Raw genomic sequence first — 139,361 nt, 5'->3', positions numbered from 1 at the left:
CACTTCAGACTGTGACTGATGAGGACTCACTTCAGGCTGTGGTTGATGATGACTCACTTCAGGCTGTGGTTGATGATGACTCACTTCAGGCTGTGATTGATGATGACTCACTTCAGGCTGTGATTGATGAGGACTCACTTCAGGCTGTGAATGATGAGGACTCACTTCAGGCTGTGATTGATGAAGACTCACTTCAGGCTGTGGTTGATGAGGACTCACTTCAGGCTGTGAATGATGCAGACTCACTTCAGACTGGTTGATGAGGACTCACTTCAGGCTGTAGTTGATGAGGGCTCACTTCAGACTGTGATTGATGAGGACTCACTTCAGACAGTAGTTGTTGAGGACTCACTTCAGACAGTAGTTGTTGAGGACTCACTTCAGACAGTAGTTGTTGAGGACTCACTTCAGACTGTGATTGATGAGGACTCACTTCAGGTTGTAGTTGATGAGGACTCACTTCAGGCTGTGGTTGATGAGGACAGGTCTGCGTCTGCTGTTCTGCACTAGTCTTAGGCACAAATTTTCAACTCTGTGCTTCTGCACTTTCTTGGTGTCAGGAAAATAAACAATGTACACAGGATTGTTTTTTGTCATACAAAATAAAAGATTTCTCACTTCTTGGATCTAGTTTTCTTTTATCTTGTTTATAAGCAAAACATTTGACCCAAACTTCTGCATTCTAGACAGGTTTGGCCTTCTGCCTGTCAATGCTTCAATTTTTGTGTGGTTATTAAAACATCTGTCTCTCACTCCAGCTGCAGTCTGTCCTTATACTTTATAAGTCTATAGCTGTTTAGGAACATCACTTTCAATCAACGTACACCGTGCCATGTCAAAAAGTGTACACCAATTACACTCAGCGGTGCTGTTCTGATGAGAAGAATACGGTGCTAATGTTTCCTGTCTAATCCTGTGCTTTCTGAGTAATGCCTGAAAACTTTTTTCCTGTGTATTCAGTACCGTTGTCAGTTCTAAAACATTTCACTTTCCCATATGGGGCTACATCAGCTAAAAACGTCTCTGTAGTAACTGTGTCAATTTTGTTCTTTAGAAAGTATACAAAAATTGCATCAGAATAATTATCAGTGAATAAAATAACACATCTAAGCCCGTCTCTAGACTCTGGATAAATTGGACCAGCAAAATCTGTATGTACAAGCTCAACAGGTGATTTAGCTCTCACATCAGGGTTTCTGTTCCTAGTTTGAAAAAGTTTTCCTTGAGTGCATACTTCACATTGTGGACGTTTGCAATGTTGGACTTTTAGTTTTCATTCCTTCAACACCACTTTGTAAAGTAAGTCCCTTCGGCTGCTCCCTTGTTTGCACTCGGGGTCGCCACAGCAAATCCAAGGTGGATCTGCATGTTGAATTGGCACAGGTTTTATGCTGGATGCTCTTCCTGCTTCCTGACGCAACTCTACATTACAAGGAGAAATGTGGCAGGGGTAGGATTTGAACCCGAAACCTTCTGCACTGAAACCAAGCGCATTAACCACTTGGCCACCACCCCTGCCCTTCAACACCACTTTGTAACCTCTGAATATCATCAAAGTTGCAATGTTCAAGGATGTTCATGTCATGTTTGCATATCAAAAGCATCCCTTACATTTATCATCACAATCATCACATTTTTATCAACTGTGTGTAAATAATAAAGTCTATCATGCACATGAATGTGGAATCTCCTACCATCTCTGTGCATCAGAATGTCTTCCTCTTCCTTGAAGATCGCGGTGGCCCTGCTGGAAGTAGATGCTTTTGCCAGAAAAAACTCTAGTGAACACTAGAGTGCACATGCGCGTAAGGACAACGTTTGATTACGGTTGGTTGCCAGTTCAGTGACAGTCAGGCTGTATATCTGTAATGCTGCGATGATGTTCAAATAAAATCATACTCCGGAATCCGAACTCAGTTCACGTATAATTTAATCAACAAGATATACAACATGGTGTCAGAAGATGTGGTTGCAGCTCCGCCAGTGGTGCAGTAAGACGAACGTTTCCTCAGCGTTTTTAAGACATAGCAAACAAGCACCCAGCTAGCGTTGTCAACAGCTATCGTAGCAAAAATGCTAGTCAACATAACATCAACAACAACTATGGCAGACAGATTCCGGAGACCTGATCCATTGACAGCAATACGACATATTCATAGCAGCTGTTCATTCAGATAAAGATGCCAGAACCCGAGCGTTCATCTTGCTAAACATAGCTGGCTCGGAAGCCATTGAGCGGGAAAGGACATTTGTTTACGCACCTGCTGTGTACACGGGAGAAGGAGAAAATAGACGGAAAACACACAAGAGCTCTAGCAGCCCCAAAACAAACAGCAGCGAATATGGACAGTTTAAGTCACAAAATAAAGAAAAGACAGCCCCAGAAATTCAAGACAAAGCCAAACAACGAACAGAGCCCCAGGACTATAACTAACTGCAACAACTGTGGAGGAAACCACGAGGCAAAAAGAGATAAATGCCCTGCATATGGTCAACAATGCCGCAAATGCAAAAAACGTAATCACTTTCAACACTGCTGCAAGTCAACACACACAAGTGGATACAAAAAGAGATCAGTGAACCAGGTCAAGGTGCAATCACATAGCAGTGATGAGGAAATGTTTTATGTGAATGGAGTGGATGTAAACACTGTTGATAACCACCTTCTACACAGGAATGACATATTCACCACAGTACATGCCAACGGAAGACCAGTCGAGCTCAAAGTAGACACCGGTGCCAAATGCAATGTCATGCCAGCTAACCTCTTGGCACAACTGGGACAAAGTGGATGGCTGCAGTCATCTCAGGGAACCAAACTGGTGGCATACGGAGGTGAGGAAATTCATACATCAGGTTCAGGTACACTCTCTCATGCTACTCTGCAAAGAATACCCCCTGCAATTCTACGTAGTGACACGAGACGTACAACCTCTACTTGGCCTACCTACCAGACTGTTTACGCTTAGAGTTAATCACACTGAACAAAGAAGTCCATCACACAGACATTGGCAACAGAGAAAAATTCTCAAAACAAATCTTCTCAGAGTATGCTGACCTCTTTGAAGACAAACTTGGCAAGCTCCCAGTCACCTACTCAACGAAATTAGACTCAGAGGTTCAGCCAGTCGTAAAACCTGCACGCAAAATCCCAGTACCAATGCAGGACAAGGTCAAAGCAGAGTTAACCTGGATGGTCGATTTAGGCGTGATCACTCCTGTCACTGAACCTACAGAATGGGTATCATCTATGGTGGCAACCCACAAGAAAAATTCAGGTGACATCAGACTATGTATCGATCCAAGGGATCTAAACAAAACACTGAAACGCCCGCATCACCCTATGCGCACCATAGAGGAAGTAGTCGCACAAATGCCAAACTCCACAGTCTTCTCTGTCCTAGACGTGAAATGCTCCATTTGGCAGATTCCGCTTTCTCAGAATACCATACGGGATCAACTCAGCCAGCGAGGTGTTACAGCGTGCCATGGAGCAGATCTTCGCTGGGTACCCCTGCGCTGTGATCATCGACGACATCATCATTGGTGGGAGAGATGTGAAAGAGCATGAGGACAACCTCAGAAAAGTACTTGACAGCGTGAGAGAAGTCAAACTGAGACTCAACCCCTCAAAGTGCAAATTCGGCTTGAAAGAAGTGTTATGTTGGACATGTGTTCACAAGCGAGGGACTGAAGCCAGATCTGGCAAAGACCAAGGCGATCAACGAAATACCCATACCTGAGAATGTCACAGCCCTCCAGCGCTTCTTAGACATGATCAATTACTTAGGAAAATTCATTCCCAACTTCAGTGAGATATCAGCCCCACTCCGCGAGCTAACATGCAAAGACATCCAGTGGTCCTGGCTAAAGCAGCATCAAGATGCATTCGATGCTTTGAAAAGGAGCCTAACCAGTCCACCCACTCTCAGCTACTATGACGTCCGGAAACCCGTCACACTTGCCAGTGAGGCCTCGCAGTACGCACTCGGTGCAGCATGCCTTCAGGAAGCCGGCCCCATTGCCTACTCCTCTCATACCCTCACACAGACAGAGATGTGCTACGCGCAAATCGAGAAGGAATTGCTTGCAGTCGTCGTTGCATGCTCCAAATTCAACAACTACATCTACGGGAAGATCATCCAGATTGAAACTGACCATCAGAAATTAGTCACAATCCTCAACAAGCCCATACACTCAGCCCCAGCCAGATTGCAACGCATGATGCTGAGGCTACAAAAGTACAACTTTCAGATCATGTACAAAAAAGGGTCACTGATGTATCTCGCTGACACTCTGTCGCGTGCTCCCACAACCTACACAGACCAGCACAGCAGTGAAACAGCAGACTATGAGGTCATGTCGATCCAGCATATCTCCTCCACGAGGCTGAACGAACTGATAGAACATACTGCCTCTGATCCAGACCTACAGAAGCTGAGCACAGTCATCATGAGGGGCTGGCCTCGCAGACAAACTGATCCAGACCTACAGAAGCTGAGCACAGTCATCATGAGGGGCTGGCCTCGCAGACAAACTCAGCTGCCCGCAGAGATTCGTCAGTACTACCCATTTCGTGATGAACTCACCATTGAAGATGGAATCGTCATGAAAGGACCGAAGACGATAATCCCCAAGTTATTGCGGAAGGACTACATCGCTATTCTTCACAGAGGGCATCCAGGCACAGAATCCACCAAGCGCCGTGCTCGTGGCATAGTGTTGTGGCCCTCCATGACTGATGACATCGAGCAGGAAACAACTGCATGTCCGGTGTGCAACAGCACAAGGCCACACCAACCCAAAGAGCCACTCAAGAAACATCCAGTGCCAGATCTACCTTGGTCAACTGTTGCTACTGACATCTTCGAGTGGAATGGCAAACACTACCTCGTTGTAGTCGACTCATACTCAGGTTGGTTTGAGATTGACTTGCTTCCTGACCTGACGACCAACACTGTCATCACAAAGCTCAAGAGACACTTTTCAGTTCACGGCTGCCCACACAAAGTACTGTCAGACAATGGCACCCAGTTTTCCAGCCAACGCTTCACAGACTTTGCCCTGGCTTGGGACTTTGTTCACACAACAAGTAGCCCAGAATACCCACAATCCAATCAGAAGGAGGCGAGTACAGGCGGAACCGCAGACATATCCTCCCCGTCACGGAACCACCACCACAACACAGAGATCTTCACGATGACTCCCCTGTCATCCAGCCATCACCCGCCTGTCCTCAACGGCGGTCACCAACACCTGTGCAACACACTGATGAACAGACACTTACCCACACACACCATCCACCACCAGCTCCTGTCCAGTCTCCCCACTGCCCTACAAGTAATACTTACGTCACACGCTTCGGAAGAGTTTGCAAGCCAAACTGCAAGTATAGACACTAGGACAGGGACTGTTTAAAAGAATGAACACTGTGATTTGAGATGATCTGAAAAAAAAAAGATGTACACTGTATGCAATTTAATGATTTGAGAATGTTTTATGATTTGATGTTGACAAGAGAAAATGCTATGATATTAGTACCAGTAAGACAGGTAAAGGTCTGAAATGAGAATGGCATTATTAATGGTTAATTTTCAAAGGGGTTAATGGCATTATTAATGGTTAAATTTTGACATAGAATTGAGTCATTAATTTGTGCATTATACTGTTGGGGTTATTTTCTGTTCACACAGCCTCAAGCTAAAGAAAGGGGATGTAGAACATTTATGTATTGTTGTGGACCAGTTTACATCGTATGTGTTTCCCAGTTGAGGATCTCCTCAATCCCATCGTCATGTACGATGGGATTGAGGAGATCCTCGAAGTATTCCTTCCAATGCCCAACAACATCCCCAGTCAGGGTCAACAGCTCCCCAACCGCACTATAGACAGTGTTGGCGGACAGCTGCTTCCGCCTCCTGAGGCGTCGGACGGTTTGCCAGAATTTCTTCGAGGCCGACCGATAATCCTCCTCCATGGCCTCTCCGAACTCCTCCCAGACCCGAGTTTTTGCCTCTGCGACGGCACAGGCTGCAGCACGCTTGGCCTGCCGGTACCTGTCAGCTGCCTCTGGGGTCCCACCTACAAACAAAGACAAATAGGACTCCTCCTTCAGCTTGACGGCATCCCTTACTTCCAGCGTCCACCACCGGGTTCGGGGATTGCTGCTGGGACAGGCACCAGAGGCCTTGAGACCACAGCTGCAGGCAGCCACATCAACAATGGAGGTGGAGAACATGGGCCACTCGGACTCCATGTCTCCATCCTCCCCCGGGATCCGGGCTCTCCCGGATCCCGGTGGGAGTTGAAGACCTCGCTGACAGAGGGTTCCGTCAGTCGTTCCCAGCAGACCCTCACGATACATTTGGGCCTGCCAGGTCTGACCGGCTTCCTCCCCTCCCAGCGGATCCAACTCACCACCAGGTGGTGCTCGGTCGACAGCTCAGCCCCTCTCTTTACCTGAGTGTCTGAGACACGTGGCCGAAGGTCAGATGGTACGACTACAAAGTCGATCATTGACCTCCGGCTCAGGGTGTCCTGGTGCCACGTGCACTTATGGACACCCCTGTGCTCGAACATGGTGTTCATGATGGACAAACTGTGGCTAGCACAGAAGTCCAACAACTGAACACCACTCGGGTTCAGATCAGGGAGGCCGTGCTTCCCAATCACACCCCTCCAGGTCCCACTGTCACCGCCCACGTGGGCGTTGAAGTCCCCCAGGAGAACAATGGAGTCCCCGGTCGGGGCACTATCTAGTACCCCTCCCAGAGACTCCAAGAAGATTGGGTACTCTGCACTGCTGCTTGGCCCATAGGCCAAGACAACAGTGAGAGACCTGTCCCCAACCCGAAGGCGTAGGGACACGACCCTCTCATTCACCGTGGTGAACTCCAACACATGGCGACTGAGCTGGGGAGCAATAAACAATGCTACCCCAGCTCGCCACCTCTCTCCGTGAGCAACGCCAGAAAAGTGGAGCATCCAGCCCCTCTCCAGGAGTTGGGTACCAGATCCCAAGCTGTGCGTGGAGGTGAGCCCGACTATCTCTAGTCGGTACCTCTCAACCTCCCGCACAAGCTCAGGCTCCTTCCGCCCCAGCGAGATGACGTTCCACATCCCAACAGCCAGAGGCTGTGAGCGTGGACCGGGCTGCCAGGCCACCCGCCCTTGACTGCCACCCAGTCCTCTCTGCACCCGACCCCCATGGCCCTCTCTGCAGGTGTTAAACCCACAGGAGGGCAACTTGGGAACATAAAAAGCAAAAACGCTACAGTAGTCTGTCTGCTGGTGATTCTGATTCTGACAATAACAGCAGAGTAAAGTGACACAAAGAGGCGCTGAAAGTCAAACTGCAATTTGTTTCTCCATCAACCCTCTGAAGCTAACTAACGTTTTACACGACAAAGTAGGAACCATGAACGTCAAACCGCTTTGGGACAGGAGTTTAGTGATTACTTGTGGTGATTCCAAACAATGAGACAGTTTGATTAAGATGACAGTTTTGGGAAAGAAAGTGAAGTGCTATGAGTGGCAATGAAAGAAGCTAGTGGGAGGAGTTATCACAGGGGTTACAACGGACATAACGAGTGAGGAGATTCTGAACCATGTAACAGGAGCCAAGGCAGTGAAAGCTGTCTGTCTGTCTGTCCATCTCTCTGTGCTCAGTATAAATCCACTCCTATTACTGCCAGGGTCTTCAAATTTACAGGGAGCACTCTTGGGACACAGACCTTGGACAAGTTCAAAGAGGTCAAAAGGTCACATTCTTTCTACACACTCTTTCATTCATTCTCTCTGTTGTCAGGACGTCACATTTACTGGGTGTAATCTAAGGGTAATGAACTTGCAGGACACTGAAGGTAGCTGACCTTGACTTACTTTTAGGATCAAAAGGTCACATTTTATGTTTGGGTTTGTCCACCAAGGCAGCATATTGGTGCTACCAAATAGGTGGGCCAAGTGAAACTATATGTTGCGTTTCCTCATGTGCTCTCCCCACTGTTCTTCTCCCTCTACACAAACAACTGCACCTCATGGAACCCCTCTGTTAAGCTCCTGAAGTTTGCAGACGACACAAAGAACACTGGTCTCGTCCAGGATGGTGATGAGGCTGCATACAGACAGGAGGTGTGGTGGTCAGGTGTGGTCTGGTGTGGTCAGAACAACCTGGAGCTGAACCCGACGATAGTGGACTTCAGGATAAACCCTCCATCACCCACCCACCCCACCCCCAACCTCAACAACATTGTGTCTACTGAGGACACTTTCCAGTTCCTGGGATCAACCATCTCCCAAGTGGACCTCCCACATAGACTCCATCAGGAAAAAGCCTCAGCGGAGAATCTACTTCCTCAGACAGCTCAGTAAGTTCAAACTGCCTCAGGAACGCTCACCATCTTTTACACATCCATCATCCAGTCTGTCTTGTGCATCTTCATCTCTGTTTGGTTTCTTTCTGCCTCCAAACATGACAGACACTGACTTCAACCAACTGTCACGTCTGGAGAAAAAAATCATCGGAGCCAGCCTGCTCTCCATCAGGACCGGTCCAGAACCAGGAAAGGGAGCTGGTAACATCTCTGCAGACCCTTCACACCTTGGACACACACTGTTTAAACTCCTCCCCTCTGGTCGATGTTACAGAGTGAAGTAATTAAAGTAAATTATGAACTCTGGGGAATGATCACTGATGTCACTTACTATCAGACTGCTCTCTGTGTTATTTTCTATAACATTTGTGAATATATTGTCAGTTAATGTTGTGATGTTATTTTACTGGCTCTGGTGATCTTTGGATACCAAACTCCCCAGTTGTTTTATGTTACTTTGCTTTAACTTGGTCTATACTGAAGTCACCACAGTTAAAAACATTATTTTCACTGTTATTTGTAAATGTTTTCTTGGTCCATTGATTAAATAAATATGTCCATATTAAATGCAGGTGATCTACGTTTAAACACAACTCACAATGATGTTTTTCTTTTTTTCATAATTATCTCCACAGTTGCATCAGGAAGGGCATCCGGCGTAAAGGTTGTGCCAATTCAACATGCAGATCCACCTTGGATTTAGCTGTGGCGACCCCAAGTTCAAACATGGGAGCAGCTGAAGGGACTTACTTACTATCTCCACGGTAACACACTCCAGCCCACCATCCACCACTGGATGATGTTTTTCACCATCCTGCAATTAACGGTTTTGCCGACATACAATGCCACACCCCCACAGGTTTTGCTGACTCTGTTCATTTGGTACATTTTGTATCCAGACAGCTGAAAGTCCGCTCCTTTATCAGGGCTCGCCCAGTTTTCTGATATTGCAGTCACATTAAACTGAGTTTTGAAATTGTTCCAGTAATCTTTGATGTGGTGGAAGTTGGCATAAAGTCTTCTGCAATAAGTGGATCATTGACCATTTATGATCTGATTTAACCACTCAATTAAACTGTTCAGTCAAATAATAACTGCAGTTATTGTTGATATTGTTGAAGAAATTAGTGTCAGGATCAGGGGACAATAAGGAGAAGGATTCTAGGGGCCCATGATTGACAGGGGCCCAGAGAGGCCCCTAAAATAATTACTATAATGCTGACAAAATAATAATATGGGGGTGGCCCAGTAGGACTTCTTTTCATGGGGCCCAAAATCCCTAGAGGTGCCCCTGGTCAGGATCACCGTCACACTCTAAAACATTGCAGCTGTGTTTAGTTACGTCCACTTTCTACATCAACTTTACATCTCAACTTGAGTTGTAAAGTTGAGTTCAACATCCAAAACTTGTAAGAGCTCTTTATGTTAAAGAGAGGTAGCAGGTGGACATAACTATACACAGCGTCAATGTTTTAGAGTGCATTTACCACATTTTGCAATTTCTGTTTGCTGTACTCAAAAGTTTCCAGTTTGATTCCTTCGTAATCTGATTTCAAGGATGCTGTCATGTCATTATCACCTTCAGAAGATGATGGATTAATTTAATTAGCTTATAATTTTAGAATAATTTAGAATTTATTAATTTATATAGCGCCAAATCACGAGTAATTGCCTCAAGGTGCTTCACAAACATTTAAAAGCAGAATAAAATGAAATAAGATTAAAACACAATAAAAAAAATTAACCATAAAAGGTAAAAGAAGTAAAATAAATAAAACGAATAAAAAAAGACACACAATCATATAAAATACTAATGATAAAACAGGGAGAACAGATGTGTCTTCAACCTGGCTTTAAAAGTCTCCACAGAGTCCGACTGTCGTATTTGTGCAGGCAGATCATTCCACAGAGCTGGAGCACGGTGATAAAAAGCTCCGTAACCCCTTGACCATTTCTTCACCCTCGGGACACACAATAGTCCTACACCCTGTGAACACAGAGCCCTTGCCGGCACATAGGACTCAACCAGGCCAGCCAGATAGGGGGTAGCCAATAGTAACACCTTAAAATCCGATCTCAAGGAGACCGGAAGCCAGTGAAGGGATTCCAGAACCGGGGTAATATGATCAAACCTTCTGCTTCGTGTCAGAAGTCTGGCAGCAGTTGAACCAGTTGAAGACCCCTGATGCTGGACTGTGGTAAAACAGAAAACAAAGTATTACAATAGTCCAATCTAGAATCAAATCAAATCAAATCAATTGTATTTATATAGCGCCAAATCACAACAAACAGTTGCCCCAAGGCGCTTTATATTGTAAGGCAAAGCCATACAATAATTACGGAAAAACCCCAACGGTCAAAACGACCCCCTGTGAGCAAGCACTTGGCGACAGTGGGAAGGAAAAACTCCCTTTTAACAGGAAGAAACCTCCAGCAGAACCAGGCTCAGGGAGGGGCAGTCTTCTACTGGGACTGGTTGGGGCTGAGGGAGAGAACCAGGAAAAAGACAAGCTGTGGAGGGGAGCAGAGATCAATCACTAATGATTAAATGCAGAGTGGTGCATACAGAGCAAAAAGAGAAAGAAACACTCAGTGCATCATGGGAACCCCCCAGCAGTCTAAGTCTATAGCAGCATAACTAAGGGATGGTTCAGGGTCACCTGATCCAGCCCTAACTATAAGCTTTAGCAAAAAGGAAAGTTTTAAACCTAATCTTAAAAGTAGAGAGGGTGTCTGTCTCCCTGATCTGAATTGGGAGCTGGTTCCACAGGAGAGGAGCCTGAAAGCTGAAGGCTCTGCCTCCCATTCTACTCTTACAAACCCTAGGAACTACAAGTAAGCCTGCAGTCTGAGAGCGAAGCGCTCTATTGAGGTGATATGGTACTATGAGGTCCCTAAGATAAGATGGGACCTGATTATTCAAAACCTTAAGTAAGAAGAAGAATTTTAAATTCTATTCTAGAATTAACAGGAAGCCAATGAAGAGAGGCCAATATGGGTGAGATATGCTCTCTCCTTCTAGTCCCCGTTAGTACTCTAGCTGCAGCATTTTGAATTAACTGAAGGCTTTTCAGGGAACTTTTAGGACAACCTGCTAATAATGAATTACAATAGTCCAGCCTAGAGGAAATAAATGCATGAATTAGTTTTTCAGCATCACTCTGAGACAAGACCTTTCTAATTTTAGAGATATTGCGCAAATGCAAAAAAGCAGTCCTACATATTTGTTTAATATGCGCATTGAAGGACATATCCTGATCAAAAATGACTCCAAGATTTCTCACAGTATTACTAGAGGTCAGGGTAATGCCATCCAGAGTAAGGATCTGGTTAGACACCATGTTTCTAAGATTTGTGGGGCCAAGTACAATAACTTCAGTTTTATCTGAGTTTAAAAGCAGGAAATTAGAGGTCATCCATGTCTTTATGTCTGTAAGACAATCCTGCAGTTTAGCTAATTGGTGTGTGTACTCTGGCTTCATGGATAGATAAAGCTGAGTATCATCTGCGTAACAATGAAAATTTAAGCAATGCTGTCTAATAATACTGCCTAAGGGAAGCATGTATAAAGTGAATAAAATTGGTCCTAGCACAGAACCAAGAGAGAAGACAAACGCATGAATCAGAGTCTCAGCATCAGCCATAGACAGGATGGGACGAATCTTTGCTATATTTCTTAGATGAAAGAAAGCAGTCCTCGTGGTGTCCCTAATGTGGAGGTCAAAGGACAACGTAGGATCAAAAATTACCCCAAGGTTCCTCATTTTGTCAGTATGATGTATAATGCATCAGGGGCATAGGCAGAAATCATAAAACAGGTGGGCCCAGAAAAAATCAGGCGGGCCCAACCTTTGGGGTTGTAGGTATTATAATGCACCGTTTGAAAAAGTATGCCTCGTTTGGACATCGCAAGCAACGTTACTTAGCCTACAGTACTGGCAAAGTGAGCACACAGATGCGACACGTCAGACACAAGTACTCTTCATGGATAATGCAAGCTGCAGTGCCGCGCCACACACACACACATTCAGTCTGGGAGCCTACTTGGCTCGGCCTAAACCCAAAACGTCAATAGGTATTTAAATAAGGCATTGTTTCAAAAATGAATTCCAAGTTTAATGATGAACACATCTCAGCCAACTGCACACACACTGTGTGCACAGTTACACAGACGCAAAGTGTCAGACACAAGCACCCCATGGACAATGCAAGCAGCAACACAACGCTTAGTCATGTAAAGTCCTTTAAAATAAAAATTCAAAATATATCCGCAACATGAAAACAGGTTGGCTCGGTGGCCAAATTAAAAACCATCAGAACGGAAACCAACATGATTCGTGGCACTTGCAATATAATATTAACAATTAGGCCTATTTCGAAGAAAAAAGTAATTAATGGTCTCACACTTACATTTGATGAATCCTTTTAATGCTACAACAGGAGACGACGGGGTTTGTTGTTGAACTCTCTTATCACGTCATCATAGTCCAACGATTCAGTCAGTTCTCTTTCAAGGGAAAGCACGGAGAGTGCATTCAGTCTGAGAGTCAACATGGATGTTCTGGTGGACGTTTTTATCCATTTAACAGTAGAAAACAGCCGTTCGACGGTGCATGTTGTTATTGACATTGTGATGAGGGCCCGCAGAAGACTATTTATTTGAGGAAAAATGTGCTCCCTCGTTTATCGCGGGAGTTACGTTCAAAATAACCCGCGATAAACGAAATCCGCGAAGTAGTCAGCGCTATTTTTTACAATTATTATAGATGTTTTAAGGCTGTAAAACCCCTCACTACACACTTTTCTCAAACAGGCATTAACATTTTCTCACTTTTCCCTCCAGTGTAAACACTCTCTTTTTTCTTCTGGGCGAAAAGATTATAAACAGACACACGCAGAACACAAAGCGTGGCTCTCCCTTCGCTCACTGCCTCTGGAGGTACGGATGCGGGACCCGCAAAGAATCCAAGTCCTCTCTCGGTGGCCACGGAGCTCTGCAGCTGCAATTACCATCCGGATCAAAACAGCGAGCGTAGTCTCTGACCTGTTGCCAGATTTGGCGCAATTCCGCACAGCAGACAGGAGGGCGGCGGTGTGATTGGCCCGCTGCGGCGTTTACTGAGCCCGCAGAAAGCGCATCGGAGGCAGTGAGAGCAATCGCAGTGATGCCGACCGGTGCCGCGAACGGCCCGCCTGATAAGGACACAGAACACAATGCGCCATTAAAAAAAAGCATGCAAAATTGCTCTAAAAAAATCTGCGAAACTGCGAGGCCGCGAAAGGTGAACCGCGTTATAGTGATGGACCATTGTACTCTGAAAATGAATTAATAAAAATCACAGAAGAACCAGATTTTTTTGACAAAATTTATTAATTGTCGCTCAGTGCTAATGCAATACCATATCATAGGAATACAATGAGGCAACAACAGGTGACTGTCGACTCAGCCTTCTCATTGGATGGGGCGGGGCTGGCTGACAAGTGAGCAGGCCCAGGCCCACCCTTGGCTACGCGTAAGTAACGCAGGAACCTAAGCTAAGCACTACATGATCAAATTGATGCCGATATCTTGCTGGACCAAGAACCATCATTTCAGTCTTATCAGAGTTTAAAAGTAGAAAGGTGCTAGACATCCAACTTCTCACTGCTGCAAGACAGTCCTGTAAAGATTTTATGTGGACAGGATTTCCAGCAGCTATCAGCATATACAACTGAGTGTCATCAGCATAGCAATGAAAAGCAACCCCAAAACGCTGCAAAATGTTCCCAAGGGGTGCCATATACAGGAAAAAAAAGCAGGGGACCCAAAACGGATCCCTGCGGAACCCCAAACTTCATGCCCTTAAAGTCAGAGGTAGTGTCGTTGCACAAAACACAGTGGGAACGACCAGACAAATAAGAGGTCAGCCACGCAAGAGCAGTTCCATTAATCCTGAAACAGTTTTCTAGCCTATCAAGTAGAATATGATGATCAACTGTGTCAAACGCAGCACTGAGATCCAACAACACCAATACTGTAGTAGTATCCGAGTCCATTGTTTGCGGAAGATCATTAACTACTTTAATAAGTGCTGTTTCTGTGGAGTGATGTCTTCTAAAAGCAGACTGCAGTGGCTCAAAAAGGTCATTCTCAGTAAGATAGTCCACAAGCTGCCGTGAAACCACCTTTTCCAGAATTTTAGAGCAGAATGATAGATTTGATATCGGCCTATAATTTTTCAATACACCAGGATCAAGATAAGATTTCTTGAGTAGTGGTTTAACCACTGCAGATTTAAAACAATTTGGAACAGATCCAGAGTTTAGAGAAAGGTTAACAATTTCCAGCACAGTCGGCCCAAGAATGGGCCAAAGATCCTTAAACAATTTTGTTGGTATAGGATCAAATAAACAGGTTGTGCTTCTAGTAGACATCACGAGTTTCGTCAGCACACCTTATGAGATACTGTTAAATTCCATGAATCTAGGTAGCACCTCAGTAGTAGTCCCCAGCTCAGTAGTTGGATACAATGACTGGACCAAAGTATGCTGAGATGTGCTCAACCTAATATCTTCTATTTTCTTTATGAAATAGTCCAGAAAATCCTGTGCTGAAAAAGGAGAATGACCAACAGGTGGCTGTCCATGAATAAGAATTGCCACCGTATCAAACAAAAACTTTGAGTTATGCTTGTTTTTGTTGATCAGTTCAGAGTAATAGGCCTGCTTCGTAGCCAGTAAAGCATGCTTATAATCTAAAACAGCTTCACGCCACGCAAGGTGGAACACCTCTAGTTTGGAACTACGCCATTTCCGTTCTAACCCTCTAGCCTTCTGCCTAAGGTCACGCAAATAACTGTTGAACCAAGGTATCTGTGCCTTGGGAAGGCATGGCCTTAATAGAGGAGGCGCAATCTTATCAAGTGTGGTTTTTAGCACTAATAATAATAATAATAATAATAATAATGCACCAAATCACAGCAAAAGCCGTCTCAAGGCTCCTTACATAAAACAAGGCAACATAAAATGTAATAAATAATTAAAAAATGAATAAAAAAAATAATTTCAAATACATAAATAAAAACAGAAGTAAAAGAATAAAACAGATAAAAATAAAAACTATTCATAAGAAAGAGAATAAAAATAGGTTTTCAGTCTTGACTTAAAAATGTCCACAGACTCCGACTGCCTCACGGTTGCAGGAAGACGATGCACGATACGAAAAGGCTCTTTGACCTGCTGACTTCTTCTTCACCCTGGGAACACAGAGAAGTCCTGCATCCTGCGACCGCAAAGCCCAGGCCGCCACGTAAAGTTCCACCAGATCAGCCAGATAAGATGGCGCCAGTCCATGAACAACCTTATAAGTCAATAACAAAACCTTAAAATCTGCTCTCACAGAGACAGGGAGCCAGTGCAAAGATGCCAAAATGGGTGTGATATGTTCAGACCTTCTGCTACGTGTCAGAAGTCTGGTGGCAGTGTTCTGAACCAGCTGAAGACCCCTGATGCTGGACTGTGGTAACCCTGAAAATAGAACATTACAATAATCTAGTCTAGAAGAAACAAAAGCATGAATCGGGGTCTCAGCATCAGCCATAGACAGGATGGGACGGATCCTCGCTATATTTGTCAGATGTAAAAAAAGCAGTAATAGTAACATCCCTGATGTGGAGGTCAAAAGACAACGTGGGATCAAAGATTACCCCAAGGTTCCTCATTTTGTCCGTATGACGTATGACACACGAACCCAGGCTGAGCAACAGCTGGTCAAACTGATGCCAATGTCTCGCTGGACCAAGAACCATCATTTCAGTCTTATCAAAGTTTAAAAGTAGGAAGTTACTAGACATCCAACTTCTCACTGATAGAAGACAGTCCTCCAGAGATTTCATGGGAGTGAGCACTGGATCAGTGCAGTCACTGATGATCATGGAGAATGTGATCAATTTGCTGGTCCATCACTGTTATCTTGATGCTGACTCAGTCACTAATACCTGTTCCGCTCAGGGTTTTGCTAATCAGGTTTGGCCTCTTCAGGTGGCACATTCAGCCTGATGAATATGTTGCAGTTTGATGTCATGTTGACTGAATCTGGTTTTATTTCTTCAGGATGCTGGCTTGTCTGGAGATGTGGGTGTTTTTCTTTGTTGAGATGGACGTCAGTTCCCCTCAGTTTGCTCCCTGTTTCAGCAGTGCTGTTTTCTCTGGTGTTTTTAATGGATTTTGAGAGTTGGGGTGCTGAATCTGAATCTGGTGTTAGTTTTTTGCCAATCACATCACATTCCTGTTAAGAAATGAATGCTGTTACAGTCAAACGTATGTTTAAAATTGACAACAATTCTTACTTTGTCTGGAAACAGCTATTTTTCTAACTTTGTGGCTTCTTGTATCAAGCAGTGAAGTAAAACCTGCAGTCTTGCACGCCTCTTCTGCACCATAAATGATATTACAGCTCTTGTTCACATTTTGCGAACCTGGTATATAAACTATGCTTTTGAAGCTGCTTTTGATTATAATTAGTGGCGTCAATGTGATAGAGGAAATCTGAGCTCAAATTCAGATTCAGCACCACAAAATGATCCTAAATCAGTTCTCAAAGTACATGCAAGAAAAATGAATAATTCTGTTGACCATAAATGGCTTGTTTGACTTTCTTGTCTTTTCTGTGAAGGGAATGACACGCCTTGATGTCACTGCTTTTCATAGTGATCCACTTGCTGTCAAAAAAAGGCCTTCACCTGCTGTCAGTAGTCATTCATTCTACTATATTGATCCTCATCAGCAACACGTCTCCAGGAAAATTATTTTGTTTTGCTCATGATTACCCTCCATCCATCCCTCTGTTTGTCTGATTGTCTGTCTGTCTGTGTCCAGCATAAGTCCAGTCCTATTACTTCCTATTACATCTAATACACAAGAAAAATTCTTGGGACACAGACCTTGGACAAGTTCAAGAGGTAAAAAGGTCACATTCTCTTTCCTATTTTTATGCTCATACGGCCTAGGGTAATTTAGCATTGTGTTACATTTTTAGCCGAGGCCATCAGGTATTGTGAAGACTTTGCGTCCGCCCGTCCATCTGTCTGTGCTCAGCATAGGTCCAGTCCTATTACTGCCAGAGTCTTCAAATTCACAGTGAATATTCTTGGGACACAGACCTTGGACAAGTTCAAAGATAGCAAACCTGAACATATTTTAAGGTGTATTTTATGAGGCTAAATAGTTGCATTCTCTTTCTATTTCTATGGTATGATTTCACAGACGTTAGCGTGGTGACGTCACTTCCTGGTGTCACTTGCTGCTAACTTCACTTCATTTTTGACTGAATATAAAGCCCTGCTCAGACCAAATAATAAAGCCGTGAATAATGAGCCATGTATGGATTTGTCAGAAATTTCAGTGATTATTCCAGTAATGGGCCATGTATAAATCTGTCACACATCTGCTATGAAGAAGCCTCTATGTACCTCACATGTGCCAGGTACCAGCGTCTAATGAGCCATGACTGACCTGTCATTTGTGCTTCGAATGGCTCGTACAGCCACGTATGATCCAAGAAGAGCCTTGTAGCACCATGTAGCACCCGCTGGGACATGTTTAGGCATGGGTTTGGCCCAACCTTCCCCCCCTCCCAGACTTGTTGCCTATATAAAAGTGGGGGTTATCAATTCACAGGATCCATTTAAGATGATCCATCCATTCACATCAAAGGAAGGTCAGGACTGTCTTGCAGAACCTCATTTACAATTTGGCTGCTGCTGGTCTTTTGCTGCAGAAGGAGATGAAGAAGCAAGAACAAAACAGGAAAAGAAGAAGAGGTACTGGGTCAGAAAATGGATCCTGCATAAGCCACTGCATGGACATTATAATGTTCTTGTGATGTCAAGGCCTCATCATCGGCAAAGAGCATCTCACAGATGAGCACCTCCACAACCTTTGTCTTGGTGCGAATTCAGGCAATGTTGAAGAGGTTGCCATCAGCCCTCGTGTGAAGGTACACCAGGGCTGATGTGTGTGTATATATATATATATATATATATATATATATATATATATACACACAGACACATACATATACAGTGGTGGGCACAGCTAACCAAACAGTTAGCTTTGATAACTGCTAATTCTCTAACTGAAAAGTTAATGTTTATAATGCTAAACCGATAAACTGCTAGAAAATATTGCAGAAACTACAGCTAACCACTAACCGCTAACTTTTAGTATTGACTCTGGTACACTGTCAGGTTCTGACAAGCCAGTTTTGTGTTTAAGCACCGGTGATGCTGCTGAGTAGAATCAAAGGTGATCACAACCTGACACAAACAAAGAGTCAGAGCTTCTGTCTTTGTATGCCCTGCCTACTGCTGTAAGGAAATGTCATTTACTTTCAACATGAAATAGCACAGACATGCAGCAGAAGACATCAAAGCAAAGCAGTTTTGACTTATGGTTTGATTTAGAAACTAAACTAATTCTGGACAGTTTATTGACATTAACGTCAACACTGTCATTTTTACAAGGTCAAAATATCGCACATATATTTTATTTTTAAAGTAATGTGCGAATTCTGAAGGTTTGAGCATTAACACACACAGATGCCAAAAGACATTATGGGAAAATGAGCCTCACTCAACTCATCACTGGTTGGTTGGGTTACTTATTTGTAAAAATCAACACACAAGCTACTGTAACGTGTGTTGGTTTTTACAAATAAATGTGCATTTGTAAATATGTCATTTTTTTATTTGTAAAAAAAAAAAAAGGTATTTGCAAAACTGGTCGCTATTAACACCTCTCAGCCGAGCTGCAATCATGAGTCAGGTGGACATGTCAACATGTTCCATGCCGCAGAGGGTTTTCCAAGAAGTGGTGTAGAAGCCCTGGTCAGACACCAAGGAGCTGCACTCATTGCTGCAGAACATGACAAACTGCTAATTCAACATCAACTCCTTCGGCCCAGAATGACCTACGGTGCTCCACCAGTCCATCATTGATGGGAACCTGGAGTTGGTAAAACTGCTGATGACATTTGGCGCAAATATCCTACTGGTCAACAGGGAAGGGTGGAAAACATTCATCTATAGCTACACAGTTATGATACATTTAAGGAAAAGATAAAAATAAACAACTTTGCATGCATCACCACCACCAACCACTGCAAAGCAACCAAACACGGTGATCTTTCCACTCTTGAAGACAAAACGCGGCTCCACAAAAATTGAAAATTAAATGAAAAGAAACAGCCACACCGACCAGTTTTGTCAGTACTGAAGTTCTCTCTCTCTCTGTGCACTCCTCTCCAAAGGGAGACAATCCTTGTGTACATATGTGTGTGTGTCAGCATGTGTGCGTTTGGAGTCCAGAGTACAGATGGTCCCCTTTTCAGTCTCCTCTTCCTCAGTGGGGGCACAGATTCAACCTGTCATTTTTTATTTTCTTGTCTTTTAAACTTATTTTATCACATTCAAACATGCTGAGACACAGGGTGTATTCAGTGTGATTGTGCACATGATGATTGCGTGCCACAGACTTTGCACATTACAAGATTTCCTTTGTGCACCCGAACACGATGCGGGGGGTGGGGGGTGTATCCGGCTCATCAGGCGGACAATCAGGACATGCTGACATGATCAGACTGCTCTAAATGCTGGTGCATTGCCATGTCAGATGCCAGTTCATATGCCATTTGAGCTAGCAGTCACACAGCAGTATGACCACCGCACGAATATTCCCCAGTTCGAATGCAGCACAACAGTAGTGTGCCTGCTCTCTACATTCGTGCTGGCTGTTCCAATTTGACGTATTTCCCTAAGTGTCACACGAATGCTGTTGGAGGAATTCAAATGTGACTGGAATGGACGTCAACTGCAGGTCGAAGTGAAGACTGGCGTTCCATTCCTACAGCAGTAAGAATGCGATACGACTCCACCACCATTCTGATGTTTTCCAGCAAGAGCGACACATGAATGTGCCGACTGCTGTATGAATGCTGTGCCAGGTGTTCGAGTGCAGTTCGAATGCAGCATGAATTGCACAAATGTTGATTGAATGTCAATTTGTATGGCATTCATGCAATTTGTGCTTGGTGGGACGGGGTATAAGAATTTTGAAAATGTGACTTCAGTTTTGACCAATGCTTGTTAGCAATAAAAAAATAACTTAGAAAATCCTCCTCTGTGTCATAGAGGGTGCGTGCCAGGCACCCGAAGCAGCTGGACTCACAATGCAGACTCCCAGACTAGGCTTGGATGTAAAAGAAATCTTTATTCCAGGCTCAGGTATGCGGTACACAGGTGATCAGTCAGGGGAGCAGCAGTACAATTAGCGTTTGGCAAACACGCAGTCATGGACGAGCAGGGTTCAGTGGCACAAGCAAACACAGACATCCAGGTAGAAGCAAGAGGCGCAGTCAAGGAAAACAGCAGGATTTGGTAACATGGCTCGGCAAAAACAGGAGTGAATACTAGAGTTGGATTGTGTACAAAAGACAACAAACTGGCAGAGATGTGCTGGCTGGGAGGAGTTTAAATATACAGGAGTTAACAAGGTTCATGTGAGGTGAATGATCTAGAAAGGGGGCGTGGCTGGGGGACAAAGATTGTACACTGTGCAAGATAGTGAGGGAGGACAACACGAGGTGGAGTGATGAAAAGGCAAAGACACATGAACAGGTGCCAACAGCATGAGTGAATGAAAACACAAAGCAGACAGAATCAAAGTGACACGAGGCAGGTGCAGTGGTGTGGAGTGAGAACACAATAAGATAGGCATGAGAACAAAGATCAAACAGAAACCAAGGACAGAACATACAACTATGAACCGGTGTCGCAGACTGAACAGTCCCCCCTAAACATTGGTCCACCCTGCCTCCACTGCACATGCATCATTTCAGCAACTTGTCTGAGACAGTCTCTTCATCCAAAGCAATCAAATGGATAATTGGGATTATTAACCATCAGATGACAAAGTAAAACCTCTTAAATCATTCTAAAGTCAGTCTTAAGCAGAAACAAGGCTGTTTTAAGCAGAAACGAGGCAATACTGGGTAATGTTTTGAAATGACCAATGCGCAGTGAACGCATCAGCTAGCAGCTCGTTCACGCGCAGCACTCTGATCACTCCCTCTGTCTTTTATGATAAAATAATGCTGAATTTTTTTGGAAATGATTGTTGTACAAAAGCATCATCTGTCGCTGAGACAGATGACTGGAGGCAGTTTGAACCAGAAATGAGGTGATAATCAGTGAACTGTGGCTAATGACACATATGCAGTGAAGGGGTGGACTGATTTTTTGTGGGGGACAGTTCGGTCTGCGACACCAGAATGAACAGGGCATGAATATGAGAATAGAAAAGCGAACCAAAAGATAACACAGAAGATAAACTACATAAGAACTGATCAGAGAATAATGGGAAAATAAATACTAAGACAAAACTGAAATAGAACTGACTACGAAAACAAAGTGACTAAACAAACTATAAGTAAAACAGAGACTACATGAAAACAGAAAAGAAAACCTAATTCAAAAGCATAACAGACAATATCACATAAGAGAAGAACAAAATAAGTGATAAACCATGAAAACACAAACCGGCTGAACAAAACTAGAATGGAAGTGAACTTGGCCAAAGTATATAAAGTAACAAAGAAACAAAGTGACAAAGCAAAACAGAACAGAGAATAAACACATGATGAAAATAAAACAGCTAATAAATCAAAGCAGACAGTGAGAAAAAGAAAGAGACAAAAATAGAATCAAAGCCTCGATCACAGGACCAAATCGTGACACTCTGTACCACTTCATCATGAAGCTGTATAACTGGGGATACAAAATGCAAAACATGCACAATTTCTCCAATCACAGCCACAGAAGCCCATAACTTCTTCTGGGTTGTCTGGGTGTCTTGGTGGCTTTCCTCACTCTTCTTCTTCTTGCACAGTCACTCAGTTCTCCACACAGATTTACCATAGAGTGTCATACTGTCTGTATTTCTTCATAACTGATGTAAATAAAGTTCAAGACGTATTCAGTGACTTGGAAATGTTCATGTATCCATCCCCTGACTTGTCTGAAGAAAACTGGCAATACAACTGATTATTTACAGGTATTAGATCAAAGTGTTCCATTACTTGTGCAACTCATTGTCTTGGCTTTTATATGTTCAGTTAATTTATATCAAGTTCTAGAGATTTGCTTTCAGTTTGTATTTCAGGAAGATAATTTTAGAATTTTTTATTTTTTATATTATTTTATTTCAAGTGACAGAAAAATTAAAATGTGTGAAATACCAAATGTTCCAATACTTTTGGAGGACACTGATTACAGTCTTGTTTTGGTGATAGTTGAAGCACAGTCTGAAAGCTGCTGAAGTGTTTTTTTTTTCTGTGAATCTCACGCAGTGAATAAATGGCTGATTTATGACGATACACAGCTGTAAAACAACTGATAACTGACTGATAAAACAGATCAATGTTCCAGGAATTTTTCACTGGACGTTCACATGTCAATCACGAAGCACTGCTGCCTGAGAATTCAAACAAGTGACGTGTGTGTGTGTGTGTGTGTGTGTGTGTGTGTGTGTGTGTGTGTGTGTGTGTGTGTGTGTGTGTGTGTGTGTGTGTGTGTGTGTGTGTGTGTGTGTGTGTGTGTGTGTGATTTATGAGGACTACAAGGTTCAGATTAAAAAAACAAACTTGTCTGAGTGCTGTGAGCTGCAGGACCATCACACATACATACGCTCCACTTTGTTCAGTTCATGATAAATTTTAAACCACATGCAGTTGTTTAGGGGTCCGATCCCCTCGTGGCTGGGAGCAGTGCACCAAGCATGCCAAAATACAAAGTAGCTCTTTTCAAAGCACGAGAAAGGTAAAACAAAAGATCCCATCTCAGAGAACAACAAAGAAGATATGTACAGGTGGTTTACTCTGCAACAGCATTATATACAGCTGGAACAGGAGGCACTAACACTGGCTGAAATCAGGAACACAGGTGGTCAGTCCAAAAGGTCACAGCAAGGGAGCAGCAGAAGGGTTTTCCAAAACACAAGCAGAAGGCCAGTGGAGACAGATCTGTCACACCAAGCCATCAAATGTAGTAGCAGCAGGCAAATACGAGGAACACTGGAGACATAATGCGAGTGAGGAGGTACAAACTTTGACAATCTGGTGCCAAGGGAATGCTCTGATGACAGTTGTAAAAGCAAGTGAACCATGAAATGCATAAGTGCAGATAAATGTGAACCCAGAAGCTGTACATAGCGAATGTGGAGGAGATTTCAGAGCACCAAAGAAGATCTACCACAGGAGTGAGTTACCGGAGAACATATAATATGAGGGAAGCTCATTCATGGTACAGGGAGGCCAAACAGGAAATGCCACATGAGTCCACAGTGAAACAGGAAATGTCAAATGATGAACACTTCCTGGATCGACAGTAGAGGAGCTCTCATTGGAGTTCACTGGAAAGTTGACACTGAAACTGAAATGGCTAATTTTGAGTCCACAGTGAAAGAGGAAATGTCAAATGTTGAACACTTCCTGGAAAAAAACTGTACAGGAGATTAACTTGTTTTTCAGTACGTTTATGCTGTGGTATGTTCATCCTCTGTAAGGGTTTTGTGTTACTTTTTGTTTGTCTCAATTAAAAAATACATAAATAAAATGAAAAAGAAAGAGGAGTGCTACTGTGAATAAACAAGGCTGGGTAGGATTACTTTGAAAGAATACATGTGGATTACATGTATGTATGTACATACATTTGGATTACTTGTAATCTGATTACTTTTGGATTACATTTCAAAGTAATCCTACCCAAGCTTGTGAATAAAAGATTTTGCGGGAATTCAGTGCCAGTCAACACTGAAACAGGAAATGCACAAATGTTGAGTTGATACTGAAACCGGGAACACAAAAGTGAGAGGCAGCGTGCGCCTTGACAGCTCATGAGATCAGTCAGTGACTATTTAGTGTGTAAATTACATGGTTTTGAGCCATGCTAATGCTCCCCAGAACATTTACTGAAAATAAAGTCTGAAGGACCTAAATCAGATGGTGAGATGGTGAATAGCTTCACTTGTTCAAATGCACATTAATAATAATAACACATGGAAGATAAAATACTGGTGGGGGGGGGGCTCCATTTATGTCACTTAACAAATCTGCACCACATTAGGTGTGATTTCCACTTGAGGCTAAGTCCGTTCCACTAACGGAAATCAGCTGGATCTTGTGAATGCTAACACTCAAAGAGGCTCACAGAAGCCTGTGTTGTGTGTGTGCACAGATTACATGAGAAACCCAGAGGAGCTGGGTGTCAAAAATGTGATATGAGGTCAAAAAGCAGAAGGCAAAGAGAGCTGCTTTCTTCACAGCAGTGGAGCAGGCCCTGTTTGTGGGTCTGTATAAGGAGAACACGCATATAATGAACAAAAAAATGTGGCTATATACACATCTGGCACCATGGACTAATAGTGATCAGAAGAGGATTAGTGCCACTTCAGTGGTGCATCCAGCAGACACTTCAGTCATGTGTTGTTTTAGCACAGACATATTGTTCAAATCCCATTGTAGGATTTGTTTTTTTTACCGTCATGTTTCTACGAAGTTAATATTATGAGAATAAAGTTAGAATTTTATGAGAAAAAAATCTTGTAATTCTATGAGGAAAAAAAACTTGTAATTTTATGAGAATAAAGTCAGAATATTACAAGAATAAAGTCATAATTTTATGAGAAAACCTTTTTTATTACGAGAATAAAACCACTTCTTAATACCAGTATTCCCTCTGCCACAGATGAAGTGTTTTTTACTACAGTAACAGTCTCCACACCCTGCTGGACTCACTTCCCTTGACTGTTTCATTCACCCACTCTGCACCATGGTTTAACCTCAGCTCCCCCTCCTCAAAGCTAAAGGTCAACAATTGGAAAGACTCTACAATAAAACTGGTCTAACTATTCACAAAGAAATGTACTATCACCACATTCTTCATTATAAGGACTATAAGGATATATAAGTGCTGATGGTGGCAACCTTCAGACTTTGTTCTCTTTAATTAAGAACTCCCTCCGCCCACCAGACTCTTTCCCCCTCGCACTTCTACGCCGCTGATCACTGTAACACACTTATGAACTTTTTCAATACAAAAATTGATAATATCCACCAGCAGCTAACCTCTAGCACCTCCTGCAGCTCGCCCCCTCCTGTCTTCTCAGCCCCCACCCCTCAGCCGCTTTCAACTTTCCACTTTCCTTATCTGAACTTCTCAGGAAATCTAAATCATCCACTTGTCAATTTGATCCCCTCCCGAACTCCTAATCAAAGCTTGTCTCCCCTCCCTGTTACCTCTGATTACTGCCATCATTCACTCCTCCCTCATGTCTGGTTTTGTTCATCCATCACCTTTCAGATCTGCTGTACTCACTCCCATTCTCAAGAAACCTGGCTCAGATCCGAATAATGTCAGTAACCTTTGTCCTATTTCCAACTTATGATTCATTTAAAAAATCTTGGAAAAAACAGCTGCATCTCAAGTCCACTCACACATCTCTCCAATAACAACCTATACGGACAGTTCCGGTCTGATTTCCTTCGCCACCACAGCACAGAAACAGCTCTAGTTAAAACAATCAAAGACCTCCTGATGACTCCTATTGTCCTCAACCTGAGTTAGGGTTAGGGTTTACCATTCCATCCTCCTTCATAGACCGGCATCTATTGGTTTATCATGCACTCCCTAAGGGCCCCTTCACACATTGTGCGAAGTTTGGACAAAGTGCAAACTTAGTGCACATGACGCAGGAATTATGTGCAAACTGTGTAATGTCGTCCCTGTTGCCAACGCCTCATACACCTGTTGCTACAACTATCTGCACACACAAGCGCCTGAAAGACAGCGAGTGCACTGTGAAAACCCTTTGCACCCTCTCGCGACAGGCTGACGGCCAAATTCCAGGTGACACACACGAAGATCTAACACCGCTCGCATGGCCAGTCGCACTCTTGGCATGACAACAGACTGCAGACGACCGCTGTCGTACTGGGAGTTAAATTTGTCTAAGTTTCCCACAACTGTGAAGTTGCTGAGATGTGGCGTGTCATCAGCTCCCCCCACAACACGTGTGTATGTACGAGGGCTGTCAATAAAGTAAGGGTCCTTTTTATTTTTTTATTTTTTCAAAAACTATATGGATTTCATTCATATGTTTTTACGTCAGACATGCTTGAACCCTCGTGCGCATGCGTGAGTTTTTCCACGCCTATCGGTGACGTCATTCGCCTGTGAGCACTCCTTGTGGGAGGAGTCATCCAACCCCTCGTCGGAATTCCTTTGTCTGAGAAGTTGCTGAGAGACTGGCGCGTTGTTTGATCAAAATTTTTTCTAAACCTGTGAGACACATCGAAGTGGACACGGTTCGAAAAATTAAGCTGGTTTTCAGTGAAAATTTTAACGGCTGATGAGAGATTTTGAGATGATTCTGTCGCTTTAAGGACTTTTCACAGTGCGAGACGTCGCGCAGCGCTCTCAGGCGGCGTCATCAGCCTGTTTCAAGCTGAAAACCTCCACATTTCAGGCTCTATTGATCCAGGACATCGTGAGAGAACAGAGAAGTTTCAGAAGAAGTCGGTTTCAGCATTTTATCCGGATATTCCACTGTTAAAGGAGATTTTTTTAATGAAAGACGTGTGGACGGGTCTGCGCGTCGGGACGCAGCCGGCGCGGTGTGGCGGCACAGGAAAAACACCTCCGTGTTGATAACCATTTGTAAAATCCAGGCGGCTTTTGATGGCTTTCAGTGGAGTGAGTATATGAGAAATTGTTTAACAGGCAGGACATGTTCCAACTTGTCCTTAAGGCTTTCAACAGAGGTGTTTTTCCTGTGGCGGAGCGTCGTGGCGGCTGTGCCCCGTCTTTCATTAAAAAAATCTCCTTTAACAGTGGAATATCCGGATAAAATGCTGAAACCGACTTCTTCTGAAACTTCTCTGTTCTCTCACGACGTCCTGGATCAATAGAGCCTGAAATGTGGAGGTTTTCAGCTTGAAACAGGCTGACGACGGCGCCTGAGAGCGCTGAGCGATGTCTCGCACCGTGGGAAGTCCTTAAAGCGACAGAATCACCTCAAAATCTCTCATCAGCCGTTAAAATTTTCACTGAAAACCAGCTTAATTTTTCGAACCGTGTCCACTCCGATGTGTCTCACAGGTTTAGAAAAATTTTTGATCAAACAAAGCGCCAGTCTCTCAGCAACTTCTCAGACAAAGGAATTCCGACGAGGGGCTGGACGACTCCTCCCACAAGGAGTGCTCACAGGCGAATGACGTCACCGACAGGCGTGGAAAAACTCACGCATGCGCACGAGGGTTCAAGCATGTCTGACATAAAAACACATGAATGAAATCCATATAGTTTTTGAAAAAATAAAAAGGACCGTTACTTTATTGACAGCCCTTGTATGTGTGTGTCGCACACTCCCCTGCACCCCACCCCCCAACACGTGCATGCGTGTGGTTCGCCAATAGAGTGGTTTTCGTCTTATCTCTCTGGCCACACTCACTATATTCCATTAAAAACATTCACGTCACAGCCAAAGCTCTGTATCTTCTCCCCCTCAGTAATATATTTCAGAAAGATAACATTTAAATGCATTGCTATGCAGATGACACCCAGCTCTGCCTTTCCACCAAACCTGCCTCCACCCTCCCTCCCACCCCCCCCTGTGATTGCTTGCAGGAAATCAAATCCTGGTTTTCCTTTAACTTTCTCAAACTCAGTAGTGACAAAACTGAGGTTCTCCTCGTTGGTTCCAAATCCACTCTCACAAAAGCTTCACTATTACTGCTGACAGCTTCTTTGTCTCCCCATCCCCTCAGATCAAGAGTCTGGGTGGCATCCTCGACGGTACTTTGTCATTCCACACCCACATCAATAATGTCACCCGGTCTGCATATTTCCATCTTCGAAACATTAATCGTGTACGTCCCTCAGTCACTTCTGTCAGCACTGCCATCCTGGTTTGGACACCTCCCACCTGGATGATTGCAACTCTCTTCTCTTTGGTCTCATCCAAAAACGGCTTCATAAACTCCAACTGGTTAACAATGCAGCAGCTTGGATCATCACAGGAACAACTTTCATTCACCACATCACCCCTGTTTTTCTTCTTCAATGGCTTCCAATCACTCACCGCATTGACGATAAAAATCTTCCTTCTAACCTTCAAGGTCCTCCACAACCTTGCTCCTCCGTACCTCATCGAGCTTCTTTACACACACACACACACCTGCACCCTCAGATCATCTTCTTCTGTCAACCTCACCATTCCTCCCGTCTGTTTAACCACAATGGGATTTGGAGCTTTCAGCCGCTCTGCTCCCCACCTTTGGAACTCCCTTCCACCAGATATCCATAACATTATTTTCAAATCATATCTCAAAACCCACCTGTTCAAGAAAGCCTATTCACCAGGACTTCCACTCATTCACTCTACGTAACATTTGTCTTGTTTTAAATTGTTATATAATTTCTTTTTAACTGGTAAATGTCCTTTTAAGTTTTTAATTCTAATTTCTTTATTGTTATGCTTTTAAATCTGCCTAGTGCTGGATTGTAATGGTGTCCTTGAGTTCTTTGAAAGGTGCCGATAAATGGAATGTATTATTATTATAAAGTCATAATATTACAAGAATAAAGTAATTTTATGAGAATAAAATTGTAATTTTATGAGAATAAAGATGTCATTTTATGAGAGAAAAACTGCATCTCAGAATGGGATCTGTGGAGCACTTTGTTAAGTTGTACTTCAGTATAAGTTTTACAAATAAGGAAATACTTCATCTTTTGTCCATCTGCACCATATTATCATTAGTATCAGAACTTTGAAAAGAATATGCAAGAAAATGTGTCTGTTCCGGAGCGAGGAACCACACAGACTTCACCTGTAGTTCCGGTGATTAGCTCCCAAAATTGTCTCTTTCGTGGAGGAGGAGGTGGCTGGAACTGGTAGTCTGCAGGGGTATTGCTTCTCGTATAAATACAACTTTATTCTTGTAATATTATGATTTTATTCTGATAATATTACAAGTTTTTTCTCATAAAATTAAGAATTTATTCTCCTAATATTTTTACTTTATTCTCAAAGTAAAAAACAAAACAAAGAACTCAGTGTGGCCCTAAAACACTGTCGTATGTTTCATATTGTTGTGAGCCGATGGCATTGGCATAGAAATGTACAGAAGTAATATTTATTTTTCCCCCCATGGATATCTTCTTGTCATACTTCAGTGTGATGAAAACACAGATTGTGACTGTAGAGAAACTGAACATTAAACCTGAAACACATAAAAATGTAAAAAGTCATTGAAAAGTGACTTTGTGTGTGTGTGTGTATATATATATATATATATATATATATATACCGTATTTTCCGGACTATAAGTCGCACTTTTTTTTACATGTTTTGGCCAGGGGTGCGACCTATACTCCGGTGCGACTTATAAATGAAAAATATACCGGTAGGATCTCAATTAATTTACTGTAACAAAACAATTTTACGTGACAGAGTCGATCTATGTTTTAAAATGGCCACCGGAAAAGGAAATGCAATGCATCATGGGCACTGTAGTATGACGGCCATCCTATAGTTCACGCTGGTCGCGATAACCAATCAGACAACAGAACTTTGGATGCGTATTCCTCACCTCACCCACAGCGTGTGAAGCTGACGAACACGGTGCTTGCTGTTATTCCGGCATGGCGAACAGAACAGCTTCAACCCTTGGATATCAGTGTGAGCAGAGTGTTTAAGTTGACGCTGAGAGCTGCGTGGGAGCACTGAGCGACGGCGGAGGATTAGCGTGTGCACTTGGAAGGAGCTGGCGTCGATGATTGTGAAAAGCGTTTGAAGCAGACGAACATGGTGTTTATTCCGGGACGGCTAACAAGACAGCTTCAACCCTTGGATATCAGTGTGAGCAGAGTTGACGCTGAGAGCTACATGGGAGCACTGAGCGACGGCGGAGGATTAGCGTCTGCACTTGGAAGGAGCTGGATCAACACCACTGGGTGGTCATGAGCTGCGCAGGTAGGTGCTGCATGGTTCGGCTCGCAATGTGGTCCGCAAAATACAAACATATCCGTAGGTAAAATGCAGCTCACGAGAGGGCACTCGAGGCTTGTGTGACTGTTCCTGCGACTTCTGACTACCATAGAAAAATAAAAATTTTAACGTTACTCATAACTTAACAAGACAACGGAGAAGGCCCGAAAAAATGCCACCAAAAAGAAAATCATACTCTGCAGATTACAAGTTGCGACTGGTGAAATATGCATCCGAAAACGGTAGCCGTCACAATATTATCATCTGAACTTTTCATGTTAACATACCTGTATGTCCATGGGACTTATAGTGCAGTGGACCTTATTTATGGTTTATTTTTCTTTATAATGGATAAAGTGGCTGGTGCGACTTATACTCCGGTGCGACTTATTTATGGTTTGTTTTTCTTTATAATGGATAAAGTGGCTGGTGCGACTTATACTCCGGAAAATACGGTATGTATATGTGTATATATATGTATATGTGTATATATATGTATATGTGTGTATGTATATGTGTGTATATGTATAAACATTTTCAGTTTTTTTTTTCCCATGGCCCACTTTCATCACTGTTTTCATCATCATTCACATGTTTTGACCATCCTGACAAAACATACTGTTTCACTTTCATTAGTATTGGATCTTTTTCAGTTTCGCATACAGGTATGAAACTCGAAATGCTGGATTTGATCTTGTAAAATCATCATCTGCAATTGACAGTTTGGATAATGCATCTGCATTTCCATGTTGTTCTGATGGTTTGTACTGGATCTCATATGAATAGGCAGGCAAAATTAATGACCATCTTTGCATCCTAGCTGCTGCTAATGGAGGAACTCCTGTTTTTGGACCCAAGATTTTCAGTAATGGTTTGTGATCAGTGATCAAAGTAAACATGTCCAAACAAGTACTCATTAAATTTCATTACCCCAAAAACTAGATCTAATGCTTCTTTTTCAATCTGCCAGTTATTTTTCTCTGCTTTTGTGATCATTCCTGAAGCTAAAGCAATCAGTTTCTCACTTCCGTCTGGCATTTGGTGACAAATTACAGTACCAACACCTATGGGTGACGCATCACAAGCCATTATGACTCTGAGATTAAATGTACTAAGACTTTGTTTGATTTTAGCTGTTTCTTAGCTTCCTCAAAAGCCTTGTTACATGAGTCTGACCACTTGATAGCTTTATATAGCAACTCTGTCATGGGTGTTATCGCGGTAGACAAGTTTGGTATGAACGTCCCATAATAACAAGAGGATGGAGTTCAACTCAGTCACATTACTTGGGTTGCAGCCTTGGGAATCATGGAAATAAAGACCTGTAATGGACGTGCACACCTCAATCTATTAGTGTCGCTCAGGACAGGAAGGCGCCATTACTAAGGGTGATGTGCAGATCATCAATAATAAACTGTTGGGTTTTTTTTTTTTTTTTGCACTAGCGTCGCTATTTCTTAACGGATTTTAATAAATGTAGGCTTGTTTTAAAGCCCTTTGAAAGCTCTTTCAACCTATGCATGTGTTGGTGAACAAAAACTTCTATGTAAAATGCAGAAATTTGGGGAATTTATGACAAACTGTGCTGCTTTTTTCACTCTATTGTTGCTATTTGTTAACAGATTTTAATAAAAGTAGGCTTGTTTTGAAGCCCTTTAATTGCTCTTTCTAATGAACCCATACATGTCTGGGTAGAAAAAAATGTTTTATGTAAAGTGTGGAAATTTGTGGAAAATATTCCATTCTGTTCATTTACTGTGATGATTTTTTTCCCTGTCATCATAATTCTCAATGGATTTTTATAAATGAAGCCTTGTAAGTTGTATTCATGCTAATTAAAAGCTCTAACGAACCCATACATGCCTGGATAAAAAAATCCTTATGTATTAAAATATAAATCTGAAGTATGTCTTGACATTGTGCTCATTTATCTTGCTGCTTTTTCCACTATAATATTACTGCTAGTCTTTTAATGACAACAACATATATATGATTTTTACTAACATTTTATTACAAGTAGTTATAAAGCCATTCAGAATTTATGACTTTTGACCCTCAGTCAGGGTAAAAAGTACCTCCTCCATCCCCTCCAACCACACTGTTCAAATTTAAATGCTGCCTATAACCACCATGTACATATCATATTAAACAACAACTGCAAGTATATATAGACATAAATATATTTAAACATTTTTGTTTCCGCATGTGAACGCAGCTTAATGAAAAGAACTTTTGGCGGTGAGTTATAGTCTCAGTATATTGATATTAAATTGTGACATAACGACTTTAAAATAGTAATTTATTTTACATAATTACATTAAGGCTCTTGTACAGTTCATTTTAGTATTGGAGAATTTGTTTTTGTAGTTGGTGCAGTTGATGGTGAAGCACTGGCTGCCTTTTTTCCCTCATTTCGCTTCTGTTTAACAGGTGATTTAACTGGCTCAAGGTCTCTCTCCACCCTTAGTAATGGCCGCCGTGCAGCACGCCACTAGTCACATGACGTCCATTCCAGGTCTCTATTTCCATGTTGGGAATAGCCTCACACTTAACCTCCAGGGGATGAATTCCCTCTGCATCACTTGATCCATTAGTTTTTGGAAAATGGCAGGCGTGCGCGCCACTCCATCAGGGAGTCAGTTCACTTTGTACAAGCCCTTATGTGTGTTATTATTCAGATTCTGTTGTGACTCTTTCATCGAGTTCCACCTGCTGATACGCTTGTGAAAAATGGTTAATTTGTCACCTCCTGTCAGCTTCTGATTTTGGAATGGGGTACTGATCTACCTCCAAACAGAGGGTTTCTTGATACTTTGTAATCACCACAAATCCTGACAGAATGATCCATTTTCAGTATGTTTACGGTGGGTGAGGCCCCCTCACTCTAACTCACTAGTGTTAGAATCCCTTCTGATTCCATTTTGTTCAAGTGCTTTTCCACTGCATCTTTAAGTCACAGGTCGTGGCTTACAGAACTTTGCCGTAGCCTCTTGTGTCACACGCAGTTTTGCTTCATACCTTTTACCTTTGCCAGGTTCTTCTGTGTATCTCACACAGTTCTTTCACGCTCTCTGGTGAAACTCTATTTAGCAAAGCCCAGTTTACTTTGAGCCTGTTTATCCAGTCTTACCCCATCAAAGCTGGGCCTTTACCTTTAACCACATATGAGTTTAAGACTGAATTCCTTATTCGTTATCATTTCTTGGATGAGACCTTTGACCTCTAGGCCTTGCTTGCTGTATGTTTTCAAATCACAGTTTAGTTTAACTTTTCTAAAACTGCACTTGCAAAGTGATTCTGAGATCAGAGATACTGTGGCTCCAGTGTCTATTTCCATTTTCATCCTGTTTTTATTTACCTGTCCATACACATAGTACAGTTTATTTACACCAGTACTCTCTAATGCAAACCCACTCAAACTCTTTTGACCCTTTTTGGTTTTGTTACCAGAATCTCCTTTGGATAAAACCTTTCTCTCTACTGCTGAAGGAACCTGCAGCCCTGTTGCTCCATGGTGGTCAACAGCCTCCTTGGAAGCTGTGAGGGTGATGACGTCATCATGCAGCATCTCCAGCACCCCCGTTGCACCATCAGAGAGTCAACTGTTGTCTGCCGATTCTCATATGACTCTTCTGCCGGCGGTCACGCCGCTGCTGTGTAGCCATCAGATGATTGGTCCACTGCTGGTTGGTTACACCCTTCTTCTCCAACTTAGCGTGTCCAGCCTCCTCTGGTCATTCTCTGCATGTCCTGGCAATGTCCTGTTTTTTGCAAACACCTGCGGCATTGTGCATCTTTAAAGTGCCAATCATTTGGCGCATGGCCTGTCCTCAAACATCTGTGACACGTCTTCCATTGTTCCTCCTTCTTGGAATAAATCACAGATGGACTCGTCTTGTCTTCCTGGTATTAAACTTATATCTTTCATTGATAAAGTTCATTTTTGGCAGGTAATGTGTTCTCAAATAACGGATTAAATCAACCAGCTGAATGTCTGCTGGTTTCTTTGGTGAACATACAAGGTCTGTGATGAAAAAAGCGGTCCATTTTTGTTTTTGTCAAAAAAATAAATGGATTTGATTCATATGTTTTTACGTCAGACAAGCTTGAACCCCTGTGCGCATGTGTGAGTTTTTTCACGCGTGTCGGTGACGTCATTCGCCTGTGGGCAGGCCTTGAGTGAGGAATGCTCCACCCCGCCCGTCGGAATCTCTTTGTCTGAATGAATAGCCGCTGCGGATGGCGCGCGTTGCTTTATCAGCATTTTTTCTGGACCTGTGAGGAATATCCGAGTGGACACTATTTGAGAAATTAAGCTGGTTTTCAGTGAAAAGTTTAACGGGTTGATGAGAGATTATGGGGTGTTTCTGTCGCTGTAAGGACTTCCCACGGAGTGGGACGTCACGCAGCGCTTCCAGGCGCCGTCGTCGGCCTGTTTTGACCTGAAAACATTCTAATTTAAGGCTTAATTCACCCACGACGTCATGAAAGAACAGAGAAGATTCAGAAGAGGTATGCTTGTATGCTTTGAATTCCTCCTCAGCCTCTTTAGAGCGAAAGTCTTCTGCCGCTCCAAATGCAGGTGTCGCCACCATTACCATGTGCTCCTTTTCATCTCAACGGAGTTCAGTATTTCTGCTGGACACTTCTCTGCCAAGGAACTATCCTCTTCCTCACTGTCACCACCTCTGTTGTGTTGTAACAGAAATAATGTGTGGTTCATCCTGGTGAAGAAATGACGAAGGTTTCACTGGAACAACGGCAACATTATTACAGCTATTTAGAACAACTCAAGGGTGTTACCCATTCGCTCGCTTGCTCTGTCTCAGCTCAGCTCATCTCTTTCTCATGTGCCAGCTCTCAGAACGAGCCTCGATATATAGTGTGACTGCCCTCTGGTGGTCACACTCACACAACAATATCACAGAATCATGAAATACATCCAATAACATTTTCATTACACATCGTTTTAACTTTGTTTGAAAACCAGACTGGATTTGTTGGATTGAAGTATCAGCAAATACTGATGTCAGTACCTCTCTTCAGCTTTGCCACCATTCAGTTACAATTTATCTTGAAAACGGATAAAAAGGGCTTCTACTTGGCAACCTGGTAACTTGTACCCAGCTGTTTTGGTTTGGGGCATTTTTCACAATGTTTATTTTTTTCCTCAAAGAGAAGGGATCACTATTAAAACATAGCAAAGGATATTTTTGCGTTTTTGTCGGTAACAGTTACCAAAAAAGTGAAAAATACACATTTCACAATTTTTAGAAAGGTATAAAGAAGATTGTAAGTATTTACATCAGGGACTCATTTACTGTGCAGTTATGGTTTTAGTGTGTTCACCTATACAATGTTGTAAAATACTCAAAGGTTTTAACATTACAGTACTTTTAAAAAAATATCTGTGTCGTATTATTATGGTTTCCACGTGAAGGCAAATGATTTCATCAGCTTTTGTGAAGGAGACACACTGTGGCAGCGATAAAGCTTTCAGACAAGTTCAGCTTTATTCAAACAAATAGCTTGGTTTCAAATATGACAGGAACTTTTCACATTGTTGTTATGAAAGAATATTGCAGTATAACAAATGCTCATCAAGTAAATTTATGTCTAATCTAATTTCAGTGGCTCATTTGAATGCATATGAAACCTCTGCTCCTCACACGTCATTTTAAAACAATGCTATGATCCTGGAACCACTGCAGAACTGGCTGCTTATTGACTTCAATCCATTTAATGTTTGCGATGGTTCTCTCTATGGACTGTTCCAGTGCCAGGGTTCCAGAGCCAAAACCAGTCTCAGAGTTATCTTCCTTAAACTGCTTCAGCTGTCACAACAAAGAAAATGACATAAGAAGGGAACACTGCCATCAGACATCTGCCACAGAGAAATGTAGGAGAAATGTCTCTCAAATAGAGACACTGATTTGTGCAGTGGGAGACCAGCTTCTAAACTAATACAATGTCATCAAATGTCAGAAACAACTTTTCAAAGCAGGATGGGATTTTACCCTCATGAAATGTGGAATGATTCACTGTAAATGCATAAAAATTAATAATTGAAAAGAAGCATTACAAAAGAAACTAACCTGCTGAAGCTCAAAGTCTGTTGAAAAACGTTCTGTGACTCCGTTGATGAGATTGGAGAAGGAGAAAGATCCACCACCATACCTTTGAATAAAAACAAACACAAGAAGGCATCAGTAACACATGAAGAATTTACTTACAAATTATTTTAGTTGAGCTTTTACAAAAATAGAGTAAATGAAACATCCATTTGCAGGTCCATTTGGCAATGAGAAATGATTGCGCTGTCGTGTCGGCGAAGCCCAAAAACACTGCAACAGGCAGGAATCAGGGAACAAAATGAATGCCGAAAAAATGGACATCAAGTGAGGATTTACATCCACTAAAAAGACTAAAGTGTAGCTCATAATGTCAAGAAATTGTAAACATTCCAGTCATCTGTCAAACAGTCAAGATAATCTGCTGGAACCAAAAATCAACATGGGGAAGACGGGTGATTTAAGTGACGTTGAACACGCTGTACTTGTTTGTACCAGATGTGCTGGGTTCAGAATCTACTGATCAACTGGGATTTTCACACATAACCGTCTTTAGGGTTTAAAGAACTCACTCACTCACTCACTCACTCACTCACTCTCATTCATCTTCAGCCACTTCTCTTCTGCTGTGTATTTTTGGACTGCCTTTCTGTGTACGGACCGTTGCGATCCACCTCACTAAAGTCTTCTACCAGCCACCGCTGTCTGTGTGAACCTCCCATTTGTGTCCAAACGTCCTTGACCAACCCACCTGTCAGTTTGAAATTACAAATGCAATCTCATGTTGCATGTGCAAACGTCACCTATTTTATATTCAACACTCACCCTTTTGTGCATTCGGGTGGACTCACCCCAAATGACATATTCATGAAGACAAATGTGTTAAATGAAAAATATGAGCTATTGTGCACATTTGAAAGATGCGATCCTCAGAGTGCGCTGTTAGTAGATCAACATGCACATATACAGTGTTGTTTCACACACAAACCTTTCGCAAATCATAAAAGCCTCTAAAAGCCTCTGTCATGTGACCTCATGATCCAATAACTAATAGTAATGACAGAAAGATCATGTCAAATTAATAATATACAGAAAAGGCTTATTTTATGATCTACCTGGGTGTCTTCATCCCTTTAATATGATTTTTCTCAGGTACAGTTGGGGGAAGGGGAGTGTGGGTATCCCTGCCTTGGTCATTGGTAAGGATTTTGGTGTAGGATTTTGATCCAGTCTTAAAAGGACTGATCAAAACCAAATTTCTTCATTGTGACAAATAAAATTGTCAGCTACTTTTACTGCATCTATTTAGAATAGGATTCATTTTGTTTGTTGAGTTGTTTGTTGAGACCAAGATATGAAAATAAACTATGTATTGCTTGATGACTGTCTACCTGAGTAAAGCCAGTTTAATTGGGTGGTTTATAAGTGAAGTTCAGGCTGCACAGTGGCTTAGTGGTTAGCACTGTTGCCTCACAGCGAGAAGGTTGTGGGTTCCATTCCCGTGGCCTTTCTGTGTGGAGTTTGCATGTTCTCCCCGTGTTTGCGTGGGTTTCCTCTGGGTGCTCCGGTTTCCTCCCACATCCAAAGACACATCCAAAGACATGTGGGTTAGGTGGATTGGAATCTTTAAATTGTCCGTGGGTGTGTGGGTGTGTCTGTGTTTGTTTGTCTGTTTGTGGCCCTGCGGCAGACTGGCGTCCTGTCCTGGGTGTACCCCACCTCACGCCCTATGACTGCTGGGATAGGCTCCAGCCCCCCGCGACCCTTAATTGGACTAAGCAGTAGAAGGTGGATGGATGGATAAGTGAAGTTGAAGGTAACATTACCTTCACGAGGCTGCTTAATTGGATTTCAATTGGAGTGTAATTGTTGCAGAAATCACATTGTCTGGAATACTGGATTCCAGGGTTTGTTTGTTTTTTCCACATGAGAACATCCAAGAAATGTTGTTAAATTCTGAAGGAAAGATATCAGGCCTTGGGTTTGTTTGCTGGCATGTCCCACTGTGCAAATAAATTCTTCTGATGTTATGGTAAGTTGACAGAATATGGTAGTCTTTTTCTAACAAAAATAATTTTGCATAAAAGCTTTAGAATCCTTAATTTAAATTTCTGTTTTGCTTCATTTGACTTGAAGCTGGTTTGCAGTGACAGCTTTTATATACGAAACAAATTATATGTTTATTGCTATTAAAATCAAGCAAAAAAGGTCTTTGGATACAGTAGGTTCTGTTGAAAACGAATCATTCTACATAACCATTAAAATATCAATTGCTCATCTTATTCTCCATGTTAGATGATGCAGCTGAGTACACCTGATCCCTCACTCGCAAAAGCAAAATGAGGCCTCATGAGGCATTTTCAGTTTTTTCCTGATTGCACTAGATGAAGATCTCTATTTTGACAAGTGGTAGGCTCAGACAAAAACAACAAATGCTTCACGCGGTCTCATTTAGTCAGATCTCAGAAGGGAAACAGAGTCAGCCCTGATTAGTCGTCGGCTGGTAGCCTGTTTGGGAAGATGAGGAATCTGAACATGCTTCTGTGTGTGGAACTAGAGGAACTGGAGCTGCATCAGGAACGGCATCTGGCGTGAAGCTCAATGCAGATCTGAAATGGATCACGATACTGTCACGAAATGTATTACATTAAGATGTTGCGGCCAGCTTGGCTCACTAATTTTACCTCTAACCCCAATGCTCCCCTGCCCCATGTTACCCTAAATATGGTGACACCCTCATGAAACTGTACCCTATTTTGTGATGGTATCACAAACTAATAGACTGTTTTTGTGACTTCATATTTACTTATTTATCATATTAGTTTTTTCTTGTGTGTGTGCGCGCATGGAGGGGGGATGCGAATCTTCTATTGTGAAGAAGATTGTATTGTGTTATAGAATAAACGTGTTATAATGAAATGGGATAGGGTAATACAAATGGTAAATGGACTGCATTTATATAGTGCTTTTCCATCTGCATCAGAAGCTCAAAGCACTATACAATTATGCCTCACATTCACCCATTCACACTCACACACCGATGTCAGGTTGCTGCCATGCAAGGTGCTCACTACACAATGGAAGAGGGTTTAGATTTTTGTTTCTTGTTTGTACTGTTTCGCTCTGTTTAGTTATTGTGTTTGATTAGTTTTTGTGTTTGTTAGTTATCTTGCTGGTCTTTTCCTGCTTGGGTTTTCTCTGTCCCTTTCTCTCTTGTCTTCCCCTTGGGGCTTGGTGGTGGGTGTTTCACTCTGTGTGGTCACACCCTTGTTCTGGTGCTTTTCCACACACCTGTTCCTAATTTGTAGCTCATCACCTGGGTGTATTTAAGGCTCACAGGTTTCACTAGTCACTCGCCAGATTGATGTACCTTGTGCCTTGTTTCCAGCTCTGTTCGTGTGGTTTTTCTAGTCCTGCTTGCCTCATCGTTTTTTGATCACCTGACTTCACCTCTGCCTGATGTTTTTTGTACTGCTGCTTGTTTTGGACTGCCTTCAACGTGTACCGACCTCTGCTTGATACCTCACTAAACCTTTTTCAACCACAGAGCTGCTTGTCTGAGTTTGGCATTTGTGTCCAACCACTCCTGCCCATCGAACCTGATAGGGAGCAACTAGGGGATTAAGGACCTTCCCCAAGGGCCCTTAGTGATTTTCTGGTCTGGTTGGGTTTTGAACTGAGGATCGTCTGGTCTAAAGTGCAATGCTTAGGTAATGGTCTAGTGGTTTTATAAGTATAGTGGTTTTTACTTCTGCCTTTTCCTTTTCAAAAATACCAATGTGAACATGTAAATATTGTAAATATAATCAGCATTGCTAATGACAGAACATGTTTGAAATGAGTAAATGAATAAATTAAATCACTTTTTGCCAGGCCATTATGAACTTGCGGTGAACTCGGGTTGGGCAACCCCAAGCAATCAGTGGCATGCAGCCAAAAGCAAAAACTGAATAAAGAAACAAGTAACATCTTACTTAGATATAATTTTACACCTGTATCTAACATCAGGACTCAACAATGGTTGAGTTTAGACAGTGTCAAAAGACACTAGACAAGAAAAGAAAGAAAGAAAGAAAGATAAGACAAAAGACAAGCACTGGATTTTTGGCAGTAAAGCATCGATATGTTGCCCATAGGGTCAGGGACACAACTGTAAATCAAATTTTGGCTGTCAGCCTGTCTTATTTTCACCATAAGTTAACTTCTCAAATGAATAGACTGTTGCGACCTTCACATATATATTGTCACCATCTTGTGGGTGATGTGAGCATTTCAGGGTTTCTGGCACACTTCCTACTTCAAACCCAAATTTCAGTAAAAACAAAAAAAACAAAACAAAAAATCTCAGAAAACCATGATTTATTTTTATTTTTTAGCAGGTAGAGCTTTCACCTTCCAGGTATTAATGTACAACACTTTCGATTTTGAGAGTTTTACATTTGTTGAGTTTTAAAGTATGAAAGTTTGCCAGAAAGACATAATTTTTCCAGACACACTGAGAGACCTGCATTTTACAAATGAGAGGGATCTCCACGACAAGTGCTGAATGAAGCACAGGTGTACAGAGGAGTTTACAGAGGGCATTAATTGACCAACCAGCAGACAGTGGGGCGGGCGGGGGCGCTCGGCAGGATTCCTGATTGAAATATTGTTCAGTGTTTGTAAGATTCCTGAAGAAAAGTGACTCTTTGGTCATGCAGTTATACAGCTTCATGATGAAGTGGTACAGAGAAGGATTTTATAAAACAAAATAAAAAAAAGAAGACTTCAGCTACAATTTGCCAGACGACACATCAGAGAAACAAGCCTAGATTTGATCTGTTTTGTTGGAAGAAAATTCTTCTCTGCTCTACTCCACTATGAAGCCATGAGTAGTGATGCGAAATTCAAAACTTGCACTATGCGTAATTTCTCCAGTCGCAGCCACAGAAACCTATAACTTGGTGAGGGTGTGTTGGTGGTTTTCCTCACTCTTCTCCTTCTTGCACAGACTTTTAGTTTTTGAGAACTATCTGTTAAACACAGATTTACAATACAGTGCTATAGTATTTGTATTTCTTCATTACTGATGTAAATGAAGACCAAGATATATTCAGTGTCTTGGAAATGTTCATGTATCCACCCCCTGACTTGTCTGAAGAACACTGGATGTAAAAGTGATAGTTTGTATGTGTTATACTAAAGGGGGCACTTACTTATTCATGCCATCACTTTGGCTTTAAAGCCCCGGTCACACGGCACTAACAAAGGAGACCGAAGCCAAAACAAAACAAGAAATCTGGACTTACGTTGACTTTTGGAGACGTCATTTAACCGTCGCCCAGCTTCGTTCCTGGAGCTGGTGCTTCATCAGAATTTTCAAACTGTTGAAAAATGTGAACGAATCCCGATGACAACTTCAATTCATTTGTATTCCGTTTTGCTTTCTGTCTTGATGTTCCTCATTGTTTGTGTAGTTCCCGTACCGTCAGCGTTTCGTTTGACTGTTGTTCATCTGTGTCCAACCTCCCAAGTGCGACGTCTTGCATGAACGTTGACGATATCTGAACGGATCAATAATTAAAGTTCAGAAGAGCTGAAAGTGACTCATCCATGTGTGGGATGAAAAGCAACGCTGTCATACAGAAACAATAGCGGCAAGACGGTTTTATCAACTACTATAATTATTTATGCATGTTCCAGCTGTTTGTGGCTGGAACGGCTGTGCACAGACGCACACTCCAGCCGTTTGTGGCTGTGCACACAATCACGTTTCATTTTGATTTTGTTTAAATCGTCAAGGTCAGCATTTGCTTTGTTTTCTTTTGTTAGTTTCAGTTTTGTCCTGTTCCTTTATGCACTCCTGACTCGCAGGCTTTTTGGTAAGTGTCGGCTCATTCGTCCACCCTGTCTCTATGATTTGTGACTTTGTCACTTTTTTCCTTCGTTCAGCTATCGCTGTGTGCCATGTGACTGGGCCCTTAGATTTTTATTTCTTTTAACTCGTGATGTAGAGATTATTTTTCACTGTGAGTTTCAAGGGCAGAATTTTAGAAATTGTGTTTTTTTTGATGTGATAAAAAAAATTAAAAACTTGCCCATTGCTCAACGGGGCAATAACTTTTTCACAGCACTGTAATATGTGATATGTTAAATGTGGGAAAAAGTCACCCACAAACAGTTAAAGTCAAGATATCACAAAGGGACACATCACACTTCCTGCACAGTCATGCAGTTATACTTACTGATTAAAGATGTAAGACCATTTAGCCCTGACAAAGTCCCAAGCCAGAGGCTGACCAATCACATTACTGGCAATGTAGACGATGGTGGAAGTGGCATCTTGTTTCCGAATCATATTTGGCATCAAAGTGTACTTCAAGTACCTGAACAGAAGCATGAAACTTTTTGTTTAAAGGTATTATTATAACATATTCTAAACAAAATACTAAAAACAGGAGGACAGCCGTAATGGCCTTTATCAGACAGTCTAGACTTTTTTCAGAAACAGATAAGTTTTTATATAAATTAAAAAAACAAACTAACAAAAAACAGAGCGGAGGAAGCACACCTCAGAGAACGGGCTTACAGGAATTACTGTAAACATAGAAATTTGATCCAAAGGAAAATTTCTAAGGCAAAAAGTAATTATTTGGTGGAAAAAAAACCAGAAGACGATAAGAATAACCCCACAAAATTATGGGAGAATTTGAAATCATTATTCTATTCATATTCTACCTGTTGTTTTCAAGATCCTGGAAAGAGCAGCTGAAAGCAAATGGAATCTCACTTAGACATACCACCCCAATTTCAATGAAGTTGGGATGTTGTGTAAAATGTAAATAAAAACAGAATACAATGATTTGCAAATCCTCTTTAACCTGAGCAGATATCTGCACAAAAACAATAAAGTTTTCAGTTTGAACATTAAATATCTTATGTTTGTGGTGTATTCAATTGAATATAGGTTGAAGAGGATTTGCAAATCATTGTATTCTGTTTTTATTTACATTTCACACAACGTCCCAACTTCGTTGGAATTGGGGTTGTAATATTGCATATGATTTTCAGTCCAGTTGTAGAGGCTGTTACTCGCCCGATGCTTCCTTAATACATTTAGAACATTTCGGAATGTTCTAAAGAAAATTATGTTGGTATGATATTGTTGGATTTACAAAAGATACCGTGGATTATGAAATTTATGTAACAAATTAAAGGCAATGGGAATTGAATTCACTGAGTGGTTCAGATCATACGTAGGTAATCAAAAACTGGTAGATTCAGCAGAAAAGGTCTGGTTACAGCCTCAAAATATACAGTGTTGCATACCACAGGGACATATCCTAGGACCATTATTGTTCTTTTGCTATGTAAATGACATGCCAATAAGCATCAAGTGCAAACTATTACTCTATGGTGATGATCATACACTCGGTTGTCCATGCTGTTGAGTTCCAGAAGAAAATTAAATAAAATCCATAATTTGACTGATTGCAAGAAAAAAAAAAAAAAAAAATCTGTTACCTCTTTGAGTACAATTTTGAATTACTCTCTATCTGGTGCACCAGTGGTAAAGAGCATTGTAAAAGAGGCAGATTCAAGATCGAAAGGTTCCTACAGAAATGAATTTGCTTTAAACAAACAAAGCAGGAACACTCTTTCCATAGCCCTCAATTCAGTGTCACTTGAATTACACTTGTTCCTCTTGGTATTTTGGTCTTAATAAAATACTAAAGAATAAACTTCAATAATTCAAAACAAAATTACCAGATTTATTTTGAACAAACAACACTGAGAAGACATAAATCCTATGGAACTCAACAGTACTGGTCTACTAAAAATGAGTCATAGAGTCACCCAGCCCAGTCGCGTAGTACAGTGGTTAAGGAGGTGCGACTGGGTGCCTATAAACACGTGATCGATTCCCACCCTATCTGATCACATCAATGGGGAACAAACACCAGTAAAAATAGAGCAGCCAGCCAGCCAGGAATCAACCCTTTATGGGAGGGACCCCAGTGATGGGAGGGAGCCCAGTGGAATACAAGGAGTAGAAGTGGTGAAAGGAGATGAGTTTAAATATTTGGGGTCAACTGTTCAAAGTAATGGAGAGTGTGTTACAGAGGTGAAGAAGAGAGTGCAGGCAGGGTGGAGTGGGTGGAGAAAGGTGGCAGGAGTGATTTGTGACCGAAGAATATCAGCAAGAGTGAAGGGGAAAGTTTACAAGACAGTAGTGAGACCAGCTATGTTGTATGGCTTAGAGACGGTGGCACTAACAAAAAGACAGGAAGCAGAGCTGGAGGCAGCAGAGCTGAAGATGTTGAGATTCTCTTTGGGAGTGACGAGAATGGACAAGATTAGGAATGAACATATCAGAGGGACAGCTCAGGTGGGACAGTTTGGAGACAAAGTCAGAGAGGCGAGATTGAGATGGTTTGGACATGTGCAGAGGAGGGACCCAGGGTATATAGGGAGAAGGATGCTGAGGATGGAGCCACCAGGCAGGAGGAGAAGAGGGAGACCAAAGAGGAGGTTTATGGATGTGCTGAGGGAGGACATGCAGGTGGTTGGTGTGACAGAGGAAGATACAGAGGACAGGGTGAGATGGAAACGCTTGATCTGCTGTGGCGACACCTAACGGGAAGAGCCGAAAGACAAAGAAGAAGAAGAGTCACCCAACTACAACTCAGTCATATCCACATTATAGTTTATAACCTGGCCCCAGCATATACGTATGCAATATGTGTTCAATAGATGTTCCAATATACATACACAGCTATAATACCAGAAACTATAAAACAGTTATGTACCAAAGGTTTATGCCTTCACTCGAAATTCATTCTTTTTTAATGCGATAAGTGATTGGAACAGGTTGCTCTACCACTTTTGACAGATAGAAAATAAAATAACATTTAAAAAGGAGGTTTAAAAAGGTTTAAAAATATTTAGCCTAAACATCCCTGTCTGCCGAAAATGATTTATTTACAAGGTGGAATTTTAACATGGCAATAAGTAAATGTGTTTTACGGTGCACCGGAAAGTATTCACAGCATTTCACTTTTCCACATTTTGTTATGCTACAGACTTATTCCAAAATGGAGTATATGTACATAATGAATACTGTGTGAATACTCATGTACATAAGTATTCACACCCTTTGATCAGTACTTTGTTGATGCACCTTAAGCAACAATTACAACCTCAAGTCTTCTTGAATATGATGCCACAAGCTTGGTGCACCTATCTTTGGGCAGTTTGGTCCATTCCTCCTTGCAGCACCTCTCAAGCTCCATCAGGTTGGATGGGGAGCGTCAGTGCACAGAAATTTTCAGATCTCTCCAGAGATGTTCAATCAGATTCAGGTCTGGGCTCTGGCTGGGCCACTCAGGGACATTCACAGAGCTGTCCTGAAGGTACTCCTTTGATATCTTGGCTGTGTGTTTAGGGTCCTTTAGCTGCTGAAAGATGAACCATCACCCCAGTCTGAGATCAGCGCTCTGCAGCAGGTTTTCATCCAGGATGTCTCTGTACATTGTTGCATTCATCTTTCCCTCAATCCTGATGTCTTCCAGTTCCTGCTGCTGAAAAATGTCCCCACAGCATGATGCTGCCACCACCATGCCTCACTGTAGGGATGATGCCTGGCATTCACACCAACAAGTTCAATCTTTGTCTCATCAGACCAGAGAATTTTGCTTCTGCCAGGCCGGGCGGGAGCCCGGCACCCGGAGTGGGTGGACCCACAATACAAACTCCCCGACCAGGCTTTGGAGTAAAAGTAGTTGTCATGTTTATTCCAGGCTGTGGTTCAGTACACAAGTTGTCAAGCAGCGGAGCAAGGGTACAGACAGGGTAAGGCAAAAACGCAGTCATATCCAGGCAGGGGTCAGAGGTACGAGCAAACACTGACATAAAGGCTGAGGCAAAAGGTGCGGTCAAGAAATATGGAGCAAGATTGTTACATGGCAAGGCAAAACAGGACTGAGGACAAAAGGCTGGAATGTGTGCTAGAAGCAACAACAAACTGGCAAAATTGTGGTGGGTGGGAAGAGATTAAATAAGCAGGTGTTAACAAGGTGCACGTGAGTAGAAGGATCTAGAAAGGGGGTGTGGCTGGTGGACAAAAAGTATGGATGGGCAAGATAGTGAGGAAGGGAGAGCGCAAAGTGGAGTGATGTAATAGACAAAGACACGTGAACCGGTGCAAGAGCGGGAGTGAATGAAAACACAAAGCAGACTGGGTCAAAGTGTGAGAGGAGGGCATAAAGCTGGTGAAGTGACATGACGTGACAACACAAACAGAGATGCAAGAGGGATGAAGACATTAATGGCTGGTGCAGGGCGTGGAGTGAAACAGGGAACTACGAACCAAGCTAAACAGAAAGAATAAAATATAATACGGAACCAGGCAAGAGCATGAGAAGTGATCAAGGAATACATGAACAAATGAATACTAAAGCAGAACAACAAGAAAAACAGAGACTACATGATAACAGATACAAAACCCAATGTTACAATGTAACTGATAACACAAATGAGAAAATAAACAAGTGATAAACTAATGATCAGTAATGCAACCACAAACCGGCTGAAGAAAACTAGAACAGAACAGAAACCAAAAACTGGATACTAAAGCAGAACAGATAATAACAGAAAAGAGAATAGTAAAAATAAACAGATGATAACTAAATGATAAACAATGAAAACACAGACTGACTGAGCAAAACAAGAACGGAACTAAACCATGGCAGAAGTATGAAAAGTAAAGGAAACAAAGTGACAAAGCAAAATAGAACAGAGAGAAAAGAAAGACAGAAAGGAAAAAAGAGAAAGACAGGTGAATGACAGAAAGGTGATAAAACATTGATTTCCAAGTGAATTTTAACATTTTTGTTCCAAAAGAAAACATTTGAGGAATGGAAAGAGGAGGAGAGCAAACGACAAGAACAGCAAAAGCAATGGCGTAAAGATTTAACATCGGACGAACTGGACAAGATTGAAGACGGGAAAGAAGAAGCGAGCACAAAAAACTTAAATATTTGTGTGTTAGCTCACTGTGTGGGACCATGGTACAAGCAGATTAAACAACGAGAAGCCGTGTATTATACGGTTTGAATGCACGACGTGGAGTCTAAAAGTAACACCACTCCGCTTCACGTTGTGGTGTTTTAGACTCCATGTCATGCGTTCAAACCGTATAATACACGGCTTCTCGTTGTTTAATCCTTACATAAATTATTATTATTAATTCTGCTTTTGTGGGCTATCCCAGGGCAATCCAGCACATTTTAGTTTAGTAGATGATTGTATGATTTTTCAAGTTTATGTTTGTGTCATTTTGTTGTACTGTATATATTAACTCTGGGATGTTTAATCTGTTGTTAAGCTTATGTTTGTGTACTATTTGTGCTATTTTTACTTCACTGATGTTGTATTTCATTTATGTAGCACCAAATCACAACAAAGTTGCCTCAAGGCACATCACACAAGTCTAACCTTACCAACCCCTAGAGCAAGAACACAGGCGACAGTGGGAAGAAAAACTCCCTGTATTAAAATCACTTGTATTTTCTGTTGCTTTCTGTTGATGTTTTTATTGTTGTAGTTGCCAGAGTAGATGGTCACCCAACTGATTTGGGTCTGCTCTTTTGGACACTGCTCTTGTGAAGCTCCTTGAGAGAACCTGTGTTGTAATTTGGTGCTATACAAATACCGTATTTTCCGCACTATAAGTCGCACCGGAGTATAAGTCGCACCAGCCACTTTATCCATTATAAAGAAAAATAAACCATAAATAAGGTCCACTGGACTATAAGTCCCATGGACATACAGGTATGTTAACATGAAAAGTTCAGATGATAATATTGTGACGGCTACCGTTTTCGGATGCATATTTCACCAGTCGCAACTTGTAATCTGCAGAGTATGATTTTCTTTTTGGTGGCATTTTTTCGGGCCTTCTCCGTTGTCTTATGTTATCAGTAACGTTGAAATTTTTATTTTTCTATGGTAGTCAGAAGTCGCAGGAACAGTCACACAAGCCTCGAGTGCCCTCTCGTGAGCTGCATTTTACCTACGGATATGTTTGTATTTTGCGGACCACATTGCGAGCCGAACCATGCAGCACCTACCTGCGCAGCTCATGACCACCCAGCGGTGTCGATCCAGCTCCTTCCAAGTGCAGACGCTAATCCTCCGCCGTCGCTCACCCAATGCTCCCACGCAGCTCTCAGCGTCAACTTAAACACTCTGCTCACATTGATATCCAAGGGTTGAAGCTGTTCTGTTCGCCAAGCCGGAATAACAGCAAGCACCGTGTTCGTCAGCTTCACACGCTGTGGGTGAGGTGAGGAATACGCATCCAAAGTTCTGTTCTCTGATTGGTTATCGTGACCAGCGTGAACTATAGGATGGCCGTCATACTACAGTGCCCATGATGCATTGCATTTCCTTTTCCGGTGGCCATTTTAAAACATAGATCGACTCTGTCACGTAAAATTGTTTTGTTACAGTAAATTAATTGAGATCCTACCGGTATATTTTTCATTTATAAGTCGCACCGGAGTATAGGTCGCACCCCCGGCCAAAACATGTAAAAAAGTGCGACTTATAGTCCGGAAAATACGGTAAATTGAACTGAGTTGAATGGAATTTTTGTGGTCTGCCACCATGAAGGCAGAGTGCATCAGTGAGGAACCCCTGAGGTCTGGATCATCGTTTCTGAAGATGACAAAGTGCATTCTGCAGTCTATAAGTGGTGTGAGATATTAAAAATATTGTAAGGAGCATTAATGATGTTCCTGCTTGAAGCCGGCCTGCTGTTTTCCCGGGATTGTTGGCTCTTGCTGAAACTGGCCAGTTGGCATGTCGTACATCCAGATCTCTCTGGATTGATACATATGGTATATGGACTGCATTTATATTGCGCTTTTCCATCTGCATCAGAAGCTCAACGTGCTTTACAAATAATGGCTCACATTCAGCCCGATGTGAGGCTGCTGCCATACAATGTACTCACTACACACCGGGAGCAACTCAGGGATTAAAGACCATGCCCAAGGTCCTTAGTGATTTTCCAGACTGGGATTTTTAACCACTAGACCATCACCTCCCCCAAATGCATAAGTGCGATGTGCTATAACCCCAGTCGTGATAAGTGCTATTGGAATGTGTTACCACAGTGAAAAATGACTGCAGCAGATATTCTGTGGTGCATTTACACTGTTTGTAAGCTGTATATGAGCAAACCTGTTGAGGATCCAAGGCTCTTTGGAGCATGAAAGTGCATAGCGCAGTTTGTCAGCTTCACTAGCAATGGTGGTGCTCTTAAATGCTGACCAAGCAAAATCCCACTCTGTAGCGCCCCCTGCTGCAATAGCATTGCAGTACACTGTGGATCGTAGGTTGGGATGGATCCTGTCGAAAGAACACATCTTTAGAGGTCAGTATAAAAATGGACTGCTGTCCAGGAGCTGTAGAGGCTGTAAGGTATCAGTGTTCAGTGCACTCAACATGTACACAGGAGTAGCTGGGAATCAAACCAACATGTGATTTCAGCCTGTTTATTTGTTTGTCTGTCAACACAGAGGTGTTCAACACAACCAGCACAGGTCTGCAGGATATCAACCCTGGTCTTCACACCACTCGCTGCCAATTCTTCAGTTTACCAGAATGATACTAAACACAGCTCAGTAAGTTTTTCTTGACACTTGTACCCAAACATTCTAACATTTTTTTCATTGTGTTCCAGAATCCTGTTTTGAGTGCTGACTGGCTATTTCTGTGGAGACCCAGTCTGTTCCTGGCTACTCAGATCCCTGTGACCATTTCCTTATTCCGTGAACTGCCACTCAGAGTATTTTCTGGAGTAAAAGTTGTAATGAAGTGTTGGTTGGACCTGTCAAAAATGCCTCAACAAACATAAGTTCATCTTTTTATATGTTAAGCATAACTCACTTTTTAACATAGCATTTCCATGGGGACACGTTTAACAGGAGCTCAGTGTATCACACGTGCACACCACAGTGTGTGCTGTTACTTAAAATGGGGACTTTTAAATTCCAAAAATAAACACGATGAATAAATACCAAAGTGTGTGATGATTAACATATTTGATGTACATATGAAAGTAGAGTAATTTGGATTTCTCTGCCCCGTCTCTCCGACTCCCAAACTCTGTGAAATAGTGCTTAGCTTCCAAACTACAAGTTCATTTTCCTTTTTGCCATGAAGTCACCTGCAGTATCTGGTGTGATCCTACATTTTCAGTCCTAACTGTGTTCCACTGCCTGAGAAAACTGCAATACCTGACTTGTATTACTTTGAGCAGTGTTTCAATGGCACCACAAGACTTCAAAAACAGCTGAAGTACTTGGAGAACAAACATCACAGCACTAAAATATTAATAAAGTATATCTAATAGATCTGGGCCAGTCTGACAGTACATATATAGAATTGCTATGTAAGTGAATTCATGAATCAACAGGAAAAATAAAATCCCGTTTGTTTGAACCAAATCTTCACTTGTTGGTTTGCTTTACTAGAACATGTCGTGCCCTACAGTAATACATTAAAACATGCTAAACATTGAACAGTATTGGATAAAAAGCTTACGGGTTGTTGTTATAATCAGCCATCCATTTCTTGAACAATTCCGTTGTCAGATTTTGACATTCCGAGAGGCCTGTCTTGCAAGCTAGGCTGATAGCATTCACCTGATTGTACCTGACGAAAAGGGTATTAACAAGAAGCAAAGAACCGTTAGAGAAGGAAAAGTTGACATTGCAGCATGACTAACGTGAGAAACCTGTCAGCTGGATAACAAAAGCAACAATTTGGTGTTTTTTTTAAATAAAAAATAGCAGTAGCAGCTCAGTTTGTCCAAAATGTGTCTTTTACCCCGAAAATGCCTGACGTACAACTGCAAATCAGGAAAAGTTGGGATGATATTGAAAATAAAAGCGAAAACAAATCTGTTTCATTGCAGACCACATGAGAGCATTCCACGGGCCTCATTTATGCAGACTTGTGTTTAAATCGTGTTTATGAACATTTCTACACAAACTATGGAATTTACCAACCAGTTCTTACGTTTAGAACTGTGTGTAGATACAGATGGTACATATGACATCTAGTGGTAGAAACAGATGTGTTGTCTCTTTAGTTTCAAAACCTACAAAAGACACCTGTGTGAACTAAACAACAGCTTTTGACCTCATCAACAAGCACCTCAAACTCTACCAGATCAGAAATCGTTTCCCTTCTGCAATTTAGACCCAAAATGGACCCACATAATTTCCCTGCTCAAATTTCATGAAGAGAGATTTTATCTGAATAGAGATGACAGCATGGTGACATCAAAGGAATGCAAAGGATTCTGAGCAACTGTAATAATAAATAATTGTGTACCTATTCTGGTAATTTGTCAAAGTCAGCTTTACTGTCAATTCTTCACATGTACCAGACATACAAAGCAATCAAAATTACATTTCCCACCATCCCACGGTGAAATATTCCTGACAGTAAGTTAAGTCAATAAGATGGACATAACTAGCATTGGAGTAAACAATAAATAAGAGGTGATGAAGACACAAAAAAAGTTTTTTTTTGCAATGAAGAACTAAAAGCACACTGTTCACTGTGATAAGTGGCAGTGAAAATTAAAATGGTGCAGAGACAGTCAAGAAAGCGTTATGCTGGTTCTTGTGGTGAGCATCTTAAAACATGTAAAAACAATATGTCCATAAGTAATTGGGATGGCGGCATGGTGGCTTCGCAATCAGCACTGTTACCTTACAGTTAGATGGTCGTGGGATTGCTTCCCACCTGGGGCCTTTCTGTGTTTGCATGTTGTTCATGTGGGTTGTCTCTGGGTGCTCCCACATCCAAAGACATGCAGGTTAGGTGAATTGGAAATGTTAAATTGATCATAGGTGTAGTTGGCCTTTTATTGTGGCCGGCCTAAGGCACACTTGTGCAAAATCATGCTGTCTAATCAGCATCTTGTTATACCACACCGGTGAGGAGGGATGGATTATCTCAGCAAAGGAGAAGTGCTCACTAACACAGATTTAGACAGATTTGTGAACAGTATTTGAGAGAAATAGGTCTTTTGTGTATATACGAGGGCTGTCCATAAAGTATAGGTCCTTTTTATTTTTTCAAAAACTATATGGATTTCATTCATATGTTTTTACGTCAGACATGCTTGAACCCTCGTGCGCATGCGTGAGTTTTTCCACACCTGTCGGTGACATCATTCGCCTGTGAGCACTCCTTGTGGGAGGAGTCGTCCAGCCCCTCGTCGGAATTCCTTTGTCTGAGAAATTGCTGAGAGACTGGCGCGTTGTTTGATCAAAATTTTTTCTAAACCTGTGAGACACATCGAAGTGGACACGGTTCGAAAAATTAAGCTGGTTTTCGGTGAAAATTTTAACGGTTGATGAGAGATTTTGAGGTGATACTGTCGCTTTAAGGACTTCCCACGGTGCGGGACGTCGTGCAGCGCTCTCAGGCGCCGTCATCAGCCTGTTCAAGCTGAAAACCTTCACATTTCAGTCTCTATTGATCCAGGACGTTGTGAGAGAACAGAGAAGTTTCAGAAGAAGTCGGTTTCAGCATTTTATCCGGATATTCCACTGTTAAAGGAGATGGGATGCAGCCCGCGCGGTGCGGCGGCACAGGAAAAACACCTCCGTGTTGATAACCATTTGTAAAATCCAGGCGGCTTTTGATGGCTTTCAGTGGAGTGAGTATATGAGAAATTGTTTAACAGCTGGACATGTTCCAACTTGTCCTTAAGGCTTCCAACGGAGGTGTTTTTCCTGTGGCGGAGCGTTGCGGCGGCTGCGAGCCGACGCTGCAATCCGCCCACACATCTTTCATTAAAAAAATCTCCTTTAACAGTGGAATATCCGGATAAAGTGCTGAAACCGACTTCTTCTGAAACTTCTCTGTTCTCTCACGATGTCCTGGATCAATAGAGCCTGAAATGTGGAGGTTTTCAGCTTGAAACAAGCTGACGACGGCGCCTGAGAGTGCTGCACGACGTCTCGCTCTGTGGGAAGTCCTTAAAGCGACAGTATCACCTCAAAATCTCTCATCAGCCGTTAAAATTTTCACCGAAAACCAGCTTAATTTTTTGAACCGTGTCCACTTCGATGTGTCTCACAGGTTTAGAAAAAATTTTGATCAAACAAAGCGCCAGTCTCTCAGCAACTTCTCAGACAAAGGAATTCCGACGAGGGGCTGGACGACTCCTCCCACAAGGAGTGCTCACAGGCGAATGACGTCACAGACAGGCGTGGAAAAACTCATGCATGCGCACGAGGGTTCAAGCATGTCTGACGTAAAAACATATGAATGAAATCCATATAGTTTTTGAAAAAAAAAAAAGGACCTATACTTTATGGACAGCCCTCGTAGAAATGTTTTAGATCTCTGAGTTCAGCTCTTGAAAATGGGAGCAAAAACAAAAGTGTTGCGTTTATATTTTTGTTCAGCCAAAAGTCATCAATATCTTAATCAACTGCAGACTCAAATGTGTACATAGCAACATCAGCGTATCCAGTAATTGTTACATTGTAACTGTTTTGCAAACACTAAAAAGATACAATCCAGTAATTGTTACATTGTATCTTTTTAGTGTTTGCAAAACAGTTACATCAAATATTACGTCAACATTAGCAGATGTGTTTTTTCCACTCACTGGTCAAGGTGTCCATCGGGTACATTACTCCAGTTGTCAGTCATGCTTTTGTAGTACTCAAACAGAGGGGTCACCTGTGTCTTCAGATAATCCTGAAGACAAACAGGATGCAGTCATGGAGACCACAATGAGTTAGCAATGTGCGCCACTTTATTTTTCACCTGATCTAAACACACCTGCATGGGGCCATAAATTTCGCTGCGGTCGAATATCAGGTAGAAGAAATCCAGATTCCCCGTGGCCGACGTCCATGGCATGTAGTCTCGCTCCTTGTTTAGGTAAAGTGTGGTATTGAGAGCCTGCACTGTTGTGATAATATTTGCTCTGCAGACAAAAAAAAAAAAACAAACAAACATACTGTAAAGTAATTACAAAGTTAAGTACAGTATTTGGCATACTTTTGAAACTGCTGTCAAAGCAAATCGTGTTATTTATCTTATAGGAGTAGAACTGCTGGAGTGATCATCATCATCATAGATGTATTTGTACAGCACTTTTGAATCTGTCATTACAAAGTCCTTCATAACAAAATGTACCAACTCCAACCACCCAAAAGGTGACCCATTTTGCCGAGAAAGGGTCTGGAACAATGTAAATGCAGGACACCCTACCAACGCTCACCACCAGCCCCGTACCTGCTACCGGAAGACAACACGGCAGTAACAGGACCACCCTTGTGAGAGTGAAGAGCTGGTCACATGGCCAGGACGTAACCTGCATTGTTCCTCTTCAATCCAAGGTTTGACTATTGGCCAAACCCTCCTTTCCAGCACCCTGGAGTAGACTTGACCAGGGAGGCTGAATAGTGTGGCACACATTCTCTGGTCTCCTTTTTCAAATATGGAGACCACCACCCCAGTTTGCCACTCCTTAGACACTGTCCCGGACCTCCATGTAATGTTGAAGAGATGTCTCATCCAAGACAGTCCCTCTACATCCAGAGCCTTCAGCATTTCTGGACGGATCTCATCAAACCCCAGGGCTTTGCCACTGCAGAGTTGTTTAACGACCTCAGTGACTTCCACCAGGGAAGTTGATGATTATCCCCATCAGCTTCCAGGTCTGCCTCTACTACAGAGGATGCTCCAGTCTGATGCAGGAGTTCTTCAAAGTGTTCCTTCCGGTGCCCGATTACCTCCTCAGTTGAGTCCCATCTTTACTGTGTACAGCGTTGATGGTTTCCCCTCACGGTCCTTCTCCATGGTTGCTCCAAACTCCTCCTACACCTGCTTTTTTGCCTGCCTCACAGCATAAGCTGACACCCTTCAGGTCTGTCAGTACCTTGCAACATATCCTGGAAAGACTTCTTCAGTCAGACTGCCATGTATATATATATATATATATAAAATTCTTTATGTATATATGGTATTTGGGAAATCTAGTTCACCAAATATATAGATATTTGGTACGGCTTACCTGGCCAGGTTGAAGGCATCATCCACAAGCTGAGCTCTGTTGATCACAGGAATTTTCTGAAAACCAAGAGTAAGACCAAGACAGAAAATTAAAACTGCATGGGGATAAATGAAGACTGATAAAGACAGGTGGAAGCCAGATGCAGTTGTCCAAATATTTACAGGTTAACAAGAGTATGCTTTGAATAGGGGTGTCTTACCGAATGATCCTCAATTAATACTTTTAGAAGGCTGTTCCAGTTTCTATCATCATAGTTTACTCTGTAGTAGCCTACAACATTGAGGTTCACCAACACCCAGTCATCTCCTGATGCCTGCATCTCCTTAATTATTTCTAAAGGATGAATGAACGAAGAAAACAGTTACAATGAAATACAACAAAAATATTACAGATATGAAATTCATCTCAATTTTTTCTATTTATTCAAAATGAACAGAAAGCAACTGGGCAGCACGGTGGCTTAATGGTTAGGACTGTTGCCTCACAGCAAGAAGGTCATGTGGTCGATTCCCAGCTGTGACCTTTCTGTGTGGAGTTTGCGTGTTCTCGCCGTGTTTGTGTGGGTTTCCTCCGGGTGCTCCGGCTTCCTCCCACATCCAAATACATGCATGTTAACATGTTCTGTGACGCTTCATCACGGCGTTGCTTTGCGCGTCCACCTCTCCACAATTTCTCTGATACTCACTCGACTGGTAAGCACTGAAAGGCATGTCCCAGCTTGTCTTTCTGGTACTCTGAAACGGAGGTGTTCTTTGTCTCGCTTGTCGTCGTGACGTGCGAAGCGTCCGCTCCTTTCCATGACAAAAACTCCTCGTAACAGTGGAATGTGCCATTCATTTACAAACTGGACGCTGTGTTTTATCCGGGACATCGTCTGGACTAGCACAGGAATTGTGAAAAGATGTGGACGGGCGGTGCCGCGACGCGCAAAGCAACGCCATGATGAAGCATCACAGAACCTGTTCTGGCATGTCCAGGCACATCTGCAATTTCTTGGATAATCACTCGACTGAAAAACCACCAACAGCTGTCTGAACGCCATCTCAAAGCCGTCCTGTGAGACCAAAACGGAGGTGGTTTTGTGTCCGTCCAGCAGCGAATCCATCATGACGCGCGAAGCGTCCGCTCAGCTTTCCATGACAAAATCTCTTGTTAAAAGTGAAATCTGCAGGAAAATGGGTGATGTCCAGCTCTTGTGATAACCAGAGAAAGTGCACATGATGGTCACGGATCCACAGAGCGATCCGTTTAGAAATTAAATGGTCGTTCAGCCTGTCGATGGCAGCTGGAGCGTGGCGCGCCCCACAGCTGCTGAGGGCGTCCTTAAAGCGACAGTAACATCCCTTAATGTCTTTGAAGCCCATAAAATTTTCACCAAAAACCACCTGAATTTCTCGAATGGTGTCCACATGGATGTGCCTCACAGTTTCTAAAAAAAATTTGATCAAGCAAAGCAGCAGTCTCTCAGCCATTTCCCTGAAAATGAAAATCCCCGAGGGGGTGGACCACTCCTCACTCAAAGCCTGCTCACAGGCGAATGACGCAACCGACAGGCGTGAAAAAATTACGCATGCGCATGAAGGTTCAAGGTTGGCTCACGCAAGCACACGTGATTCAAATCCATATGTTTTTTTTGTTTTTTTTAAATAAGGTCGGATACTTTTCTAATAGACCTCGTATATGGTAACACAAAGTGATACCTAGAAAGTAGACCCAGAAGTGAGATGTGTTCTGCTGAGGAACCTTTCTACACATGTCAAAGCATGGAAGCAGGTAGGGAGCAGCATTCAATCACCACAGCTCCCTGAGGTGAAGCATTTTAGTACCTCTCATTCCTCTTACTCCCTGATCTTTTCTGCAACCCACCAGAGCTGGAGCTGCATCACGAAGAGGCATCTAGCGCAAAACCTGTAGATCTGTACTGGTTCATCTGTAGTGACCTTGAGCAATCTGGGGCAGCAGCAAGACAAACACACCTCACAATTTATACAGTGTGGGAGCTGTGCATGAAAATGACAGCTGCGTCAGTTGTACACTGGCAGTGACACAGTGCAGTGTGTGTTTCATTGCGATTAGAAGAGTCCAGTCTTATGGTTGTGATGCCTTTTAGGTTATGTCCAGTTCACTTTTTTTTGGTTGTCCTTGCGTGTGTGTGTGTGAGAACTTTTATATCTCCGATCTTGACAAAGTGCACTTTGGTAACATGGAGGCCTTTGTTCATAAAACCTTCTGGTGTGGATATGGGTAACTTACGTGATGTACTGTTCAACCATATCTGTTCTTGTTGGACTGTAGCTTTCATCCACCGCATTGGAATAATCCATTCATAACTGTTGGATAAACAGCAGGATTATTGAAAATACATACATTTGTTTTTGAATTTTACAAAACAGATTGTTTATGTCCACTATACTTTAAGACAGTCATCCAAATTGATGAAATGTGAGTGTGTGTGTGTGTGTGTGTGTGTGTGTGTGTGTGTGTGTGTGTGTGTGTGTGTGTGTGTGTGTGTGTGTGTGTGTGTGTGGCGGGGGGCAGCAGTGTGCTGGTGTAGCCACGAGCTCGAGGGGAGCGGCAGGGTGGAGGCGGGGGGGGAATGCAACCACCCTTGTTGGAGTCCTCGCTCATTTTTCAGTGGTTCGACTCTGATTCAGCAGTCTCAGAGAATTTTGTTTTGTCCATTATTTCTTCATCCTATTGATAACTACAGCACTGCGGTCATAGAGCGTAAACTTCCACCAACACTAGTTTCTAATTCCACAGATTTTTACCTTGGAAAAAAAGATAAATTAGATGTGATCAAATATCAGGAGAATGTATTTAGTTCATGAACCTGAATGGTGTACTCTGGGTTTTTTTTTCCCCCAACTTTATCAGTTTCTGAATTCTTTTTCAGATAATTTTCACAAAACATTGGTTATCTCTGCTGTGCACAATTTGTCAGTGCTTTTTGGCACTTAGTTTCCAACTGATAAGTGGAAGATAAACAGGCATAAAATTGGAACCTCCATCCAGTTTTGGTGGTGTAGGTAAATCCATAACATACAAATGAGAGTGATTGAGCCACTTTTGATTGAGATATAATGCAAAATGTAAACCGTATGGGTTTTTCAATATTAAAATCAAATGTTCACAAAATCCACAATCCAGATCAGATCCAGATCAAACTTTGTCAGGTGTGTGCCAGTCTGCACCTCACTTTCAAATATACAGATATGATATAAAATATACTTTAAATAGGGTTTTCAATGTTAAATTTAAATGGCCACAAAATCTGTAATCTGGATCAGATCCAGATCAAACGTTGTCAGTCACTAAAGGATACCATCCTACATAACGCTCTCAAATATGAAAGAAATTTGATCTTTTTTGATGGAGTTAGGAATTTTTGAAAACTCGTTAAATTTTTCATATTTTCCAAAATTTTTGGTGACTTTGGCCTTTGACATATGACCTTGAAAATTGAAGCAGTTCTTCCCTATGAGGATATGAATCTTCAGTAAATGATACATAAAATTGTGGCCTCCAGGCTGTTCACAAACCAATAATACGCTTGGGACTCCGACGAGGGCGGTCGCATCTCCTCCACTCCCCCTTATCTCTGTTCTCTGCTTTAACCTTCAAGTCCCTAATTCACCAGACTGTGAATTCCTCAAATTATACTGGATATTGGATCTATTGGACTACTATTGGATTAACCATGGAATTGATCAGCTGGTCTCTGAATGCTATTGACACCTTTTTTCTACAAGAACGTCAGGACCGGGGGATCCTACCTGCCCAGATGGAACACATCCTGTGGGCTATGTTCTCGACTCCTGGAGTTCATGGCGTGTTGCATGCTTGGTGCCTTTCTCCGCTGAGGATGTTGAGGCTTTATTCATTTTTGGTCTTATGGTAGCAGGGCTGGTACTTTTTGGCTTATGTGCTGCCCTGATGTACCGGAAAATTGGCAAGACGGCGGCATCAAAAACCACAGCCCTCGCTTGTCCGTCGTGATTAACGAGGTTGGCAAGGCAGTGCATTCTCAGACTGCGATGACTCTTGAGTTCAGCAAATTGGATGACATCTTGGAGCAGATGTGTGCCTTGCAGTTGAAGTTGAAAATTTCTGAGGCCGTTGAATATTCTTCATCCATAATTGAGAATATTCTTAATTCATAATTGTAGAGAAGCTTGAATCTTCGACTGGACTGGGTTGCTTGACGCGAGGACGTTTCGCTTCAAATCGCAGAAGCTTCCTCAGCTAAAATTCTTGCTCTGGTAGTCTGACTTCTGTCTTGACTCTTGTAGAGAGGAATAACAGAAGCCACAAAAGCTGGAGTTTTAAACCTAACCAGACCCCTCCTACCAAGAGGCAGACTGCTATAGGCTAGTGACTAAACAATAGCTCTAATTAGCACTTGTGCTCTAGTTAGCACCCTCCCAATGACAGGGCAGCTGTCCCTCCTAATGATGGGACGGACGCCTCTCTTGACGGCTCCCTTGACAACTCTCCTGATGACGTGAATGACTCATTACCATGAACAAATGAGTGAAATTGCTTTGACCTGAGCTTTGACCCCATTGTAAACAGGGGACAAAGCGTGTCTCAGTCCACCTCCCCGGTTAAGGCTGGGTTTCAAGTGTTTCACATAAAATGCCTCCTTCACTCCTCTCTCAAACTATTTCCTTTCTCTGGCTAAGATTTTAACTTCCTTGTCCTAAAACGTGTGGTTAGTGTCTTTAAGGTGGAGATGAACTGCAGACTGAGGTCCACCGGCGCCCTCTCTGCGGTGCTGGTATAGCCTTTTGTGTAACGGCTGCTTAGTCTCACCTATGTAGTGTTCTTTACAGTTTTCCTGACAATGGATAGAATACACTACATTGCTCTGTTTGTAACTAGGGATCCTGTCCTTAGGGTGAACTAATTTCTGTCTCAAGGTGTTAACAGGTTTAAAGTAAACTGGGATTTTGTACTGTCTGAAGACCCGCTGTAGTTTTTCCCCTACTCCTGCTAAATAAGGGAGAGACACTCCTCTTCTTCTTTTGTTCATGGTAATGAGTCATTCACATAATCAGGAGAGTCGTCAGGGGAGAGGGAGAGGCATCCGTCCCATAATTAGGATGGACAGCTGCCCTGTCATTAGGAGGGTGCTAACTAGAGCATAATAGGTGCTAATTAGAGCTATTGTTTAGTCACTAGCCTATAGAAGTCTGCCTCTCAGTAGGAGGGGTCTGGCTACATTTAAAACTCCAGCTTTTGTGGCTTCTGTTATTCCTCTCTACAAGAGTCAAGACGGAAGTCAGACTACCAGAGCAAGAATTTTAGCTGAGGAAGCTTTTGCGATTTGAAGCGAAACGTCCTCGCGTCAAGCAACCCAGTCCAGTCAAAGATTCGAGCTTCTCTACTATGGAAACCACCTGGACAACGGAGAGCCTTCACAGAAACATTAATTCATAATTGTTTTTCACGGCTCAAGCCTGAAGGTCAAATTACCCGACTGTTTTCCCTCCAGAGGAATTTTTTCAGCCTTTCGATCATTTGGCTGTTTCTTATCTCAACTCACAAAGACAATAAACTGCTTTTCACAGGACTGAAGCATGTTCCATTCCCTCCCCCCACCCCCCATCAACACTCCCCACTCCAGCTTCTGCTCACGTCATTCCTTCCCTCTTCTGCGGGGGCGGTGCAGTTTTAGCTGCAGCCCCGTTCTTCCCCCCATGTGACGGCGGAGCATCTCAGGGTTGCTGCGTGACCTTCACCCACTTGCCTCAATACGGATAACAGACTTCTTCAAACTTAGTGCAAATAAACAATGTCAAATGTGTATGTACTGTCTTTAATTCTGATGTGTGCCATTATTACGGTAAACAAGTAATAATTGTGGAGTAATTGCTGTCTGAGGTAACTGGAGTGTAAACATAATTTCTCCACTGTGAGATCAATAAAGTATATCTCATCTCATCTCTCATAAACAGGGGTGAAAACAACCTCCACCAACTTCATTGGCAGACGAAATAAGAATTCTCTGTGACAGCTCGATCACACTACTGAAAACACTGATGAACACGACAGCTTCATGGAATTGCTCATGTATGGTACAGTACAGAGGAGCAAACGTGTTGGAGGAATAATCCAATGAACCTGTGTGGAAAATCAAACACACATGATCTGTTCCTTGAAAGGGTGTTTAAATGTTTCTATGCCCCAAAAAACTTTGCAGATGTGTTCAAATTTCAAATGATTTACAAAGATAACCGAAGTGATAGCAAAAATGTTAAATTCCTGCAGTGTTAGTATGTCTATGTTCCAACAGTATATTCCAGACTTTTCCAATAAATTGTGTTTCCTACAGCAAAGGTTCTTCACTGTGCTGAACCATCTCTTGCTGAACATGAACACCATCAGTGGAGATATGGAAGATGCTGTTGAAGTAGTCTAATGAGTATATACCGATATACTTTTGAATGCAACCCCATAACATGAGAGCTTCTGGGTGTGGGCACAATGGGCACATAGACTGCATTTCTATGTGCTAATGTCTGCAGTTATATCAAGACTTTTCCACAAAGCTAAAATGTATCTGTTGACAACTGAAAACTGTCTTCTGCTGAGGAGTGTGGCATACTGTTCATGGAATTATGGATGTATATTATGTTTCCAAAAGAGATTTAATGAGATTAGAAAATGGTGAGTCTTTGAATTTACTGCAATCCTGCTGCAATGAAATCATCCACCACTCAATCCAAAAACTAACATGGGCAGTGTAACAATGGTCTGGTATGTGAGAGTGGAATGAGATGAGGTGATGTTCCTCTTTCTTCTAATATGACACCACACGCACGCTCCTCTCTGCTCCACACTGTGATCCATACATACCTGATCCATGCTTGTATTGTTCAAATAACCTGACCTATGCTAAGTATTACTCCACATCAGAATCAGAATCAGGCTTTACTGTCATTGCATGCTGAGGTTCCATGAAATTTAGGTGCTTATTCCTTGAAAAAAACAGTGTACAAGACAAACTAAAAACAGTGCTCAAAACTGCCCAAAGAAAAAAGATGTAAGTTAGTAAGTAAAAAAAGAAATAGACATAATAAAAATGGTATATACAGATATTTGCACAAATTACATCTGAGACTATTTTGGGTCACAGGGTGTCTTCACAACACATTTTTTTTTTTAAGATGTTGAAAACTTTACTGATTTCCCAAAAGACCTACAGTGCTACTTTTCCCATCTATTAAGACCTATTACACCCCATTTCAGACCCAGATTGGGGGTCTTCACTACAAATGTAGGCAGACGTGCCCAAAATCTGCAATGGGAGAGCAACTTATGAGTTGTAGTGGGGCTTTAGGGCATTTTTGAGTTTCAGTGGGGTATTATTTAAATGACATAAAATGAATGAGTGGATACCGTAGGGGAAGGTTAGGAATCGAGAGTAGAGAGGCTCAAAGATCCACTTTGGTGTTATTCCAGAGTCAAAGACAATGCGATGCAAAGAGCCATTATTTGATGCCAAGAATGTACTGGTAAGATGGTAAGAGAACATACTTGAACGGAGAGTCGACCGTAACTTCAGAATCTGGGTCCAGAAGGAAGTGCTTCTGGGATACATTTCCATTGCTGGTATTAACGGTAACAACAGGAAACCCCATCTGCCGCACCCAGGTGTTCATAATTTTGTGAACACTTGTAGGAAGATTTATGTTATAATCATCAACAACCTGTGGAAAAACACATGAAGAACTGAATGTTGATCATCCTGACTAATAAATGGTCTAATTGTTCAACTGCACGATAAATCCATTGACTTTGTGCCAACTTCTGAGTAGAGGATAAGTAGAGGATCATCATGAAGTCATTTCTGATTTGGTCAAAATGTAGAAAGTGAACCTGATAGAAACATGAAAGTACACAATAACGCCTCCATTTTTCACTTCAGGAATCACTAACCATGTTCCATGAAGGACCCAAAGAGTGCAGATGTTTGTGCCATCCAGTCACCTCAGCAGTAGATTTCACTGAAGTGGTACGCATCAATGAAATCACCTGCTAAAAGGGTTAGTTGGAATAACGACCTGCACCCTCTTGGCTCTTCATGGTACATGCTTGAAACAGAGGCATCCCCTTGACCTTGTCCAGTTGCTATCATACTCAACACAAGGGCACATACAGGCTGGCTTATGCCCAGAGCAACACACCACATGCCCAAAATATCACAGCTGGCCCCCTCTCACCCATGCATGTGATCCTCCTCATCCGTAAGTAAAAGAAAGTAATTTCAGATCCTCCTATGAGGCCTGGTACTAAACACATTTACACAATGCCTTAGGTCACTGGTTAGTGTTCAAGTCTTACAACCACAAAGTAAGAAAGGAAGCACAAGGACTATGAAGACTTCAGCCTTTGCTCTCCTGCTAGACACTTATTTCCAGCAACCTTGCACCTCTTCCCAGGCATCTCTTAATCTCTAAGGCTGAGGCATGAACACCACTACTGAGATACGTAATGAGAAAAGTTCAACATTTTTATTACACACTGATGGACTACTAATGGTCGGGTCCAGGAAGTCAGTGACAACCTGGATCTTAGGCTTCATCCATGACAATTACAAATCAGTGTATCCACTAATTCTGTCGAGATCACTGCATCATCTGCAATGTCAAACTCAGTAAACCATTCTTCGCCAACTAAGGACCTAAGCCACCGGTTTCCACAACACACCAAGCCAGTGAAAACATTAAAAAGAGTAGGACTCAAAACACATTGAATCTGATGAATAGACTTGTACATTTTGAAAAATTCAGAGATTCTACACCTGCTCCACTCAGCACTCAGAGTTCAAGCAATTTATTGGAATCCTGCAAATTCTCTGGATGTCCCAGAGAGCAGCCTGGTTAACTGCATCAACCCCTTTTTGATAACCGAAGCTGCAAAGAAGCACCACTCATATTCCTGCTTACTACTCGCAGAGCTAGGATGTTATCTATGGTTGACGTCTTGGGTATGAATCCAGACTGCTCCAGTCACTCTGTGACATGTAGCCGGCACTGAATCCTGTTCAGAATAACCCTTGGAAGCACCTTTCCTGGCACAGAGAGCAGTGTAAAAACCCCTGTAGTTGTTACAATCCAGGTGATTTTCCTTTCCTTTCCTTTCCTATGAGAAGTCCTTTATTCCAGTCTATAGGTACTTGTCTTCCAGACTGCAAATAAAGACTGGTTGCAATGCCAGGAAAGCAGCATCTCCATTCCTGTGGCAGAGATGTCTAGAACTTTAACCACCTTCATGCTCTCAGCGATTTCATTGCCTTTGTGATTGCACTCATATTGTGTGATTTGCAGTTGACTGGAGAATCTGCCACAAGAACCCTGGCAGTGGAGATGTCTAACATCCCAGCAGGATGATCAGCCTTACATAACTACTAGAAGTAGCCAGTTGAATGAAATAGCACAGCACCACATTTCTGCCTTATGTAGGATGAATAGCAGACTTGCCTGTTGCAGATGGTTCCATAGATCTGTGTAGACTGCATTATCAAACTTAAAAGCTTCCAGGTAACTCTGCAGCAAAGGAAAATAAGCACAATAAACCCCAAAGTAATTTTGTATATGTATTTATTTTATATTGTGGGTTCCTCTGTGTGCATGTCACTGAGGACCTCTGCTGGATCCTCATTTATCAAACTGTGTTCCAAATGGTGTTGAATGAAAAAGATTTAATATGTGTAAGTACAAAAAATAAATAAATAAATAATAATAAAAAAAAAAATTATATTTATCAAACAGATGCATGTCAGTAAGTATCAGATGCTGATAAACCCCACATGTTCTAAAGAGCATGCTCATGCACGTTCATGGTCATTTGCATTCAGAAACTCATTCAGCAAATCATATAACAAAACATCAGTTTGTTGCTTGTGTTCTTCACCTGAATAACAGCTAAGAGTGCAATGACAAATTTTGTAAAATGCAGACTGGAGTGTTTGTGTGTGTGTTCACAGCAGTAAGATGAAAAAAATATATAAAAATAAAGAAATAAAATGAATGCAGTACATTTATATAGCACTTTTCTATAAGCACTTTATATTGATGCCTCACATTCACCCATGCACACACACACACACACACACACACACACACACACACACACACACACACACACACACACACACACACACACTGATGTTCGGGTGCTGCCATGCAAGGCACTCACTACACACCTGGAGCACCTTGTGTTCCTTTGAATTTCACGTGTCTGTTGTTTCCTGCCTGCCTTGATTTTTGCACCTGTTGTTCATTATTTTTTCTTGCTGTTCAGCAACACCAGTTTGTCGGTTGGTTGCCTGTCGATTAACGTTTTTGTCCATGTGTCATGGTGATATGTTCCCGTGGTCCGTCCAGTGTTCACTGTGTGTTGGGAAGGTGTCGTAGCACGGACCCACAACAGGGGGCGCAAATGAACGGACAATGAGTAAGCCAAAAGGTAACAATTTAATGTTGTGATATTACACAACGAAACGTGTCTTAATTTCACAGTCAATAAACACCAGGTGAAGTGTGGGCAGGCTCGAAGATAGAAGACGCCCGACGAGAGAGAAGCCGCGTCCCACACGGCTTCCACCACCAACGGCCTGAAGAACACCGGAGCCGCCAAGTCCCGAGTCCCCAGGTGGCCTCTGTCTTTGACTGTCGACCCTGGTACTGCTGGCAGAAAGCAGAAATATGATGTGTGAGTGTGAGTCCGCACACTCAGTAATCTATAGTCCAGATACCGTTAGGAGGGAGCACCTCCACCTCCAAATCACACACACTCGTGCAGCTCCTGTTTGTCCCTCTTCTGGGTCTTCACAGGAATGCGACTGCACACAGAACAAAGTTAGACAGCGTATTAGTCAGCAGAGAAATTACCTTGGTTCTGGTAGTCGATTTCTCGGCGTGGAGGTGGAGTTGCAGTCCGGCTTTTATGGTAGTGATGATGAGTGACAGCTGGTGCAGAGGATGAGTGACAGCTGTCACTTCTTCTGGGTCTGGCGCCCTCTCGTGCTTGGAGCCCGCACTCCAAGCAGGGCGCCCTCTGGTGGTGGTGGGCCAGCAGTACCTCCTCTTCAGCGGCCCACACAACAGGACCCCCCCCTCAACGGGCGCCTCCTGGCGTCCGACCAGGCTTGTCCGGATGTCTTGTGTAGAATTCGGCCAGGAGGGCCGGGTCCAGGATGAAGCTCCTCTTCACCCAGGAGCGTTCTTCAGGTCCATACCCCTCCCAGTCCACCAGATATTGGAAACCCCGGCCCTTACGACGGACGTCCAGGAGCCTGCGGACTGTCCAGGCAGGCTCCCCGTCAATGAGCCGGGCAGGAGGCGGCGTAGGTACAGAGGGGCGAGGTGTGGTGTAGTTTGAGACGGGAAACATGAAAGACAGGGTGAATCCGCAGTGAAGCCGGGAGTTGAAGCTTCACTGCGGCCGGGTTGATGATCTTGAGGATACGAAAGGGTCCGATGAATCTGTCCTTTAGTTTTGGGGAGTCGACACACAAAGGGATGTCCTTGGTCGAGAGCCACACCTCCTGCCCGGGCTGGTATGTTGGGGCCGGGGAACGTCGGCGGTCCGCATGGGTCTTGGCCCTCGTCCGGGCTTTTAACAGGGCAGAGCGGGCGGTCCGCCACACCCGGCGGCACCTCCTGAGGTGGGCCTGGACCGAGGGCACACCGACCTCTCCCTCCACCAGCGGGAACAATGGGGGCTGGAACCCCAAACATGCCTCAAAAGGGGAGAGGCCGGTAGCAGACGAGACTTGGCTGTTATGGGCATACTGGATCCAGGCCAGATGGTGACTCCAGGCCGCCGGGTGCGCGGAGGTGACGCAGCGAAGGGCCTGTTCCAACTCCTGGTTAGCCCGCTCTGCCTGGCCGTTGGTCTGGGGGTGGTACCCGGACGAGAGACTCACGGTGGCCCCCAGCTCCTTACAGAAACTCTTCCACACCTGCAAAGAGAACTGGGGACCACGATCTGATACAATGTCCGATGGTATCCCATGCAGCCGCATGACGTGTTGGACCAGAAGGTCTGCCGTCTCCTGGGCTGTCGGGAGCTTCGGGAGGGCCACGAAGTGGGCCGCCTTGGAGAACCGGTCCACTATCGTGAAAATAACGGTGTTGCCCTGGGACGGCGGGAGGCCCGTGATGAAGTCCAGGCCGATGTGAGACCAGGGGCGATGAGGCACCGGCAGGGGCTGGAGGAGTCCCGTCGTCCTCCGATGGTCTGCCTTGCCCCTGGCGCAGATGGTACAGGCCTGGACGTAGTCCCGGACGTCGGTTTCCAGGGACGCCCACCAGAAGCGCTGCTGGACTACTGCCACGGTCCTACGCACTCCGGGATGACAGGAGAGCTTGGATCCGTGACAGAAGTCCAATACGGCAGCTCTTGCCTCTGGTGGGACGTACAGTCTGTTCTTGGGGCCAGTCCCCGGGTCCGGGCTCCTTGTCAGGGCCTCCCGGACGGTCTTCTCCACGTCCCATGTGAGGGTGGCCATGACAGTGGACTCGGGGATGATGGTCTCGGTGGGGTTCGACAGCCCCGCTTTGGCTTCTTCTTCGTGTACCCGGGACAATGCATCTAGTTTTTGGTTCTTGGTCCCGGGGCGATACGTGATCTGGAAGTCAAAGCGCCCGAAGAACAGAGACCAGCGGGCTTGCCTGGGGTTCAGCCGCTTGGCGGTCCGGATGTACTCCAGGTTCCGATGGTCAGTGAAAACCGTGAAGGGCAACGATGCCCCCTCCAGCAGGTGTCTCCACTCTTCAAGAGCCTCCTTCACCGCAAGAAGTTCCCGATTGCCGACGTCATAGTTCCGTTCAGCTGGGGTCAACCTGCGGGAATAAAAGGCACAAGGATGGAGGACTTTATCAGCCTCCACGCTCTGGGACAGCACGGCTCCTATCCCTGAGTCAGAGGCGTCCACCTCTACTATGTACTGGCGATCAGGATCAGGCTGCACCAGAACTGGTGCAGTCGAGAACCGGCGTTTCAACTCCTGGAACGCGGCTTCGCACCGATCCGACCAGGCGAAGGGGACCTTGGTGGAGGTCAGGGCAGTCAGGGGGCTAACTACCTGACTGTAACCTTTAATGAACCTCCTGTAGAAATTTGCAAAGCCTAGGAACTGCTGTAGTTTCCTGCGGCTTGTTGGTTGGGGCCAATCTCTCACCGCCGCAACCTTAGCCGGATCAGGGGCAACGGAGTTGGAGGAGATGATGAACCCCAGGAAGGACAAAGAAGTGCGGTGGAACTCGCACTTCTCGCCCTTCACAAACAGCCGGTTCTCCAACAACCGCTGTAGGACCTGACGTACATGCTGGACATGGGTCTCAGGGTCCGGGGAAAAGATGAGTATATCGTCCAGATATACGAAGACGAACCGATGCAGGAAGTCCCGCAAGACGTCATTTACCAAAGCTTGGAACGTCGCGGGGGCGTTAGTGAGGCCGAACGGCATGATCAGGTACTCAAAATGACCTAACGGGGTGTTGAATGCCGTCTTCCATTCGTCTCCCTTCCGGATCCGAACCAGGTGGTACGCGTTTCTAAGATCCAATTTTGTGAAAATTTGGGCTCCATGCAGGGGCGTGAACACTGAATCTAACAGAGGTAACGGGTATCGGTTGCGAACCGTGATCTCGTTCAGCCCTCTGTAATCAATGCATGGACGGAGTCCGCCGTCTTTCTTGCCCACAAAAAAGAAACCAGCACCCATCGGGGAGGTGGAGTTCCGGATCAGCCCGGCAGCTAAGGAGTCCCGGATGTAGGTCTCCATTGATTCGCGTTCCGGACGTGAGAGGTTGTACAGCCTGCTGGACGGGTACTCAGCACCCGGGACCAAATCGATGGCACAATCATACGGTCGGTGCGGGGGAAGAGTGAGTGCCAGATCTTTGCTGAAAACGTCAGCAAGATCGTGGTACTCCTTTGGCACCGCCGATAGATTGGGGGGAACTTTGACCTCCTCATTAGCCGTAGTGCCGGGAGGAACCGAGGATCCTAAGCACTCCCGGTGGCAGGTTTCGCTCCACTGCGTCACAACCCCAGACGGCCAATCAATCCGGGAATTGTGCTTCACCATCCATGGAAAGCCCAAAATCACTCGGGAGGTAGAAGGTGTTACATGGAACACTATCTCCTCCCTGTGATTCCCAGACACAACCAAAGTCACTGGTTGTGTCTGATGTGTGATTAATGGAAGCAGGGTGCCATCTAGTGCTCGCACCTGCAATGGTGCCGGCAGAGCCACCAGAGGGAGCCCTACTTCCTTTACCCATCTGCTGTCCAGCAGATTCCCTTCAGACCCTGTGTCTATCAGTGCTGGGGCATGAAGGGTTAAATCCCCACAAAGGATTGTTACTGGGATTCGTGCAGATTTGCGGGGTTTTCCCGCGTGCGTGTTATGACCCACCCTTAGCCCAGTTTCTAAGGACGGGCGTTGTAGTTTGACCGTTTTTGGGCAGTCCTTCTGCATGTGCTCGCAAGAGCCGCAGACGAAACACTCCCCGTGGGCCAGCCTCCTTTGTCTGATGTTTGACTTTAATTTGGCCCTACTCGTGTCCCTAGCCTCCTCAGCAGGGGGAGCTGTAGCCACACGGAGCTCTCTGGCAGTGAAGCGTGGGGACGACGTCACCTTGTCGGAACCGGAAGGGGGAGGGACGACTCGTGCCCGGTCATGCCTCCCGGCCTTCTCCCGACGATGCTCGCTTAAACGGTTGTCTAAACGTATAACCAAATCGATCAGCCCGTCAAATTCCCGCGGTTCCTCCTTGGCCAGTAGGTGCTCCTTGAGGACCGGGGACAGTCCATTTACAAAGGCGGCGCGGAGCGCAACGTTATTCCAGCCAGACCTCGCTGCCGCGATGCGGAAGCCGACTGCATACTCGGCTGCGCTACGGCGCCCCTGTCTCATCGACAGCAGCACGTTCGAAGCGGTCTCGCCTCTGTTGGGATGATCAAACACTTGTTTGAATTCCCGTACAAACCCAGTATAAGACGTTAGGAGCCGTGAATTCTGCTCCCAAAGCGCCGTAGCCCATGCGCGTGCCTCTCCTCAAAGCAAATTAATAACATAAGCCACCCAGCTAGTGTCTGATGCGTACATGACGGGGCGCTGTGAAAAGACGAGCGAACACTGCATGAGGAAGTCCGCGCACGTCTCGACACAGCCCCCGTACGGTTCCGGAGGGCTTATGTATGCTTCAGGGGACTTCACAGGAATGTGACTGCACACAGAACAAAGTTAGACAGCGTATTAGTCAGCAGAGAAATTACCTTGGTTCTGGTAGTCGATTTCTCGGCGGGGAGGTGGAGTTGCAGTCCGGCTTTTATGGTAGTGATGATAACGAGTGACAGCTGGTGCAGAGGATGAGTGACAGCTGTCACTTCTTCTGGGTCTGGCGCCCTCTCGTGCTTGGAGCCCGCACTCCAAGCAGGGCGCCCTCTGGTGGTGGTGGGCCAGCAGTACCTCCTCTTCAGCGGCCCACACAACACTGTGCCTTGTATGGTTTATCACACACCTTGTTTTCAGTTGTCATTAGTTTTGTCTTCTCCATTGCACCTCCCAGTTTTTCTCTGCCGTGTGTTTAGTGTTGAACTCTTTGTTGGATTCCTGTCTCTGCACCTCATTGTTTGTTTTTTGTTCACTCACCTGGATTATTAAAGCACACTACGGTTTTTGTGCCCTCATGGGTTTTTTGTGCTGTCTACTTATTGGGGTTCGATTTCACTCTGATTCAACCCAAACTGTAACAAAATTCTTCATGAGCTATTACAGATTGAGTGAAATAAGTCACACCCACATACCTTTGGCAGCCAAATGCAGCAAAACAGGAAAAAAAAATCCATTCAATAACTTTTGTTCAAAGATCAAAAAATGTTGGAAAAGTTCAGAAAAACAGTTTTACAAAATATTCAAATGGGCCAATATAGTGTTAAAATTTGATTCGAACCAACAAATCATCCATAATTGAAGAGAATGATTATTATTTATCAGTGAGTTTTCACACCAGAGCTCCTGGATCACTGCTCTTTTCCAGTTATTAATCAACGCTGGTTTTAAATGTACATTCAGCTCTCAGATAACTTTTTCTTTTGTTTTATTATTATTATCTGTATTCATGTAGTTTTTTTTTATGTACTGAATTGAATTTTTCCATCTTCCTTGAAAACATTTGTCTTTTTTCATTGGTTCATGTACATTGGTTCTGTAATATAAAAGTATCCGACAATCCTGATGACGTTCTTACCCTGAGTCCCATTTTGAAGACTTCCTCAGTCAAAAAATCAGACAGCATCCTCAGAACAGATGCTCCCTTGAAGACAAGATAAGATTTGTAGGTTATTATCATTATTGTAGGAGTTTTATTTTTTATTATTATTGTGATAAGAACTTGCCCGTGCACAGTAATTACATGTAACGTTGTCGTGGTTACCTTGCTATAAGAGATGGCATCAAACAGCTCACTGATCTGTGCTGGGGTTTGGATCGTCTCTTCATCAGAGGACAGAGGGTGAGACGTAGCTAAGGCATCAATGGCAAACACTCGGTGGATGTCACTCAACACGATGAGGTCTGACTGTTAGGAGGGAGGAGGTGATGCATTCTGTAGATGTTATGTTTCACTGACACACTCACAAACTGCTGTGGCTGTGAGAAATTCCTACCACATTCCAGTTCGGTTCAGCATAGTTGGCTCCCAGGTATTCAACATAGGAAGCAAAGCCTTCATTGAGCCACAAGTCATTCCACCACCTCAGGGTAACCAGATTTCCAAACCACTGGAGGCACAGAATGGACATACTGTATGGATGCTGCGCAAGCAGAACACTGCACAATTGAGCATATGATTGCAAAATAGAATGCACAAACAGGTGTGCACATAGTGTTGGGAAGGTGTCGTAACACGGACCCACAACAGGGGGCGCAAGTGAACGGACAATGGATAAGAAAAGGAGTAACAATTTAATGTTGCGAAAGTACACAACGGAATACAAACAGAAATAACAGGTGCCAATTGTATACAAGAGGACGGTGGGCAGGCTCGAAGATAGGAGATCTCTGATGAACGAGGAGCCGGGGCCCACACCGCTTCCACCACCAACGGCCTGAAGAACACCGGAGCCGCCAAGTCCTGAATCCCCAGGTGGACTCTGTCCTCCGTTGTCGGCCCTGGTACTGCTGGCAAAGAAGAAACAGAAGGAGGTGAGTGTGAGTCCTCACACCCAGCAACCTTTACACTCAAAGTCTCTGGGAGGGAAAACCTCCACCTCCAGATACGTTTCTCTCGTGCAGCTCCTGTTGGTCCCTCTTCTGGATCACCACAGGAATGCGGCTGCACACAGAACAAAGTTTAGACAATCGATAAGTCAGCAGAGAAATTACCTTTGTGGTAGATGATTTCTCGGCGAGGAGGTGGAGTTGTGATCCGCTTCTTGTAAGGAGGTTAATGAGAGACAGCTGGTGAGGTTGACAGGTGACAGCTGTCTCTTCCAATAGCTCTGGCGCCCTCTCATGCTTGAAGCCCGCACTCCAAGCAGGGCGCCGACTGGTGGTGGTGGGCCAGCAGTACCTCCTCTTCAGCGGCCCACACAACAGGACCCCCCCCTCAACGGGCGCCTCCTGGCGCCCGACCAGGCTTGTCCGGGTGTCGGCGGTAGAAATCGACCAGAAGGGCCGGGTCCAGGATGAAGCTCCGTTTCACCCAGGAGCGTTCTTCGGGTCCATAACCCTCCCAGTCCACCATGTACTGAAAACCCCGGCCCATCCGACGGACGTCCAGGAGCCGACGAACAGTCCATGCCGGCTCCCCGTCGATGATTCGGGCAGGAGGTGGCTCGGGTCCAGGGGTGCAGAGTGGTGAGGTGTGGCATGGTTTAAGCCTAGAGACATGAAAAATGGGATGGATCCGCAGTGAAGCCGGGAGTGTCTGCGGCCGGACTGAGGATCTTGGCGATAGGGAACGGCCCAATGAAACGGTCCTTCAGTTTCTGAGATGTCACCTGAAGCGGGATGTCTTTGGTGGATAACCACACCTCCTGCCCAGGTTGGTATGCAGGGGCCGGGGAACGCCGGCGGTCTGCATGGGCCTTGGCCCTCGTCCGGGCCCGCAACAGGGCAGAACGGGCGGTTCGCCACACCCGGCGGCACCTCCGTAGGTGGGCCTGGACCGAGGGTACCCCGACCTCTCCCTCCACAAGTGGGAATAATGGGGGCTGGTAGCCCAGACACGCCTCGAAAGGGGAGAGGCCGGTGGCGGAAGACACTTGGCTGTTGTGCGCGTACTCGATCCAGGCCAGATGGTTGCTCCAGGCCGCCGGATGCGCGGAGGTGACACAGCGAAGGGCCTGTTCTAGGTCCTGGTTCGCCCGCTCTGCCTGGCCGTTCGTCTGTGGGTGATACCCGGACGAGAGACGTACGGTGGCCCCCAGCTCCTTACAAAAACTCCTCCAGACCTGCGAGGAGAACTGGGGACCACGATCCGAGACGATGTCCGATGGTATCCCATGCAGACGCACGACGTGGTGGACCAGGAGGTCTGCTGTCTCCTGGGCCGTCGGGGGCTTCGGGAGGGCCACGAAGTGGGCCGCCTTGGAGAACCGGTCCACTATCGTCAGTATGGCGGTGTTGCCCTGGGACGGCGGGAGGCCCGTGACGAAGTCCAGGCCAATGTGGGACCAGGGGCGATGAGGCACAGGCAGGGGTTGGAGGAGACCCCTGGTCTTGTGATGGTCCGCCTTGCCCCTGGCACAGGTGGTGCAGGCCTGGACGTAGTCCCGGACGTCGGCTTCCAGTGACGCCCACCAGAAGCGCTGCTGGACTACTGCCACGGTCCTACGCACTCCAGGATGACAGGAGAGCTTGGAGCCGTGACAGAAGTCCAAGACGGCAGCCCTAGCCTCTGGTGGGACGTAAAGCTTGTTCCTTGGACCGTCTCCCGGATCCGGGTTCCTTGCCTGGGCCTCCCGGACGGTCTCCTCTACGTCCCAGGTGAGGGTGGCCACGACAGTGGACTCGGGAAGGATGGTATCGATGGGGTCCGACAACTCAGCCTTGGCCTCCTCTTCGTGCACCCGGGACAGTGCATCGGATCGTTGATTCCTAGTCCCAGGGCGGTAGGTGATCCGGAAGTCGAAGCGAGCGAAGAACAGGGACCAGCGGGCTTGCCTGGGGTTCAGCCGCTTGGCGGTCCGGATGTACTCCAGGTTCCGGTGGTCTGTGAAAACCGTGAAAGGCTCCGTAGCTCCCTCCAACAGGTGTCTCCACTCCTCCAGAGCCTCCTTCACCGTGAGGAGTTCTCGATTGCCCACGTCATAATTCCGCTCTGCGGGGGTCAACCTGCGGGAATAGTAGGCACAAGGATGGAGAACCTTACCGGACTCCCCGCTCTGGGACAGGACGGCTCCTATTCCTGAGTCTGAGGCGTCCACCTCCACTACAAACTGGCGGGTAGGATCAGGCTGCACCAGAACTGGCGCAGACGAAAACCGGCGTTTCAACTCCTGAAAAGCGGCCTCGCACCGGTCCGACCAGGTGAAGGGGACTTTAGTGGAGGTCAGGGCGGTCAGGGGGCTAACAACCTGACTGTAGCCCTTAATGAACCTCCTGTAGAAGTTTGCAAAGCCGAGGAACTGTTGCAGCTTCCTACGGCTCTTTGGTTGGGGCCAATCCCTCACCGCCGCAACCTTGGCCGGATCCGGGGCGACGGAGTTGGAGGAGATGATAAACCCCAGGAAGGACAAAGAAGTGCGATGGAACTCACACTTCTCGCCCTTCACAAACAACCGGTTTTCCAACAACCGCTGAAGGACCTGACGTACATGCCGTACATGGGTCTCAGGGTCCGGGGAAAAGATGAGTATATCATCCAGATATACGAAGACAAACCGATGCAGGAAGTCCCGCAAGACGTCGTTAACCAATGCTTGGAACGTCGCGGGCGCGTTGGTGAGACCAAACGGCATGACCAGGTACTCAAAATGACCTAAAGGGGTGTTAAATGCCGTCTTCCATTCGTCTCCCTTCCGGATCCGAACTAGGTGATACGCATTCCTAAGATCAAGTTTGGTGAATATTCGGGCTCCATGCAGGGGTGTGAACACCGAATCCAAGAGGGGCAACGGGTATCGATTGCGAACCGTGATCTCGTTCAACCCCCTGTAATCAATGCATGGACGGAGTCCGCCGTCCTTCTTGCCCACAAAAAAGAAACCAGCACCCATCGGGGAGGTGGAGTTCCGGATCAACCCGGCAGCCAAGAAGTCCCGGATGTAGGTCTCCATTGATTCGCGTTCCGGGCGTGAGAGGTTGTACAGTCTACTGGACGGGTACTCAACGTCCGGGATCAAATCAATGGCACAATCGTACGGTCGGTGCGGTGGAAGAGTGAGTGCCAGATCTTTGCTGAAGACGTCAGCTAGATCATGGTACACCCCTGGCACCGCCGTCAGATTGGGGGGGCTCTTAACCTCCTCCTTAGCCGTGAACCCGGGAGGAACCGAGGATCCTAAACACTCCCGGTGGCAGGTTTCGCTCCACTGCACCACTGCCCCAGACGGCCAATCGATCCGGGGATTGTGCTTAACCATCCAAGGAAAACCCAAAATCACTCGGGAGGTAGAAGGTGTCAAGTAAAACACGATCTCCTCCCGGTGATTCCCAGACACAACCAGAGTCACGGGCTGGGTCCGGTGTGTAATCAACGGGAGTAGGGTGCCATCTAGTGCCCGTACCTTCAAAGGCGAAGGCAGAGCCACTAGAGGGAGCCCCACTTCCTTTGCCCATCTGCTATCCAACAGATTCCCTTCGGACCCCGTGTCCACCAGTGCTGGGGCGTGAAGGGTTAAATCCCCACTTAGGATTATCACTGGGATTCGTGCTGATTTGCGGGGTTTCCCCGTGTACATGTTATGGCCCACCCTTAGCCCAGTTTCTAAGGGCGGGCGTTGGTGTTTGACCGTTTGGGGCAGTCTTTTAACAAATGCTCACATGAGCCACAGTAAAAACACTCCCCGCGGGCCAGCCTCCTTTGTCTGACATCAGATCGTACTTTGGCCCTGCTCGTGTCCATAGCTTCGTCAGCAGGGGGAGCTGTTGCCACACGGAGCCCACTGGCAACGGAGCGTGGGGACGACGTCACCCTTTCTGACCCGGAAGAGAGAGGGACCGCTTGTGCCCGGCCACGCCCTCCGGCCTGCTCCCGACGGTGTTCATTTATGCGGTTGTCTAATCGTATAACCAGATTAACAAGCCCGTCGAAATCCTGCGGTTCATCTTTAGCCAGTAAATGCTCCTTCAGTACTGGAGACAGTCCGCTTATGAAGGCAGCGCGGAGCGCAACGTCGTTCCAGCCAGACCTCGCAGCCGCGATGCGGAAGTCGACAGCGTACTCAGCTGCGCTCCGACGCCCCTGTCTCAGTGACAGCAGCACGGTCGAGGCAGTCTCGCCTCTGTTGGGATGATCAAACACTTGTTTGAATTCCCGTATATACCCAGTGTGTGATGACAGAAGCCATGAATCCTGTTCCCAGAGCGCTGTAGCCCAAGCGCGTGCCTCACCTCGAAGCAGATTAATTACATAAGCCACCCGGGTGGCGTCTGATGCGTACATAACTGGACGCTGTGCAAAAACGAGCGAACACTGCATTAGGAAGTCTGCGCACGTTTCTACACAGCCTCCGTACGGTTCGGGAGGACTTATGTAAGCTTCAGGGGACGGTGGGGGGGGGTAGTTGAACGGCCAGTGGAACATCTCTATCAGGCACCGGGCCAGCAGGAGGAGACACTGCAGCGACGCTTGACTCGCGTGCTTCCACTCTGGCGGTGAGAGCCTCCATCCTCCGATTGAGGACTGCATTTTGCTCGGTTACCAGCTGTAACTGAGCAGTGAAAGCAGTAAGGATGTGCTGCAGATCACTTACCACGCCTCCTGCTGCCGCCTGCGCTCCTTGTTCTCCCATTGGCTGTTCAAGCTGTGGTTGACGCCCCTCGGGATCCATGACGAATGGCCGAGAAATCCTGTTGGGAAGGTGTCGTAACACGGACCCACAACAGGGGGCGCAAGTGAAGACAGCTGGTGAGGTTGACAGGTGACAGCTGTCTCTTCCAATAGCTCTGGCACCCTCTCATGCTTGAAGCCCGCACTCCAAGCAGGGCGCCGACTGGTGGTGGTGGGCCAGCAGTACCTCCTCTTCAGCGGCCCACACAACACATAGTTTATGCTCAGCTGCTCAAAGTGCTTCTCTGGAAGAAAGCGGTGATGACAGATTGCAAGAAAAGTGCTTCTTTCCATGTTTTTTACTCAGCATCACTTTGTTTTGCATACACGAGGGCCAGTTATGTGCATAACTCTGCATAACAAGCAACTTGATAGGTCAATGTGTCTGTGTAGTTAAAAGATGCTGATATGGCCGATAGAAGGAGTTTCACTCATCCTTGCCCATTTCCATCAGAACCAAAAATGTCAGCTGAATATGGAGTAGTTTCTGTGGAGTTACATATGGAGACTTTGCAGGCCCACTGACAAACTGACAGACATACTTTATGAAACCTGGCCTGATTTATTGCTATATCAGTAAAAAATCTATGTTTCATAGTCTTGTGTGCCAATGACAGCCCGTTAGTGCCGACTACACCCGAATACGGACGCAGCCCATGACACAAGTGATTGTGGGCATTCGCACAAATATTCTATACTCTATGGGCTAACTTTACCACAAAGATAAAGTTAACATCTCAAAATGTCTTCTGTTGAAGAACACAACATGCTTTTCATGGGATTTATGTTGCAAAGGAGGCTTCTGCCCAGAGAACGGTCAGTCCCTCTCACTGCATGTTCTACACTCATGTCCACCATTACCTACGTTTTCCACACACATACATATCACACATGTATGATAAACCAGAGCAAAGAGCAGCGCTGTGTGCCTCATGAAGCCATGTGCCTCATGAAGCTGTGAGCCTCATGAAACTATGTGCCTCATGAAGCTGTGTGCCCCATGAAGCTGTGAGCCCCATGAAGGCTGGACTATTGTAATTCATTATTATCAGGTTGTCCTAAAAGTTCCCTGAAAAGCCTTCAGTTAACTCAAAATGCTGCAGCTAGAGTACTGACGGGGACTAGAAGGAGAGAGCATATCTCACCCATACTGGCCTCTCTTCATTGGCTTCCTGTTAATTCTAGAATAGAATTTAAATTCGTCTTCTTACTTATAAGGTTTTGAATAATCAGGTCCCATCTTATCTTAGGGACCTCGTACCATATCACCCCAATAGAGCGCTTCGCTCTCAGACTGCAGGCTTACTTGTAGTTCCTAGGGTTTGTAAGAGTAGAATGGGAGGCAGAGCCTTCAGTTTTCAGGCTCCTCTCCTGTGGAACCAGCTCCCAATTCAGATCAGGGAGACGGACACCCTCTCTACTTTTAAGATTAGGCTTAAAACTTTCCTTTTTGCTAAAGCTTATAGTTAGGGCTGGATCAGGTGACCCTGAACCATCCCTTAGTTATGCTGCTATAGACTTAGACTGCTGGGGGGTTCCCATGATGCACTGAGTGTTTCTTTCTCTTTTTGCTCTGTATGCACCACTCTGCATTTAATCATTAGTGATCGATCTCTGCTCCCCTCCACAGCATGTCTTTTTCCTGGTTCTCTCCCTCAGCCCCAACCAGTCCCAGCAGAAGACTGCCCCTCCCTGAGCCTGGTTCTGCTGGAGGTTTCTTCCTGTTAAAAGGGAGTTTTTCCTTCCCACTGTCGCCAAGTGCTTGCTCACAGGGGGTCGTTTTGACCATTGAGGTTTTTACGTAATTATTGTATGGCTTTTGCCTTACAATATAAAGCGCCTTGGGGCAACTGTTTGTTGTGATTTGGCGTTATATAAATAAAATTGATTGATTGATTCATGAAGCTGTGTGCCTCATGAAGCCATGTGCCTCATGAAGCTGTGAGCCTCATGAAGCCACGTGCTTCATGAAGCTGTGAGCCTCATGAAGCCACGTGCTTCATGAAGCTGTAAGCCTCATGAAACCGTGTGCCTCATGAAGCCACGTGCTTCATGAAGCTGTGAACCTCATTAAACCGTGTGCCTCATGAAGCCATATGCCTCATGAAGCTGTTAACCTCATGAAGCCTAGTGCCTCATGAAGCTGGAACCTCATGAAGTTGCATGCTTCATGATGCTGTGAGCCTCATGAAACTGTGTGCCTCATGAAGCCATATGCCTCATGAAGCTGTTAACCTCATGAAGCCTAGTGCCTCATGAAGCTGGAACCTCATGAAGTTGCGTGCTTCATGAAGCCTAGTGCCTCATGAAGCTGTAACATCATGAAATGCGTGCTTCATGAAGCTGTGAGCCTCATGAAGCCGTATTCTTCTCCTTTTCCTTGCACACAGCCATTCAGCTCCAGACAATTTCCGTCCTGCCCCAATAAAACCACTCACTGCTCTCTCCAAAACAGAAAACAATCTGCAGTGTCTTTTAAATTTAGCCTCTAATTGTAGCATGAAATCAAAATAATCAAAAATTCACTTTCAAGCAATTTATTTCAAGCACTGAAAACCCATCTCTAAAATTAATGTATTCCAATGTCACCAATTGCCCAATTTGGTATCGGATTTTTTTCACCAAAAATGTACAGAGTCAAGTGTCAAATATCAGCAATGGGAGGCCGGCTTCAAAGGTACTTGCTAACAGTATGGTGGCTTAGTGGATGCTGGAAACAAACAAACCATGTGAGCCAGTTCATGAGCGATGATGGTGGCGATCCGCTGCTTGTTGGAGTTGGACGAGTAATCGGGGTCATACAACAGAGCTGTCTCCCTGTATGTGATCAAACCCCAGTTCTCCATCGCTCCGGCATTAAAATCTGGGAGAGCAATCTGATCTGCAGAACAAAAGACATTATTAATGATCGACTGGTGCGTCAAAGACAATGACATAATTCATGTCATCAAGAGTTCTAATAAGAACAAAACTCATCACTGACCTGCTGCTAATGTTTGCTATTTAACACCATCAAACCAAAATTCTAAGCATCCAACCCCAATTCCAGTGAAGTTGGGACGTTGTGTAAAATGTAAATAAAAACAGAATACAATGATTTACAAATCCTCTTCAACCTATATTTAATTGAATACACCACAAAGACAAGATATTTAATGTTCAAACTGATAAACTTTATTGTTTTTGTGCAAATATTTGCTCATTTTGAAATGGATGCCTGCAACACGTTTCAAAAAACCTGGGACAGTGGTATGTTTGGGAACTGAGGACACTAATTGTTGAAGCTTTGTAGGTGGAATTCTTTCCCATTCTTGCTTGATGTACGACTTCAGTTGTTCAACAGTCCGGGGTCTCTGTTGTCGTATTTTGCACTTCATAATGCGCCACACATTTTCAATGGGCAACAGGTCTGGACTGCAGGCAGGCCAGTCTAGTACCCGCACTCTTTAATTACGAAGCCACACTGTTATTTAATTTAAAATTTTCATGGAATAGCGATGTATAAAAGCAGCGCTGCATTTTGGACTTGAGAATGCAAAGAGCTCCACTTTTGGTTGGTTTGTAGTGGTTGGTAGTGGTGATGCATGCCATGTTGTTTATTTTTATTTTTTTCCTTAAATTTGGCACAACTGTGTAGCTATGGATGACTGGAGTTGGCTTTCTTCACGGCTTCTTGGAAAACTCTCTGCGACATGAGACATGCTGACATGCTGACATGTCCGCCTGGCTCATGATTACAGCTCGGATGAAAGGTGCTGGACAAAATAATCCTGCCTGCACCCTAAAGCTTGTTATGTGTCGACGCGGGTTGAGGAGCGGACCTGCGTCTGACGGAACCCAGCGCTAAAATAACCAGAAAGCGGTTCCAATAACAAAAACAATTTATTTTTTCACCCTCTGGTGCATAATAAAGTGTAGAAACTAAAACAGCGTCATTCTGGTGGAGTGAAGGCTGGCATGCTCTCCAGCGCCCAAAAGGATCGAAGCCCGGTGCTTCTGGACTCACTGTTACCGCCAAACACCCCCCAGGTGGACACGACAAACCGACTCTCTGCGAAGGATAGAAGAGGTGAGGTAAGTCAGCAGTTACAACTAATATCCTTCAAAAGACACACACCATCAGCAACACATTCAGGTCTGTATTTTAAGCTTTATGCAAATGAGCAGCTTCTCACAACAGGTGGAGGATCACTTGTCCGCACGCCACAGCAGTGAGAAGCAAGCTGCACAATTCTCATCACAATTCAAATATACTGCGTAACAAAATACCAAGTTACTATCAACAAGTAGTCAAACAATTAATCACCTCTGATGTGTGCTGACAGCATGTGTCCCTCACCCTTCCTGCTTCACAGGCTCGATGTGTTAAACCCATGCGCGGTCCTCAGCGTCTCACAAACGAACATCACAAGGTCGAGTTCCCGGCAATTCTGCTTGAATCACACATGGCTTAAATGCAGAACGCCATCTAATTATCTGCTTCAGCTGAAAGTCTTTAAGGTTGCATGTGAGCACCATCCACAGGTGCTGCACATGATGTTGATGAGGGTGAAGGAATCTTCAGTCAGCACCTTCTCCACAGACAAATCAGTTTTCATACCACCTGGAGAGCAAAGAAAAGAAAAGAACACCAAAATGTCCAGCCACACCCCCCCAACACACAACAAAGCTGATAATAATGGTCTACCCCTGTCGAGCATCTCTGCTCAATACCACAGGTGGGTTAAGAGCAGTCTTTAGTATCGTTGATATGACACGAGCACACAAAGTTAGCACACTTTGTGTATGATTCTAATCTTACTTTCACCCCTGCTGGTAATGATGGCTGTGGGTGTGCACGTCAGTGATCAGATGTCCGTAATAATCTGATCACACATGCAGTCTACTGGTGCAATAGTCAGGGGACCATGGTTTACATGTAATCGGTCCATGGTTGTGTTGTGGTTGACTCTGTTAGGGTGTAGGATATTCCTATCCCAGGGTTTCTTTGTCGTGCCTCTTTCTCCAGTGGGCTGTGGGTGTGTATCTGAGTAATTAGCAATGGTCATATTTGTCTCATTGTTCTTACTCCTTTCCTTCTGTGTTCAGTGTTTCTTTTCTGTGAATCATGTCTTTTCTCTCACTCTTTTCCATCTTCTCATCTTATGATTCTATGGTCATCGTGTGTGTGGTTGGGCTCTCTACCTCCCTCTGATGTCCCTTTACGTCTTTACAGGTTTTAGAGTGTCCTTATTCTATCCTCCTCTAGTGTTCATTTGGGTTCCTTACATGCCATTAGTTTGATTGTTGTCACCTGCCTGGATTCTGCAGCTGATCATTGATTGGTTTGGTTATTTCAGTGTCTGTGTCTGTCATGAGTTGCAGATCCATTGTTTGAATGTACGTTTGTGTGTATAAATTCATGTTTTATGTTGTGAGAGCTCTAGTCTCTGTGTTTCCTGCGCTCTCTTCCAGAAGTAGGGGTATGTGTTTTAGGGATACGTGCAATATGCATGAATTATTTATGTGAGACTGCTGTGTAATAGGGGTATGTGCAATTTGGATATGTGTATTAGGGATGTGCAATATGTATGATTGGTGTGTGTATTAAGTTATGTAATATGCATGAGTCATGTAATTATGTCATAGCAGTTTTACTTTTGCAGCTCTTGGAGTCCAAGACAAATTTCCCGGAAGGGACAATAAAGTGTATCGTATCGTAAGTAAGTAAGTACTGTGTTGGTTTGTGGCACTCCCTGCATCACACCTGACTCTTAGTTTTTATCTACCGGCTCCGAGAAAGATGCCAGACTCTTTTTGAACTGTCTCTCTTTAGTGAAGGAGCAGAGATTGTGTTGGCATTCACCTGTGTGAAGCCTGAGTTTGACTACACCTTTGAGAAGCTTATTCCTGAGTTTGTTTGCACCTTGATGAAGAAGAATCTTGTTTGTACTCACCATTAATTAAGAAGATTCCTCAGTTTGCATCCTCCTTTGAAGAAGCTCCCTCTGTTTCAATTCACTTGTTATACTGAAGATTTCTAATTTTGGACCCACCTAACTAAGACAGAGTGGGTCAAGTGCATGCACTTGACTGTGTGTTTGTGTGAATTCCCCTGTAAATTAGACTTTCTTCCGATCGTCATATTCTGGGCTGACCTACATATTGGAGTTCTCTTAGTCCCTTAATCACCCCATGATGCATGCAGGTCTTCAAAAGAGCAGACCATAGTGCTCACCGTGCTACCCCCCCCAATTGCTAAGGGTGACGGGGTGGCTCGTATGGCATGGAGGGACATTCTGCATATTCCTGCTGCACTCTTTTATTCTTTGTCTCTTTAATTTTTTGTGGGGAAAGGTTTATGTCTGCATTCGATCTGCACTCTGGGCAGTCGATCTGGTTTCGGAATCATTTAAGCTGGCTTTGTACCACATTCTGGGTATTCATACAGCATTCGTACACGTCTATATGAATGTCTGTCCCATGTGAATGCAGCTTGAATTCTGTTTGTTTTTCCAATTCGTGCGCCATTCGTGCTCTTGTGTGACGGGGCCATCAACTCTGTTGAAGTCCCACTCCTTGGATTCTGTATAGGGATGGGTACTGAATTCGATACTTTTTTGGTACTGACCGAATTCTGCCAGTACTACCGGGTATCTGTTCAAGTAAAATCAAACGGTACCATGTTTCGGTACTTAAACACAGCATTATGCTTGAGAGAGTGGGAGGGTGGACAATTTTACATGCTGAACATGAACGCAGCATGCACAGCGTAATGACGTCAGAAGCGGCAGCCACTGGTTCATAAAGCAGCATGGCTGACAGAAAGCACTCAAAAGTATGGCTCCACTTTTCTAAATGTGATGTAGATTATGCTTGCTGCAATATTTGTGATGCAAAATGCAAGGCCAGCGGCACAAGATATTTCTCTATGCTGAAGAGAGCACAATTTTTGATTGCCTGTGAGTCAGATCAGCTCCTGAGTTCGGCACCGCTAGCAACTTGTCATCTGAAGCTAGCATCGCTGGAGAAGATACGCTTACAACCGCTTCATCATAATCGTTTACTGCAGGTAAGAAATGCTAAAGCGTAGTGTTTAGATGACGTTAGCATGTGTGGAGCGGGCTCGGCTCTTGCCCGAAAAAGTTGATATGCCTGTATTCTTGAAAAAAAAAAAATTGCACAAGGAACGACAAAACACTACAGTAAATGTAGTTCATTGCAAAAAAGTTTGCCGCACTTTTATTTTTAGTTTGTTGCACTTTAATTTAGAAAAAGTACACTTTTATTTATTTTTAATCGATCCCCTTTTGGTTTTAATTCATGCATTTTAAAGAAAAAATACTGCTTTGGTGTAGTTAAGAGTTTCTATGTTCAAGAAATTTGTGAAACAATTGCCTTGTTACAAGACAAACAATTTCATGTTGTTTTGACATATTTGTTAAAGTTTATACTTTCAGAAATAAATCTGTTCAACTGTAATTTTTTGAGACTATAAACACAATGCGTAAAAGTACTGAAAATTGGTACTGCTGCGTACTGGTATCGATTCCCAGGTTCCGGGTATCGGTACCGTATCAGTTCAAATGTGACAGGTACCCATCCCTAAATCTGTACATTATTAAACGCTGTAACTGGAATGTGAGACATTATTTCTGTTCTCTGTATGTTCTGCTGGATGTTGTTGTGGTGCTTTCAAAGGGCTGTTGGAGAGTTTCTCTTATTTTAAAGACAGGAAGTGTTTGTGCTGTTGCTGTTGTATAAGTCACAAATGACTTCAGACAGACAGATGAAGTCAGACAGATGACAATCAGATGTCATCTGTCAATCATTGATGTTGCATGCAATCATCCCAGTTTCTAATCTCAGAGGGCCGTAATAAAACATCACCTGTTAAAGATTCCTGGAATCTCACAGATAAGATTGGCAGTAATAACTTTTGTCTTCCTCACTTTGATCTGGGTGCGTTTTATATATTTTTCAAAATGCTCAAAGCTAGTTTGTGTCTGAAAAAAAGAGGTACAGACATGTGCAAGTCACTTTTTGAAAAATCAGTGAAGAAACCTTCTAAATATCAAATAATTTATGATGAAAAGAGATAAAGCTTCAAGGACTAAACAAAACCATTCTTTATCTTCAGAACTATTCTTTTGAGTGAGCTAGTCATGATTTTGGAGGAAATGAAGTTGATCCAACATTAATCCATGTTGAAGTCAGACACTGAATCTATGTTAAAAAAATAAAAATTACATTTGAAAATGGGAAATCCTAATTTTGGATCAACACAAATATTCACCCTAGATATTCAACTTATTATATGAGTGTTAAAATCAACAAGTAACACATCTGGTGCTTTGTGTAAATAAATTAATACACTTCCTACGAGTTTCTGACAACATAAAAAAGTTCAAAGCACTCGTGAGGAACCAAACCACATTTCAAGGCCGTGTTGAAGTCATATTCAGACGTTGTTACAACACTGGGAGATTGACATTGGAGTGACATCGGTATCATGTCGAATGACGTCAAAATGTAATATAACAATAAAACCACATTGATACAATGGGATGTTGATCACTTCAGTATTATAATTCCCTGGCAGAGATACCCAGCCTTGCCCCGGGGAAGAATGACTAAGACAAAAGTTAATAAGTGGGCATTAGTTACTTCACTTGCTCTTTGTGCAGAAGCTCAGGTTAGTTTAGGTTATAAATAAACTCCAGCACTCAGAGTGCTTGTTTAAGGCCCCGTCACACATAGTACGAATCAGCACAAGCCAAGCTGAATCCGGTGGAAGTAAAAAAAAAACAAAAACACAATTTGCACCACATCTGGGAGGGAATAATAATTCCGGAGGACAGCCATCCGAAAACCCAGACTGCACACTGACCCACCCTGACTGATTCATGCACTTTCTGCGTGCATCAGCTCTAGACGGCAGTCCAAATGTATTTGGAACACAGTACGTACACCAAGAATGCTGTTAGATTGCAGTAAGAATATTACAAATGCACCTCGAATGTCGTACGACTGCACTTCAAACGCCACCGGAAGTCTGGGTGGAGGGCAATGCTACAGTGTGCTACGTATCTTTTGGAGACCTTCTTTTGGAGTGTGTCTCTGTTGGATGTCAAATGACATCCAACCTATGAAATGATATGTAAACAAGGCCCACTGACTATCACATCACGGTTGTGTATGTACACCCGTGTGATCAAACTACTATGGCTATCAGTTCACCGATGTGCGCACGTCATTTTTCAGAGCGGCAGTGAAAGCCCCCAGCCCACGATGCATCACAGTACACCCACAATCAGGAGAACCTGGACTACATGTATCAGGCCATATATTGGATATCATATGTAATCCTGAGAAGTGTGAAGGCAGGTCAGACCGGCCAGCCTCTCTCTCTCTCTCTCTCTCTAAATGTCACTCACCCTCTCACCCTGCCTCTCACGGCCTTCCCTACCCCAGATATAGCTCTATGACCTAATCACACTGTGGTCCACACATGTGTCGTGCCAAGCAGACAATGCTACACATGACTGACTCTCTGAACCATGCGACCAGGTGTGATGTGCCCTGATGCACAGCAGACCATCCCGCACACTGTGTGTGGTGGTTGCGTGTATGGCAAGCACGAGTATAAACCCCAGCCTGATCTGAAAAGGAAGTAAGGACCCAAGCAGTCGTATCCAAAAGCTCTGGTTTATCAGGGATCTTCCACACAGAGCCATCTGCCCTCATTGCCACTTGCAGCTCTAGGACAGTGGGAAGGTCCCCACTCATTTCTTGTGGGAATTGGCCACCAGGGCTGCACCTTGTCACCAATCCTGTTTGTGATATTCATGGACAGGATATTGAGACATAGTCAGGGGGAGGAGAGTTTCCAGTTTGGTGGGCTCAGGGTCTCATCACTGCCTTTTGCAGATGATGTGGTCCTGTTGGCTTCATCGGCCTGTGACTGCCAACACTGACTGCATCGGAATGTGGCCTGGCCCCAAGTGAAGGATTTCAAGTACCTCAGGGATTTGTTCATGAGTGGGTTGACAATGGAGTGTGAGATTGGCCAGAGAACAGGCACAGCAGGGGCAGTATTGCATTCACTCTACCGTACTGTTGTGACGAAAAGGGAGCTGAGTCAAAAGGCGTTGCTGGGATCTACTGATCAGTCTTTGTTCCTACTTTCACCTATGGTCATGGGGGTTGGGTCATGACCAAAAGATCTAGATTGCAGGTACAAGTGGGAGAAATGAGCGCCCTTAGCAGGGTGGCTGGTGTTTCCCTTAGAGATAGGGTGAGAAGCTCAGTCATCCGTGGGCAGCTCAGAGTAGAGCCTGTACTCCTTCGCATTGAACAGAGCCAGGTGATGTGGTTTGGGCATCTGGTAAGGATGACCCTGGGTGCCTCCCTAGGGAAGTGTTCCAGGCACGTACATCTAGGAGGAGACCCCAGGGAAGCCCCAGGACTAGGTGGAGAGATTATATCTCCACACTGGCTTGGGAACACATCGGAATTCCCCAGTCAGAGGTGGTCAATGTGGCCCAGGAAAGGGAAGTCTGGGGTCCCCTGCTGGTGCTGTTGCCCCATGGCCCAATCCTGGATAAGCGGTTGAAGATGAAGAGACAAAAGTAAAGGCAGTAATACCAGTACAATGGCCAACATGAACATTTATGGACTTCAGGTTCTAAGTCTAATCTGTTCTCTCCTGGGTGTCACTGTTAAGTCAGGTTCTCTTATCACTTCTATTAAAGTTGATAAGAACTTGTAAATTCACATATTTTTTATTGTTTCATAACAATAAGAAACACACACGCACACACACACAAAGGGGTGTTTCACACATTTACAGTGCTCGGTGGTTGATGGTAAGAATCGAAGATGATGGGGAAAATGTTTGCCACGTTTACACATAACGACGGCACGTCAAGAATGCCACGAAGTATACATCCTTGGCCGCTAATCACAAATGTGATGATTCGGGCCAGAGGCGTCAGGTGTCCTCAGTTGAAATGTTTTTTGTTGAATATGTGTGTGTATGTATATATGTAATTGTATTTCATTTGGGGGGTTGAATGCTAATCAAATAAAAAGTTTCCATCATCATCAACTGTTGCAACCTGTTACCATGCATTACAATTAATGGCACGTGTTGCTGGAGAATTATCAGGAACCATTATGCACGGTCAAGAATAATGTTCCACATTGTTGCACGCTATCGTGCGTAACAGCGCACTGTTAAGTTCTGTCACATTGTGAATGAGGCGAAATGTCTCCACACACACACCCATATTCATCCAACCAACAGTTGCTGAAGAATTCAGATTGTTCCAGTTTGTTCCTCAAAATCCACACCAGAAGAACTTTGTGACTGCATGCTTTTTTGGGCAAAGCTGCTTCGGACTCCGACAAGGGCGGTTGCATCTCCTCCACTCTCCCTTATCTCTGTTCTCTCTGTTCTCTGCCTTTAAAATTCAAGTCCCTACTTCACCAGACTGTGAATTCCCCAAATTATATTCGATTCTGGATCTATTGGACTACTATTGGATTAACCATGGAATTGATCAGCTGGTCTCTGAATGCTATTGACACCATTTTTTCTACAAGAAGGTCAGGACCGGGGGATCCTACCTGCCCAGATGGAACGTATCCTGCAGGCTATGTCCTCGACTCCTGGAGTTCCTGGCGTGTGGCATGCTTGGCAGCTTTCTCCATTGAGGATGTCGAGGATTTATTCATTTTTGGTCTCATGGCAGCAGAGCTGGTACTTTTTGGTTTATGTGCTGCCCTGATCTACTGGAAAATTGGCAAGACGGCGGCATCAAGAACCATGGCCCCTCGCTTGTCCGTCATGATTAACGAGGTTGGCAAGGCAGTGCATTCTCAGACTGCGTTGACTCTTGAACTCAGATGCAAATTGGATGACACCTTGGAGCTGATGCGTGCCTTGCAGTTGAAGCTGAAGGTTTTGGAGGCCGGTGAATATTCTTAATTCATAATTGGGATTTGGTTGTTCAAGTGGAACTGTTAAAAGTGTTTTTCACTGCTCAACCACAACACTCCAGGCTTATCTAGCCTCAAGGACAAATTGCCCAATGTTTACCTCCAGAGGAATGTCTTCAGGCTCTGGTGAGATTATTCGGCTCCTTCTTATCTCAAAACTCACAAAGACAATAAACTGACAGACTTACACATGGACAAGACTGAAGCATGCTCCATATTTTTTTTCCCTTTACCTCCCTTCCTGCTCCCCCATCACTTTACCCCATCCCGGCCACCGCTCACGCCACCTCTCCCCCTTCCGTGGGCTGCGCGGTTTTTAAGCTGCAGCAGGTCCCTGTCAAATGTATATGTGTTGTCTTTAATTTTGATGTGTGCCATTATTACAGTAAACAAGTAATAATTGTGGATTAATTGCTGTATCTTGTCTGAGGTAATTGGAGTGTTTTTCACGCAAATATGACATTTGTAATGCATCTTGGCTATGTGCAAACGCACCTTAAGAGCAACAGCCATGTTCAGAGGCAGATCCCGGATATCTGTTGAAATCCACACTGACGGCACGGCCGACCACATTTGTGTGGTTTGGTACCAAAAGAACAGAGATGAAAGCGTGACTAGCGATGGACTTCAAACTGGATTTCGCAGGTAAATATCTAATAGATGACCAGTGTTGGCGCCATGGCAGCTCCTAATGTCACTGTGAGGTGTCACCTTGATGCTCACTGATTCCAGTAAGAACATGAGATGGATTACCTGATTTTGGAAGAGGGTAGCTGGAATTGTAATATTCCTCAAAGAACTTCAGTATGGGTCCGGTTAAGTTGAGGGCATATTCTCCCTGCTGATCACGAATGGCCGCTTTCCGAGCAAAGATGCGGATCTGTATGCGCACAAAGACACAACAAAATAAAGGACATGTTACACACTTTTCTGAATCAGCTGAAGCCAGAGATCTCAAACCATTCCACAAAGAATAGTGAGCAACCACCGGGTGACCTCAGTGATTATAAAAGTGACCCCGGTTTACCCTCAGAGTCCTTTCTAGAACCAGTTTACATTTTATTTGATTTACATTTGATCGTTATCTGTTTGAGGTTTCATGTTGAACAATCCAGATGCCCCAAATACCTACACACCAAAAAAATTCACCTGCTAAAAGAAAAGTTTATACTTTCAAATAGAACATTTAACCTCTGTTAAACATAATATATGTGGGACACACCCACTGAGCTAACCTGTTCTCTGTGAGCCACGCTCACTCTGTGTTTGACATGTCTACACATTCTGCAGGAGAGTGAAGGAATAACGGGTTCTATTTGGTCTTTTTTGCTTAGGAAGGATCCCAATGATTGAAATGACCCAGAAGTGCCTCAGTAGCAGCCATGAAAAGAACTCTTCAAATTGTCTAAATGTTTTGGACAACTGCTTCAGTGCCTCCTTCTGAATCTCCTTCAGCAAAAGATAGTTTAGTATCTCACTGAGGCACAACTGGTGGAGGGTAGAGACACAAAATCATGCTAAAAAACAAGTGACAAGTTGACACATTTTTCATGTGGAATCTCACTGAATTGGTCCTCCAGACACGTGTGCGCATGACGGCAGACTGTCCGCTGAAAGCCGTCTGGATTGGTGGCAAAAAACATTGCCACAAATCTTGAGCAGTCCACATTTTCTGTGCTTTTGCTGTGTACAGATGGGGAAATTTTGACAGCCTCTTTCACATAATAATTATGTAATAGGCCACATCCATCTACTGTGTGCACAAACATCTCATCATTTCAGCCGCACCAGTGATGCTGAACATCCGTTAGAGTGCCATGCAGCATTCATGTGTAAGTCCTTGGGCCTGCAAAGTGACCACTTTTGCATGTGTGCTGTGTGGCATGCAGTGATGCCGGTAACGCAAGTAACTTAAGTAACGCGTTACTTGCGTTACTAAGTAACGCAAGTAACGCGTTACTTAGTAACGCGTTACTTAGTAACGCGTTACTCTAATCTGACCACTTTTTTTAGTAACGAGTAATCTAACGCGTTAATCTTTCCAAATCAGTAATCAGATTAAAGTTACTTCTTCATGTCACTGTGCGTTACTATTATTTTTCATTATGGGTCGATAGCAGCATTAAACTTGGTCTGTGGGCAGGAGGTCGGGGTTCGACTGAACGTCCCACTTTAAGCCAGATGTGAGCTTTTCATCCGCGGTTTTTTGCAAGTGCTCGACTCGTCGTCTCCTCTTAAAGCGCGGTGATCAGCACACCTGCACTGAGCTTTACAAAGACATTTTTATACTTTTTTTTCCTCCTTTATTTAGAGCTGAGCTGCTCCGTATCGTCTCGTTAAAAACAGCTGATCCTCCGCGACGCGTCAATGACTAACACTATTTTCCACTCAAATACACCTAAACTCTCTTTCTGAGGACCACATGATGTGAAAACACAATAAAACTTTCTTACCTGTAAATCTGGTCACGTTTTCTGCATAAATAAATGTTATCCATTCTTTGTGTTCAAACGCCAAAGTAGGGGCGAATCCAGATGGAATGGGGGCGTGGGGGAGGGATGTGCCCCCCCCACAACACCCCTAGATTAAAAGTCCAGTTTTGAAGCCTTTTTTTTACTACAACTACTAATACTACTTAAAATAATATTAATTTCGACAAGTAAAATATTTAGAGAGAATTTAAATGTTAGAAAAATGCTAGAATTAATTTAATAGTTACATTTAGAAACAATGTAGGTTTGAAATTGCAAGTTTTACTGTTACAGTGCTGTCAACAGTTAAATATGAGGTCAAGAAAGAGGTCTTTATTTTACTTTTTATAAAACAAGTATTTATTTTCATTGAAGTCAAGAAAGGGTGACTATAAAGTAACTTTTGGCAAAACAGGTATCACTGTCATGTTGAGGTGGCAGAGGGTTGTTGTCGGCAGCTGGGAAAAGTAACTAAAAAAGTAACTAGTAATCTAACTTAGTTACTTTTACAATTGAGTAATCAGTAAAGTAACTAAGTTACTTTTTCAAGGAGTAATCAGTAATCAGTAATTGGATTACTTTTTCAAAGTAACTGTGGCAACACTGGTGGCATGTCAGTGGCTCTCTCGCGGTATGTGTGCAGACTCCTCTTGATTTTTTCTCTGTGTGCAGAGTTTTCTCGATATTTTGGCCATCACGTCAGACGGCATCCAGTGGACAGTTGGCCTCCATGCACGCATGTGTTTGGAAGACCAATTCAGTGAGATCCCACATGAAAAAGTTGCCACCTTTTTGCCTGTTTTTGCAGGATTTTTTGTATCCGCCTCCTTTCCACCAGTTGCAGCCCAGTGAGATACTAACCTAACCTAAGGCCCCCTTTACTCAGGACAGTGGAAGTCGTGAGTCAGTCATGCAGCTTAACCCTGATCTGCACAGGTGTCATGAAAACACCTTTCTGTGTATCTGCTTCAGTGGACCTTGTGTGTTTGTTGCCTCACATGGAGTTTGTGCACTACAGATGATGTCACATTTCCATGGAGATCTGCTGCTTGTTTCTCTTATGCTGGATTTTGAGAGGTTTACCGTCATTATGTCCTTACTGTGCATGTGCATTGAGAGAGAAAGAAAGAGAGAGAATGAGAGAGGGTGAGAGAGAGAGAGAGAGAGACCATGTATAGACTCAGTGAGCACAGCCTCACCGTGGAGAAAGGCTGCCACAGACAGACCTGGCTCCCCACAGAAGACAGACTGTGCACCCACTGCTCACAATACAAGGTAGAGACAGAGCTGCACTTCCTGACCACCTGCCCGCTGTGCCAAGACATCAGAGACATGTACTTCCTACAGATCACAAACACCCAAACACACTTTGAAAGCATGACCAACATCAACTAACTTCTGTATCTGTTAGGTGAAGTACAACGATGTGCAAACACAGCATCGTCTTAATTTTTTTTTTTTTTTTTTTTTTTGCTCTATGTAACACTTGCTTTGGCAATGTAAACATATGATTCATATGCCAATAAAGCTCCACTGAAGTTGAAAATTGAAATTGAGAGACAGAGAGAGAGAGAGAGAGACAGAGCGAGACTAAGAGATAGAAAGTGATCATCAGTTCTGATTTATTTGGTGTCCATGCGTGTGTGTGCACATGCTTTTCTCTGTCATTAATGCGAGTGGTGTCAACTAAATTTGCAGCCATGAAAAATATAAACTTTTTTGTTCAAAACCATTGCAGGGAGTGGAAAAAGTTACAACTATTGTCTTGATCTCACTTTTTCTCCTCCTCCAACCAGACCTGAGCTCCATGTGGTACTCTGTTACTCAAACTCTGGATTGTACAGTTCATGGAAAAAACTACAACAAAACTACAGTCTACAATGAACCTAATTACTTACTTATATATTAAAATTCTCCACACGATATGGTTCAGGCAGGTTTTGTCAGATCCATGGCAGTGGGAAAAACTGGCACACAAAGGATTCATTTAATATTTAGCTGGTTTTGTCTTCCATGATGACACTTTATTACTTAGGTCTACAGGTTGTCACCATAGTAACAGTAATCAGACAGCAGATTATGTGTGTCTGACGTGTCCTTTTGGTGACAGTCGAGCTAAATGTCCAGTGGTGGGCATGGCTAACCAAAAAGTTAGCTTTTATAACCGCTAATCGGCTAACTGAAAAGTTATCTTTTGTAACGCTAAACTGATAAACCACCAAAAAATGTATCGAAGGCTACAGCTAGCCGCTAACTTTCAGTATTGTCCCCGGTACACTCTCAGCTACTGACAAGTAGCTCTTTTGATAGAATCAACAACTATCACAAACCCAAACACAACTAAAGAGTCAGTGTGTCTGTCTTTGTGCACCCTAATCACCGCTGTAGGGAAGCGTCATTAATCTTTTCAACTTACAGTGGTCCAGCCATGAGGCAGACATCTTGAAAAGGCAAGCAGGTTTGACTTATGGTTTTGATTTATAAATCAAATTAATCTGGGTAGAATAATTACATTAATGCCAACTGTCATTTGTACAAAGTGAAAATATAAAACTTATCTTTTAATTTTAAAATAATGCACTAATTCTGATGATCTGATGATCCAATGTGCACAGGAGTCTGTGGTGAAGTGATCCACGCAGTCAGCAGTGTGTGATCCAACGTGCGCACAAGTCTGTGGTGGAGTGATCCACATTCAATTCATAAAATGGATTTCTTTTGAAATCCAGAGAACACAAACAGCAGGTCTTGAAAAAAAAAAGAGCAGACAGAGAGACAGTTCTCTAAGTCTCTCTCTCTCTCTCATGATCAAATAAGAAGTGTGATGTTTCAGTATGTGAGTTTAAATGGCAATATTTTTCTTTTTGTTTCTAAATAGCGACAAGGGCTACATGTGACAGTACACATACACATACATTAAAAGCAAACATTCGCAGCTGCAAGCAAATTTGTGAATGTAACGATTACGCAGGAAAAATGCAGAGTGCGCATACATTTCGGGCGTACTCTAAATGCAACACAACGCAACTCTACATTTGTGGCGGTGTGAAAGGGGCTTTAAGTTTGAAGGTAATCTTTCATAACTCTAAGACACTTTTTGTATATCCCAACAACCAAAAGTGCTGATGGATTAAACATGGTGGAATCATTACTGGGATAGATTAGATTAGATAGGATTAGATTTTAGATTCTGTGACTGATTTGTATGTATGAAGTCATACATCAAAAACTGAGGTATTGTAGAGTGTTCCATGATGCATCACAAAAAAATGTCCAAAATGTCCTTGTAACTATCTGATCTTTAACCTGTTTTTCAAAATGGCTGATGCACAAAATGTCCTTGTATTTGGTAACAACTATCTGATATTTTTATAACTGTCTAATTGATAAAACAATCTCATCTTTTTATGTGTTTAATTTATAAACAACCATGAACATGGGGGTGCCTTAGGCTGAAGGAACAAATGTTAGTGAAGGAGACAAATCTAGGTTCTTTGTTCCAGGTGTTTGCATGTGACCTGTTCAAGATCCCTTTGCTGAGATAACTCTGTATCAGTGTAACAACTCTTTACAATACAACATATAAACTTGGAAGTCCATTTCCAGTCCAGTTCTTTCTGGAGATCACTCACGGTGATAAAAGAACCTAACAGTATGTTTACGTGTACATTTATATTTAGGTGTGCAGGGTGTGTATCAGCCCTCTGAGGGCCTTCATTTTCCTGTTGAAGTTGTAATATCTAAGATAAATGTTAACAGAGTTATCTCATCAACACAAAATTTTGACCAATACTGGGCAACCTGTCCAGTCAGAGGCTCTGTGGACAGTATTAATGATACATTTTACTTCAGTTTGGCCCCATGTGCAGTATATCTTAAGAACCTGTGTAGTACAATGACCGTGCCAGCTGTTGTGTTTAGGTTTCCAAGTTTTTCTACTCATGGAAGCACAAACAAGCAATGTACTAGGTCTTCATCCATCTGTGCCAACAACTGTGACCGTTTAGAAGTCGTTGCAATTAGGACAAAGTAAATTAGGCTTTGTGAAAAGGACATGATTACAATGATGGTGACAGAGTGATACAATGTAGAAGAACTGATTACCAAAACGTCATCAATGGTGTTGCTAATGTTGTCAAAGTCACAGACAATGAAGGCCAGCAGGTAAGTGGACATCTTTACAGTTGGTTCAAAAACTGTCTTCTGCACGAGTTTCCCATCAAAAATATAGGGGACGGTTTCTGAGAAAGAGAAAAGAAGTGTTTTTCTCATACTGTGTGAAAAGGACAGCCTGTACACACCAAACATTTAGCAACACATTGAGAATGCCATATTACCTCAAACACGTTAATGTCATTCTGACAGTTATATACAGTAAGGCAAATAAGTATTTCATCCACTGTCACTGTCAATTTTGCAGGTTTTTCACCTACATAGAATGTAGAGGTCTGTAATTTTTAACGTAGGTACACTTCAACTGTGAGATACAGAATCTAAAAATAAAATTCAGAAAATCACATTGTATGATTTTTAAATAATTTATTTGTATTTTATTGCATGAAATAAGTATTTGATCCCCTACCAACCAGCAAGAATTCTGTCTCTCACAGACCTGTTAGTTCTTCTTTAAGACGCCCTCCTATTCTGCACTCTTTACCTGTATTAATTGCACCTGTTGGAACTTGTTACCTGTATAAAAGACACCTGTTCACACACTCAATCAATCACACTCCAACCTGTCCACCATGACCAAGACCAAAGAGCTGTCTAAGGACATCAAGGACAAAACTGTAGATCTGCACAAGGCTGGGATGGACTACGGGACAACAGGCAAGCAGCTTGGTAAAAAGACAACAACTGTTGGTGTAATTATTAGAAAATGGAAGAAACACAAGATCAGACTTCAGACTTCAAACAACTTTATTGATCCCAAAAAAAAAGGCAATTACGTTTACACACCAATTACCTCAGAATAAAGTAATTAATCCACAATTATTACTTGTTTACCGTAATAATGGCAAAGACAACACATATACATTTGACATTGTTCATGTGCACTAAACTTGAGGCAGTCCATCATCCGAATTGAGGCAAAGTGGGTGAAGGCCGCTGCAACTGGAGTCGCGCCGCCACTAGCTTGGGGGGAATGGGGTCCTGCCGCAGCTAAAAAACCGTGCAGCCCCTGGAGGGGAAAGGAGTGGCGTGAGCGGTGGCTGGGATGGGGTGTGTGATGGGGGGCAGGAACTGAGATATAGGGGAAAAAATGGAGCATGCTTCAGTCTTTGTTCATGTGTAAGTCTGTCAGTTTATTATCTTTGTGGGCTGAGATAAGAAAGTAGCCGAATAATCTCACCAAGGCCAAGGACATTCCTCTGGAGGAGAAAACAGTCAGGCAATTTGTCCTTTTGGCTTGAAGCCTGGAGTGCTGTGGTTGAGGAGTGAAAACACTTTTAACAGTTTCACTTGAACAACCAAATCCCAATTATGAATTAAGAATAGCCCCAATTATGAATTAAGAATATTCACCAATGTTAATCTTCTGTTAATCTTCTTTGGTCTGGGGTTCCATGCAACAGCTAACCTCGTGGGGTAACGATGATTCTGAGAAAGCCCAGAACTACACAGGAGGACCTGGTCAATGACCTGAAGAGAGCTGACCACAGTCACAAAGATTACATTAGTAACACACGATGCCGTCGTGGTTTAAAATCCTGCAGGGCAGCAAGGTCCCCCTGCTCAAGCCAGCACAGGTCCAGACCTATTTGAAGTTCACCACTGACCATCTGGATGATCCAGAGGACTTTTGGTATCAACTCCACTCGCCATGTTTGGAGGATGAAAACAACCCCAAGAACACCTTCCCAACTGTGAAGGATGGGGGAGGACCCATCATTTTTGGAAGTGCTTTTCTACAAAGGGGACAGGACGACTGTGCCATATTGAAGGGAGGATGGATGGGGTCATGTATCTTGAGATTTTGTCAAATAACCTCCTTCCCTCAGCAAGAGCATTGAAGATGGGTTGCGGCTGGGTCGTCCAGCATGACAATGACCCCAAACACACAGCCAGGACAACTAAGGAAGGGCTCTGTAAGAAGCATTTCAAGGTCCGAGCCAGTCTCCAGGACCTGAACTCAATAGAAAATCTTTGGAGGGAGCTGAAACTCCAAAACCTGAAAGATCTGGAGAAGATCTGTATGGAGGAGTGGACCAAAATCCCTGCTGCAGTGTGTAAACTTGGACAAGAACTACAGGAAACATCTGACCTCTGTAACTGCAAAGGTTTTTACCAAATATTAAGGTCTATTTTTCTATTGTATCAAATAATTATTTCATAAAATAAAATGCAAAATAACCGTTTAAAGAAATCATACAATGTGATTTTCTGAATTTAGTTTTTTAGATTCTGTCCCTCACAGTTGAAGTGTTCCTATGATAAAAATTACAGACCACTACATTCTTTGTAGGTGGGAAAACCTGCAAAATTGACAGTGGATCAAATACAGTACAGCCATAAATTAATTTTATCCAACTGTAAAATTAAACAAGTGTCCAACCGTGGTGTCTTTATTCATTTTCTTTCATGAGGCTTAAAGAAAAGTTATCGGTGTGCTATGGGTGTGGACCTGTTTCTTTGCCGTTGGACAGAGCCACTGTTCCAATGTCGTGTATCAGAGTGATGCTGAAAATGGCTTTCATGGCTGGCTCATCAAAACAGGGAAATGCCTTCCTGGCATCCGTCGGCTGCATCTGAGTCGTGGCAAGAACCCTGAAAACAATTGGAGCAATGTTTAACCCTTTTATGTCAGGAAGGGGGTGTGGAATTACACTTTTTTTTTTTAACTCTCGGTACAGAAATAAAAGAGAGACTTGTAACTACACTGAGGAGCTTCTGGTGATGTTTTGTTTTACATATTTTAAGTATTTTGTTGCTGTAACGTAGTACACCGTGGTAATCTTCTAGAATAACTTTGTGTGGGTCTTTTGGCTTTTCTGCTCAGGGTGGTCACAGTGGAAGATCCTGCTGTGGATGATGATTCAACACAATCATTATGCCAGGTCCCCTGAGGGTCCTATCTCACTGGGCTGAGACAGCCTGCGAACGCCAATTCTGAGGGAAATCTCTTGATTTTGTGCAATGTTTGCTGGTTGGTGCTTTTCCTTTGCTGCACTTGCAGGGTGATGCAAGCATTGTGCCTGGATTTTGAACTGTTCAGAGTTGAAAAGGTGACAAAGGGCCATACCAAAATGCTCCCAGAGCCATTGCTGGTGTTGTGTGACCCTCTGAATGTGCTTGCTGGGACTCCTAACATGAGAGGTTCATGAGAGAACTGTAGGGAGGGGGGCACACACATGAGCTGCAGAGACGTATCGCAGCCAGAGGAGGAAAAAAGATTCCAACCCCACTCCTGATGAATAAACTAACTCCAGATGAAGAAATCCTCACCAACCATGAAGGAATCACGCTTCAAATCATTGAAACTATTGTAATAACCAGGTAAGCTGATTTAAATTTTTTCTTTGGTCAGATCAAAGAGTGATCTTTTCAGATCACTCGCAGCCCGATTTTGTGGACTCCAACTTGCGTGAGTTAACGGGGCTCACTTGTACCTTTTGCATTCTGTTAAATTTTATCAAAACAATCAATCAATCAATCAAATTTTATTCATAGAGCCCTTTTACAATACACAAGGTGCACAAAGTGCTTTCCATTAAAATCAAACAAGGAAAAGACAGTGTACATAACCAGTTAACATTCAAAAAATAAATTGGAAAAAAAAAACACCATCACTGCTTAATAAGTATCAAAAGCCAGTCTAAACAAGCGAGTTTTGAGTCGAGCTTTAAATGTTTATTTTCTTTTATCCTTTCAAGTCTGCACATGGTTTATTCACCTTACCTTTAGATGTACCTGTTACAATGACAATATAGAATCTGTATCTGAAATATGACAACATGATTTCATTAAACGGCGCGATTGCTCAAATCCAGCTCTCGCACAGTGTACATACAGTATAGTGTTCAGAATAATAGTAGTGCTATGTGACTAAAAAGATTAATCCAGGTTTTGAGTATACTATTTCTTATTGTTACATGGGAAACAAGGTACCAGTAGATTCAGTAGATTCTCACAAATCCAACAAGACCAAGCATTCATGATATGCACACTCTTAAGGCTATGAAATTGGGCTATTAGTAAAAAAAAAAAAAGTAAAAAAGGGGGTGTTCACAATAATAGTAGTGTGGCATTCAGTCAGTGAGTTCATCAATTCTGTGGAACAAACAGGTGTGAATCAGGTGTCCCCTATTTAAGGATGAAGCCAGCACCTGTTGAACATGCTTTTCTCTTTGAAAGCCTGAGGAAAATGGGACGTTCAAGACATTGTTCAGAACAGCGTAGTTTGATTAAAAAGTTGATTGGAGAGGGGAAAACTTATACACAGGTGCAAAACATTATAGGCTGTTCATCTACAATGATCTCCAGTGCTTTAAAATGGACCAAAAAAAAAAAAAAACAGACGTGTGGAAGAAAATGGAAAACAACTAAAAATGGACAGAAGAATAACCAGAATGGCAATGGTTCACTCATTGATCAGCTCCAGGATGATCAAAGACAGTCTGGAGTTACCTGTAAGTGCTGTGACAGTTAGAAGACGCCTGTGTGAAGCTAATTTATTTGCAAGAATCCCCCGCAAAGTCCCTCTGTTAAATAAAAGACATGCAGAAGAGGTTACAATTTGCCAAAGAACACATCAGCTGGCCTAAAGAGAAATGGAGGAATATTTTGTGAACTGATGAGAGTAAAATTGTTCTTTTTGGGTCCAAGGGCCGCAGACCATTTGTGAGACGACCCCCAAACTCTGAATTCAAGCCACAGTTCACAGTGAAGACAGTGAAGCATGGTGGTGCAAGCATCATGATATGGGCATGTTTCTCCTACTATGGTGTTGGACCTATATATCACATACCAGGTATCATGGATCAGTTTGGATATGTCACAATACTTGAAGAGGTCATGTTGCCTTATGTTGAAGAGGACATGCCCTTGAAATGGGTGTTTCAACAAGACAATGACCCCAAGCACACTAGTAAACCAGCAAAATCTTGGTTCCAAACCAACAAAATTAATTCCTCGCAGATGTGAAGAAATCATGAAAAACTGTGGTTATACAACTAAATACTAGTTTAGTGATTCACAGGACTGCTAAAAAGCAGTTTGAACATAATACGAGTTCTGTTAGAAAAGTATCGGACCTTTTTATTTTTTGCAGTAACCTTATGGATTTGAATCACGTGTGATTGCATCAGCCAAGCTTGAACCTTCGTGCGCATGCATGAGTTTTTTCACGCCTGTCGGTTGTGTCATTCGCCTGTGGGCAGGCTTTGAGTGAGCACTGGTCCTCCCCCCTCGTCGGATTTTCGTTGTGAGGAAAATGTCTGAACGGCTGGAGCAGCGCTGCATCATATTTTTCCAGAAACTGTGAGAGACAGCCAGGTGGAAACCATTCGGAAAATTCAGATGGCTTTCGGTGGGCATCACAGAGATTAAGGAGCATTACAACCGAATTAAAGATGGCCCACAGTGGCTGAGGGTGCGCCGCGCTCCGAGCGGCAATCAACAGGCTGAAATGACCAGATCATTTCCTAACTGAATGCTGTGTTGATCCGGGACGTCGTCTGACTACCAGAGAAATGGCAGAAAAGGTGGACATCAGCACTTTTCCGGCACATTCCACTGTTAAAGGAGATTTTGTCATGAAAATAGGAGCAGAGGAATTCACCACGGAGCTGCTAATGGCGCGGAACGAAAGCACCTCCGTGTTGGTCTCACAGGACATTTTGTGACATGCTCAGCTCTTGGACAATTTCTCGGATACTCACTCGACTGAAAAGCCACCCAAAGCCATCTGAATCTTCCAAATGGTGGAATAGCTGGGCATGTCCCATGAGACTTCCAACACGGAGGTGCTTTTTGTTCTGCGCCATTAGCAGCTCTGTCCTGATGCATGAATTCCGCCGCACATCTTTCATTAGTCCACCTCTCTTGCCATTTCTCTGGTAGTCACATGACGTCCCGGATCAACACAGCCTTCACTTTGGAAATGATCTGGTCGTTTCAGCCTGTCGATGGCCGCTCGGAGTGCGGCGCGCCCTCTGCCACTGTGGGCCGTCTTTAATCCAGTTGTAATGCTCCTTAATCTCTGTGATGCCCATAAGATCTTCACCGAAAGCCATCTGAATTTTCCGAATGGTTTCCACCTGGCTGTCTCTCACAGTTTCTGAAAAAATTTTGATGCAGCAAAGCGGCAGTCGCTCGGCCATTTTCCTGACAATGAAAATCCGCCGAGGGGGCTGGACCACTCCTCCCACAAAGCGTGCTCACAGGCGAATGACGCAACCGACAGGCGTGAAAAAACTCACGCATGCGCACGAAGGTTCAAGCTTGGCTGATGCAATCACACGTGATTCAAATCCATAAGGTTATTACAAAAAATAAAAAGCTCCGTTACTTTTCTAACAGACCTCGTAGTTTTGAGTTTGTAGCATCAACAGCAGATGCTACTATTATTGTGAACACCCCCTTTCTACCTTTTTTTTTTTTTACTAATAGCCCAGTTTCATAGACTTAAGAGTGTGCATATCATGAATGCTTGGTCTTGTTGGATTTGTGAGAAACTACTGAATCTACTGGTACCTTGTTTCCCATGTAACAATAAGAAATATACTCAAAACCTGGATTAATCTTTTTAGTCACATAGCACTACTATTATTCTGAACACTACTGTACGTCTTTAAACTAGGAAAATCTCTCTGCTAAATGCCGTGCTGTGGAAATGTGACATCTGTCCATCAGAGCCAAAATGCAGGAGGATGGAGAAGGACGCATCTATGACAAATCAACGTGCACATTGACCTCATACCTATTGTGGAGACCCTGAGTTAAAAAAGCAATGGAACAGCTAAAAAGACTTACAATGTTACCGCTGAATAAATCAAATGAAATCAAAGGATGCACACCCCTGAAGCCCTGCTGGACATCTGTGCATCACAGAGAAGAGGCTGGTCCATCACGTGGACAGTGTGTGCAGATTTTGGAGCAGAGGGCATAAGCATCATATAAGTAAGTGGGGGATGATATACTGGACATGGAAGAGAGGACACTAGATCCAGCAGGAACATCATTCTGCATGTCGGTGAGTGTGCTGTAAGAACTTTTTTTAGTGTTCTTCAGCCAGTGATGGACTGTATTGTTTTTATGCTGGTTTTTATTTTTCTTCTTTGCACAAAAAGTGTTTTGGTAGCCTCAACTCTGCGGATTTGAAATGTGAAATTTACAGGATTGGTAGATATCAGGAAAAACTCATACACAAAAAGATGGCCAGTGAAAAATATTAGGTTGTGCTAAAATAAATAAAAAGGTATTTACACTAATAACTTTTGATGCACAGGGTCAAGGAAACCTTTATACTGTTGCGACTGGTGGAGTGAGCTCATTCTAACCTTGTAGGCCACACCCATTTGCAATTAGAATTTTTTTTCACAGTTTTACAAAATATGCCAAATTGGCCTGAAGGAAGTTGTCTTTGGATTTTTGATGTAGAAAGGCCAAATTGGTGTCTCTGATTCACGAATCTCAATAACTGGACCAGAAACCATAAAATTTGTTGCTCTGTTTGCAATTCTCATGGCTTTGAGTTTGATCACCATCCCTGGTTCTCAAGACCAAGCACCTAAGTGGCTCTACTCTACTCTTTTCTGCTCTTCTATTTTACTCTTCCTTTTTAGATATTTAGATATACCTTAGTATACTAGCATAGTTTCACCTTAGAATTGGAGTATAATATATAAGATATACGTACTGAATTTTCATGTATGATGCTCTTTATTTCATGATGCATTTTCTCATGAAAGGGATTACACACACCATGAAATCGGGCAGGTATATGCACGGCCTCTGTTAGAGTAGCAGTGCCAAATTTGGAGGAACTGCACCACTAGAGGGCACTGTAAAGCACATTTTCTTTGAAATTCAAAGCAGCAAATTGCTCAAACTTTCATGTTGATTTTCCCTGAGAGTCCCACAAGGTGTTGTTTTACTGTCAGACCAAAGATGATTATAAATCACCTCTTAAAGTTAATATAATTAATTTTAGAACAGCTGAAATAACTCAAAATGCACTGTCATTAATGGCTGGACCAAATGCTGCCAAATTTGCCAGCTTCAACTAGAATACTCTTTATGGTGTGTAGATCACAGTACAAACTGTGTGTACGAGGGCTGTCAATAAAGTTACGGTCCTTTTTATTTTTTTCAAAAACTATATGGATTTCATTCATATGTTTTTACGTCAGACATGCTTGAACCCTCGTGCGCATGCGTGAGTTTTTCCACGCCTGTCGGTGACGTCATTCGCCTGTGAGCACTCCTTGTGGGAGGAGTCGTCCAGCCCCTCGTCGGAATTCCTTTGTCTGAGAAGTTGCTGAGAGACTGGCGCGTTGTTTAATCAGAATTTTTTCTAAACCTGTGAGACACATCGAAGTGGACACGGTTCGAAAAATTAAGCTGGTTTTCAGTGAAAATTTTAACAGCTGATGAGAGATTTTGAGGTGATTCTGTCGCTTTAAGGACTTTTCACGGTGCGAGACGTCGCTCAGCGCTCTCAGGCAGCGTCATCAGCCTGTTCAAGCTGAAAACCTCCACATTTCAGGCTCTATTGATCCAGGACGTCGTGAGAGAACAGAGAAGTTTCAGAAGAAGTCGGTTTCAGCATTTTATCCGGATATTCCACTGTTAAAGGAGATTTTTTTAATGAAAGACGTGCGGACGGGTCCGCGCGTCGGGACGCAGCCGACGCGGTGCGGCGGCACAGGAAAAACACCTCCGTGTTGATAACCATTTGTAAAATCCAGGCGGCTTTTGATGGCTTTCAGTGGAGTGAGTATATGAGAAATTGTTTAACAGGCAGGACATGTTCCAACTTGTCCTTAAGGCTTTCAACAGAGGTGTTTTTCCTGTGGCGGAGCGTCGCGGCGGCTGCGTCCCGACGCGCGGACCCGTCCGCACGTCTTTCATTAAAAAAATCTCCTTTAACAGTGGAATATCCGGATAAAATGCTGAAACCGACTTCTTCTGAAACTTCTCTGTTCTCTCACGACGTCCTGGATCAATAGAGCCTGAAATGTGGAGGTTTTCAGCTTGAACAGGCTGACGACGCCGCCTGAGAGCGCTGCGCGACGTCTCACACCGTGAAAAGTCCTTAAAGCGACAGAATCACCTCAAAATCTCTCATCAGCCGTTAAAATTTTCACTGAAAACCAGCTTAATTTTTCGAACCGTGTCCACTTCGATGTGTCTCACAGGCTTAGAAAAAATTTTGATCAAACAACGCGCCAGTCTCTCAGCAACTTCTCAGACAAAGGAATTCCGACGAGGGGCTGGACGACTCCTCCCACAAGGAGTGCTCACAGGCGAATGACGTCACCGACAGGCGTGGAAAAACTCACGCATGCGCACGAGGGTTCAACCATGTCTGACGTAAAAACATATGAATGAAATCCATATAGTTTTTGAAAAAAATAAAAAGGACCGTAACTTTATTGACAGCCCTCGTATATAAAAATGGCCAGTAAATATACAATAGGTGGCGCTATAAATAATATGTCTGCTTTGAAAAAACAAAATCAAATGAATTCTGATTCATCGGTCGCACATTGGAAGCTTTCATGCTGTTGCGTCATTGGATTGAGCTCTTTCCAGTGGTATAGGCCATGCGTCTATGTGCCAAGATAGTTTTTTGCAGTTTGTGAAATATCCAAAATAGGCCGGCACCAACTCATCTCTGGATTTTTGACACAGAAATGTCAGATTGTTGTCAAAATATTCTCTGGAGTGTGACTCTGAAAAATTGGACTGGAAACCTTGAATTGACTTTGTTTACAAGTTTCTTGACTTTCAGTTTGACCATGTGTGATGTTATTTAATTCATGGGTTTTCTCATGAATGGAATTTCCAAGTGGCATGAAATTTGGCAGGTTGGTAGAACACAGTATAGCCTAGCCATATACAGAAAATGCCTGGTAAAAACCTCTAGATGGTGCTATAAATGCTTGGACCCTTAATATTTGCTTCCAAATCTAGTTATTATTATTTTTATTTATTATTATTTTATTAGTCATTTTATTTTATTTCATTTACTGGGTCCAGTCAGAGGAATTTCCACAGTCTATGCACATGGATAACAGGAGGATAAAAACTGAACACTTTGTGTGCAAACGTGCCATTGTTTCAGCTGCGAGTGGTCACTTCAGTGTGACATTGTTGCTCATTTGCATTTTTGGTGATTAATTCACATCTCCAACTGCTCTCTAACAGTCGCACCCAGTGAGATAGGACCCTTACTGACATAGATTGAGATGTAAACACCACGATGGTCCTCTCCACTAGCAGAGTCTCTTGGTTTGGTGGATGAGGATGAGGATCAGGAGGAGGAGGAGATGTTGCAGGGACAAGGCACATAGTGCTTCACCTCAGGGAGCTATGGTGGGTGTATGACTGCTGGTCCTGCTGCACTCTGGCGCTTTGTCCACAGAATTAGTTCCTCACCAGAAACTCTCTCACTGGACTTATGCATCCATTTCACCATGTAAATACCATGTAAGTAATGTCATTCTGATTGACTGATTTATTTCATGTTCTGCCCAAAACACAATCTGAGTGACTAAATACGTTGTGACTCATGCTCAGATTAACTCTTAAATGGCCACATCCAAAATGAACAATGCACTATGAACGCATATTACCTGGTCGTTTCATTTTCCTTGTATTCACTCCTGTAGAAGCCTCCAAGGTCATCTGCCAGTTCTCCTTGGAATGTCATGTGAAGTTGGTAAGTACAGTACTTCAACAGTTTACTCTTTAGTTTTATGACCAAGTACTGAGTCACGGTCTGGAACCACTTCTCAGCGATCTCAGGAGCCTCCACCTCAACATCCAATGAGGTGAGCACGGGATCAGTGGTGTAGTTCAGCTTATTGGAGTGGATCAAGATCAGGTCAGTATCTTCAACACACTCAAACACCACACTGGACTCACCTGAAATAACACAGAAGAATCTTCAATTACTGCCAGTAGAAGTAAAAAAAAAAAAAAAAAAAAAAAATAGTTTTTTGTTATTACATTTACAAACACTCTTGTGGTTAAAGAACCACAGAAATCATCGATTCAGAAAGGTCTCCATGAATAAGTAGACCTTTCAAGCACAGTGAAAGATGTGGAATGATCTGAGCACAACTGTATTTGAGTTGTTCTGGAGGCGCCCCATCAGAGCCAGAGGCGTTGCTTGTTGTGTGGGCCGCTGAAGAGGAGGTACTGCTGGCCCACTACCACCAGAGGGCGCCCTGCTTGGAGTGCGGGCTCCAAGCACGAGAGGGCGCCAGACCCAGAGGAGGTGACAGCTGTCACTCATTACTCCAGCTGTCACTCATGTACACCACCATATAAGCCAGACTGCAACTCCACCTCCCCGCCGAGAAATCGACTACCAGTACTAAGGTAATTTCTCTGCTGAATTTAGACTGTGACTTACGTCTGATCTGTTTGCAGCCGTTGTCCTGTGGTGCCCTTTCAGCTGGGTTGGCGGTCAGTGAGAGAAGCGACGTCTTCGCCTCTCACTCCATCCAGATAAGTGGTAACAGGAGCTGCTAGTGTGTTCCTAGTTTGGAGGTGGAGGTGCTCCCTCCTAACTGTGTTTGGACTGAGAATTACTGAGTGTGCGGACTCACACTCACACATCATCTTTCTGTTTTCTGCCAGCAGTACCAGGGTCGACAGCCGAAGACAGAGGCCACCTGGGGACTCGGGACTTGGCGGCTCCGGTGTTCTTCAGGCCGTTGGTGGTGGAGGCCGTGTGGGACGCGGCTTCTCTCTCGTCGGGCGTCTTCTATCTTCGAGCCTGCCCACACGTCACCTGGTGTTTATTGACTGTGAACATTAAGACACGTTTCGTTGTGTAATATCACAACATTAAATTGTTACCTTTTGGCTTACTTATTGTCCGTTCATTTGCGCCCCCTGTTGTGGGTCCGTGCTACGACACCTTCCCAACAGGATTTCTCGGCCATCGTCATGGACTCCGAGGGGCGTCAACTCCAGCTTGAACGGCCAATGGAAGAGCCAGGAGCGCAGGCGTCAGCGGGAGGCGGGTTGAGTGAGCTGCAGCAGATCTTAACCGCCTTCAAGGCCCGGTTAGAATTAGTGACCGAGCAGAGTGTCCTCCTTAATCGGAGGGTGGAGGCTCTCACCGCCAGGGTGGAAGCGCGCGATCAGGGCGCTGCTGTAGCCACTCCTCTGGCTGGTCCTGGGCCCGTATTAGACGTTCCACTGGTCGTTCAACGAACCCCCCCACCGTCCCCTGAAGCATACATAAGCCCTCCGGAACCGTACGGGGGCTGTGTCGAGACGTGCGCGGACTTCCTCATGCAGTGTTCGCTCGTCTTTTCACAGCGCCCCGTCATGTACGCATCAGATGCTAGCCGGGTGGCTTATGTTATTAATTTGCTTCGAGGAAAGGCACGCGCATGGGCTACGGCGCTCTGGGAGCAGAATTCACGGCTCCTAACGTCTTATTCTGGGTTCGTACGGGAATTCAAACAAGTGTTTGATCATCCCAACAGAGGCGAGACCGCTTCGAACGTGCTGCTGTCGATGAGACAGGGGCGCCGTAGCGCAGCCGAGTATGCAGTCGACTTCCGCATCGCGGCAGCGAGGTCCGGCTGGAATAACGTTGTGCTCCGCGCCGCCTTTGTAAATGGACTGTCCCCGGTCCTTAAGGAGCACCTACTGGCCAAGGAGGAACCGCGGGAATTTGACGGGCTGATCGATTTGGTTATACGTTTAGACAACCGTTTAAATGAGCATCGTCGGGAGCAGGCCGGGGGGCGTGACCGGGCACGAGCCGTCCCTCCCCCTTCCGGTTCCGACAAGGTGACGTCGTCCCCACGCTTCACTGCCAGAGAGCTCCGTGTGGCTACGGCTCCCCCTGCTGAGGAGGCTAGGGACATGAGCAGGGCCAAATTAAGATCAAAAATCAGACAAAGGAGGCTGGCCCGCGGGGAGTGCTTTGTCTGCGGCTCTTGCGAGCACATGCAGAAGGACTGCCCTAAAACGGTCAAACTACAACGCCCGTCCTTAGAAACTGGGCTAAGGGTGGGTCATAACACGCACGCGGGAAAACCCCGCAAATCTGCACGAATCCCAGTAACAATCCTTTGTGGGGATTTAACCCTTCATGCCCCAGCACTGATAGACACAGGGTCTGAAGGGAATCTGCTGGACAGCAGATGGGTAAAGGAAGTAGGGCTCCCTCTGGTGGCTCTGCCGGCACCATTGCAGGTGCGAGCACTAGATGGCACCCTGCTTCCATTAATCACACATCAGACACAACCAGTGACTTTGGTTGTGTCTGGGAATCACAGGGAGGAGATAGTGTTCCATGTAACACCTTCTACCTCCCGAGTGATTTTGGGCTTTCCATGGATGGTGAAGCACAATCCCCGGATTGATTGGCCGTCTGGGGTTGTGACGCAGTGGAGCGAAACCTGCCACCGGGAGTGCTTAGGATCCTCGGTTCCTCCCGGCACTACGGCTAATGAGGAGGTCAAAGTTCCCCCCAATCTATCGGTGGTGCCAAAGGAGTACCACGATCTTGCTGACGTTTTCAGCAAAGATCTGGCACTCATTCTTCCCCCGCACCGACCGTATGATTGTGCCATCGATTTGGTCCCGGGCGCTGAGTACCCGTCCAGTAGGTTGTACAACCTCTCACGTCCGGAACGCGAATCAATGGAGACCTACATCCGGGACTCCTTAGCTGCCGGGCTGATCCGGAACTCCACCTCCCCGATGGGTGCTGGTTTCTTTTTTGTGGGCAAGAAAGACGGCGGACTCCGTCCATGCATTGATTACAGAGGGCTGAACGAGATCACGGTTCGCAACCGATACCCATTACCTCTGTTGGATTCAGTGTTCACGCCCCTGCATGGAGCCCAAATTTTCACAAAATTGGATCTTAGAAACGCGTACCACCTGGTTCGGGTCCGGAAGGGAGACGAATGGAAGACGGCATTCAACACCCCGTTAGGTCATTTTGAGTACCTGGTCATGCCGTTCGGCCTCACTAACGCCCCCGCGACGTTCCAAGCTTTGGTAAATGACGTCTTGCGGGACTTCCTGCATCGGTTCGTCTTCGTGTATCTGGACGATATACTCATCTTTTCCCCGGACCCTGAGACCCATGTCCAACATGTACGTCAGGTCCTACAGCGGTTGTTGGAGAACCGGCTGTTTGTGAAGGGCGAGAAGTGCGAGTTCCACCGCACTTCTTTGTCCTTCCTGGGGTTCATCATCTCCTCCAACTCCGTCGCCCCTGATCCGGCTAAGGTTGCGGTGGTGAGAGATTGGCCCCAACCGATAAGCCGCAGGAAACTACAGCAGTTCCTAGGCTTTGCAAATTTCTACAGGAGGTTCATTAAAGGTTACAGTCAGGTAGTTAGCCCCCTGACTGCCCTGACCTCCACCAAGGTCCCCTTCGCCTGGTCGGATCGGTGCGAAGCCGCGTTCCAGGAGTTGAAACGCCGGTTCTCGACTGCACCAGTTCTGGTGCAGCCTGATCCTGATCGCCAGTACATAGTAGAAGTGGACGCCTCTGACTCAGGGATAGGAGCCGTGCTGTCCCAGAGCGTGGAGGCTGATAAAGTCCTCCATCCTTGTGCCTTTTATTCCCGCAGGTTGATCCCAGCTGAACGGAACTATGACGTCGGCAATCGGGAACTTCTTGCGGTGAAGGAGGCTCTTGAAGAGTGGAGACACCTGCTGGAGGGGGCATCGTTGCCCTTCACAGTTTTCACAGACCATCGGAACCTGGAGTACATCCGGACCGCCAAGCGGCTGAACCCCAGGCAAGCCCGCTGGTCTCTGTTCTTCGGGCGCTTTGACTTCCAGATCACGTATCGCCCCGGGACCAAGAACCAAAAACCAGATGCATTGTCCCGGGTGCACGAAGAAGAAGCCAAAGCGGGGCTGTCGAACCCCACCGAGACCATCATCCCCGAGTCCACTGTCATGGCCACCCTCACCTGGGACGTGGAGAAGACCGTCCGGGAGGCCCTGACAAGGAGCCCGGACCCGGGGACTGGCCCCAAGAACAGACTGTACGTCCCACCAGAGGCAAGAGCTGCCGTATTGGACTTCTGTCACGGGTCCAAGCTCTCCTGTCATCCCGGAGTGCGTAGGACCGTGGCAGTAGTCCAGCAGCGCTTCTGGTGGGCGTCCCTGGAAACCGACGTCCGGGACTACGTCCAGGCCTGTACCATCTGCGCCAGGGGCAAGGCAGACCATCGGAGGACGACGGGACTCCTCCAACCCCTGCCAGTGCCTCATCGCCCCTGGTCTCACATCGGCCTGGACTTCATCACGGGCCTCCCGCCGTCCCAGGGCAACACCATTATTCTCACGATAGTGGACCGGTTCTCCAAGGCGGCCCACTTCGTGGCCCTCCCGAAGCTCCCGACGGCCCAGGAGACGGCAGACCTCCTGGTCCACCACGTCATGCGGCTGCATGGGATACCATTGGACATCGTTTCAGATCGTGGTCCCCAGTTCTCTTCACAGGTGTGGAAGAGTTTCTGTAAGGAGCTGGGGGCCACCGTGAGTCTCTCGTCCGGGTACCACCCCCAGACCAACGGCCAGGCAGAGCGGGCTAACCAGGAGTTGGAACAGGCCCTTCGCTGCGTCACCTCCGCGCACCCGGCGGCCTGGAGTCACCATCTGGCCTGGATCGAGTACGCCCATAACAGCCAAATCTCGTCTGCTACCGGCCTCTCCCCTTTTGAGGCATGTTTGGGGTTCCAGCCCCCATTGTTCCCGCTGGTGGAGGGAGAGGTCGGTGTGCCCTCGGTCCAGGCCCACCTCAGGAGGTGCCGCCGGGTGTGGCGGACCGCCCGCTCTGCCCTATTAAAGGCCCGGACGAGGGCCAAAACCCATGCGGACTGCCGACGTTCCCCGGCCCCCACATACCGGCCCGGGCAGGAGGTGTGGCTGTCAACAAAGGACATCCCCCTCTGTGTGGACTCACCCAAATTAAAGGACAGATACATCGGCCCGTTCCCCATCCTCAAGATCATCAACCCGGCCGCAGTGAAGCTCAGACTCCCAGCTTCACTGCGGGTCCACCCTGTTTTCCACGTGTCCCGTATCAAGCCACACCACACCTCGCCCCTCTGTGCACCTGGCCCTACGCCGCCTCCTGCCCGGCTCATCGACGGGGAGCCTGCTTGGACGGTCCGCAGGCTCCTGGACGTCCGTCGTAAGGGCCGGGGGTTCCAATATCTGGTGGACTGGGAGGGGTATGGACCTGAGGAACGCTCCTGGGTGAAGAGGAGCTTCATCCTGGACCCGGCCCTCCTGGCCGATTTCTACAGACGACACCCGGACAAGCCTGGTCGGGCGCCAGGAGGCGCCCGTTGGGGGGGGGTCCTGTTGTGTGGGCCGCTGAAGAGGAGGTACTGCTGGCCCACTACCACCAGAGGGCGCCCTGCTTGGAGTGCGGGCTCCAAGCACGAGAGGGCGCCAGACCCAGAGGAGGTGACAGCTGTCACTCATTACTCCAGCTGTCACTCATCTACACCACCATATAAGCCAGACTGCAACTCCACCTCCCCGCCGAGAAATCGACTACCAGTACTAAGGTAATTTCTCTGCTGAATTTAGACTGTGACTTACGTCTGATCTGTTTGCAGCCGTTGTCCTGTGGTGCCCTTTCAGCTGGGTTGGCGGTCAGTGAGAGAAGCGACGTCTTCGCCTCTCACTCCATCCAGATAAGTGGTAACAGGAGCTGCTAGTGTGTTCCTAGTTTGGAGGTGGAGGTGCTCCCTCCTAACTGTGTTTGGACTGAGAATTACTGAGTGTGCGGACTCACACTCACACATCATCTTTCTGTTTTCTGCCAGCAGTACCAGGGTCGACAGCCGAAGACAGAGGCCACCTGGGGACTCGGGACTTGGCGGCTCCGGTGTTCTTCAGGCCGTTGGTGGTGGAGGCCATGTGGGACGCGGCTTCTCTCTCGTCGGGCGTCTTCTATCTTCGAGCCTGCCCACACGTCACCTGGTGTTTATTGACTGTGAACATTAAGACACGTTTCGTTGTGTAATATCACAACATTAAATTGTTACCTTTTGGCTTACTTATTGTCCGTTCATTTGCGCCCCCTGTTGTGGGTCCGTGCTACGACACCTTCCCAACAGTTGCTCTTCTAAAGCCACTTTATTGTTCAAATGATCTCACTGTGTGTTACCTCAATTTCTGGACTGTAGCCCACAATCTCACAAAGGATATTTGCATCTTTATTTTGATTTAGACAGTTGAATAAGTGCTAAAGATTCTTCTACATACAAACTATATTTCTTGAGCCAGTTACACCATCTCAGTGAGAGTAGTAGAGGTACACTGTGATTATTTCATTATTTAAATCTCCTTCCAAAAAGTGTTTTGGTTTTTGCTCAAAAGCTTCTTTAAAAGTGAGTCCTTTCTTGAAGCATCTTCATTCCTTCTGAGGAACTTCATAGCACTATTAAAATGACCTTTTGCCCTATTCTTAAAATCAAACAGCACACCCTGACTGGAACATCCAGTGGTACGTTTGCCTGGATATTTTATAACCAACTCACCCACACACACACACACACACACACACACACACACACACACACACACACACACACACACACACACACACACACACACACACACACTATAGACAGGCATCCTGTCCAGGATGTACCCCACCTTGTGCTGTATGACTTAGGCTCCAGCCCCCCCATGGACCCTTAATATACACTCAACAAAAATATAAACGCAACACTTTTGGTTTTGCTCCCATTTTGTATGAGATGAACTCAAAGATCTAAAACTTTTTCCACATACACAATATCACCATTTCCCTCAAATATTGTTCACAAACCAGTCTAAATCTGTGATAGTGAGCACTTCTCCTTTGCTGAGATAATCCATCCCACCTCACAGGTGTGCCATATCAAGATGCTGATTAGACACCATGATTAGTGCACAGGTGTGCCTTAGACTGTCCACAATAAAAGGCCACTCTGAAAGGTGCAGTTTTATCACACAGCACAATGCCACAGATGTCACAAGATTTGAGGGAGCGTGCAATTGGCATGCTGACAGCAGGAATGTCAACCAGAGCTGTTGCTCGTGTATTGAATGTTCATTTCTCTACCATAAGCCGTCTCCAAAGGCGTTTCAGAGAATTTGGCAGTACATCCAACCAGCCTCACAACCGCAGACCACATGTAACCACACCAGCCCAGGACCTCCACATCCAGCATGTTCACCTCCAAGATCGTCTGAGACCAGCCACTCGAACAGCTGCTGAAACAATCAGTTTGCATAACCAAAGAATTTCTGCACAAACTGTCAGAAACCGTCTCAGGGAAGCTCATCTGCATGCTCGTCGTCCTCATCGGGGTCTCGACCTGACTCCAGTTCGTCGTCACAACGGGTCCGCGCGTCGGAACGCAGCCGGCGCGGTGCGGCAGCACAGGAAAAACACCTCTGTGTTGATAACCATTTGTAAAATCCAGGCGGCTTTTGATGGCTTTCAGTGGAGTGAGTATATGAGAAATCGTTTAACAGCTGGACATGTTCCAACTTGTCCTTAAGGCTTCCAACAGAGGTGTTTTTCCTGTGGCGGAGCGTCGCGGTGGCTGCGAGCCGACGCTGCAATCCGTCCGCACGTCTTTCATTAAAAAAAATCTCCTTTAACAGTGGAATATCCGGATAAAATGCTGAAACCGACTTCTTCTGAAACTTCTCTGTTCTCTCACGACGTCCTGGATCAATAGAGCCTGAAATGTGGAGGTTTTCAGCTTGAAACAGGCTGACGATGGCGCCTGAGAGTGCTGCACGACGTCTCGCACCGTGGGAAGTCCTTAAAGCGACAGTATCACCTCAAAATCTCTCATCAGCCGTTAAAATTTTCACTGAAAACCAGCTTAATTTTTCGAACTGTGTCCACTTCGATGTGTCTCACAGGTTTAGAAAAAAGTTTGATCAAACAAAGCGCCAGTCTCTCAGCAACTTCTCAGACAAAGGAATTCCGACGAGGGGCTGGACGACTCCTCCCACAAGGAGTGCTCACAGGCGAATGACGTCACCGACAGGCGTGGAAAAACTCACGCATGCGCACGAGGGTTCAAGCATGTCTGACGTAAAAACATATGAATGAAATCCATATAGTTTTTGAAAAAATAAAAAGGACCGTTACTTTATGGACAGACCTCGTATATATATATATATATATATATATATATATATATATATATATATATATATATATATATATATATATATCACTTCACTGCTTGATCACCTGTGCACCGAACCTAAGCCTGAAATAAAGACCATGTTTTTTCCTACTCCAACTACAAGTCTGGAAGTCTGCATTGCGGGTCCAGCCACTATGGATGTCGGGCAGTCGCCCGTCCTGACAGTCCTTCACTTGGTGATACAAGCATCAGATTTGGCATGAATGTTCTTCATAAATCAGTGTTTGAGGAAAAAGTGCTGGCCTCTTGAAAATCCAATATGGCGGCCAGGTAGGGGTCAATGAAGAATTACACAGGGGTCAAAATTTAAAAATTCTCCAATCATATTGAAAGCTATACACAGTATGTGTCTGATCACAAAGATTCCAAAAATGTATATTTTGGACTATTGAATGTTCTGGAGTTATGGGATAAAAACATCAAGAATGGTGACAAAGGTCAATTTCAGTTGGTACAGGAGTCAAAAGTTAAACTTGCTCCAATTTTGGTAAAAAGTGGTGCAAATTATTGGTTGAGCTAATAGGATTAATAAATTAAATAGTTTTGACTGTGTGAATGCTTGGTTTGCAAAGCACATGTCAAACAATGTCAATGTCCACTGGATTCTATGGAATGTGACATATGTTACCCTGTAACATGACAACTGAGCATGACACATGGTGCAAACTATTCCTTTTTAAAACCCTATTAACTCAACCAATAATTTGCAGGGTCTGGTAACATGTGATCAGCTCTGTATCAGCTGAGAGCCATGTTTAAAGATAATCTGGGGCAGAAAAATCTCCTAAAGTCTTTAAAACAAACTATCCATCAACATTCACAAAGATCAGAATCTTTATATTGTGTCTCTTTTTTAAATTTTGCCAGTCAGCCTTCAGGAAAACAAATAGTGCTGATAAATAAAGGAGAAAAAACAAGAGAAAGGTTCCACTCAGGATACAAATCTGTTTAAGTGCTCTGCAAGAAAGAATGATCACTTGTCAGTGTTTTGGCTCCAGGGATGGATCTTACCTGTAAAAATGTAGAGGTTAGTGTGATTGTCTGGAGTCAGTCGAGGATACAAGGTGAGGTTGTAATATTTTGGCACCAGGCTCTTGGGAAGGCGATACTTGTCCCAAGGTTCATTGGATGGGCTTGATGTTGTTGTAGAGGGTTGTGATGTTGTCCCTCCATTCGTCGGTGAGACTTGATTATTTTTGTCCTTTTCCTGTGAGTAAACAACAGATAGGGCTATAATAGTAGACAAGGCTGCCAAGCCTACGATTATGAGGACGACCCCAACGGCTTTGCTGATGTAAAAACCTTTCCCCATGTTTGAGCCTGAGCTTCTGCAGAAAGACAGAGTACACATCTTCTCAACTCTTATATGTTGTGTGGCTATAATCTCCCCTCCCCTCCACCCAACCAGGTGAAGCCTTAACAGTGAGGTTAATTAACGTGTCTACCAACTAACGTGTCTATACTGAGTGAGGAGCAGAAAACATTTATCTTCAGGGTCAATGTCATTTTCAGATATAATCATTTCTAAAATTATGCATGAGTTATTGCTTATTGACGGTCATCGTTTGAAAGCTTTTTCATCACATATGTGTTTGTCTGTCTGTTAGCTGTGTTACTTAGAAATATGCCTGTAATGGTGTTTTTGACTTACGTATGACTCCATCATATCCTCACCACAAACTAATTCATATCAATCAATCAAAAACATTTTCCTGATATTCATGCTTTAGATCATCCATCTAGGGATCTTTTGAGAGGCATACAAAAAAGGTGTTTTTCAGACCATGTTTCAGCCTTTGACCAAACTGAAGGGAATCTGTCCAGGCTGATTTAAGTCCGATGTTTTCATTTTATTTAAGGCTATATTTTCTTCTTATTGTGGAAAGAACACTTGCTAAGTGTAGCCTTTCCATGTTAAGGTTCTCCGACACGTCATGTGGCTTCATACTCCACAGTCTCTGTGTGCTTTATTTCATGTTTCACCTGAAGTAGTTATATATTAACTAACAGACTGTTTTCTGCAATTTGCACCAGTTTATGAGTTCATTTTATGGATGCAAAGCTGTAAAGTGCATTCATTACAGGCAGGGATGGAAAATAGTTCTGAAAGATGGAGATCTATTTGCCACAATTACACCTTGTGGTTGCTGTGTTGTTGCTATCAGCTCCATCAGCTCAAGCTACCCTCAGATGGATAATCTTCAGGTTTTATGGGTGGCTGTTTGTTCCTTATCTTGCGGTCATGTGAAAACTTTGGCAGGAATGAACAAGGGATGATAATGGTTAATTGATCTTGTAATGATTTGGAAACAGATCAAAAAACCTCAAACTGAAGTCGCTTTGATTTGGTATAAAACAGTTGATTGTAGCTGACGTGGTCCCAGATCCAGGACAGTGTGATCATTGATTACGATCCTCCTGTACGATCAGCTGATTTAACACCAGATCTGAATTTCCAATTTTCTCTTTTTAATACTTTATTTTTCTGTTTTCACACTTTAAATCAACATACATATCATAACAACTCTCACACAACAAAAAGTACAAATGTGTGTTTTTTAAAATGCAACAGGGTGATTCTTTAACTACAGGCACTATTGGCCTTGTAAATGTAATTTCCACCACACCATTGCCTTACAATATAAAGCGCCTTGGGGCAACTGTTTGTTGTGATTTGGTGCTATATACATGTGCTCTGATGTCACTGTTTATCTCCATAGAAACTACCCAAACAATCTTTCATACAAATTGTTTAGGGACATTACAGTGTTGTGGTGGAAATTACGGCAATAGTGTGGGACACCTACATTTTGTTTAAAAAAATCACAACAGTTGTATGACATTGAATACCCCAATTATGTTTTGATTATTTTACTGATATTTTATTCAGAGATATTTTAAAACATTAGAAAAAAAACGTTTCTTTACCATTCATTTTTATCATTGAAGATCAAAAGTGTGGGTGTGGGACAAGCACAAAACGGCAATATTTGCATATAATGATGCTGAAAAAAGGTGAAAAAGTCATCATAGACTACTAGAACAAATTTCTTAACACACTTTCATTGTAAAGATAACTATAAAAGTGTGAAATTTCCTCTTTTTTCTGTATTTCATACAATATGATCAAAGGACATAAGTGCCCGTAGTCTAAGAATCACCCAACAGTATTGTTCCCACACAGATCATTAGAAATAAAAAGAGCAATTACCACTAAATGAGTAGAGTGCTTATTGTAAGGAGGAACCTTCAATGTAGTCTATAAAAGGACTCCAGGTCACAGAAAAGTCCCTGCTTCTTTTGCCTGCCTGACATATAGAGTCTTCCCAAAGGCAGAAAGGAAAGCACCTCCTTCAACCACTGTAGAAACGATGGGGGTTTCTTTGCCTTCTAGTTAAAAAGAATCCGTCTGCGGGCAAGTAACGAAGCAAATGCCAAAGCATTCGCCTGTAAATTTGTAATCTTACAATTCGGGGGTGCTATGCCAAAAATGGCTGTGTGGAAATCAGGCGCTACAGTCTTTTTACACATATGACAAAATACATCAAAATGTTGCCCCAGTAACTATTTAGAGAGGGGTAGGCCCAAAACATGTCCCACTGAGGCTGGGCTGTTACCACACCTTGGGCAGGCAGAGTTTGTGGTGAGACAAATTTTGGCAAGTTTGTCCCTTGAGTAGTGGAGACGATGGAGCACCTTAAATTGAATTAGTCCGTGGCGTACACATGATGAAGAGGTGTGTATTCCAGACGGGCCGTCCCTCCACGCCTCCTCTGAGAGCACCACCCTCAAATCACTCTCCCATGCAGTTTTGGTTTTCTCCCAGGATACCTGAGTTAAACCCCTTATCAAAGTGTATATCACTGAAACCCGTTTCTTCTCAAAGGGGTCGAGCTCTAAAATGCTATCTAATTGGCTTTTAGGTGGCAGGTAAGGAAATGAGGAGAACACTTTCTTACTTGATAATATCTAAAGAAAAATGCGTGTTGCATAAATTGTGGGCTTTCCTGAGTGTCTCAAATGAGGAACATATGTCATTTGTAAACAAGACACTAAAAAAGTCAATCCCTTTCTATGCCAATGTTGAGATGAATTATCCAACACAAACGGGGAAAGAAGGGATTTTTTTGCTACTGCAAAAAACAGCTGGTCTGTTCTCCTGAACTGAAGCCAAATTTTTAGTGACTAATCACTGGCTTTATTATTTCTATCTTATGATTATATGGCAGTGGGGAGGTGAGTATAGGTAGAGGGTTGCATAGTAATTCCATTTCCACCCATTCTGTGCCCTGTTTATTATTCTTTTTTATTTTTTGTATATACCCAATCTAAAAGTTTTACAATGTTTGCAGTCCAGTAATAAGTTTGAATTGTTCCAAATAAATGACACAATTAACCTATCTAATTGTTGAACTGTTGTTTTTGGTGTGAATACCGGGATCATCTGTAAAAGATCAGGGTAAAACTGTCGTCTTCACAATACTGATTCAGCCTACTACAGAAATTGACAGTGCTGACCACTTCTTCAAATCTTGAGGCATCCTGTCTAGTAATGTCTTAAAGTTATTATTGTACAAACCTCCTATTGAGCGAGTAATTTTGAGACCTAAATATGGAAACTAATTTTTGCCCAGTTTGAATGGAAAAACAGAATAGTTGTTATCCATATCATTAATTGGACAAAGCAAGCTCTTTGAAAAGTTTAAATTATATCCTGACAGATGATCAAAATCATCCAGAGTATGTAATCATTTTGGTATAGATTCTGCTGGGTGAGATATACGAGGTCTATTAGAAAAGTATCCGACCTTATTATTTTTTTCAAAAACCATATGGATTTGAATCACGTGTGATTACATCAGACATGCTTTGAACCCTCGTGGGCATGCGAGAGTTTTTTCACGCCTGTCGGTTACGTCATTCGCCTGTGGGCAGTCTTTGAGTGAGGAGTCGTCCACACGCTCGTAGATTTTTTTCATTGTTTAAGAATGGCTCAGAGACTGTTGCTTTGTTTGATAAAAATTTTTTCAAAACTGTAAGGCACAACTGAGTGGACACCATTCAATAAATTCAGCTGGTTTTCGGTAAAAATTTTAACGGCTGATGAGAGATTTTGGTCTGGTAGTGTCGCTTTAAGGACGGTCCACGGCGCCTGACGGCGATCTGCGCTTCGAGGCGGCAGCGTCTCGCCGTTTCAAGTTGAAAACTTCCACATTTCAGGCTCTGTTGACGCAGTAAGTCGTCAGAGAACAGAGAACTTTCAGAAGAAGTCGGCATGAGGAGTTTATTCGGACATTCCATTGTTAACGGTCATTTTGTAATGAAAGAACGTGCGGGCAGTCGCATGTCGGGCTGGACCCGACCGCGGGGGGTCGCGGCAGGAAAAACACCTCCGTTGGAAATCTTAACGGGCAAGATGGAACATGCCCAAGCTGTTAAACAATTTCTCAGTTACTCACTTGTTGAAAGCCATCAAAAGCCGCCTGAATTTTATAAATGGTCTTCAACACGGAGGTGTTTTTCTGGTCGCGGCGCACACAGATTTGCGTTGTCGTCACGGAAACGACTCGGCGAATTTGCGCGCACGTTCTTTCATTACAAAATGACCTTTAACAGTGGAATGTCCACATAAACTCCTCATGCCGGCCTCTTCTGAATCTTCTCTGTTCTCTCACGACGTCCTGGGTCAACAGAACCTTAAATTAGGATGATTTCAGCTCGAAACAGCCAGACAACGTCGCCTGGGAGCGCTGCGCGACGTCCCGCTCCGTGTGAAGTCCTTACACCGACAGAAACACCCCATAATCTCTCATCAGCCGTTAAACTTTTCACAGAAAACCAGCTTAATTTCTCGAATAGTGTCCACTTGGATATTCCTCACAGGTCCAGAAAAAATTTTGATAAAGCAACGCGCGCCGTCTCGAGCAGCGTGTGAAACAAAGGAATTCAGCCGAGAGGACTGAACCACATCTCACTCAAGGCCTGCCCACAGGGAAATGACGTCACCGACACGCGTGAAAAAACTCACGCATGCGCACGAGGGTTCAAGCATGATTGGTGTAATCACACGTCATTCAAATGCAAATAGTTAAAAAAAAAAATAAAAGGGTCGGTTTATTATCTAAGAGACCTCGTATATAGCAAAAGGTTGTCGGCATAAAGGGACACCTTATGGGATTAACCTCCCCGAGTGATACCTTATAATATTGCCCTCTGCTCTAAGAGTATTGTGATCGGCTCAGTCGCCAAGTCAAAGAGATAAAGGGAGAGGCTACTCAACTCAACTTTATTTATATTTATTTATAAATTTATAGAGCACTTTCGAACATCCAAAACTGAAACTACTGTACATGAAGATCATGAAAACAACAAAGCAACCCAACAACAATAAAACAATTAACAAGCAAAACAACTAAAACAGAGCAAGTCTCATATTGTGTTAAAAGCCAGTGAATAAAAGGGACTACAACCTTGCCTGCAGCCCCTGTGGAACTGGAAATAGTCAGAGACCGTGATGTTTATCCATACTGTTGGATATTATGTTTCATGGCTAATCTGTCTGTGATATAAATCATAGTATAACTTGCAAATACCCTCAAAATCTCCTTATAATGATAATGATAATACTAATAATAATGCCAATAATAATCATAGTATCCTCATATTTCCTCTGAGATGCCATCAGGAGACATACTGTTCATCTGCTCATCACATTACACAGACATAGTTTTACTTTTACACATAATGTTTATACAACAACGCAAGCAGCCCACTGCACATAGATGTCAGATGTTAAAATGCAACATGTTTCATGCAAACACATATAACTTTACTGATTCATGCTGAAGGTAGTGGCCTGCCCTCTGGGGGTGTGGCTGGAGTGTAGGGGGAAAAAGGCAGGTGGGGGGGGGGGGGGTGGCGCGGCGGAGTTAGTCAGCCTGCAGGCTGAGTGAGCAGCTTGCTGTCCAGGCAAGACTTCTATTTAATACAGCATCTAAAATTGAAGTACATTATCTGTAGTTTTTGAGTCTTTTGAATTTGCTCCCCATTACACCCGGCAAAATTGGAAATTTACAATCCAATAATACTGCAGCTGTTGGGGAACTATAGAGGATTCTAAACCATGATTAAAAAAAAAGAGGGCCCAAATCCAAACTGCCTTCTCGGCATCTAGGGATATCACATCCTCTGACTGTTCTGAATAAGGTGTATACAATATATTAATTAGATGCCGCATATTATAAAAAGACAGTCTGCCCGTTATAAAACCAGTTTGATTTGGGTTAATAATATTTGGGAGAACAGTTTCCATATGTGTAGCCAGGATTTTTGCCAGGATTTTATAGTCACAATTTAATAAGCTTATCGGATGATATGAGCTACATAAGGTGGGGCCTTTGTCCTTTTTTAATAACACTGAAATAGTTGCCTGTGTCATAGTCTGTCACAATCTCCATTGATCAAATATCTCTTGATATAACAATTTAAGTGCTGGTGCCAGTTTTGTTGTACATTCTTTACATATTGCAATTGGGAAACCGTCCGGCCCAGGCGCTTTGTTACTCTGCATGGATTTTATCACTTGTATCACCTCCTCTGTTGATATGTCTCTGTCCATATGTACTTGGTCCTCCGGTGCAATTTCGGGTACAGCCAAGTTGTCATGAAAGTTGCCAATTTGAGACAAATCTCCTTTTGATTCTGAACTATAAAGATTAGAATAAAATAGTTTGAAATGACTATTAATGTCATCACTATTGGTGGATTTTACCCTTAACATGCTTATTTCGGGGATAGTGTTTGCGGCTTTGGACTGTCTGATTTGATGGGCTAACAGATTTCCAGATTTCTCTCCATGTTCATAGAATGCTTGTTTTGATTTGAAAAATAACTGTACGGCTCGCTTAACAGATAAATTATCACATTCTTGTTGTGTGGGCCGCTGAAGAGGAGGTACTGCTGGCCCACCACCAGAGGGTGCCCTGCCTGAAGTGCAGGCTTCAGGCAGGGCGCCGGAGCAACCGGGAGTGGCAGCTGTCACTCATCAACAACACCAGCTGTCACTCATCATCATCATCCACATCTCCATTAGAGCCGGGCAGCATCTTCACCTCACTGCCGAGAAATCGTCTACCGAACAGGTAAACCACTCAGGCTGAAGTATCACATTAGTGACGTCCTTGCTTCTGTGTATACTAGTATTTTTGCAGACGTTCCTGTTTGTACGGAGTAGTCGTGTGTGGGGAGTTGGCGTACTCCGCTCCTCAGTTGGAGGCTACGTACTTTGCCAACAGAATCTGCACGTAAACATTGTGATTGAGAGGTGGAGCTGCTTTCCACCTTTATACTGAACTGTTTGCTGGGTGTTCACGCACCCACCATCACCTGTCTGTTCTTCCTGCCAGCAGTACCCGATCTGACAGCCGGAGGCAGTGGCCACCTGGGGACCCAGCGCTTGGTGGCTCCAGGGTTGCTTCAGATCCGGTGGAGTGGAAGGCGTGTGGGATCCGGCTCTTTTCTTGATGGGCGTCTTCTATCCTCGAGCCTGCTCACACATCACTGTGACTAATTTGACTGTTGATCTCAGTTGTGTTGTCTGTTGCTCTGTTGTGCACATTCACAACATTAAATTGTTATATTTTCGGCTTATTCCATTGTCCGTTCATTTGCGCCCCCTGTTGTGGGTCCGTGTTCCTACACTTTTCACAACAATTCTGTTTTTAACTATTTTTTTTTTAAGAGCTCCAGTGTTGGAGAACCGGCATACAAATGATCTATTTCTGCTATACTATGAGATAGGCCTGTTAAACATTAAAATTTATTCCTCTCCTATGCTTGAATATGAGATGATCAGGCCTCTAAGGTAAACTTTAAGAGCCTCCCAGCCGGTGGCTAGTTGCACCTCCGGAGTAATATTAATTTCCAAAAAGATATCTATTTGTTGTTAAATGAGTCTTTGGATAGCAACAGGGGGTCAAATAACCAGATACGTCGGGGTCTGGGGCATCCGTGAAAGCTTATGTCTAGCTGTTGATCAGATATGATAATACTTTTATATTGGCAGCCCCTGACTGTAGGAAGGATTCTGTTGTTGAGAAGAACAAAACATCTATCCTTGTGTACGAATGATGCACTGGAGAGAAATAAACAATATTGCTTGATCTTTGGAGTTTCTTTTCTCTAAGGATCAAAAAGTGCAAAGGATTCAGCAAAAGACTTGATAAACGGCACCTGCCTTTGAAATCTTACTACTGGGCCTTGGGTTTAATCAATCCAGATAAAGGTCCAATACACAATTACACCCCCCCCCCCCCCATATCAATTGGTGATTAATGAAATCTGGGAGGGCAGTGGGTCATCCCAGTTTGGACCATATACATTTGCTACTTGTAGTACCAATCGAGTGCCATACAGATCCCCTGTCGCTGTCACATATCTTCCCCTCGAGTCAGAGATGGTCAACAGTGGGACGAAAGGGATACCTTTCCTGACCAAGATGGCTGTGCCCCTGGTTCTATATTCACTCTTTGAACAAAAAGTTTGTCCAGTCCAGTCTTTAGTTTTGCATGTTCTGTTGTTCGGAGATGGGTTTCCTGTAGAAAGATAATGTCAGAACTCAAAGATTTTAAATGTGCAAAAACTCTGCAGCATTTTTGTCATGCCCTGCCCAGTTCCAGGCTTCAGCCCTTATTTTCCCTCTTTATTTGGTTCTGTTCCTTTTGCCCCAGCCTGGTTTTATTGATTGATGATTGATTGACTCTACACCCTCTACTGGTGGTTGGCTCTCACTGCGGTATTGTATCACTTCCTGTTCCGGAGCACAGCAGTGTTTTGCTGTATCTGTTAGCTGTTTATTCTGCGCAGTTAGATTGAGCTAGTTAACTAGATAACGATTTGTTTCATAGTGTAATCTTCACGTCCCTTAACTAAAGCACTCCCTCTGCTGAATCACCTCTAAATTATTTACACATTATTCACTTTGTGTGTTTTTAGGAATCCGCTAGCTTAGCGCAGCTACTAGCTCTTAGCCGGTTTAGCATGGCGGTTTCTCCTGTCTCTCCCGCACTTTTCTGCTCTGGGTGTGAAATGTTTAGTTATTCCTCGGCCTCCTTTAGCAGTAATGGTACTTGTAATAAGTGTAGCTTATTCGTAGCTTTGGAGGCCAGACTGGGCGAATTGGAGACTCGGCTCCGCACCTTGGAAATTCCTACAGCTAGCCAGGCCCCTGTAGTCGGTGCGGACCAAGGTAGCTTAGCCGCCGTTAGTTCCCCTCCGGCAGATCCCGAGCAGTCGGGAAAGCAGGCCGACTGGGTGACTGTGAGGAGGAAGCGTAGTTCTAAACAGAAGCCCCGTGTACACCGCCAACCCGTTCACATTTCTAACCGTTTTTCTCCACTCGGCGACACACCCGCCGAGGAACAAACTCTGGTTATTGGCGACTCTGTTTTGAGAAATGTGAAGTTAGCGACACCAGCAACCATAGTCAGTTGTCTTCCGGGGGCCAGAGCAGGCGACATTGAAGGAAATTTGAAACTGCTGGCTAAGGCTAAGCGTAAATTTGATAAGATTGTAATTCACGTCGGCAGTAATGACACCCGGTTACGCCAATCGGAGGTTACTAAAATTAACATTGAATCGGTGTGTAACTTTGCAAAAACAATGTCGGACTCTGTAGTTTTCTCTGGGCCCCTCCCCAATCGGACTGGGAGTGACATGTTTAGCCGCATGTTCTCCCTGAATTGCTGGCTGTCTGAGTGGTGTCCAAAAAATGAGGTGGGCTTCATAGATAATTGGCAAAGCTTCTGGGGAAAACCTGGTCTTGTTAGGAGAGACGGCATCCATCCCACTTTGGATGGAGCAGCTCTCATTTCTAGAAATCTGGCCAATTTTCTTAAATCCTCCAAACCATAGAGACGGTGCCTGCTCCCAGACCACCAATAACCAGCAAAAATCTATTTAAGCATAAAAATTCAAAAAGAAAAAATAATATGGCACCTTCAACTCCACCACAGACTAAAACAGTTAAATGTGGTCTATTAAACATTAGATCTCTCTCTTCTAAGTCCCTGTTAGTAAATGATATAATAATTGATCAACATATTGATTTACTCTGCCTTACAGAAACCTGGTTACAGCAGGATGAATATGTTAGTTTAAATGAGTCAACACCCCCGAGTCACACTAACTGCCATAACGCTCGTAGCACGGGCCAAGGCAGCAATCTTCCATTCCAGCTTATTAATTAATCCAAAACCCAGACAGAGCTTTAATTCATTTGAAAGCTTGATTCTTAGTCTTGTCCATCCAAATTGGAAGTCCCAAAAACCAGTTTTATTTGTTGTTATCTATCGTCCACCTGGTCGTTACTGTGACTTTCTCTGTGAATTTTCGGACCTTTTGTCTGACTTAGTGCTTAGCTCAGATAAGATAATTATAGTGGGCGATTTTAACATCCACACAGATGCTGTTAATGACAGCCTCAACACTGCATTTAATCTATTGTTAGACACGATTGGCTTTGCTCAAAATGTAAATGAGTCCACCCACCACTTTAATCATACCTTAGATCTTGTTCTGATTTATGGTATGGAAATTGAAGACTTAACAGTATTCCCTGAAAACCCCCTTCTGTCTGATCATTTCTTAATAACATTTACATTTACTCTGATGGACTACCCAGCAGTGGGGAATAAGTTTCATTACAGTAGAAGTCTTTCAGAAAGCGCTGTAACTAGGTTTAAGGATATAATTCCTTCTTTATGTTCTCCAATGCCATATACCAACACAGGGCAGAGTAGTTACCTAAACTCTGTGAGTGAGATAGATTATCTCGTCAATAGTTTTATATCCTCTTTGAGGACAACTTTGGATGCTGTAGTTCCTCTGAAAAAGAGAACCTTAAATCAGAAGTGCCTGACTCCGTGGTATAACTCACAAACTTGCAGCTTAAAGCAGATAACCCGTAAGTTGGAGAGGAAATGGCATCTCACTAATTTAGAAGATCTTCACTTAGCCTGGAAAAAGAGTCTGTTGCTCTATTAAAAAGCCCTCCGTAAAGCTAGGACATCTTACTACTCATCACTAATTGAAGAAAATAAGAACAACCCCAGGTTTCTTTTCAGCACTGTAGCCAGGCTGACAAAGAGTCAGAGCTCTATTGAGCCGAGTATTCCTTTAACATTAACTAGTAATGAATTCATGACTTTCTTTGCTAATAAAATTTTAACTATTAGAGAAAAAATTACTCATAACCATCCCAAAGACATATCGTTCTCCTTGGCTACTTTCAGTGATGCCGGTATTTGGTTAGACTCTTTCTCTCCAATTGTTCTGTCTGAGTTATTTTCATTAGTTACTTCCTCCAAATCATCAACATGTCTATTAGACCCCATTCCTACCAGGCTGCTCAAGGAAGCCCAACCGTTAATTAATGCTTCGATCTTAAATATGATCAATCTATCTTTATTAGTTGGCTATATACCACAGGCTTTTAAGGTGGCAGTAATTAAACCATTACTTAAAAAGCCATCACTTGACCCAGCTATCTTAGCTAATTATAGGCCAATCTCCAACCTTCCTTTTCTCTCAAAAATTCTTGAAAGGGTATTTGTAAAACAGCTAAAACTGACCATCTGCAGAGGAATGGTCTATTTGAAGAGTTTCAGTCAGGTTTCAGAATTCATCATAGTACAGAAACAGCATTAGTGAAGGTTACAAATGAGCTTCTTATGGCCTCAGACAGTGGACTCATCTCTGTGCTCGTCCTGTTAGACCTCAGTGCAGCTTTTGATACTGTTGACCATAAAATTTTATTACAGAGATTAGAGCATGCCACAGGTATTAAAGGCACTGCGCTGCAGTGGTTTGAATCATATTTATCTAATAGATTACAATTTGTTCATGTAAATGGGGAGTCTTCTTCACGGAATAAGATTAATTATGGAGTTCCACAAGGTTCTGTGCTAGGACCGATTTTATTCACTTTATACATGCTTCCCTTAGGCAGTATTATTAGAAAGCATTGCTTAAATTTTCATTGTTACGCAGATGATACCCAGCTTTATCTATCCATGAAGCCAGAGGACACACACCAATTAGTTAAACTCCAGGAATGTCTTTCAGACATAAAGACATGGATGACCTCTAATTTCCTGCTTTTAAATTCAGATAAAACTGAAGTTATTGTACTTGGCCCCACAAATCTTAGAAACATGGTGTCTAACTAGATCCTTACTCTGGATGGCATTACCCTGACCTCCAGTAATACTGTGAGAAATCTCGGAGTCATTTTTGATCAGGATATATCCTTCAATCCGCATATTAAGCAAATATGTAGGACTGCTTTTTGCATTTGCGCAATATCTCTAAAATTAGAAAGGTCTTGTCTCAGAGTGATGCTGAAAAGCTAATTCATGCATTTATTTCCTCTAGGCTGGACTATTGTAATTCATTATTATCAGGTTGTCCTAAAAGTTCCCTGAAAAGCCTTCAGTTAATTCAAAATGCTGCAGCTAGAGTACTGACAGGGACTAGAAGGAGACAGCATATTTCACCCATATTGGCTTCTCTTCATTGGCTCCCTGTTAATTCCAGAATAGAATTTAAAATTCTTCTTCTTACTTATAAGGTTTTGAATAATCAGGTCCCATCTTATCTTAGGGACCTCATAGTACCATATCACCCCAATAGAGCGCTTCGCTCTCAGACTGCAGGCTTACTTTTAGTTCCTAGGGTTTGTAAGAGTAGAATGGGAGGCAGAGCCTTCAGCTTTCAGGCTCCTCTCCTGTGGAACCACCATTAAGCTTCAAACTTTCCTTTTTGAAAAAGCTTATAGTTAGGGCTGGCTCAGGTGACCCTGAATCATCCCTTAGTTATGCTGCTATAGACAGACTGCTGGGGTGTTTCCCATGATGCACCCAGTGTTTCTTTTTATTCACCTCTTTTTGCTCTGTATGCACCACTCTGCTTTTAATCATTGGTGATTGATCTCTGCTCTCTTCCACAGCATGTCTTCTTCCTGATTCTCTCCCCTCAGCCCCAACCAGTCCCAGCAGAAGACTGCCCCTCCCTGAGCCTGGTTCTGCTGGAGGTTTCTTCCTGTTAAAAGGGAGTTTTCCTTCCCACTGTCGCCAAGGGGGTCGTTTTGACCGTTGGGGTTTTTCTGTTTTTCTGTTTTTCTGTAATTATTGTATGGCTTTTGCCTTACAATATAAAGCGCCTTGGGCAACTGTTTGTTGTGATTTGGCGCTATATAAATAAAATTTGTTGTGAAAGTGTCGTGACACGGACCCACAACAGGGGGCGTAAATGAACGGACAATGGATAAGCCAAAAGTAACAATTTAATGTTGTGAATCACACAACGACGTACAGACAATAACAATATAGTGACTGTCAATCATACACCAGGTGACGTGTGGGCAGGCTCGACAATAGAAGATGCCTGGCGAGAGAAGAGCCGGATCCACACAGCTTCCACTGCCAACGGAGCTGAAGAACACCGGAGCCGCCAAGCCCTGCGCCCCAGGTGGCCGCTGTCTTCAGCAGTCAGACCCGGTACTGCTGGCAGAGAACAGAGACAGTCCTGATGAGTGTGAGGTCGCACACTCAGTAATCCCACAGTCTGTATTCAGTAAGGAGGGAGCACCTCCACCTCCAATCACACAGTCGTGCAGCTCCTGTCTAACCACTTATCTGGTTGGGGTGTGAAGCGAAGTCGTCGCTGATCACACCAAACGCCAATCCCACAGATAAGGACACACCACAGGAAAACGGCTGCAAAGAAGTTCAGATTATTACTCAATGTTGTGAGTCAGCAGAGAAAATTACCTGATTGGTAGTTGATTTCTCGGCGAGGAGGTGGAGTCGCAGTCCGGCCTTTATGGAGATGGTGATGAGCTGGCTGAGTGACAGCTGGTGCTGATGAAGAGTGACAGCTGTCACTCCCAGTGGCTCCGGCGCCCTCTCGTGCTTGAAGCCCGCACTCCAAGCAGGGCGCCATCTGGTGGTGGTGGGCCAGCAGTACCTCCTCTTAAGCGGCCCACACAACAAAAATTGATTTGATTTGAACCTAAAAGTCGGTTTCAGCATTTTATCCGGATATTCCACTGTTAAAGGAGATTTTTTTTAATGAAAGACGTGCGGTCGGATCCGCGCGTCGGGACGCAGCCGACGCGGTGCGGCGGCACAGGAAAAACACCTCCGTGTTGATAACCATTTGTAAAATCCAGGCGGCTTTTGATGGCTTTCAGTGGAGTGAGTATATGAGAAATTGTTTAACAGGCAGGACATGTTCCAACTTGTCCTTAAGGCTTTCAACAGAGGTGTTTTTCCTGTGGCGGAGCGTCGCGGCGGCTGCGTCCCGACGCGCGGACCCGTCCACACGTCTTTCATTAAAAAAAATCTCCTTTAACAGTGGAATATCCAGATAAAATGCTGAAACCGACTTCTTCTGAAACTTCTCTGTTCTCTCACGACATCCTGGATCAATAGAACCTGAAATGTGGAGGTTTTCAGCTTGAAACAGGCTGATGACGGCGGCTGAGAGTGCTGCACGACGTCTCGCACCGTGGGAAGTCCTTAAAGCGACAGAATCACCTCAAAATCTCTCATCAGCCGTTAAAATTTTCACTGAAAACCAGCTTAATTTTTCGAACCGTGTCCACTTCGATGTGTCTCACAGGTTTAGAAAAAATTTTGATCAAACAACGCGCCAGTCTCTCAGCAACTTCTCAGACAAAGGAATTCCGACGAGGGGCTGGACGACTCCTCCCACAAGGAGTGCTCACAGGCGAATGACGTCACCGACAGGCGTGGAAAAACTCACGCATGCGCACGAGGGTTCAAGCATGTCTGACGTAAAAACATATGAATGAAATCCATATAGTTTTTGAAAAAAATAAAAAGGACCGTTACTTTATTGACAGCCCTCGTACAACTCCAGCTGCTGCACAAGCTGTCGGACCCTGTGAGTCACCCCATCAGCAGAAAAAGGGAGCTTTTGCGGAGTACCTAAAGGCGGATCTGATATTCTATTAGTTGTAGACCATGTTCCCTACATTTGCAGTCCACATCTTTATGCCTAATGTATGCTAACTGTTTCCACAGCATGTAAACAAATCCACTGCATGTTGCTGCACGTTAGTGTTTCTTATATGGGCCATAATGCACAATCCTGCATACTGTTGTACTGCGCTGAGTGAGTTGGCCTTATGTGTCTGTCATACAGGTGTGTTTATGTTTGTGTTGGGTAAACAGATGTTTAAAATCTTTTACAATGTTGAGATGAAATGGAATAAATCCTTGATGCATAACCAGTGTCCGTTGTTTGATATGCATAATGATATTTGCTATGCATAATGACATTTGATATTTGATATACATAATTATATTGATATTTGGTATGCATAATTATATTTGATATGCATAATGACATTTGATATTTGATATGCATAATGATATTTGATATGCATAATGACATTTTATATTTGATATGCATAATGATATTTGATATGCATAATGACATTTGATATTTGATATGCATAATGATAGTGATATTTGGTATGCATAATGATATTTTATATGCATAATGACATTTGATATTTTATATACATAATGACATTTGATATTTGATACGCATAATTATATTGATATTTGGTATGAATAATGATATTTGATATACATAATGATAGTGATATTTGGTAAACATAATGATATTTTATATGCATAATGACATTTGATATTTTATATGCATAATGACATTTGCTATGCATAATGATATTGATATTTGGTATGCATAATGATATTTGCTATGCATAATGACATTTGATATTTGATATACATAATGATATTGATATTTGGTATGCATAATGATATTTGACATGCATAAAGACATTTGATATTTGATATGCTTAGTGCTGACCACAGCCACCTGCACAGGAAGTGACAGAGCAGGCTGTACTTCCTAAGGAGGCTGCGGTCATTTAACATCTGCAGAAAATTCCTGCAGATGTTCTACTAGTCTGTAGTAGCCAGTGCCCTCTTTTACAACATGATGTGCTGGGGGGAGCAGCACTTACAAGTAGGACACATCCAGGCTGGACAAACTGATCAGGCAGGCTGGCTCCATGGTTGGCATGAAGCTGGACTCTATGGTGACAGTGGCAGAGAAGAGAACACTGGACAATCTGCTGGGCATTATGGACAATGTCAGTCATCAGCAACCAGAGGAACTTCTTCAGCCACAGACTGCTCCTTCCCAAGTGCAGGACCAACAGAATGAAAAAGTCCTTTGTCCCCCAGGCCATCAGACTGTATGACTGCTTACACAGGGGGAGGAGGAGTAACAGGAAGACAGAGGATGGGAAGGAGAGGAGTAGTAGTAGCCAGTAAACCAGTAGCAATAAGTATGTCTAGTATTTATATTTATTATAAATTGTTTTTTTACTTTCACTTTTGTGCTGCTATACAATGCTGCTGGAACCTCAACTTCCCCGAGAGAGTCGTCCTAAGGGATCGATAAAATTATATCTAATCTTATCTTAGAATGCACTCAGATAGCTGTAAGAGGTTTTCAAGTGCGCCTCGACTGTGCCCGAATGACTTTTCATGTGGGTGGCACTGGGCCTCATGTGGCCTCTTGTGTGACAGTGGGGGCAGAGTTTTTTAAGGGTGCTCAAGCAACCCTAAATATATTTTAAGCACCCCTATATATATATATATATATATATATATATATATATATATATATATATATATATATATATATATACGAGGTCTGTCTATAAAGTATAGGTCCTTTTTATTTTTTCAAAAACTATATGGATTTCATTCATATGTTTTTATGTCAGACATGCTTGAACCCTCGTGCGCATGCGTGAGTTTTTCCACGCCTGTCGGTGACGTCATTCGCCTGTGAGCACTCCTTGTGGGAGGAGTCGTCCAGCCCCTCTTCGGAATTCCTTTGTCTGAGAAGTTGCTGAGAGACTGGCGCTTTGTTTGATCAAAATTTTTTCTAAAACTGTGAGACACATCGAAGTGGACATGGTTCGAAAAATTAAGCTGGTTTTCAATGAAAATTTTAACAGTGCGAGACGTCGCACAGCACTCTCAGGCGCCGTCGTCAGCCTGTTTCAAGCTGAAAACCTCCACATTTCAGGCTCTATTGATCCAGGACGTCGTGAGAGAACAGAGAAGTTTCAGAAGAAGTCGGTTTCAGCATTTTATCCGGATATTCCACTGTTAAAGGAGATTTTTTTAATGAAAGACGTGCGGACGGGTCCGCGCGTCGGGACGCAGCCGACGCGGTGCGGCGGCACAGGAAAAACACCTCCGTGTTGATAACCATTTGTAAAATCCAGGCAGCTTTTGATGGCTTTCAGTGGAGTGAGTATATGAGAAATTGTTTAACAGCTGGACATGTTCCAACTTGTCCTTAAGGCTTCCAACAGAGGTGTTTTTCCTGTGGCGGATCCTCCTGTTGCCGCCCCGGAGCTCAGATTCGCTCCCCGACAGGGAGCAGGCAGCCTCCGGACCTGAATGGGAAACCCCGGGAGGTGATGAGCAGCCCGACTCTCCCACGGAGGCGACCGTGAGCTCCCCAGCCAGCCTATCTGGGTCCCCTCGGGGAGGGGAAGCCGGTCGGCGCGACAGTGCATCCGCGTTGTTGTGCCGGACCCCAGCCTTGTGAATCATGACCCAATTAAACGGGTCCAGTTCTAAAATCCACCTACTCCTATGACCCGTAGGGTCACTGTCCATAGCCATGTTCCTGATGCCCAACAGCGGACGATGGTCAGTTATGATAGAGAAAGTGGGCAGTCCCACATAGTGTTTGAACTCACGCACGGCCCACACGACCGCCCACAGTTCTCTATCAAAAGTGGACCACCTCTTCTGCGTTTTTGTGAGAGCCTGACTGGCATATGCCACTACCCTCTCGACCCCCCCTCATCCTGTGCCAACACTGCACCCACTGCCTCATTGGAGGCATCAGTATAAACTTTAAAGGGGAGTGCAAAATTTGGCAGTGTTACCACAGGAGAGGAGGTAAGGACCCGCTTAAGGTAGGAAAAGGCCTCCTCACACTCTGTTGTCCACTCATAAGGCACATTCTTACCCACCAGGTAAGTCAGTGGAGCCGCATGTTTTGAGAAGTCCTTCACGAACCTCCTGTAATACGAACATAGGCCCACAAATGCTCTCACCTCCACCGAGGTACGTGGAGTGGGCCAGGCCCTCACCTTGTCCGTATTACGGGGATCCGGTTGGAGACCCTGCCGAAAAACCACGTGGCCCAGAAAAACCATATGATCCCTCACGAAATGACATTTGCTTGGATTCAATTTCAGCCCGGCCTGCTGTATCCTGGACAGAACCTCCTCGATGTGGAGGAGATGATCGCCGAAGGAGCGGCTGTAAATCAGTATATCGTCCAGATATACCATGCAAATGTGCCAGGGCAAACCCCTCAGAACAAGTTCCATCATCCGCTGGAAGGTGGCCGGAGAGTTTGACAGACCCATCGGCATGGCCCGCCACTGGTAGAGGCCCCTGCCGGTTGTAAAGGCTGTCTTCTCACGGTCCTCCTCAGCTACCTCAACCTGCTAGTAACTGTTAGAAAAGTCAAGTGTGCTGAACCAGGCCGAGCCTTCCAACGCATCAAGGCTGTCATCCACCCATGGTAGAGGGTGTGAATCTTTAACCGTCACTGCGTTAAGGCAACGATAATCGATACAAAATCTCCACTGTCCCCCTTTCTTCCTCACCAACACCACTGGGGATGCCCAGGGAATGCAACTCTCCTTTACCACTCCATCTGCTAGCAGACTAGCTACTTGCCGCTCAATCTCAGCCCTTTTCTCAGGAGATGTGCGATAGGGCCGTTGTTTAACTGGGGGATGGTCACCGGTTCTAATGCGATGCGACACCAATCTGCACTTGCCCGTGTTCCTGTCAGACAGGTTGAAAACATCTGAAAACCTCAGAAGGAGCTCTGAGAGCTCCTCCCTCTGCTGCATCATGATGGGTGACCCATCTAAGATGAATGTGCTCCTCGCCGGCGGCGGTGAAGGGCCCCCAACATTAGCAATACTGGGGAGGGCTACCAGGTCGTCTCTCCCCACCGAGTGGAACTGACTGAGGTGCAGCCCCCGCTTAACTTCTACGGCTCCCCCAGATGAATTGAGAACACATGCTAATGTGACCCCATCTTTCACACTATTCACAGAATGGGCTACCACTAGCCCTGTAGACTCCGGGGCATTGGGTTCCAGATACCCCTCAAAATCTTTAGCAGGTGACATAGCACCACCGAGAGAACCAATCGTCACTGGCACCAGGGCCTCACTTAAGGGGGATATAGTCACAACATTCGCCACCATCACGTTACAACAGTCGGGGGTGAGCTCCCCACCTCGTAGCAGGCCTATCTGGGTCCCCTCGGGGAGGGGAAGCCGGTCGGCGCGACAGTGCATCCGCGTTGTTGTGCCGGACCCCAGCCTTGTGAATCATGACCCAATTAAACGGGTCCAGTTCTAAAATCCACCTACTCCTATGACCCGTAGGGTCACTGTCCATAGCCATGTTCCTGATGCCCAACAGCGGACGATGGTCAGTTATGATAGAGAAAGTGGGCAGTCCCACATAGTGTTTGAACTCACGCACGGCCCACACGACCGCCCACAGTTCTCTATCAAAAGTGGACCACGACACCGCGACATCCCATAATTGCAGTACCCCCCGCCCCAGGTCCAGCAACACACAGTTCCTAGTCAAAAAATCAAGCCCCAGTAGAACACTCTGAGTGGACTCCCTCAGTACATAAATGTTATGCTGCCAGCAGGTCGGGCCCAATCAGAATGTCACCTCAGTAGAGCCCAGCATATCCAATATTTGCCCATTAACTGCACGAGAACTAACATAGTTCTTTTTCAAAGGCCGGTTCCTCAAAGCAGGGACCGACATTCGAAAATCCGCACTGATCAATGAGACATTAGCTCCCGAGTCGACTAAAATAGGAACCTCGCAACTTTCCACCACACCCCTGACGTAAGATGTGGGAAGATCACAACTGTCCCCAGTAGTGGCGCCCTCAGTCACATCCTCAGTCATGTCGTGCCATACAGGGCCCTCAGTCTGAGTGGCTGGCGTCCGGGCCTCGACCCCAGCGACTGTCCGTTTCCCTGGTGACCGCCTTTCACAGACGACTGTTGTGGAAAGAAACGCACACCGCGTCTCCTCGGCTCCTCCTCTCTGCGGGACCTCCAACCAGGACTGGGACTCCTGCCCCAGGATTGCCTGGCTGTTGGAGAGAAGCCTCTGTCACGAGGATAGTCATGGGGCGGGCGGTTGGGAAAGCGTCCCAAGCATCTGTCCTCAGACCCTCTGGATTGACATCCAGACTCCCCGCAGGCACAGCTACACCGCCCCCCGGATGGAGAGCGAAGGCCACGATCTCTCCTGTCGGCATCTCTGGCTCTCAGTCTCTGATTCTCCCCGTACAACTCTCTCATTTCCATTCTCATTGCACACGTCCTCATTTAATTTCTCCACGGCCCTCTGAAGGCCATCCGTAACAGACACACACTGGACAGCTGCACTCTGACCCAGGTAAACACTTGTGAATGAGCCCCCACTGTCTCTCTGTAGGGCCACCCTGGCATTCTCACAGCGCTCAGCCACAGCCAGGGCCTCGACAACATCTGTCGCGCCTTGCTCCAGGCACTTAGCTTTCAATGCTGGATCTAGGCCGGCCAAGAAACGTCGAAACTTCTCTTTTCGCTGTGCATTGCCGCCATAGTCTGGGAATGCCTCCGCCACCAGCCGGCGCACGTCAGCTGCATACACCTCCAGGCTCTCCCCCGGAGCACGCACTCGAGCAGAAAGGCTGTCTCTGAAGCGGTCTCTCCATTGTTGTTGTTGTCTCTCCATTCCACTCCATTCCATTCCAACAACCCCACTACCTCGTCGGCTACTCAAGGGGTCCTCTGCCAAACTGAGGAAACTTGGGACAGAGTTCAGCCGTCTATCAATGGTAGGTGGACTGTTGTGTCGGACTGTGCGGCCGACAGCATCTGGGGAGGACCAATTTCAGGTGGTGGTCCCCTCATCTATGGTGCCTGAGCTCCTGCGACAGTTACATGGGGTGCCTACTGCGGCACACTTCTCGGCGGAGCGAGTGTGGGAGATGGCCAGACGGTCTTACTATTGGCCCTTCATGTTGAGAGACATTAAACGCTGGTGCGAGCAGTGTAAGGCCTGCCAGACCCGCCGGTGCCCTGTTCCCAGACCGAGAGCACCTATGGGGGGGTCTCAGGTGGCCCATCCACTACAGAGGGTGGCGGCTGACATTTTGGAGCTGCCTTTGACCTCCAGGGGGAACAGATACGTTCTAGTGGTGAAGGATTACTTCTCCAAATTTGTTAATCTGTACGCCCTGCCAAATCAGACAGCGCAGACAGTGGCTCACTGCCTGTTTGAGGATTATGTGTTGGTGCATGGGGTCCCTGAAGTCCTTCACAGTGACCAGGGCTGCCAGTTTGAGGCTGAGGTGATTCAGAGCCTGTGTCAGCGATTGGGCATGAAGAAAACACACACCACCGCATATAACCCCAAATCTGATGGCATGGTGGAGCGTCATAACAGGACTCTGATTGATCTGCTGGCTAAAATGCTGCTGTTGCATGGGGGTGAATGGGACTCGTATGTGAAGCAAGTGGCTTTTGCCTACAACACTTCTAAGCATTCCAGTACCCAGTTCACCCCCTACTTCCACATGCACGGGCGTGAAGCGTGGGTTCCAGCTGATGTGCATGTACCATCGGGTATTCGAGATCTCTGGGGCGCGGGGACGCAGGCGGAGTATGTGTCGTCCATGGCGGAGAGGTTGGAGTCCGCATTCGGCACAGCTCAATTTGGCAGAATCTCATGATCGGCAGCAACTGTACTACGACGAAAGTGGCTGTCACCGCGCCTATGGTGTGGGTGCGCTGGTGTGGCTAAATAATCCCACTGAAAACCGAACCAAGTTGGTGCCACACTGGAAAGGCCCCTATCAGATCACTCAGGTGTTAGCTTCAGGTGGGGACGATGCCCTGACATACCGCATTGTTAACCCTCTTGAAGCCCAGGTTTTTCACCATGACAGACTCAAGCCATACACTCTGCCGTTGCCGATGCATATGCCTCCTGCTGCTCCTCTTGCCGGTAGTCCCATTCGGCCAGTCGCCCAGGCCCGGAGGTGATGGGTCAGCCTCAGGCTGCGAGGGGAGATTACAAACACTGGGGGGATTCGAGGGCATCGGTGCCCACTCAGTCTTGTGGGGGGAGAGTGGTACGACCTCCAGTGCACCTCACAGACTTCATTAGGTTTTGAGTTCAGTGCAGCGCGTTTGTTATGATGTTACTGTGATTGGTGGATGCTAATTGAATCCAACTATTCGGGAGTCTGTTATACTGTTTTTTTTATATATATATACGAGGGCTGTCCATAAAGTATAGGTCCTTTTTATTTTTTTCAAAAACTATATGGATTTCATTCATATGTTTTTACGTCAGACATGTTTGAACCCTCGTGCGCATGCGTGAGTTTTTCCACGTCTGTCGGTGACATCATTCGCCTGTGAGCACTCCTTGTGGGAGGAGTCGTCCAGCCCCTCGTCGGAATTCCTTTGTCTGAGAAGTTGCTGAGAGACTGGCGCTTTGTTTGATCAAAATTTTTTCTAAACCTGTGAGACACATCGAAGTGGACACGGTTCGAAAAATTAAGCTGGTTTTCGGTGAAAATTTTAACAGCTGATGAGAGATTTTGAGGTGATACTGTTGCTTTAAGGACTTCCCACGGAGCGAGACGTCGTGCAGC

General features: G+C 44.4%; 1 protein-coding gene and 1 long non-coding RNA gene across 2 annotated transcripts; one reads left to right on the top strand and one right to left on the bottom strand.

Moving 5' to 3' along the window:
- Window positions 1-35,945: 35,945 nt before the first annotated feature.
- LOC117515235 (aminopeptidase N-like) lies at window positions 35,946-116,837 on the bottom strand. Its single transcript, XM_034175717.1, has 21 exons — window positions 116,514-116,837; window positions 106,905-107,196; window positions 98,729-98,871; window positions 96,208-96,344; window positions 90,386-90,512; window positions 80,377-80,531; window positions 72,321-72,434; window positions 72,089-72,232; window positions 71,903-71,968; window positions 65,117-65,182; window positions 63,171-63,343; window positions 57,882-57,958; window positions 55,828-55,961; window positions 55,629-55,684; window positions 54,389-54,536; window positions 54,213-54,304; window positions 51,119-51,229; window positions 49,754-49,921; window positions 42,751-42,891; window positions 36,551-36,632; window positions 35,946-36,289 (listed from the first exon to the last, which is right to left on the bottom strand). Exons 1-21 carry the CDS (start codon window positions 116,812-116,814, stop codon window positions 36,128-36,130), a joined length of 2,889 nt encoding a protein of 962 aa, XP_034031608.1. The 5' UTR covers window positions 116,815-116,837; the 3' UTR covers window positions 35,946-36,127.
- LOC117515237 lies at window positions 40,477-47,272 on the top strand. The gene is made up of 3 exons (XR_004562108.1): window positions 40,477-40,488; window positions 42,251-42,252; window positions 47,144-47,272. It is a non-coding gene; the product is annotated as an uncharacterized LOC117515237 (long non-coding RNA).
- Window positions 116,838-139,361: the final 22,524 nt, after the last annotated feature.

This window comes from Thalassophryne amazonica, chromosome 8 (genome assembly GCF_902500255.1).
Source record: "Thalassophryne amazonica chromosome 8, fThaAma1.1, whole genome shotgun sequence".
Lineage (NCBI taxonomy): Eukaryota > Metazoa > Chordata > Actinopteri > Batrachoidiformes > Batrachoididae > Thalassophryne > Thalassophryne amazonica.
Note: the sequence above shows the minus strand (reverse complement) of the source record. Positions and strands in the feature narration are given on the sequence as shown.

What these genes read in the sequence shown, in the direction of transcription:
- LOC117515235 (XM_034175717.1), bottom strand. Translation starts at nt 116,814, where the DNA reads ATGGGGAAAGGTTTTTACATCAGCAAAGCCGTTGGGGTCGTCCTCATA. An exon ending in ATGGTTGAACAGTACATCAC is followed by an intron (nt 55,962 to 57,881) that starts GTAAGTTACCCA and finishes TTCATCCTTTAG; the next exon opens with AAATAATTAAGGAGATGCAG. An exon ending in CAGACTTTGAGCTTCAGCAG is followed by an intron (nt 36,290 to 36,550) that starts GTTAGTTTCTTT and finishes TTGTTGTGACAG; the next exon opens with CTGAAGCAGTTTAAGGAAGA.